The 144,179-nt window shown below is 45.8% G+C and overlaps 1 protein-coding gene across 1 annotated transcript; it reads right to left on the reverse strand.

Moving 5' to 3' along the window:
- Positions 1 to 31,130: 31,130 nt before the first annotated feature.
- Positions 31,131 to 100,767, reverse strand: LOC149355925 (homeobox protein Nkx-3.2-like). The gene is made up of 3 exons (XM_089577717.1): positions 100,623 to 100,767; positions 58,084 to 58,241; positions 31,131 to 31,421 (listed from the first exon to the last, which is right to left on the reverse strand). Exons 1-3 carry the CDS (start codon positions 100,765 to 100,767, stop codon positions 31,131 to 31,133), a joined length of 594 nt encoding a protein of 197 aa, XP_089433843.1.
- Positions 100,768 to 144,179: the final 43,412 nt, after the last annotated feature.

Here is a 144,179-nt window from a genome sequence, read left to right on the forward strand (position 1 = left end):
CTTACATACAGAACCAAGCGTGAAGATTTCAGCATGCAGTGAAAAATGACGCAGTGAAAATCAAAGGTCTAAGAGTCAGAAATGGCACGCTGAGGTCAAAGCTGTGGGGGGGGGGGGGGGGGGGGCAGTGATCCAGCCTTGTACCGAATTTGCTATCGTCATAGCTGAATGGAGAAATCAACATCTAGCGAACACTGCTCAAACAATCAGTTGTCAGTGCATGTTAAAGAACCCCGGATGGTCAAAATTTCTGGAGCACTTCACCACGGTATCCGTCATAGCTTGAGTCACTTTGGGATGTTAAACCCCCATAAGCCAGAAAGCTAAGAGGAACTAACACGAACAAGCTAGCACTACAATCATTTTCAAAGTAATTTCAACCAGCCTCAAGAGATTAAAATGAATGAAAAGGATCTCTTTGGCTCCCTTCATGCAGGAGGGCTTCATCTCTGAGCTGCCTTTCCTGCCTAACCTTCTGGCCATGAACGCGCATTCAGCTGATAAGCTGCGAGTTGTAGCTCTCGTGAAAGAGTTGTAAACCAGGAAGTGGAGGCATCTGAAAGCAAAAAAACACAGATAGGAGCCAGCTGCAGCATGGAAGTCGTCTGTGCCATCTCTCAAAGCACATGTGCTGTACCCAACTGGTTCATGAACAGGGCCGCAGTAGTTGCAAGCCCACTGACATGATGTCACATGCCCGTATTGCTTCTGATACTGAGGGGATGCAGTAGCACAGAGGTTCGCTTCACAACACTGCTTTTCTTAGAATACCGTGCTTTTTAGTCTATAAAATGCCACACCGACTTGCAAAAAAATGTTTTTTTGTTGTCCATGTGATGCTAAAAAATTGCTGGTTGATATAAGCCATTAAAACTGCAGTTTAAATATAGCAATCAATGATCACTGGTTATTTCGTCAACACTGAACAGACCAGGCAACCATGCATTTTCCTAAGTCCCAAACCAGATAAATTTGGTAAGTTCAGGTTCACAGTCCAGGACATACAAACTATACCATTAGGCAAAGCTCATCCAAAAGACGCGGGTTCGATCCCGGCCGCGGCGGCGGAATTTCTTTGGAGGAGAAATTTTAGAGGCCCGTGTACTGTGCGATGTCAGTGCGCGTTAAAGAACCCCAGGTGGTCGGAATTTCCGGAGCGCTTCACTATGGCGTCTCTCGTATCCTGACTCGCTTTGGGAAGTTAAACCCAATAAACTAAACCAAACCATTAGGCAAAGCACTATCTGCGCGAAAAAATATTGCATTTCACTGACCGTGCAGTAAGGTTATATACAGGTGCAGCACTAAATGGCATGCTGCCACTCACAGACTTTACACAACTGATCGAGCACATCGCTCGAACAGACGCTATCTCCACAGAGCATTGGCACTGGGTCCGAGGCCCTGCTTCATACAGTGTTGGCAGTGGCTGATAGCAAGTGCCTTGCAGCTAATTAGCAATGTCCCAGGATTCAGCGGCCAATGCTGCACAACGCTAATCCAGGCCCTAGCAATCGAGTAAAGTCTGTGGGTGGTGGTACAAATGATTAGAAACAGAAATATGATTAGAATGAACGCAACAATTAAGAGGAACCTACAGAACTTTGAGCCACACTAACTCAGATGACATGCTAAAACTAGCTCATACTTTCTTTGCGAAAAGTAATCGAGCAGCCGTGCTGACAGCTGGCGCGGGCTCCCAGTCGCGAGACGGTGTTGCGGTCTCTAGTGCTGCCCCCCCCCCCCCCCCCGTCACTTCCTCGCTGAGCGCGTCAACTGAATGACTTAAGCCTTCGCCGTAACTCTACTTCCTTCGATGATAAGACAGTAAGCTGATAGCACGTGCAGCTTTCGATTTCGCGCCTTAGATGAGGACGCAGGCTTAAGTCAGCAAGTTTACACTCACAGCCAAGTAGCAGGGGCCAGCATCAAAGACCAAAATGCCGCTGCTCGTTGTCGAGCAGATTACATCCACTGGTGTGACTGGTTAATTACGTTTGGTCATGCCTCTACACAAAAACACTGGTACACATTTTGGCACACTGCTCCATGGTTTTCTTAACAGAAGCTTCCTCACCTTGTTGTTGCTGTTGCCACCAAAGAGCTGTCAATGGAACTGTTGAAAAGTTTCTTTGCAGCATCTTAATCCTAACTACGCCCTCCAATTAGCCTGTCCTGTGCGAGCTGTGGCCACTTTAAACGGGTATACGCACCTAACTTTCGGGTGCGTGTTTTCTTTTTGTAATGATGCGCAAGACATTATTATACACGAAAAACCACCTGCTATTTTCCTACGACCGCTAAAAAATTTATAATCGAATTTCTTTTTCGGGCTGTTTCAGTTATGGTTTCAACAGCCGAATGAGGACTAGGACGTCAAATAATGTTTTTATGTCACGTTAGGCATGAAAAAAAAAACTGCATTATAATCGCTGCTTCCACATTCGTTGTCATTCCGGCTCTTGAGGATGGCTGGCTTCAGCATCGTAGTGAATTAAAATGATGAAGCAGCGATTACATCACAGTTTTTCAATGCTTCAGGTGACATAAAACCACTCTTTGACGTCACAGTCATCGTCTTCCAGTTGAAACCGAAACAGCATGACAGAAAAATACGATTATAGGTTATTTAGCCGTCATACGTGAATACCACATGGTGATTCACGTGTAGTATTGTCTTCCGCTATCACTGTAGAGAAGAAAACATGCCGCCAAAATTAGGTGTCTATACTCTTGTCATCCCGTAAACTTCCTAGCCTCAACAGCCCACCCAGCCCCACAACGCCCCACTGCTATGCTTGCCTTCTCTTGGAATCCAATCCACTACCCGTAGCAACCTTCGGCTATCTTGCCTCAGCATGGCAAGCCCTGCCCATGCCCATACTCTGTTAACTTAGACTAGGACGTCAACTCGCCTTCGTAACCTGACCTGCTCTCTTCCCGTCTATTAAAAGAGTAGGTACAAAATATTTGCATGCGCTTTTCTTTTGGTTGAAATGCTGCTAAAGAAAATTATAATTCAAGATGTCAAATCTCCCTACGAAAGCTAAATAATTTACAAGTGAATATTTTTCCCATGTCATTTCAGTTTCAGCCGCGAAACGACCGTCATGACGTCACAGACGAGTTGATTGGTTTATTGGTTTATTTAGGCTTAACGTCCCAAAATAACCCAGGTTATAAGGGACACCGCAGTGAAGGGCTCCCGAAATTTCGACCACCTGGGGTTCTCTAACGTGCACTGACATCGCACAGTACACGGGCCACTGGAATTTTGCCTTCATCGAAATTCAGCTGTCGCGGCCGGGATCGAACCAGCGTCTTTTGGGTCAGCAGCCGAGCGCCGTAACCAATGAGCCACCGCGGCGGGGCGCAGACGAGTTGAGGTCATGCGAGTCATGAAATGCGATACAATTGTTGCTTTTCATTTTTTGAGACTCCAACTCTTTAGCAGGCTTGCATAAAGGTTGGTGTGAATTAAAATATACAAAGCAGTGAGCACACTGCAGATTTTGCATGCCTCACCCAAACTCAAATAGTCTGAAACGTCACAGCCGTCATTCGGCAGTTCAAACCGAAACAGTCTGAAAGAAAAAACAATTATCAATTATTTACCACTTATTCGCACAATTTTGCAGATGAACTGCACATCATTCAAAGGAGCACACAAGTAAAATTTGGTGTCTCAACTCCTTTAACGTTACAACTATCATTTTTCCATGGCTTGCTGCACTGTCCTCAAATCAAGTTCAACACATTTTGCTAGCCTCTATGTTTCTGCCTGATAGGCGAACACTTGATTGTTTAATGCAGCTGCCTAACAAAAGCAGACTACACATGTCTGACAAGAGCTTATTGTTGACACAAGCAGCAAAGAACCTGTAAGGATGACCACTGCAATCTTGGAAAATTGACTTCTTGTATCACGATGCCCTCTAAAACAAGCCGTGACACAGCAGCCGAATGATTATCTGTATAACTTGAGGGGCATCCCCAAATGAATTCTTGGACCATCAACGAGTAAAGTTCAGACTACTCATTCTGAAGCAGGCTTTAGGGTGCCAGCACCATTGCAGCAGTCTATGCTAGCTATGTGGACGGAGCAGCCATACAAAGTGAATTGGGCACCCTTTAAAGAGGTGCTTCACTGAAGTCATACTAACTTCTCTGGACATGTTAGTCGAGGCTGGGCACTGCACCAAATGGCCTCGCAAGCATAAAAAGTACGCCACACAGTAAAAATTCGTAGAAAAGAAATAGTACTTTTTGATGACATGGAAAGCTAGCATTCAGTAATCATGCAACCAAAATTATGCAAGACTGCACATTAAAAACAAGTACATCTGTTGTGAAAGAGTTTATGGAATGCAATATTAACAGACATAATTCCTCTACTGTGTCTGTGCACAATCCTGGCGAGTGCTGCACTAAACCTGAAGCAGTGTGCCCTGGCTAAAAAAATGGAAGAAAAAAACAGAACATCTTTGTCAATGTCCGACTCCATAAACTAATTGATGCCAGGTGTACATGGAGGTAATTTTTCACCAGTGGTATCACTGGCAGTATAACAAGTATGCATCAATTTGACCCACAAACAAGAGACCACTCGCAAGCAGTAAAAATGCACTAGAGGAGCTTAATAATAACGCGTACAAGCTGCTGTCAACAAAACCAGAATGAATGAAACTGGTCTGTTTGTACGAACGCCAATGACCACGTGTACTGAGGTGACACCTATACGCACGTTCAAAGCTCTTGTCCCAGCAGACGAACTGCTGCCAGGGTCGAGTCCAGCAGCAGAAACAATTCGTGCCTTTTTTTTTTCAAGCGAGCTTGGTTTGCCTGTCAAAAACAATGCAAAGCACTGCCATATTACATGACACACGGAAAGGTCACCATTAAAAAACCTACGTGTTCTACAGAACTGAGCATGCTAGCCTAGAGCGCTCTAGCAGTGTTCTGCGGAACAAATAACGTGAAATCTTATCGCAGCGCTTTGTTGTGGTCACTGTCATGCTAATTTTATCCGAGCGTTGCAACGCTAAACGCGCACTATGCGAAAGCTGCTTGTTAGGGGGGTCGCCGTGCTGTAGACGACGAGGATTTATAATTAATTCTGATGAAATGAGGAAAGCATATCGTCCAAACTTGGTATTAAAAAAGCAATTTTGTCGTACTCTGTCTCGGTGTCCAATTCGAGCGCGAATAAGCGAGCGGCTTAACCGAGGGAAGCATTTTACGATGCGCGTTCAGCGTTCCAACAGCCTATATGCGACGGCGCTTGAGCGCAACAAGCTTGAAAATCGCTCCATGCATTAAAAATTTTGATCTTTTTTGCTCCGCCTGCCACAGGTCGAACGGTCTAGACAAGCCTGCCCACGCCTGAACGCACGCATACATGCGCTCAGCTGTCATGCACGAAGGAAATACTTACCCATGGGAATCCGTTCTGCCGGCTCTGGTTGTGCGCCTTCTTTCCAAAACACGTTCACAACCGTATTCTTCAGCTATCCGAAAGCAGATTCATCAGTTAAAAGTCCCAGCCCAATGGGCGGATCCGCTGTACAACGTATAGGATAAATATTCCATTTAGGCTGTGAACACCACTTCACCAGAACATGCGTCATTTTTACACGCGTTCGATGAGGCTGCTCTCCTTGTAGCTGTCCGTACAAGGCAAGAGCCGCGCGACGAATGCTGCTCGCAAAATCGGGGGTCGCACATAGGTAGCAGTCGGCACATGGCAATATTCCACAGGACAATTATGAGAGAACTATAGCACAGTGCACATAACAGCGACGCATTAACTGCATATGACTAGTACATGGATATGGATTTGGCTAGAAACCTTGGTTCGAAGCCGCTCGTAGACGCGAAAAATACCGCTGGTTGAAGCGCTTCAGCGGCTTTGTTTTTTGCGTTTTCACTTTCAACTTATTGAAACTTTTATGAGTACCGAGTACTAAACTGATGCTAATTTAAACATGAAGTAATTCATAAATTTATAAGTTATGGCCAAGTTACAAGCAGAAGTCGCTTGCGACTGGCCGTATGACTGGCTCTCAGCGTGGCTAGGACTGTCTCGTCCTTTCTTGCCGGCCTGCCCTCTCTTGTCCTCCCATATGTCTTCTCGCTTCTACCTAAGGTCGAAGAAACACTCTTCCCCTCCATGCCTTCTCCCGCTACAAATCTTTTCCGCACTGTACTTTGATATTGTCTTGTTCTTCTTGGAAAGACTCTGGACTGCTGAAAGAGCTCACGGAAGCGCTATTACAATGATTAAATACTACGAATACCACCAGCATATAATGTATACCGTATATACTCGTGTAAGGGCCGCCTTTTTTTTTTCCGTGACAGTGACGAGGTGGAGCGCTTACTCGGTACCGACATTTTTTCCATTACATTTCCGGTGGCACACATTTTCATGACGAATTAGCGCAGCCCTGGCCAATTCTTCAAATGCATTACTTATTTATTTATTTATATTTCTGCTGCGCAATGAAGGCATAATTGCTGGGGGAAATACATACATACACAATCAATCGTGCTGCATGTGCCAACCTTTTGTGCAGGATAGGAAAGAAGCGATGGCAAATGATGAAAAAGAGTGTCAACAGCGCATTCACATCAGTCAAATGTTCGGGAAAAGACAAGGAGAGGAAAAGCAGACAAACAGCAGATGAGCATGCGTGCACATCACAATTCCGACAACAGTGCTCGGAACTTTGCCTAGGGCTGGCATTCAACAATACAATTAGGCAGCTTATTCCATTCATTGATGGCGTGCGGAGAGAAAGACAGTATGAACACATTAATACGGCATTTTATCTCACGTATTTTCCAGTCGTGGTCGCGCCTTCTGGATGCGAAACGAGGCGGCAGCAAATAAGTTTCGGGGTGGATAGCAGTTTCCTTGAAATACATGCGGCAAAGGAATTCTGAGTCCCAGTTCAGCTCCTGCTTGATACTGTTACTTCGATAATTAAAACAATATTTCTTGGTGACAAACCGCGCCGCAGATTCTGAACGCGTTCCAGCATATCACAATAGGGGCCCCGCCGCGGTGGCTCAGTGGTTACGGCGCTCGGCTGCTGACCCCAAAGTCGCTGGTTCGATCCCGGCCGCGGCGGCCGAATTTCGATGAAGGCGAAATTCTAGAGGTCCGTGTACTGTGCGATGTCAGTGCACGTTAAAGAACCCCAGGTGGTCGAAATTTCCGGAGCCCTTCACTGCGGCGTCCCTCATAGCCTGAGTTGCTTCGGGACGTTAAACCCCAATAAACCATTAACACAAACCATATCACAATAGGTTCCGACACAAGGGCCCCAGACTGCACAGGTGTACTCCATAATTCGTCGCATATTAGTGGAGTATAAAAGGTGCTTAACCTTCCGAGGAGTTGCTTAATATTCGTTTTTAAAAAAATTTAGCATTCTTGATGCCTTTGCCGATATATATTAAGTTTGCTTTCTCTATATCAGGCCAGCCGAAAAAAAAAGCCGAGATATTTTTAGATGAACTAGTCAGACAAAACAGGAGTACGCCTGCGCGTAAAAGAAATATAGTAACATTTCAGCGCTCAAATCTATGTCCCATTACTCGCACCAGAGCTGAATGCGGTCCAAATTCGGCTGCAGATTATTTGTATCACATGAGGCTTTTATCGAACGATATAGGACACAGTCACCTGCACACAGCCGCACCTCACAGGTAACATTTTCCACGACCTCACTGACATCGATTATAAACAGTAGAGGCCCCAGCACCGATCCCTGTGAAACACTAGAGGTGACAGAAGCAGTATTTGAAAGCCAGCCGTTGCACTCAAGGTATGGATGATACGACATGCGCCCGACGATTGGAGCAAGTTAAATGCCTGGAGTCCGCCATAGTGGCTAGTTGTTATGGTGCTCGACCGCTGACCCGAAAGACGCTGGTTCGATCCGGGCCCTGGCGATCGAATTTCGATGGAGTTGAAATTCTAGAGGCTCGTGTACTGTGCGATGTTAGTGCACGTTAAAGAACCACAGGTGGTCGAAATTTCCGGAGCCCTTCACTACGGCGTCCCTCATAGCCCGAGTCGCTTTGGGACGTTAAACCCCATAAACCAGGCAAGCCAAACGCCCGGACTAAAACAGATTGCTAACGAGTGCTCGATCGATACATTCCGTTACTGGCAAACGATACGTGATCATAAGTTGTTAAGGTCCTCTTAAGATAAGACGGTTTTGATGGCTTGGCAGACGCTTTCAGCGGCACTCCACGCGTGCAGTCCGCGGCCGTCGGTGTGAGGTGGCCTTCGTACAGGGCTGCTTTTCCGAGCGCATCGCTGCCTTGCACCAATCAATTATATGTTAACTTTAATGTGAAGTGCGTCATAGCCTGGTGACGAACTGGTAACAAGTTTAAACATGTTATGGTTTTGTGTCTTGATTCAAAGCACGTGCCTTCGCTCAGCGTTGATGTAGAGCGCGGGACACGATAGGCAAATTATTTTTAAATATCAAAGTTTTTTCCCCGATATAAAATTTTCACTTTTCTTGAAGAAAATTCAATTTCATGCTTCCTCTCCAACAATTTTCACAGCTCGAAATATGAAATTTTCATAACCTGGGTGGGGACCAACCATATCCTTCATTGTTCAACCTGATGCTGGCTAAAACGTGAAGCTCGCTTGTGTTGAACAGAAACTGCAAAGCAGACACGCTGCTTATCGCCAGGTTTAGATGGACTGTTGGTGTTCATTCAGCAACAATGAAAAGCTCCTAGCGTTTGTTTACGGAACTTTAGCTCTAGAATTTATGGGGGCAATTTAATTGCCTGAAGCACACAATTAGCCATAGCGCTACTTCAGCATGATTTCACTCGAAATATCTTCATTCATTTAGCTCCGAGTTTCGCAGGTGACTGATTAAAGCCGGACGAGTAGTCCTGGCAGAACTTTTTGCTGGGCTAGTTGGTCCATTCTGACATTGGTGAAAACAGCGCGAAAGAAGAAGCCCGAAGGCGAAACGAGGAAGTGACAGGAAAGAGACAGACTGTGATTTCGGCAGTGACTGAAGCTCTGCTTCAGAAAGTTAAAGGCAAGAAGAAAAACGTTACTCAGGAAAGCAATAGGAGGGTGAGGCCAGCCGTTATCCCGTATTCCCACCGGGTAGCACATAATTTGAAAAAGGTTGCAAATAAATATGAGATTCCCGTAGTCTTTTCTGCCCCTTGCAAGCTAGCTACGTTGTGTCACAGGATAAATAATGAAAAGCCAAGACAGCAAACCTGTGGCGTAAAGCATGCCACATGTTCGTCAGGTGTAGGGAAGGTGTGATTTACCAGATTCCGCTTACATGCGACAAAGTTTATATTGGTCAAACCGGAAGGTGCCTGAACGAACGTTTAAGGGAACATGAGCGCTCACTTGAAAAAGGCACTGGCTCTAATCTAGCGCTTCATTGCAAAGATTGTAAATGCATGCCTCGTTTACGCGAAACTGTTGTTCTTGATAGGAGTAGAGACAGCGTAGCCCGAGAGTTGAAGGAGGCTTTCTTTATAAAAAGAAAGGGCTTGGAATGTGTCAGTGACGCGTCAAAATCATTGTACAGGAGTGAACTTGCCTTTTTGGAACAACATTGCTAAATTTTTATTGTTGACTACGCGTGTTTCGATCGTTGAGTGTCACTGTTTCATCGTTTTATTGTTAAGGTCTGTGCATGTTTTTAGCCATACGTTGTTACATTCAGTTAGTTTTTATTCTTTCCACAATTCCATTTCGTCATTTTTTATCGGTTTTACCCTTGTTACCTGCTATGGATGTTTTATCGGTTTTTATGGCTCTTTACACCTTGTGACATTAACTGTTTAAGTCATCATGTATTTTTTTGTTACATTCCCCTTGAGATTCTGCTGACTTTTAGCCTTTTCACCCTGTTATGTTTTTATCGCTTTTATGGCTCTTTACACCATGTGACATTAACTGTGTATAGTCATTGAGTGTAGTTTTCATTTTGTTACCATCACTTTTGATATTCAGTTCACTGTTAGCTTTTTCACCTTGTTTTGTTTTTATCGCTTTTATGGCTCTTTGCACCATGTGACGTTGACTGCATCTGACTACCTTTGGCACTGCCTTCCTATATATTGCGCGAGTTTCGCTCAATAAATTCAGTTGCCAGTCAGCGCTCTTTCCTGTCACTTCCTCGTTTTGCCTTCGGGCTTCTTCTTTCGCGCTGTTTTCACCAATGTCAGAGTAGTCCTGGAAGCACTGAGTTTGGGATAATCAGCCTCAGGTGACCATACGCTGTTGAATCCTCGTAACGCCGTCCGACGCACGGCACCGCTTATATATGATAGGTACTGTATTCTACGCGAGCTCTTATTCTTAATAAGTCTCGCTGTCGGCAGCGCGCATAGAAAAGCTAACGGTGACTTTCTGACCTTGGCCGGGAATTACATCGGCTATACAAGAATGCTTCCAAGAGAAGACAAAAAAGGTCATTATTTTGGGAGGGTGCTGCAAAGAATGTGCGTACTGCTTTTTAAATGGTGAAAACATCCATACCCAGAAATGGTGAAAACACCCAGGTGTAAACACCTAGGCAGCGTCGCTTGACCGGGCATTTTTTTATGTTACCTCTTGTTCCAAAAATGGTTGCCTGAGGCACACCGACGATGGCTTACTTCACGCAAAGCGCTTCATAGCGGATCACAAAAGCGGCTCGAAAATCAAGGGAGCTGCTAAAGAAAGCAAATATAGATTGTATAGATGAATACACAGTTGGTGGCTATTGAAGTAATGCACCAATGTGTTTTTGTTGAGTGCAATTTTATAGTTTGTTTTTAGTTAAAACTTCTAAGGCAATTATCTGAAAACAGATTTTTTCAACAAATGACTCGGTTTCTCAGGAACCACAAGTGTTGGAAGCATTATTTTTGCCCCATCCCTAAGAAACACAAGGAAGGGTTTACTGAATCAGGATTACGAAAATTTATGGAGTGAGGTTTGTTGCACAGGATGTATATTGCCCATTTTCTCTGAAAGTGAGAAGTACCAAGTAAAATAATCAGCAAAAAATAGAGGACGTCTACTAAGCAATAATTCGACTTGAATAAAGAGAGCATGGAGGGATAATGACAATGGTACCAGAGTGACGGCTATACACCTCCCAGATCCTGAGAAGAAGGGTCGCAGCCATAAGAAAACATTGTCCTTGAGACTGACGTCACCGGGAAATGTTCAGCTTTAAATGTTCATATGTAGACCGCGTAGCGCCCAAGCGTGGTGGGCGGCGCGTCGCCACAAAGGAGCGCGCCGCCTTCGTGGGTTCATCCCAATTTAGCTTTTGGACAGCATAACGTTTTGTCCATTCTGGTGCTAACGCCGAGCGCACAAAACGTGTTAGCAGCGCTGAGGCACTGCGTGTTCGTGCGCGCTTCCAGGCTGAGCCAAAGCGCGCGGGATGCGTTCATTGCGTCGCAGGCAGTTATCGAGTGTCTCACGTATCTGAGATAGCGAACCACGCAACCAAACTAGTGCACGCGTAAAGTTTTTTTTTTTTGGCTGACTTTTTTTTAAAAATTGCCGGCCCCGAAGTTGGGCTGATACCCTTACACACGTGCGGCCCTTACACGAGCATATACGGCAGTTCGATCTCAATTGCCTGGGGCCACGCCCCTGCAGGTGCAATCTCGGAAGCCAGCGGTCGTTAGTCAGGAATGAGTGTCGTCTGAGAACGAAGTTTCGTTGGAAAACGAGCCTCACGGAGAAGCTCGCAGAGAGAGATTTCCGAAAATAGTCGGCTGTATTTCTCCTGTCCACCCTGAGCCGGAGTTCTAGGGAGTAGTTTAGAGAGAGGAAATGTACAGAGGTCCGCAAGCGGTAACAATCACGCCTTCCTGTCCTGCCACTCTGCATGTGGGAAGAGATTGAAATGAAGAGCTAGTGGAGGGTGACTTGATGTCATAGTTCTTTAACCACTAGGAAAGCGGAGGAGGACGCGTAGCAAATCTATTTATGATATGATATGATTTATTTCGGTCAAAGCGGTAGGGGCTTGAACAAAAGTGAAAAATAGTTCACTTGACGAGGTTCAAGCCCCTCTTTACAAGGCATACAACGGTTGCGCAACGTAGTGATTAATTTTCCGGACACACTTTACACACACAAAAAAAATGAATGTGCAAAGCCACTGCACGAACTGAAGCAAATAACAAAATAAGAATATTGCATTTTCATGTCGGAAGATAGCATAGGCAAAATACATATATAAAGAGCAGGAAAAAAAAAGACATCATCATTATACAATTCTTAGTGAATACAATTCTCTATTATGATGAAAAAAAAGTCTTCAACATTGACATGCTAATATTTTCTAAATGGATGTTATGACTGTGAAGATAGTTAAGTAACGATGGAAGGGAATACTCTAACATTTGACGGATAAAATTTGTACGCAAAAAAAGGAACCTTCCAAATTTCTGGAGACCGAAACGTCAACTTGCCTTCTCTTAATTTTAAGTTTGCTATGGATGGAATAAGAGCCTCCTCGCTATGAAGATCTTGCTTATATCTTCTGGCCAAGGTGAAATAATAAAGGCTATGTATGGACTCGCCAGTGTGAATACGCTTGTAGATTCTGCATGCAGCCCACGCAATCCTTGCATACCTGCAGCGCCGATTTATCGAGTTATCTGACGCGTGCATGAAGTGACCAGTGTGCCGTCTGCATTACGTGTGCATTAAGTGGCAATCTGCTTAAGGTCGACGTGACTGAATGATCGCATGAATGGTCAGGATGCCACGTAAAAGAAAATTCGGCCAGTATCTATGGGACTCGTAAGTCGAAGTACCCCGCCGTTCCAACCACCAGTTTAGGCAGCGAGGTTCACCTCCTGCGTATTCGGGGTCCCCAACCGACACTGATTCGAGCGGCGATAGCCCCTGTGAAAGCACCAGGGAGTGAGATGTGGAGAATGTAATTCCGTCTGCTCGTCATGCCGATGCTGGAAACGAGGATCAACACGAACTCCTTGGCGACGAACACAGCCCCCCGCATCCATGTGAGCATAGCAGAATGTGACTGGGCACTTATTAGACGAAAGTGCAGACCTCGAATCCGATTCTGATTTTGTTTCCGGCTGTTTTCAAGGCGAGCAGCCCTCCTGTGACAACCAGACACACGAACTGGTAGGATTTTTTTCTTTTTATACTAAGTTCATGGCAGCTGCTTTCGTACTGGATAACAATCTCCTATAACAGTAAAGACAGTGCATGATAATTGTGCCGACTATGTGCTGTCTCTGCACATGCAACCTTGCAGCTAGCTGGTATAACATATGTTCAGCATCAGTAGCCTTGTTCCTTATCTAGCGAATCTGATGCACCGGCGAAAATTCTCTCTCCAAGCGTAATCCAGTCAAGCGGGCAAGTTAAGTCCACTAAGCGGAGTGCGCTTCGGAATCTGGAGTGACACATCAGATGTTTTAAGCTATGCGGTGATGAACGGGAAAAGCAAAGTGCACTCGTAAAAAAAAAATGCGACAGATAATGGCGGGAGTTTTGAAGAGGACGATGGAAAAGAAAAGGAACTTTTGAAAATTGATTTTTTTTTACGTGGTAGCGAAATAAACATGCTTGCACAGTTTTAACTATGGGGGAAAAGAAAAATAGAGAAAAGACAACACCAGCCAAAACTCCAGAATCCATAATTTTGAAAATAAACAAAATGGCGGCGCGCAGTGGAGCTGCTTCTGAAGTCCCTTCTTGTGCTGGTTCGCTTGTAGCGCTAACGAAAAATCTGTTTAAAAACAATGGTATAGCAAACAAAATGAACTTGTGAGTGCTCGGCCCTTGAAGTGTTCTGTGAACACACTCCAACCTGAGCGCGCACTTCGGCGAGTGCACTTATGCCGTTTAGCTGTGCTGGAGTGCACTTTGTGTGCATTCGGTTCCTAACAGCTCGGTTGTGACAATGTGCCTGCCCATTCATCCCACTTCGGCCAGGGTTTTTTGTAAAGCATTGCAATCCTCAGTTTTCCCATCCCCGCCCCCTTGTCTCCGTTACTAAAGTACAGGATACGAGAGGCATTATTGCGATATACAGGTTATCCCGGCTAAAATTGATCAATATTGTCACCGACAAACGGGTGAAGAAATAGCCCAGGTTCTAATTAGACGAGGTGGGCGTGCCAGCCAGCAGGCAGCTCGAGCGAGGAAGACGACGATCTTCGATCACCTCGAATGCCCAAGGCTTGGCAAGTCCCTGCTTAAACAGTTCGGCCGCGGTACGGCGCCACTGATTGGTCGGACGGTGGCATTGCTCCCCCTCTCTGAAGGGCACCGACTCGGTGCCGCAGCAATGGGCAGCACGAAGAGAAGGGACTCTGCATGTATCCGGCGGCAGGTGTAGACATGCCTGTAGCGCTAGCGGGCGTGGTATGGCTTCATCCGTGCGACATGGACAACTTCGGAGGTCGGCCGTCTGGAGGAGCGAACTGTTCCTTGGGGAAGGACCTCATAGTTCACCTCACTTACTTGGCGGAGTACTTCGTAGGGGCCGAAATATCGGCGCAGAAGCTTTTCGGAGCGTCCACGCATGCGGATTGGGCTCCAAACCCAGACTTGTTCGCCGGGCTGGTAACTAACAGCTCTGTGGCGGAGGTTATAGCGGCGAGCGTCGTGGGCTTGCTGGTGCCGGATGCGCTGTCGAGCGAGTTGGCGGGCGGCCTCGGCGTGACGAACGAAGTGGTCAGCACCCACAACAGTTGAGGTAGTACTAGTTGGAAGCAACATTGCATCCAGCATGGTGGTGGCTTCGCGACCATGCACTAAACGAAACGGAGTGAAACGCGTCGTTTCCTGTAGTGCAGTGTTATAGGCGAAAGTGACGTAAGGGAGTATGGCATCCCAGTTCCGGTGGTCTGCGTCAACATACATGGAGATCATGGCGGCGATCGTCTTGTTGAGCCGTTCGGTGAGTCCGTTCGTTTGAGGGTGGTAAGCGGTTGTTTTTCGGTGACTCGTGCCGCTAAGGCGGATAACCTCCTGTGTGAGGGCCGAGGTGAACGCCGTTCCCCTGTCAGTTATAACGACGAGGGGGGCACCATGACGAAGCACAATGTTTTGAACGAAAAAGTTCGCAATTTCGTCAGCGGTACCACGGGGAAGAGCTTTAGTTTCACAGTACCGGCTGAGGTAGTCGGTGGCCACCACAATGTAGCGGTTACCCAGCGAGGACTGCGGAAAGGGGCCGAGTAAGTCCATGCCGACTTGGTGGAAGGGGTCTTGTGGCGGATCAATGGGCTGTAGTAGTCCGGCAGGCTTAGTCGGTGGCGTCTTGCGACGTTGGCACTCGCGGCAAGTTCGGACGTAACGCTGTACAACTGCCGCAACCCTGGGCCAGTAGTACTTTTGGCGTATCCGCGCCAAAGTGCGAGAAAAACCCAGATGACCAGAAGATGGGTCATCATGGCACGCCTGCAGGACTTCTTCGCGCAAAGCCGCAGGTACGACGAGCAGATAGACAGCTTCCGTCGGGCGGTAGTTTTTCTTATACAGAACGCCATCGCGCAAACAGAATGACGACAGACCACGTGAGAAGAGTCGCGGGGGCGACTCTGCGCTTCCTTCAAGATACTCAATGAGAGGCCGGAGTTCACTGTCGTCTCTTTGGTGTTGAGTGAGGACGGACGTGGAGATGGCGCCGAGAAATACAGAATCGTCGTCGGGATCAGCTCGGTTGTCCTCGACAGGGGCACGAGACAGACAGTCGGCATCACTGTGCTTCCTACCGGACTTATAAACGATGGTGACATCGAACTCTTGAAGACGAAGGCTCCAGCGTGCAAGCCGCCCCGAGGGATCTTTCAGGTTCGCTAGCCAACACAGCGAATGGTGATCACTGACAACTCGAAACGGGCGGCCGTATAAATATGGACGAAATTTGGTCACTGCCCACACAATTGCCAGGCATTCTTTTTCAGTAGTGGAATAGTTCGCCTCCGAGCGTGACAAGGTGCGGCTTGCGTATGCGATTACGCGTTCGAGACCATCCTGCCACTGCACAAGGACCGCACCGAGGCCGATGTTGCTGGCGTCTGTGTGCAGTTCAGTGTCGGCTGACTCGTCGAAGTGGCCAAGGATGGGCGTACTTTGTAGACGACTGCGGAGGTCTTCGAAGGCCTGTTGTTGCTCCTGGCCCCAGAAGAACGGTTCGGCATCTTTTGTGAGGCGGATGAGGGGCTCAGCAATTTGGGAGAAGTTCCGCACAAAACGCCGATAATAGGCGCAGAGGCCCAGAAAGCGGCGCACACTTCGCTTATCGGTTGGCATGGGAAAAGCAGCGACGGCGGCTGTCTTGTCGGGATCAGGGCTTACCCCCTTAGCGCTCACGATGTGGCCCAGAAACTTCAACTCCCGGAAAGCGAAGTGACACTTTTCGGGCTTGAGGGAAAGACCAGCTGAACGAATGGCGGCGAACATGGTGCGCAGGCGCCTCAGGTGCTCTTCGAACGTAGCGGAGAAGATGACAACGTCATCCAGGTAGACGAGGCAGGACTGCCATTTTAGGTCGGCAAGCACGGTGTCCATCATTCTCTGGAAGGTGGCAGGAGCCGAGCACAGTCCGAAAGGGAGCACCCGGAATTCGTACAGACCATCCGGTGTAATAAAGGCGGTCTTTTCCCGGTCGCGCTCGTCCACCTCGATCTGCCAATAGCCACTACGTAAATCTAGTGACGAGAAATACGTGGCGTGGCGTAGCCTGTCCAGGGAGTCATCAATCCGCGGCAGAGGATAAACGTCCTTTTTGGTGACTTTGTTGAGACGCCTGTAATCAACACAGAACCGTAGGGTGCCATCCTTTTTCGCCACAAGAACAACAGGCGATGCCCACGGGCTCGTCGACGGCTGTATCACGTCGTCCTGGAGCATTTCTTGAACTTGTCGGCGAATAGCGTCACGTTCCTTCGAAGAGACCCGATAAGGCGGCTGGTATAACGGTCGCTGGTTTGCGTCAACAATAATGCGATGCTTTGTGAGCGGAGTCTGCCTAACTTTAGAGGTCGAGGCAAAACAGTCGCGGAAAGAGTCGATAATGCTCTCCAGGCAGCGTTTCTGATGAGACGGGAGGTTCGGGTTGACGTCGGTCTTTATGGGAGTGGTCGGTGCCTCCACGGATGCCGGGATTTCGGACAACGCGTGCTGTCCAGCGAATTCACAAAGTTCTTCGAAATACGCAATAGCTGTTCTGCCAGGCAAACACTGAGGTTCAGAACCAAAATTGGTCACCAGAAGTTCGGTTCGCCCACTGTTCAATTCAATAATTCCGCGAGCAACACAGACTAGCCGACCAAGGAGCAGCGAGATGTTGGTTTCAGCGATGCCACGAGTGCTGGGGCTGTTATCGCACTCTACGGTAACAAACATGCTGGCTCTTGACGGGATTACTACCTGGTCGGCACAGACGCATAGCTTAGGCCTGCGTGGCTCGGTATCGTCGTCGACAGGGCCTTGGGTGGAAAACGAAACGATGAGCTCCTGTAGATTGATAACGGCACCGTACTCTTGAAGAAAATCCAAACCGAGTATGAGGTCCTTGGAGCAATCGGGTAACACAGCAAAGCAACCAGGGAAAGTAACTCCACGGATCTGGATGCGCGAAGTGCAGACACCGATCGGAGTTAGGACGTGGCCACCAGCTGTCCGGATCTGTGGCCCAGACCAAGGGGTCAGTACCTTCCTCAGGGCCGTGGCTAACCGACTGCTCATTACAGAAAAATCGGCGCCGGTATCCACCAGTGCAGTAACGTCGTTGTTGTCAGCGGATACCGGAATTTCGGCAGAAACCAGTCGGTCGCAGCGCGTCGTTGAGGTCGTCGGGTCAGGTCGTCGTCGGTCGGAGCGTGGCGGCGAATCTTCGAATGGAGGCTCTTGACACGGTCCAGTAGCGGCGGCCCTACCCCCGGAGGACGCCGTCTTCAGTTTTCCCGACGAGGGGACGCACCTCTGAACTGGCCAGAGGTCGATGGGCGGCCGGGCGAAGAGAACCGCCTTGGGGATGGCGATCTGGACTGGCGCCGCTGCGGGGTCGAGGACTGCACGTTATCAGCCAGGTACAGCTCGATATCCCGTGGTCTTTCACCGTAGCGCGGTCGAGGTGCGTCAGGTGAAAACCCTCTTAAACCCATTCTGCGGTAGGGGCAGTGGCGGAGGATGTGCCCGGGCTCCCCGCAGTGGTAACAGAGCGGCCGATTGTTTGGCGTACGCCACACGTGCGCTTTGCTCACGCGGGGCCTGTACTCCTGCGGCACAGATGGTACTGCTGCGCTCGGGTACTGCAGTGATGGCACTGGCATGGGAACGACGGGGGAAAAGGCTTGCATCGCTGTCCCAGGACTTCGTAGTGCCTCGCTGTACGTCATAGCAGAGGGCGCCGGGTGTGGAGCTGGGGGCGGCTGCACAGCTCGTCGGATTTCGTCACGGACTACGTCCGTTACGGCAGCGACACTGGCCTGTGGAGCTTCCAAGCGAAGTTTCGCCAATTCCTCGCGCACAACGCTTCTTACAAGCTCCCGAAGCTCCTCGGCGGGCAGCGACGTAGGCGTGTACTGGTAAGCGGCTGCTACAGTAGCCTCACGTGCGTAGTGCGCGCCCCGTTCCTGCAGAGAGCGCTCAATACTCGTTGCCTCCCTTGTGAAGTCGGCCACTGTTCTTGGCGGGTCACGGACAAGTCCGGCAAATAGCTGTTCTTTTACGCCGCGCATTAAGTGGCGCACCTTCTTCGCCTCTGGCATAGCAGGGTCGGCCCGATTGAATAGACGCGTCATATCCTCGACGAACATCGCGACGCTCTCGTTGGACTGCTGGGACCTCGAGTGCAGAGCGCGTTCAGCCTTTTCTTTTCGTTCGCTGGTGGTAAACGTCGCTAGGAGTTCTCGACGAAACACTTCCCAGGTGGTAAAGGAGGCTTCGTGATTTTCATACCATGTTTTGGCTGAGTCCTGCAGCGCAAAGTAGACATTGCGCAATTTGCGCTCGCCGTCCCATTCGTTGAAGCCCGCCACTCGGTCAAAGCTGGTCAACCAGTCTTCTACGTCCTCGAACCTGTCCCCGTGGAACGTCGGCGGCGTCCGAGGTGCGTGAAGGACAAATGGCGGGGCATTCCCGGAATGCTGAGTCGTCTGGCTAGCCACGGTTGAGGTCATTGCTCTTACCGCCCTTACCGGCGCGGTCAGTTGGCTGAACTCCGGTTGTAGGCCTCGCAGACGGCGGCTCGCTTTGTGGACGGGTGTTGTGTCCACGCGTGGAGAACAGGTGTCGAGAGTGTCCTCGCAATCCGAGTACATGGGACGTTACCCAGCACCTCCACCAAATATGTCACCGACAAACGGGTGAAGAAATAGCCCAGGTTCTAATTAGACGAGGTGGGCGTGCCAGCCAGCAGGCAGCTCGAGCGAGGAAGACGACGATCTTCGATCACCTCGAATGCCCAAGGCTTGGCAAGTCCCTGCTTAAACAGTTCGGCCGCGGTACGGCGCCACTGATTGGTCGGACGGTGGCAATATTTAAAGAAAGCCAGAGCGTTCTTCAGAATTGAAATCAAGTGAATGTTGTTAGCGGCTAGAAATAGCTAGTATGTTTACATTCCGGCTACATTAATAATTAAAAGACCTTATTCAACGAGCTATATATGACTAGAAATTTTAGGTGTGGATTGGAAAGCTTTCAAGTGCCGTTAATTAATGGTCCGACTCAGGTGCTTCCGACGGCGTAGCCCTGGCGTAGACTTTTTTCCATAAATTAAATTCCGCAGAATTTGAAAAATACCACGCATGCTCCATGCATCCGAATAAGCGCGCTGTCAGTGGCCGGTGCCACTTATCTCAGAACCAGCAGCAACGCCATGTCGTCTTGCACATCGCAGAAGGCGCGAATCTGGACTCGCCTTCCCGGGCTACTTTTTAAATTTAAATTTTTTTATTCCTAAATTTCGTTTCTGCTGATGCTAAGGCTACCTCGTTGGAAGCATCTGGGTCGTACCATATTTATGGCGCTTGGCCCTTTGTGGAGCTTTAAACACCTGAGCGTTTAAAGCTATAAAAATATGAACTGGTACATTACGTAACTGTTAACAACATTCACTTCAGTTCAGAACGCTGTTGTTTATTTTAAATGTCGACAGGTGGGATTCTCTGCATGCTTTAAAAAGCCATCTATTACTGAAAACAATTCAAGTAAGTACAGAGAAATTATTTATTAGCTGCGTTGATAAGAGCAGGCACTCAGTTGCATGATTATTGTAGATACAAGATTATTTTACAGAAGATGGAAAAAAAGGCAACCACATGCTGCCAGTCGGATCTGCACCGAGTACCACATGTTGCGTGCAATGCTGTACCAACTGAGCTCTCTCTGTTCCTGTCTCAGTGTGTACTTTCGAATGTGTTCATGTAGCTTAACACATAAAGCCTGTGCTTTCCTTGGTTTTGGAGGTTTGTATTTTGTATGAGCTCCTCATTATCGAAGCTCTGTCTACTCAATAGCATAGCGATCGAAGGCCTAGGTTCTGTCTGTCTTGATGCTTTACTTATCACTAGAGGCCTGTCACACAGCTTCCCCATTCCCCGTTCGATCACGTTCTATGTAGTGCTCGTACATAGTGCTCGTACAGGACGCACCACATCCATCATTACTGTCAGGGACGGCACTGGTGAACATACTCACGTTTTGAACTCTGCAGCTACGGTAGACATGGAATTTGTGGCTTCAGGTCGTACCGTTGCACGAGATTGTCTTTTCTTACGCTATCTGTGAAATTAAGTATTTGTTATCTGAAGTGAATATGCAGCTAATTTCCCACTCTTGTTAGCACCACTGTATGACAAAAACCTCTTGCCTATGCTTTGAATGCTTTTAACGACTTTTCACTTTTCTGTTATATACCTACACTTGGCTTACAGTTAAAAAAAATTGTAACCAGACCTTTAGGACGGAGAATTACAGGCTGCTGAGGTGATTATACAGTATAATGAAGCTTTTGACCCTTCAAAAAGAGTTAAAGATGAGCATGGTGTTTTGAAAGGTGGAAGGAACACTGGGTTAAGTGTACGAGCTAGCTAGAAGCATGCTTTCATGAGAAGTGGAGCATCATTAATCTAAGTTGGCAAACTCTTAGGACAAAAGCTTCAGTATCCACTGAACCGACCCCGTCAATGGTAAAGGATGTGTTAGCCAGAAAACTATGACTGCATAGACAAAAATATGACATTCCCTAAGCTTGTTTTTGCCAATAGATATTCTAACTGTTCATCTTCCAGCTCAATATTTGTTCAAATGTATGAAGACCTGCAGTCAGATTGAGAAGCCTCCTCTCATTCCTTTAAAACGTGTGATGTCACTGTCATCTTATTACATACTAAAAATTGCATGCTTTCTCTTTCAAGGATGATGCCCTGTTTCCAGGAGCCAGGCTTACACGAGCAGAAAGTCTCTTAATGCTTATGGCACACAGCTTGCACCATGGATGTTCAAAGTAAGTCACCGTAAGCATTGTTCGACTTATTGGTGCACATCTGCCTAATGGAGTGTCATACCCAGCCTCAAAATATACATGTTTTCAGCAGTTCTGTGCAGCAGAGGAACAGTCTGCAAAACATTTCTACTGCAGTTAATATGAATATATTGGAGAGCTTGGAGAGCTTATTGAAGGCAGAAATGTCTGAAGAAAAAACCGCAGCTATGAACACTCCAGTGGTACCTTGAGAAAATCTTCATCCTATTTTCTTATTCTGGACTTGAAAGCCCGGAGCTGCTAGAATCTTGAAAGTCTGGAGCGGTTTCAAGAAGCCGTGCATCATTATCATATGACGCAACTGATATTACCGAGAGCATGGAGCACCACAAGTTGCCCTTAAAAAAAGACATTACTCTGGCTTTTGACACAGACGGTGTACCACTTTTTGAAACCTCTAAGGTTAGTATGTGGCCATTCCTGGTAACGGTTGATAAACTTCTCTACAAGCAACGCATTCAAAGATTGATTTTGGCCGGGTTGTGGCTCGGCGAAAGGAAGCCTGCTATTAACTGTTTTGTGCCGCCATTTGTCAACATTATGAATGACTTGTTACCCAGAGGAATAGCGTGGAGGTATAATGAGGGACAAACGCACACAACAAAGGTGTTCCCTGGCCCGACAGTAGTGCCAGGTGTGAGCTCATGAAAATGACTCAGAAAATGACACCAGGAAAGCGTAAAAACTAAAGGAATTCTTAGGCAATAAAATATTAATTTCCAACAAACATAAAACGTAGGCCAACAATTGGCTGTGGTTTAGCTCTGGTTAAACCTGGTAGAGTAGCGAGAGTCTAGCTTCCTTCAGAGAAGCAGAACTCGATTCATCGTCATCTGTGTCATCGTGGATGCACTATCGTCGGCTAAGCGGGCCCGTCTAGCCGCGTCGTCCTTTCGTCGCTTATTGAGACGCTTAGCGCGCTCTTCCTCGCTCTCCTCGGCTCGCCGCCTTCGTTCCTACGGCGAGCCCTAGCTTCCTCCGAGCTGTCCATTTCTACCACAGGCTCCATATCGTTGTGATATATATACCCGCCGCATCTCTGACGACACTCCGCGCATGCGCACTGCTGACGAGGCGGGCAGCTAGAATTTCGATGAAGGCTAAAATCTAGAGGCCCGTGTACAGTGTGATGTGAGTGCACGTTAAAGAATCCCAGGTGGTCGAATTTTCCGGAGCCCTTCTCAACGGCGTCCTTCATAGCATGAGTCGCTTTGGGACGTTAAACACTCATAAACCATTTCTTTGGTCCCACTGTTTATCCCTTCCTCTACGGCGTGGTTCGGGTGTCCATAGAGATCTGTCAGACAGTTACTGTGTATTCCCTCTCTACAAAAACCAATACTCAATTCTGCAAAGTAACATCATCGCCCGTTCGGCGCGATGCCTTGCCCGTGGTGGCGCGGCTCGGCGCTCAGCCACGCTGATCTCGCGAAGCGGATGGCGTAGTGTACCTCTCACTGCAAAAACAAATACACAGTCCAGGCGTCACTCGCAAAGGACATTTTCTAGTATTTGGAGTAGTCGCCGTTTGCAGCAATCATGTGGCATTGATTCGTAGGCCGACATCTGGGTCACGATGAAGCATTTCCCATTCAGTTTTGATAGTTTGCTACAAAGTGTTTGCTTTGGAATTCCCAAAATGTGACTTCGTTACGATGGCTTTCATAGAGCCCCACACATTTACAACGAGGATCACTTGCTCCCTTCCCTTCGGTGACCATGCTAGCTGCAGCACTCCACGAGCTTCGATCACAGCGCTCACTTTCCGGGACGTGTGCACGGGACTCCTGTCTAGTTAAAATAAAAAGCATTCATCTGGCAGTGGTCCATCAGTGAATTAGGCCAGAAAGCCATTCATTCTCAATACTGTGCAGACGTGACTCCGAGGCAAACGGTCAGTCGATTCTCATAACAGGTCCGAGCTCGCTCCTTGATACGGTGCTTCAGACAGCCACAGAGCAGCGACTGCTGGCGAACACAATGCACTTTTGCACGTAGCACCTGCTACCACCCTCGATTTCCGTCAGTATTCGAGCAGTGCAAGGGGCTGAAAATATTAAATTACGGTGTAGATAGCAGGTGAATGACAGTGCGATTCGCAGTCACCTGATCATAGCAGAGAGACAACACGAGCTTCACACAACGCCAAACATTTCTGATTTTTCATCAGTGATCCTTGATTTAGGCTTGGTTAGTAATATACAGCAAAACAGACCTAATCTCCATTTTTTTTTAGTTGTAAAGGTACCTCCGAGGGTACTGGTCAAAAAAAAGCGACTGATTGCTAGCTTGTTAGCGGCAGGGATTCCCCAGAACAAAATAGCCGGTTGGAGTGGTCGGTTGAAATTTCCTGTAGCTCTTACCATCCGTGTTCTTTTCAATGAGGGAAGCCGTGCTCAAGCCAAGCGCTCATGCCAGGAGGCACACGAGAAGAGGATAACTTCCTCATAATAGCCGTTGCGATGGCCGACCCTTTCTTAAGTGCGAAAAAAATCCGCAAGGAGCTTTCATTGAAGATATCTGCACAGATCAGCAGGCGATGGCTGAACGAAATTGGGCTGCGATTCTGCTGGCTGCACAGTCACTAAGGGAGCAACAACGCTGTGAACGGCTTGAGTTTGCTAACGCTTTGAAAGAGTGGGCCATTGACGATTGGGTCAAAGTCTTATTTTCGAACCAGTCCACATTTTCGAACCGATGGGACCCGAAGTGACAAGTCTGGTGACCTGCAAATTGCAGTTATCTATATCTTATTTGTTAAAAATAAGTAAATGTTGATCTTTTGGGTGTAATTTCGTTAGTGCCGTTTAGCGGCCCGAAGCGCCTCAGGCTATGGGGCCTCCGTAGTGGAGGGCTCCGGAGGACAAATTTAGAACACCTGCGGTTCCTTAACGTGCACTGACATCGTGCACTATACGGGCCTCTTGCACTTCGCCTCCATCCAAATGCTGCCGCCGTGACCGGGATTGCACTGATCGTTTTGTATGAAGGATACGAACAGGGATGGTTTAGCAGAGAAGGTTGAGCTTCACCGCCTCGACCGCCAAGTAGTACATCGGAGGCCTGCTTCAATTTGTTTCGTTCATTTATCCTGTTACCTTTTGCGCCTCCTCCAATATGTGCTACAATAAACCAAGTATTCAATGCAGGTTACGGATGGGAAATACACCCGGCCAGGTGGGGAGAGGAGCTTTTGAAATTTGAGAGGAAAGGCCAGACTGGCGCAGAGCAGTGGAATCACTACGGTTGGCAGATGTCCTGCGGTAGACAGCTTGTGTGACGGTGGAGAAGCTTGACGTAGAATACGCCGTCGTTGTGGGATTTTTCGAATCATTAGCAAACGATGGCTCCGGCTGCGGTTTTCCAAGGTCTCCAACTTCTCCAATGGGTCCAACTTCTGTTTTTTTACTAGTTTCTCCTTCTATGGCACGGTTACTGCAATACACTGCTTCGTACAGAAAACAATGGTAGAGTAACAAAAAAATAGGCTAGGAATGAGCCAGCGTAGTGTTTTGTGCAAAACGGATTCAAGACTGGACAAAGTTCTTTTCTTCTGCTGCTTTATTGCGCCAAGCACAAAGAGCTTACAGAACTGGACTATGCGAACGAGAAACACATCGCATTGTAGTGTCATGACACGCAGCGTTCAACAATCATGAGCTACGTACAAGAGAACCATACGTTCTTGGAACTATAGCTACAATGCCCATTCACCGGATAGAGCTGCATAGGCCCACTGGCGTTCATTGACTTAGTAAACGCATTCGATTTATTCCAAAACTTAGCCGCAGGCACAGGGAAGCGCAGGTAAACCTCGGTGAACGCGTGCTGTTGCCTGGCATTCACAGCAAGGAAGCACCGCGTATACGACACATCACTGCCCATAAAATGGCATGCGCTAATTCGGGTTCACAATTTATTTCACAGTCATGTCCCCGATTAACATGTAAAAAGTCAGGTGCAAAAGTGGTATATAACACTCGCATGGGACCTTACACAGTTTACGCCAAGCTGGGGCGTCAAGCATTGAAGCCAGCGGAATGACATGCCTCTAGATAAGAACGGTCACCTCCTCGCCTGTCTCGACAGTGGGTTTTGCTGGAAAGTAGCACGGCAATCAAGTCTAACCGAAGTGCTGGTGGTATACACAACTTTTGCCCCTGACAATACAGAACGAAGACGAGGATCTGAGTATAAACAGCTAGGAATTTTAACTGTTTTTCTTCTCAGAGGAGACGCACAAGAAACATCGCTTTGCGATTAGGCGGCTAAACAGTTTACATTAATTGTGTCACTGAGTTACACTGTAGCCCAATCGTGATAGGCAAATATAACGACAGTGCAACAAGAATAACACCTACACAATTGGAGTTTCATGAATCGTAGGAACCACAATGCGTCGACAATAGATCGCATTAAATATCAGCTCGGAATAAATCCTGGCCATTGCCAAAAAATTTAATTTCTTTACAACATTAAACAACCGCATCACAGATTACAGATTTATAGATAAAGATTAACGTGACAGAATAACTCACGTGATTGCACACTTCCAACGGAAAATACAAGGCCTAAATACAGAAGACTATGAGTCATGTGTTTATTCATTCACCAGTCGATGCAAATTTCTTGTACGTAGTTTAGTACGTGGAATCTAAGAACATTCAACTCTGCGCGAGACAATCCATGTCGTCAAGTAAGCTAATTTAACGACAGTGCGCTTTTTCTTCACTGCAGAGCCTGTAAATAACTTGCTGGATTAGGATGCCTAAGCAAAGTCATCCATTACGCGAAACTGAGAACTCAACTACGAGAGCACCCTGGTGCCGTAAATAACAAAGCAACCTGAGGAGGCGACGTAGAATAAGTGCCCTCATTTGTAGGATCGAAACTTAATGCCACATTTCTGGCAACACACATGCGAGGATGTCGCCTGGGAGATGTTACATCGCTGCGACAGTACGGAATGTGACGCGCTTCAGTTTTCACCTTTACGCTGATCACGAAACTTCTTCCGTAACGAGTTGCAGACAGCAGCCACATCGAATCTTCAGTTCATAAAAGATCCAGCAAGCTTAATCAAAATGAAGTTGGTATACTAGTGCAGACTCCAAAGAGTCGTACTTCACGGGCCTGAAACGTGGGGTAGATTGAATAATAACTTAATATAGGGAATGCGTGAATGCACACTCCAACGCTGAAAAATAATTACGCCTTGAAGTCTTTACGATATAATCTCCCAATGCTGCTAAGCAAGTGTAATAACTCTGGAATAGATGTATGTCGCCTTTCCAAAAAATGCTTGAAGACACTGTTCTTGTGAACGAATGTTTTGTAACAGAACCTTCCACTTTATCTTTCTGTTCCCTGTGTTCCAAATATGCAGAAGCCTGCGTGAGTTCCTGTCTTTATATATTTTGCATGTATTTTTTGTATTTCCATTTTTCCTTTTTTGTTTTTGCTTTCATGTATGTTACTGTTCGTTGTTTCTTTTCTGCTTAATTACATAGTATGAGTTATCATTACAAAGCCAGTGATATCATTTATCTATAATGAGTGTTTTTAACTGAGTGCGTTTATCAGTTCGTTTTCAGATGTATGAGAACTTTATATAATGTGATGCCAACTGTTGCCAAGATGCAAAGGCAGTCGACTCGTCAAGCTTCCACTTGGAGCAGCTTTTCGCGGCTGCCTCTTCCTTATTCCAAGGAAAATAAAGATTTGATTTGATTTGATTTGATTCCAAAGAGTCGTACTTCACGGGCCTGAAACGTGGGCTAGGTTGAATAATAACTTAATATAGGGAATGCGCGAATGCACACAAGGTGCACTTTCCGCAGCATCCGTTACCGATTTTAATGGCGATGATCAGGAAAGGAAAAAATATAGCACAAAGTGTTCTTTGAGTCGCACTTCCTACTGTTTGGACTCAAGTTCAAATTGGCATCTGCTGTAACACTGGTTCAGCGCTTTTTTTGTTTTCGCTAATCATGTGACGCCCGGCTAAGAAAAGAAAGTTTTCTGATAGATTCTCCGCGTGGTACGCCTATAGGCAAACTATGACTGCATTAGTCCCATGAAAGCCTCTAAGCGGTGAACTCTCTTCTTTTAGGAGGCATCGCGACTGTTTATATGCGCGCGTATCGTTGACTACCTTGCTTCGAGCGGGCCGAAACTCCCAGCCGTGTACGCATTAAGGAAGTGACGTGCCTATAGTTGGTGTGTAGCCTCGCAGTTTCGAGAACAAGTCGGGCGAGTAATACTCTTCAAAGTCAAGATGCAACTGATGAGTGCTGATAGGATTGCGTTAACAAATACCGAAGGAAGCAGGGTAAAATGTTTAATACCAGTCAAACATTCTGATAGTGCGAATCATGTTCCACAAGACATCTTTGTATGGGCATTTTCGAAAACACACATGCTCCACCCGGGTGTTTCAAGTCATTCGATAAAGCATTTCTTTTCAAACCTCGTGAAAGATAAGTTGGTGTGGTCAGTGGCGATGTGGTCAATACTAACGTGAAGATTAATACTAAAATTATGATTTTTTTTATTTTTCGATTTAATGCCGAGACTAATAATGTTAAATTGAAACCCGCGAGCATAAACAATAGGCCAGGTTTAAAATTTCCTAATATGCAACATTATTCCATATATGGATTATGGTTTATGCGGTTTAAAGGTGCACTGAAGAGGAATCTTAACTTGCCTATTTACCGCGGGAACTCGACCTACACGTTCTGCGCATTCTTAGGAACTTCGAATTATTGTCCACTGCGGCCGATTTCCTTAATTTAAATCGGATTAAGCCTCCCGGCTCCCGCCTTTTATTTGAACTCACCGCTGAAGCTAGGAGGAGTCAACTAACGCGTGGAGTGCCTTTCAGGTGGTCGCGTGGCTTCTTCGCTTTGGCTTTGATTTTGTCTTTTAGGAGGTTTCAGTGAATAAATAGATGCAATCAGAGACTATATAGCTGCAAATTAGACCCACGGAAATAAAAATATGCGTGGACTCTACTTTCGCCAATCGCAACGTATCACTCCGCCGATGGCAGAGCGGCAAGCCGCCATGGGACTGGCTGAAATGTTGGTTGACTCCTCCTACCGTAAGCAGTGAGTTCAGAACAAAGGCGAGGGCCGGGACGTTTAATCCGATTTAAATTAGAAAAATCAGCCATACAGGACAATAATTCGAAGTTTCTAAGAATGCTCGGAACGTGTAGATAGAGTTTCCGCGGTAAAAAAAATGCGAGTTCAGAATCCTCTTTAGTGCATCTTTAACCTCAAAAAGAGACTCACGATATGCGGAACGCCGTAGTGGACGGCCCCGGATAATTTTGACCACCTGTTGTTCTTTAGCGTGCGCCGTCATTGCACAGTACACGCGCCTGTAGCATTTCACCTCCATCGAAATTAGACCGCCGCGGCCGGGAGCAAACCCGCGTGTATCGGGTCAGCAGATGAGCAGCATAACCACTGAGCCACCACGGAGGCTGGTTCCAGAAATCGGTCATAAAAAAGATGCCTGCAAAAAGTGTTTAAGTTGGCTTACCCACCTCATGCGTTCAGCTAATCGCGTCGCTGCCCTTGGGGCCGTCGCAGAAAGAATGTAAATATCGTCTTTGTCATAAAGCATATTAAGTGCATGGGTATTTATGCCATTAAATATTCAACTTAAGCTATTTGATTAGTGTGTAGCATCGGAAAGTCAACCTAACTAGTTTTCACTTACGATATTTCAAACCGCGATTCCCGTAATGAGATTTTTAAAAATAAGCCCGCTTTCTATGTTGACCGCCTTTAATTTTTTATAAAATCTTGAGACCTAAAGCTAACAAGCTTCAAAGTCGATTAGCTATGTTAAGTGCCTGATTATTTAATTTCACTTTACCGCGTAAATAGTGTCCCCCTTGCGGCACCATCCATTTGTGGAGACTGTACAGAAGTATCTTTTACTGCTTTCAAAAGAAGAATCTGTATTGAATCATTTGAAACGCCCGATTTAGGCTGCACGTGGAAATAGTGGGCAAAGCACAAAATTTATACTTTGCGGATTCTACAGAGGAACCATGGTGCATGCAGGAACAGTCTTTTGCAACATGTATGTCGAAGAAGGTCACAGTGTTGGCTGGTGGATATGGAGGAGGCCTGTCAAAAAACAAATTTACGCTAAAGCAAATCCCAGTGGCGAAACAGGCTAAGAATTTTGTAGTCGTAATGCTGCTTTGGTACGTGGTGGAGCAGTTTTGAATTTTGCTCTTCATTTACTTTAAGCGCCTGACTACTTACATTTAGTTTGATAGTCCTCATACATTCTATAATTGAAAAAATATTAGCTATATTATGTCGCAATACATTTCTGCGGCGTATGGGCCCTTAGTGCTCGAATCCTGGAGTTTCGCAACTCTGAACCGGTTTTTTCAATTCACAGGCATTACAGAGTTAAGTGATAAGATAAAAGCAATAACGGAGTTTTACGCGGACTGGCTGGTGCCTTGAGCAGTGCTATTGCAGATGCGTTTATGCACCCTTTGGGATGATAGCCCAACGGGACACTTTCGAATAAACTGGCTCGCTGGCATAAAATTTCGGAAACATTAACTCGAGCATTCACACGCTGGCCTTTCGGAATGCCATAAAAACGGCAGTTCTCGAGGCTGTCCTATTGTGTCCTGCAAGCCGAAGATTTCACTCGCCACCACTTGCCTTGAGGGCGGCGAAAATGAAACGAGTATTTTTACGACGGCACCTTAATTCCTGCCTAATTTCATCTTTTTTTTTAATTCTTCAGTCCAAAGTGGCTGTCATTAACCCGCTTCTAGAAGCCAGCATTTGTGCATTTCCTCTGGACACCAGTTTGAGCCTAATAACTGCCCGCGTACAACTGCATCTAAATAATCTTCCACCTGAAACAGTGGACGCAATAGAATGGCACATGCCAAGTGATATGATTTCATGATTTGTAGTGCAACAGCCCACCGGCACGAGGCCACAGGAAGAGAACGGACGAGACAACCTGCCGAACAGATGTCACGGTTCAAGAATTTTTTTCTAAATTCTTGCAATTTCTGGTGCATTTCCGCTTTCAGTTTCAAACTGGTTATACCACGGAATATGTTTAAAGACGAAAAGATGCTTCCTTAGAGGAGTAACAAAATTTGAGCTTTAGAGTGAATGCAGAAGAAGGTTCAGCAGGCTAATTTCCATCGACTCCTTAAGCCTGTGACAAAACTCCCTTCCATCGCATCAGTGCTTTCTTTCAGGATACGTTTGTTCATTGCCCGACTTTACGATTCTTTAAATTATTGATGCCTTGCACCGCATAAGAAGAGAACAAGTGCAATCACTGCAGACTTATTGCCATGTCAACACTGTCCTACTGTTTAGTGATCAATATACCTTCCCTCTATCCCACTGCCATTAAAGTTGATATTTTGGGTTCTGCTTTCATAACTGACCCCAAATGTATGCATAGTGCGCTGTTCACAAAAAGCAGCAACGTCAGAATGCCACTGGAAGCAACGGCAACCGTCTAGCTGCAGGCATAGATTCACTTGGACGCACATTTTCATGTGGCACATCCAACGCAAGTGCACGTCAGCCTCCTTTCAAAGGCCGCAGTGAATGGTTGCTGCAAGCCAGGCAGGGAAACGGAGGGAAACAGGAGCGTCGGTCTGGTGGCCAGTTCTTCAGGTCGATACACGAGCTGATCGTCTCGAACCAGGACTTTCACCGTCGCCGTCCGCCGGCAGATGGGGTTGCCGTTGTCTGTGAGGGGGAGTACAGTGGTGTCCTGAGTGCCACCAGACTGATGGCGACGCTTGGTCTTGTATCGTCGGTTCTGGAACCAGATTTTCACCTGCGGAAAACCCAGAAGAGCAGCTGTAATACACCTGCGTTTGTGCTCCCGCGGAGTCTTCGCGTCGAAAGTTTTTATTTTTTTCCCCAGAATGTGCATTTTCCACTGTGCCACGCCACTTTGCTAAACGAGCAGAATATAGCTTGACATGTCAGCACAACTGTTGAATGCGTGCTGGCCGCCAGTGGTTCTTTTGGGGGATCGGAATGCCACATAATATAAAGCTCAGCTTGACGTAATAGCGCTGAATCTCTGTTTTAACTCTTATTTATTGGGAAGTTAACGCACGTGTAAAGCGGGCTTTCTTGCTCTTCATGGCTTAAAGTCGCCGAGGTGACTCAGTGGCTATGGCGCTCGGCTCCTTAACCGAAAGACGCGGGTTCGACCCCGGCAGCGGCGGCCACATTTCGATGGAGGCGAAGTGCTAGAGATCTGTGTACTGTGTGATGTCAGTGCAATGTGAAGAATCCCAGGTGGCCGAAATTGAAGGCGCCATTCACTACGGCGTCCCTCATAGCCTCATTCACTTTGGGACGTTAAACCCCCATAAACCAATAATTCTATAATAAATATTACGTAAGTCATTTACGGGCCACCTGCTAATAGGAAACTTCCGCTGAAGTTCGCTATGTCAAACGCTACACCACCAAACACAGCCTAGTGAGAGGAGCCAGCAGTTTCTGACACGCTCATAATGCTTTTCCACGCCACCTACCTGCGGTTATTGGCATGACCTTCCGCACGCTGTGAAAGCCACGCGAGGCGAGCATCGCCAGTCTCGGCTACGGGGCCAACTTTCTGTAGCCAGGCTAGGCAGGAAAATTTAGGACATGAAACTAGTCCAATGAAGGCTGGAGGACCGAAAGTACACTGTTATTAAGTGGAACAATATCGTCCTGAACACAAGGGGGACCAGCCAACAAGTTCACACAAAAGAATCGACCCCTCTACCAGGCTTAACAACTAAAAAACTACACCAGTCTCTCCATGCAGTTATAGGATTTGGCACACGAGAGAAAGGGAGAAAGGAGCGAGCTCAAAAGCGAGCATTGGAGAGGCGTAGCTTGTTGGGCCAGTTTGTGCGTGGTAAGTGGAAAACCAGCGGAAAGGACGCACTCACAAGGAGAAGAAGTACACAGGACAATCCTGGAAACCAAAAAAACTCATTACGTCCTGCGGCGGAAGATCGTTTTTTATGCAGTGGGAATAAAACCGGGCTTAGCAGGAGAGGTAGGCGATGGTGCTGACGCAGAAGGCAGCCTGGTCTGAAGGAGGCTGAACATGTAGAAAGATGCCCAAAAAAGAAGCATGGTATTGAAGAACCGTAGCTTCTTGGGCCAGTTGGTGCATGGTAAGTGGAAAACCAGCTGAAAGGACGTGCTTCTTCTGCTTCTGCAGTGTCATCAGTAAGGATATAGTGGCCTGCACTCAGAGCGCTGTAAAGCAAAGAACCCTCAGAAACCTAGTTCTCATCCTACCACTGTTTCAGTAGGTTCTTCTGAAAACAGCAGGTCGAGTTGACACACTGCGCTCCAAGCTGTAAAGCTTGCACACAGCTTGTTTCTGCATGCAAGCAGCCCAGTATTGGTAATGACCAAGATATCTCTTCCAGACATTGCACAAGCACAGGTCATACTAGCGTTGAAGCCCAACGTAAGCACAGAAGGACGGCACGCAATTTTTTCGTTGCCATTCTATCATTCCGTCTGCTGGGGAGTTCGACTGAGTTGCTGCGGCGAAAGATGCCCTTATCATTTCAACCAATAATCCATGAAGATTTCTTTTGGTATCATATTCACCTTCACATATGTGTTTGGTTTGGTTTACTGTCGTTTAACGTCCTAAAGCAACTCAGGCTATGAGATGCCGTAGTGAAGGGCTCCGGAAATTTCGACCACCTGGGGTTCTTTAACGTGCACTGACATCGTACAGTACGCAGGCCTCTAGAATTTCGCCTTCATCGAAATTCGGCCGCCGCGGCCGGGATCGAACCCGCGTCTTTCGGGACAGCAGCCGAGCGCCGTAACCACTGAGCCACCGCGGCGGGGCTCACATATGTGTGCATATATATATATATATATATATATATCAGCCCCTCAAGAGCGACCCAATTTAAGGAACTATATATATATATTTATATATATAGTTATATATATATATATAACATATATATATTTATATATATATGTTGTGTGTGTGTGTGTGTGTGAGAGAGAGAGAGTGAGAGAGAGAAAAGCCAACTGCCACCGAAACCAAGGGGCATTTTTAACTTATTTATTTATTTTGTGCTATTAGCCGAACGCGGGCCTCTAAACGTTCCAAAAATGGTCTCGCGTTTGGTGCATAGCGGCCGAAGCGGGTGAAGGGAGCAGTTTTTAGGTGCCTGCTTGAACAATATCAGCACCTGCAATGCACTGGCGGTTGCCTACCACTGTTACAAAAAGCCGCAAAGAACAAAGAGATCTCCAGTCAAAGCGATAGTTTCTCACTGAACCTGGAAACTAGATTGATTTTTTTAGAATGAAATTTCTAAAAATTTCTAAATTTCTTCCTAGAACTGCAAGAAGTATTCGCTGCTGTTTCGTAAAATGCGGACGCTGTAGCAGCGCTCCTGCTTAAGCTTCATTTTTTTTAGTAAAGCAAAGTTCCAGCGCTCATAGCTGCGAACGGTGGTATTCATTGTTGCGTTGCGTGGCCGAGTTCCTTAAATTGGGTCGCTCTTGAGGGGCTGATATATTTTCGCGCAATAGCATATTCACTGGAGAATTTTTATTCTCGTGAGAATTATTTTAAGCTAGCAAAATGAAATCAAACCAACCTTTCTAAGGCAAAATTACAAAGCGGTCAAAAAAAAGAAATCTTAGCTGCTACATGTTAGCCGAGATAATGCGCCAACAAAACCAAACTAAGTTCAACAATTCCTTAATCGCACTGAAATTTGGGAAATTGCTATACAGCGAATTCAAAACAATAGGCATTTGGTCTACTTCGCGCATCTTACTGTCCTCCCCTACGTAATTGCTCCTGGTGCCAATGTTTCAATACCGGTCTCTTTGTGAAATGTAGATCTAGCAAGGGTCATCAGTTTCGTGGTTAGTCTTGCAGCAGCTCGGGTAAAAAGAGAGTGAGGAACATGCAACCTAACAAAGGAAGGGGGAAGCAGAGAATCGCCGTTGAAGTGACCAGTGTCTTGATACTACTACTTTCCATCCAGGGCGATTCCAGCGATGCTCGGCGAGGATTTTATCAGGTCCTTACAGGAGAAAAACTGTGTGCAAGAAGCAAGAGGCGGCTACCTCAGTGCTTTAAAGGTCGTTTCTATAAGCTTATACTGTATTTGAAAATCCGGTGGCACCTACGTCAGTAAATGACCGCTATCGCTTCACGAAAAAGAGTTCGTTCCATCTACAGATGTGCCACGTGACGATGTGGCAGTCTCTTTACTTCTCCTTTGCTTTTTGTTTGTTTTTTGTTTTGTTGTTTGTTTTTCCATATGACATATGGACAATTGGTACGCACTCTACCATTCGTACTCTTTTTAAGGCGAAAACCTTATTTAGCCCTTTAGCAAAGTAACCCGGCGGCGTTATCGGCGTGCACAAAAATTGTCGAGAAAGCACCCAATGATGTCATAAAAAAGAAGAAACTTTCAAAGGTGCGGGGAATTGAACCGAAGACCTTCAGATTGCGAGGCTAATACACAACCCATAGGCCACAAAAGGGCACTCCGTCTTGGAGAATAAAGGTGAACCTGGTGCATGCATTGCCTTACGACTGTGCGCTAATGAGCAGGTTCATCATTCTGAAATGAAGGAATACAATATAAATTAATTAATGCTCTCGCCTACAAAGGATCTCATAGGCATACCCAATGACGTCATAAATAAGAAGGAACTTCCAAAGGTGCGGGGAATTGAACCGAAGACCTTCAGATTGCGAGGCTAACACACAACCCATAGGCCACAAAAGGGCACTCCGTCTTGGAGAATAAAGGTGAACCTGGTGCATGCATTGCCTTACGACTGTGCGCTAATGAGCAGGTTCATCATTCTGAAATGAAGGAATACAATATAAATTAATTAATGATCTCGCCTACAAAGCATGTCATAGGCATACCCAATGACGTCATAAATAAGAAGAAACTTCCAAAGGTGCAGGGAATTGAACCGAAGACCTTCAGATTGCGAGGCTAGCACACAACCCATAGGCCACAAAAGGGCACTCCGTCTTGGAGAATAAAGGTGAACCTGGTGCATGCATTGCCTTACGACTGTGCGCTAATGAGCAGGTTCATCATTCTGAAATGAAGGAATACAATATAAACTATTTAATGCTCTCGCCTACAAAGGATGTCATAGGCATACCCAATGACGTCATAAATAAGAAGGAACTTCCAAAGGTGCGGGGAATTGAACCGAAGACCTTCAGATTGTAAGGCTAACGCACAACCCATAGGCCACAAAAGGGCACTCCGTCTTGGAGAATAAAGGTGAACCTGGTGCATGCATTGCCTTACGACTGTGCGCTAATGAGCAGGTTCATCATTCTGAAATGAAGGAATACAATATAAATTAGTTAATGCTCTCGCCTACAAAGGATGTCATAGGCATACCCAATGACGTCATAAATAAGAAGAAACTTCCAAATGTGCGGGGAATTCAACCGAAGACCTTCAGATAGCGAGGCTAACGCACAACCCATAGGCCACAAAAGGGCACTCCGTCTTGGAGAATAAAGGTGAACCTGGTGCATGCATTGCCTTACGACTGTGCGCTAATGAGCAGGTTCATCATTCTGAAATGAAGGAATACAATATAAATTAATTAATGCTCTCACCTACAAAGGATGTCATAGGCATACCCAATGACGTCATAAATAAGAAGAAACTTCCAAATGTGCGGGGAATTCAACCGAAGACCTTCAGATAGCGAGGCTAACGCACAACCCATAGGCCACAAAAGGGCACTCCGTCTTGGAGAATAAAGGTGAACCTGGTGCATGCATTGCCTTACGACTGTGCGCTAATGAGCAGGTTCATCATTCTTAAATGAAGGAATACAATATAAATTAATTAATGTTCTCGCCTACAAAGGACGTAGGTTGCTTTAAGTACACTCCGTAATTTTCGTTGGCTAATGCTGAGAAGCTTTTCAGTACTTGTTTATAGTAACTCCGTTCGATTCATTCTGCATAAGTATCATAGTACTGCTAGCATATTGTCAATAAAATGCATGTTAAAGGTACCGTCACTGGCTTCTCGTCACAAATTTACTCGCATTTACTTACTTCATAAAGTCCTTCATATTTTTCCTAAACTTCGTACCGTACTCATTCCTCTGCCTTCGTACATGTTATCACGACTGGACCACGCACCCAAGGTCCGAATTTCATCGTTCAGGACAAAAAACATGGAGCAATTCCTTCAATCTCCGAGCCTCCAAGCACCTTGTAAAACGCTTGTCGGCATTGAAGACGCTCATTATTTTCGAACCGCTTTAGCCAATATTTCATATGTAGATGACTGACTTGTCTGTCTTGCTTTTATATGTGTGTTTGGTTTTGATGTTGGAACCACTACACCCCGCTGTAACTTCGAAGCGTTTCGGGTAGAACAAATATATATAAAATAAATGTTCTGTCGTGAGCTCAACGCTGCATGAAGCGCACCTTCTTCCGACGTTCCGTCTTGTGCGCTCTGTTTTCTCTGCAATCAGTGATTCCCTACTAACTAGCCCACTTTACTATTCTTAGGTCACTTCATTCCAGGATGACCAGTCTTTCGTCGGGCTCGTCGGCATGGCATGGCGTATGTTCCTAGAGCGCACAGTGACGAGAACGGACAATGAGGTCGGTGCTATGTTCGTCTTCCTCACTGTCCGTCCTCGTCTGTGTGCGCTGTTCGAACCTACACCATTCCAGCAGGAACAGCCGGAGTGATACGAACCACAGTGGAGAGAGCTGGAGAGGACAGAGTGGGAGGGTAAAGGAGGTTGTCTTCAAACACGCTGAATGAGAAGTATTGTTCGGGCGAGTGCGTGAACTGTCGAACTGATTTAGCGTAGTGAAACACAGGAGGAAAAGATACCGTATTTATGCGGTTAAGGGCGACGCTACACAACTGGTGTAGAGCGTGAATGCTGCATGATGTCATGCGTGACGGTGGATCGAAACTCCCTCTTTCCGTTGTCTTCAAACGAAACACGATTACGAAGGAGACACCTCCGAAGGAAATCATTGTAGGAGGACAGGAACGCTATACGTCCGGCGCATTAACTCTAGATTGTGGAAAAATGTGTAGTCTAACAGACAAGATGAAGAGGGGGGGGGGGGGGGGGGTGTTGTTTTGACGTAAGGCCGTGCTTGTTTCGGACAGCTTCCGTGACCACCTCAGCGAACGCGTGAAGGCTCGTGCCGAAGTGCGCACGCAACTGGCGGTCATCCCTGGCGGCAAGACAAGCATGCTGCAGCCGCTAGATGTGCCCATTAAAAGGCAACTAATTAGGCACATTTCAGACGCATCTACACTGAGTGGATGGTAGTGGTCGACCAGGAGCTGACACAAACAGGACCACCAAAAGGAGTGCAACTTCAGCTCCTCTACTCCCAGATTCTTAAAGGTGCAGTGAAGAGGAATCTGAACTCGCCTTTTTGCCGCGGTAACTTGATCTACACGTTTCCAGCATTCTTAGAAACGTCGACTTATTGCCCTGTGTGGCCCATTTCCCTAATTAAATCGAATTAACGTCCTGCCCCTGCCTTTTTTTTTAATTCTCACGGTTCGGTGGGCGGAGTCGACTAACGCGTTGAGTCCCTTTCAACCAGCTCCGTGGAGGCATTGTTTTCACTTTATTCCATGAATGAAGAGTTTCATTCGCAGATAATATAGCCGCAAAATAAGCCTGCAGAAATAAAAATACGCGCGGACTATTTGCTACTACGGATTACTACGTATTACTCCGCCGATGGCAGAGCGGCAAGCCTCCACGGAGCTGCTGGCTGAAAGGCACTCCACGAATTGGTCGACTCCGCCCACCGTACAGGGAGAATTCAAGAAAAAGAAAGGCCGGAGCCGGACGTTAATTCGATTTAATTAGGGAAATCGGCCACACAGGGCAATGAATCTAAGTTTCTAGGAATGCTCGGAACGTGTAGATCGAGTTCCCGCGGCAAAAAGACGAGTTCAGATTCCTCTTCACTGCACGTTTAATGCGTGGCGTGCTGTGTCCCCAGAGATTGTTCTTAAAGCTTAAAGTTGTGAACATTTCGAATGTAATGTATGGAATTTAGAATGATGTCACTTGCGAGAGCGTTGATGAGCCGGGTACGAGTAGCGGCGACGGCGACAGCAATAAGGCATTAAAACTGTTGGTGACTAGGCGCCACATGTAGCGACGTACTTTATGACACAGTTAAGTAGCTTTTCCCAGAATATGCCGGGGTGAACCGATCTTGAACAAAGCTTTGACGCTTGTAACAAATATATATATATATATATATATATATATATATATATATATATAAGGAATAAGAAAATCTTCAAGGCAACTGACTAAATATATAATAAGTTGGGGAAGTCACATTCAAAAAAATTAACAGATTTATTCAACGTTTCGACCAGGGACTGGTCTTTTTCAAGAATGATCATACAGTGCACGGACGCATCTTCTTATAGTAGTGAACATGGCACACAGAGGGCTTGAAAAAGAAAAAATATCAGCAAATAAAGAAAGATAAAAAATTAAAGAAATGAAAAAAATAACAATAAAAATCAAAGGGAAAAGAGGAACACAGCCGAGAAAGGAAACCCAAACGCCAAGATGGTCCAGCAAAGGCGCCGCTTGAAAGAGGTGAAAGAGGGAGGCGGGCCTGGGCGGGCACCCGACTAGTTCGGAAGAGGGAAAAAACTTGGGGGTGGTTAACAAAAGAAGGTAAGTGCCTGCCAATTGTGTGCGTCAGTATGGCTTCTAGCCGCGTCTGTGTGGCCCCGCGCGACTTTAGAAGATAGCACGAGCACGCAAAGGTTGCGGCTGCGCTTAAGTGTCTCCACACGGTGGCACGTGAGCCCCGTGTGGTTCGCATATGGTGACCACATGGAAAGGTTCCTCGTTTGCACCAGTGGAAAAAAAAGGAATAAAAGAATAAATAAACACAGAAAATGGCACTGCGATGGCCAAAAGAAACAAAAAAATAACACACACACACGCAGAGGTGACATGAATGCACAGAATACACAGAATACACAGAATACACACATTTTTCAGGAGGAGATATGTGGGGAAATGTATATAAGCCCAAAAATGAAGTTAAAGACAGCTGCAGAGTGTTAGAAAGTGTACCAAAAAGACAAATTTCATCCCAGGGAACACCGCTTATACTTAACACAACTTATATTAGAATAAATACAAATACCACGCGAAATAATAGAGGCGCACAAAAATACAGTTCAAGAGTAGAAAAAATGTCCTAAGAAACAAAGTTTATCCAAACGCAGTGATCAGCAACAACCAAACGATAATAATGAGATGAATACACTTGAGAGACGAGCGTCACAAAATTCATGCTTAACCACAACAAGAATAATGTCAGTACCTCGACCAGAAATGAAAGTGTTAGATACAGAACAAATCGTTACGCAACTGACATCGTAATGGATTTAAGACACAGCACTTTTGGATGAAAAATAGTTCACAAGGAAAAGAAAAACGAACAAAACATTGCAGGAAGATTTAGCCGGAAAGGCAGGAGAGTTTGCCAGGGCTTTCATTAATACCAGCAGACAAGGTGTTAAATTTAAATATTAGATATGATTCACACGCTTCCCTGTCGTAATGTGTCTGGAAGCCAGATTGCAATATGGTGGCTTTGAACCTTCCAAATGGATGGCCTTTTGTCGTTACGTGTTTTGAAAGAGGCAGATCTGGCAGTGCTCGTATATGTGCTCTGTGGTTATTTATTCTCAATCGGAAAGGAGTTTCAGTTTGCCCAATATACTGAGCACGGCACATACCGCACTCGAGAAGGTAGACTACGTTGCTGGTGTCACAGTTGAAATCTCCTCGAATTTTGAATGAGAAAGAGGACGCTGTGCTGTGAGCTTCTGTGACCTTATTTATCATTGGACAGAGTTTGCAGCGCGGTTTATTGCAAGGTGTGCACCCTGAGACTTCACCGTTGTCTAGTTTCGAGGAGGTTACGGCATCTTTGATATTTTTTTGCCCTCCGATATACTACACGGGGGCTTCGGGAAGCAAGCGCTTCATTTTGTCGCTCTGAAGGAGAATGTTGTGATGCTTTCTGAGGATAGAATTAACATTCGGTGCTGATGGAGAGTAGGTTAATATCAGATTAGTTGGGTAGTTCATCTGCGCAGTCTTGGTGCTATTTAGCATTGTACGGCGGTCTTGTGCTGCAGCAGTGTTCTTCTTGACTGTTCGTGCAAAAGCGCAGTGCCTGCATTGCAGAGATGCAGCTCTGGAATAATGAAGATAGTGATGCAGAAGGACAGCATTGACATTGACAAAATGCAGCTTTAAAAAACCCTTCAATATCTCAGCTGGCATTAATAATATGAACATCCTGTCAAGTCGTAAGGCCATAATGTTCACTTGTAGTACAATCAATGTCCCTTGAATGCTCTTTGTAGAGAAGCGTTCAAAGCACACATCAAGAAGGAAGCTTCTTTCTTATGAGAAGACACTTTCTAGCATTTAAAGCCCCTTTGGGTTTTAATAGCATTGTGATATCTCTATTGTGCGGCTCAGACGGAAATCCTCGAGCCTGAAGACGTTTCACAGACGCTGTACACAACAAGACTGCTTCATTCAGCTGCAGAAACCACCCACAATATTTGTGCCAAAATAGCTTATCACAAAGTACTGCAATCAAGCTGCCCGGTTCTTGCTTGTTTGCGTAAGGAACCACATATTTTTCCTCAACAGATGCGTTCCATGCGTGAAGGCGACCACTAACTTTCCGAAAGTTCTTCCGGATGACCTCACAGCTATTTGACGAAATGCTGAGATTCGGTTCGCCAGACCTCTAACAGCAGCATGTTGTGAGAGAGCCTCTCGAGCCAGGCGAGCGACTGGCAATAGTATTGGGGTTCAACGCTTAAGTTCTACGTTGTAAGCATTTTTATATATAGAGGTGTGATAGTTTCGCGAAATGGTCACGCTATCCTTTTGATCCGTGTAATGGTCCTCTGAAAGAATGAAAAAAATAAAAACGCGAGGGAGACCGCACCAACTGTTGCTTCCAGAGTTGAAACCGCTTAAGAGAAACGAAACGGTGCTAAATGTTCAAAAAGACATTCTGAAAAATTGGAAGAAAGAAAGTGAAGCTGGACAAAAGCGATAAGTCACAATTGTAGAAATCAGAACAAAAAGGAAATGGTTAAGACGCAGCAAAAACAACAGGGAACCACTAGCAACTCACGTACACGACACTTGAAGGATGGGATGCAGCAACCGACGATTTCATAAGAAAAGAAAACAAGTAAACGCAGCCAAGAACAGTCGGAATATGACGAAATTAAACTGAGAAGGAACGAAATGAAGCTAGTAAAGAGCATTACTACACATAAACGGTCAGGTAACGGAAGCAGTGCAGCAGAACAAATGAGACAGGGGCAAAATTTGAGTCCATGGAAACGTTCAACCTGTAATCTAGCATTGCCAGAATCAAGAAGCTTCACATCATGAAATTGCTGCACATAATACTGCGACGCTGGAAGAATAATCAAGAAGACATGAAAACAGAGGTGCAAGACCAGGTTACGTTATGTGCTGATCCTCTTCCTCTGTCTTGTAGCTATCTGGCTTCAGGGCAAGATATCTTCAACGTCGCACTTGCGTACCTTGTGGGCATCGGGACAGCATGGCGGTGTATCTACCAGAAATATCGGGCTATTTGTGAACGACCGAGAGATCATTTCACGCAGCTGAGGTAGGCCTTTGCAATGTACTTCCACTCTGCTATGAGAGTGAGTGCTGGTTGTCTGTCAGCGATGTACCTTTTCATGTAGCAGTTTCCATGTTTCGAGCTTCATAGCGCCTTTGCAACAGGATTTATAGTCCCCTCGGTAATTCCAGGATTCCTTGTGAAGTACTGCTCTAGCACTGAAAGAAACTTAAGCGGGGAAATATTACAAAAAATATCGTATTCGACATGTCTGCCATTGGATGTTGAATTTCGGTCATGAAACACTTCGCAAGATTGCCACTGTCTACCTCACTAAAGTGCTGCTGACTGCTTCCAGACACCTAAAAAGGCGCAGTGGGAAGGCCAGGGATTTTTCCCTGCGATGGCACTTTTCCAACTGCTTGGGAACGGTCGATGACAAGCACGTGGCCATCGTCTGCCCTCCCACCTCCAGGAGCAATTTCTGCAACTAAATGTAAAGTTGTGCATGGCAACAAACTGGCATTGACTACGTGTTTCATGAATACACATTTGGAACATCACATAATTGCACAAGCCATATTCGTACTTGAGCTCCTTAGTAACCTTCTCCTTAGTAACCGGATGGCTCTTGTAATTATGTCTTGTATGCAAAGTTGTTAACATGGCAAACAGGAAAACCGACTGACTAAACCATTTTCAGATGTGCCTTATAACTGAGTGCATCTTGTAATTAGATTTTACTGCACCATGCTGTACAAAATCCAGTCATGCCTTGTCATTGTAACACTGAACATTTCACACTGCCGCTGCAGTGGCTCAGTAGTTATGGCACTCGGATGCTGACCCAAAAGATACTGGTCCGATTCCGGCCGCGGCGGTCGAAATTTGATAGCGGCGAAATTCTAGAGGCCCGTGTACTGCGCGAAGAACCCCAGGTGGTCGAAATTTCTGGAGCCCATCACTACGGTGTCCCTCAAAGCCTGAGGTGCTTTGGGACGTTAAGCCTTCATAAACCAAACCAAACCATTTCAGGCTAAGTGTGCTGCCACTTGTGCGAATTGTCTGTGCTATGCTTTTTATTTCAAGGCACATACTCTATTGTGCTAATGGGTGTCATCGACAGTGAATGCAAATATATCTTTGTGGATGTCGGTGCTGGAGGCCGGCTTAGTTATGGTTGCTCACTGCAAAAAAGTAGCCTCGAGCGTGACCTCAGTGAGGGACGCCTCGACATTCCAAGAATTGGAATACTGCCTTGGGCACAAAAGACTTTGCCCTTCGCTTTCGCGGGCGACTAAGCCTTCCAGCTTCAAGCTTACTTCATCAGCCCTTATCCATCTAGGCAGGTAGATAATCAGAAGAGGGTCTTCAACTACCGGTTAAGCAGAGCATGGCATGATGTGGAATTGTTTAATCACGGTTGACGAGTTGTTGGCGAAAGAAGGCGGCAGAAAAGAGGCTTAATTCGGAAATATAAGTGGAAAATAACTCCAAAAAATGGTGGAATTGTTAAGAGATAGAATTAATGAAAGCTGTTTCAATAGGCTTTATATTGAAAAGAACCATGTGTCGCCTTGAATAAATGGCAAGCTCAAAACAAGCAGGCTTGCACAAACTGAATTCCACTGGATCATAATTTTAATGTTTTTGTTATTGTATCTCTATCCACCTGCATGTGTCTGTTAATAAATAAATGCACTAGACATGCCACAACCATTCTTTGCAGATGGTTATCGTTTTATTTTTTTTTCAGGCGCTGTTACAGCAGCCAGATGGCGTATTCTGCTGGGCCCTATCCCCTGCACCCGAGTAGTGAAGACTACATTGTCAAGGCTGCCTGTGTCCTCTGCAACTTCCTGACAGCCCGAAATCCGCAGTCGCAGACCTTGACGAACAGGGAAGACATGTCTGGGAGTGTTTTTGAATGGTACTGGCAGCGAGGCATGCAAGGGGTATTATGGGAGAATTGTGCAGAGCGTCCGTACTTCCTGCTGGCCCCGACACGAGCGCAAAGCCACCACACTGACGCTGCTCCGGCCAGGGACCAGTTTGCTGCGTACTTCTGCAGCAAGGCTGGTGGTGTTCCCTGGAAGCGGCAGCAACCAGGGATATCAGAGGCACTGAGCAGGGGGCAAGACGAGCAGTGTCTCCTTATTCAGTGAAGTTAAGGTACTGTAATGTATAAGAAAAATGGATAGGAATTTATTACCTTAGCTTTGGCAAAGCTGTTTGCTGCCGTAGCCAGACACGATACCTGCAGGCCTTGCTATTCGGGAACGAACACATGACAGCACTACCGTTAAAGTAAGCGAAGTAGAGTCAAGCCTACTTATAACGGCCACTCTTACAGTGAACACTTACTTACTTCGAACAAGGTTGGGGCTACTGTGAAATTATGTATTAGGGCAATGGCGCTGCATCTCAAATAAAACGAACAACCGTGGTAAGTGCGAGACAGGCAGCACTGAGAGCGAAATTTCTGGACACTGGAGACTTCTTGAGATTTGCGCAAAAGACTGACGCCTCTTTTTGCATAATGTTCTTGGGCAATCGACAACACGGCCGCTGTGGTGTCTGCTACAAATTGTCTTTCTTCAGGGGTAAAAGAGTTGTCTATACTTGTGAATCCTATAGCGTGTGTCAGGCACATAACGAAGCAAATGTTGCCAAAACCTCTCGCTCATCACAATTCTGAATTTTGGCATAAATTTGACACTATTTTTGTGCCACATTTTAAGCATTTTAGAACCAAAAGAAAGGTGGCAGACACTGTAACTTCATTCAAAATCATATTCACGAAAAACATGTGGCAGCTAGATGAGCAGGTCAGTCTGCTGATTCTTTAGAACTCTCTTCATCCTGGCAAGCGACAGACCGAAGTGGTCATATCACCATGTGCCTCACAGGTCAGCAATGCATCAGTTAGCTTCCCAACATGTTCCGCTAAATGTCTTCATTAGCACAATCTCTTGTCTGCATTTTTCGCTTGCTCTGTGCAGGCACTGGTGACGGCACCACTGATGCTTCTGGTTCCAATGAGCCCAGAGGTGTCTGGAGGGATGGCACCGACTGGCTCGACGCAGGCGACTCGTGACGTGATGTCAGTGACTCCTCACTCACTGACACTCCTCCAGTTCGATGATGAACTCTGGTGGCTCTGGGGCACTGTTGTGGTGGTACGCCGGCGTGCTCCTTGGACCTGTCTCGCTGCTTGGACCTTGCACGCTGCTCAACCAACCCCGGCTGACTGGGCTGCTGCCTGTAGTTTCCTGAGTTCCTGTATATAAGAGTGTACATAAATATGTACCCTGAAGTTGTGTGTTTCAGGTCACTGTTTGCAAGAATGTATTCAAACATGCTTAGCAAGCCTTATGACATCCATTCATCATTTAAAGGTCATGCAATGCTCTTTGCAGAATGGACTGACCCTAATCAGGCTCGTAACAGCTGTACATACTGCGGCATCCTCATATACTCTTCCCTCTTGTGTCTTTCATACAATTTTTTCAGCATAGTGCCTTGTATATCCTTGCTTTTGTCGCATTTCTACTGCTATAAGACACTTGCCTACTTATGTGTCCAATGTGTACTTTCGTTAAGAGACCCGTGTTGTAATGCTGTCCAAATTTTTTTGTTCCGTGCACCACATCGTTTCATCTTTTGGCTGGTTCTGATATGCATTAGTAATCTACTCACCTCTCCATGAACACGAGCATAATAATAGCATAAAGGTGACACAGTGCTTGTGGTAGCATCCGAGGTTTTGATCTGCAATTAATGCAACAAAAGTGCTACCATATTTCAACACATTTAAACTTCCATACTTGAACTGCCTGGTTGCAGAAAGACTTTCCTGCCAACTGGAAGCTATAAGAAACAAGGTTTGATACGATTTAGTTACATATACATAGTGCTGACCCAAAGAACTATATGTGCGGAGTAGTTGCATATTTTACGGAAAATAAAATATGGAGGTTCATATTCTGATGGCACTTAGATATTGTCTCACACATAAAGCGTATTATGCAGCTCATCGGCTTGTCTATATAGTATCTGTGTAGCTGAAGGAAATCTGCACTATTAACATCGCATTCCTGTTTGATTGATTAAACAGCGAGTGTTTGAGTGAATAATCGAGAACCGCTTGTAACACTGCCTGTGATACTTAGCTAAGAAGTGTGAGGGTTCAGGCTAGTGGGTAATTCACGTACGGTTCCATAGCGCAAAACACGGAAGGAACAGGCACTTGTGTCTTGTATCTTGTTCTGTGCCGTAGAATCTCACGCAGATCTTAGCTATGACAGAGCACATGATAAAAAAAAAACATTCGATATACAACCTAAAAAGTATATTACAAAGAGTGGTGCTCCTTTTGTACAAACAAAGGGTTCAATTTTCCCAGATGACTATCTATAAACACTAAACCTACATTAGGCCCTTTGGGTACACGCAGTATGTTCAGCATTTATGTTATCGTCGGATACTAGTTATTCTAAATGCCTCGAGCTGATGCGAAGCGGCGTTATTTTCTTCCAGTGTGCATCATGTTCTGCTTTTTAGAGTGTCGTTTGCTGTGTCTTTCGACCTTAATGAACTGGTGTATGTTACCCCTGATTTTAGCAGTATTTCACTCTGAAGGCTCTATACTTGAAGTGTACAGGCAAGTAAGGCTGAAGGTATCGACCTTATTTCTCGTCATGCTGCTTTGTATTATTCTTGACGTGATCTACACTGTTACACATATAAGTGCGACTGCTTAAGCAATCAAGAGTCAAGCTGTGATCATTGCATCATGAAAGTAAAGTATCGTTCAGGATTCTTATTTGCCACATTTTCTTTATTACTAATGGAACTCATATGCCCTCAGACATACTTTGAGTACTTCTCTTTGGCTGAACATATCGACAAGGCCTGTCACACACATTTCACGGGCAGGGAACTGTTTCAATATAATTTGTTGGCGTGCTAATTCCCAAAACCAAATACCAGCTACAAATTAAAAATGAGATCTGTAGATTTATTTCAGCCACCTGGCATTCCTGATAATGCACTGGAATCTGGGTAAGACGGTCTCCTTTTAAATAGAATGGCTTGAGCCGCGGCTATGTCGTTACAAGCGTCTATAAGCACAAAATAGGCCGGAAAGAATTCCTCATATGTAGTAAAAAACAGGTACTGGAAGGAAGAATTCAACCAACAAGAGTAGTAAAAATTCCGCCTGCGATGTAGTAAACTGCCAACACTCGGAAATAAGACGTCAGTGGCATTAAAATTGCATGAAAATTACTGTAAACTACACAAAATGTATCTCGGACATTTCAGCTGCCTGTTTCAGATTACACGTGAAGTACTGAGCAATTGAGACAGCAAATATAGTCTAGGTGCCTTTAAAAGGCCCGATTTTCATACACCTATCGTTAGCTCACGGCAATGTCACGGCGGCTCGGCGTTCTGCTTGTTGACCGTGAGACGATTGATCAGCGGCGCAATCATTTATAACCTGGAGCAATCAGCAACAGCACACTCAGTTGCAGCTTTGCCACATAGAACATGCCTCATTTTCTTGCAGCAAGTCTTGCAGTAAGAAGACGATTGCTTCGGACGTAATCACATCGTGGTACAAATGCCTTGCAGGTGCATCTCGTCAAATTGCGCTCGCTTAACGCATGCAGCTTTCCCGCCACGTCAAACCAAGGCACTGCATGTGTTCTTTATCTCGAACAGCTCGTTATGACAATAAAGATATTGATGAACTTACGGCCTGGTGTTCAACGTATCACTGAGCAACAATAGCTGCTCGTATTACGCCCACACGACTCGCGTGGGCTCGACGTCGCCCGCTCCAGCGCCGCTCTTCTGCCCCAACTGATGTGTCGTATACAGGCGGTGGAACGTGCCGCGCAGCGACTTCAAAGATTTTTGGCCAAGGTCCACGTTTTCTGCACGAGTGCAACGTGAAAAGTTTGAAGCACATTTAAACCATGAAGTGCTCATCATGAGAAAAGTGTATGCCTACCTTTGTGAGGTGCTCCCGGCAGTACGTCCGCCGCCACTTCTCTCCACTGTGCTGCCTTGACGAGCATTTTTTTATGAATCCGATAGATCGCTAGCCACAGCGAGCGCCGCGTCTCAACGGCAGAAAAGAGAAATTTGTTGTTTATTGTATGATTCTGGGGCTATCGGCGCAGCCCAGGCAACCGAAGAAACAACGAAGAAATGGCGCAAAAGGCCGTACCGCATGTTGCGAGAGCTGTGCTCTCATTGGTGCACGTCGGCCACAAACCGGCGAGCTGCTTCCGGCGCGTGCGATCGCGGGCGCGAAAATTTGACACTGTCAAATATCTGCGCCATGCTCGCGCCTCGCGCGTATTATCGGTTTAGCAGACGCCCGTGCGCGTAGGCGCTTCGCATGTACGCCTCGGAAGTGTCCATACAGGTGGGGCTTTGTTATCACGGTCTTGCCAGGCGCGATCCTCCATTTTCAACTGGCGCATGCTGAAAAAAAAAGGTGACAATGCTCCGGAAGTTAGGAGGATGACCAACTTCTCTTGGTCGCAAAAAAATTGAGGTTGCGTGAAATAAGTGCTTACGCTACAATCAAACGGAAAGAAAATGCTTGATTTGTTTTCTGTATGGAAGAAACAGTAAAACCTTAAAAATCTTGCCAACAATTCCATGAGATATGCCCGCGAGCCGCGTACTCTGCGTGGCTAATGCCCCAGTGAACTTCGCGTCAGCGGCACTCATCTTTTTCTACACTGGCGAGCAGTGTGCAGAGGGGCTGTCGTCATGTATTAACCACTACATCTCGTCTGAAAATGGGCCATCAAGGATGTAAGGCACCAGAGTGAACTTTACGATGTACCTGTAGTGAGCCGCGCTGATGAGCCTGCAAATGCTCACTAGGAGTCAAAGTGCTTCGAGGCGGCGTGCCAGACAGCGACGATACGTCGGCCACTTAATAGCACGCCGTGTGTACCACACACAGGGACGGAGGGAGGGGAGGGGGGGGGGGGGGGGTGAGATAGCAAAGCGCATGAGAAATATAACTGACCCAGCTTGCTCACAGTCGCTAGTTCTTGTATAAGTGGTGCATGTACTGGCTGAGCACCGAATGTGCGTGAAATTTCTCGGAGTAAAACACGAGAATTGGCGCTATTGTAGGTCATTAAACGACTGTCCAGATCACGCGAAAATTGGCGCTATAATCTCCGCTTAAACGCTACTGGCGCAATATATGCTGCAAGAAAACAAACAATACCCTTGAACCAGAGCGAAGCATTTATAGTCGAAAATATGGTCCATTACATAAACAATTCTCCGAAAAAGCTATCGTATCGTGGCATTTTAACGCATATAATGGAAGAGTAATAGTTTTTATCAGGATATGCGATAATTTTTGACTGCCTGAATTTCACCGGCCGACAAATGCGCCGCTCTTGATCCCATCGGGTACTGAAAGTGGATTCCGCCATGAAGACAAACTGAGACCAGTCGTCCATTGTCCGCTGATAAATGGCCCGTGCGAACTCAAGCTTCAGTTGGAGCTACCAGCCCTCAGATCCGGCATCTGAAGCGAACACTCACTGGCGCAGCCCGGCTTTCCTTAATAATCGCCTTACGGCGTACAGAGAGACCGGAACTCCCAATTCGTACTGCAATTCTTCAGCAGTGGTGGAGAGTACGGCAGCTCCAGCAGCAATGGTTAGCCGGTCTTCTTCCTCGTCCTTGACTTTATATGACAACCAGAGTGCTCGCGCCGCTATGCTTCAGTTGTCTTCTCGAAAGGCGCGAATAGAACGAGTGACTGCTGGTTTCGACTTTTCCGTGCGGCTGCGACATTGCCCACATAATTTCCGCTAAGAATGAAGTTCTAAAAGAAGCGAACCATAAACTTTCTTCCTTCTGCGGCAACTCTTGGCGTTATATTTGCAGAAAGCAGCAACACAGCAAGGCGATCCGCTTAGTACATACCTGCTACTAGAAATCGCTGGCCAATACCAAGGCCCCCGGATAACCACAGCTGCTGCAGTCACTGCCGTCGTAGGTTGTGAACAACTCTCGTTAGAACAGCTCAGGCTTAACTTCTCACACTTAGTGACAGCTCTATATCGTTCGATGCCTGGGCGCCTACAAATAGTGATCGCCTTATATGGTAATTTTACTGGTCATTGGATACATGTAACAGGGCTGACGGAACATCCACAAATTATTCGTCGGTCTTAGTAACTTGCATGCTTGCCTGCATTTTTTTTTATTTTGGTGAAAGGGAGACGTGACATGCACACTTCGCACCGCTCTCTTGCCGCATTGACTCATTTCTGCCTTCATGTCCGGCATACCACTGTTCCGCAGGAGCCCGGGCTCGATGTGTCTACCTTACTCCGACTGACGCCAGAACAACCGCAACCAGTCACGCCATAACAGCCAATTCCACTGTGCATTAGCTGTGCATAGTGCTGTGTTTGCGTTCACATGGTATGTAATTAAACATTTTCTTTCAGTCCTTGTTTAGCGTAATCTCATTTTTCGCAGAGGCCTTCGCAACCAGATCATCCCGGCATTCGAAGCTTTCTTTCAATCCTCCTTCAGCGCGCGCGCGTTGAAAATGAAGTGTCACGCCTGTATTGAACGTCTGAAAAAAAAATTAGTCGGTCCATATACAATATGAGGCGACAAATCTGCGTTCGCAGTAGTGTTCGCGCATTTTTCTTGAACGCTGATTGCTGTCCCATATGGTTTCTTTTAATTTGATTTCGCCATCGCATTTTCCTTCAGCTACTGCCTGAGTTTCTGGATGGTGGGACTTGCCTCCATAGTTCGGACCGTAGTGTCTTCATCAGTCTGGAAGAATGCCTTTTCGAGGGGATGCACGGGGCATCAAATCGCACGGGGCACGGGGCATTCTCCCGTGTATCCCTTCGCAAAGGCATTCTGCCAGACTGATGAAGACACTACGGCCCGAACTATGGAGGCAAGTCCAACATCGTCAAGGTTGCCTACGGTTCCTCGCTGCATCCCAATTTGGGGGAGCGGAGAACTGTGTTACCGTGTATCGAAGGTACTCTCGTGTGTAGCTTAATCACTGAATTTCTGTGGTCCCTAAGCCTTCCCGAGCTCCTCTATTAGGTTAAAAGTCGGAGAAAGAAAAATCTGTAGCCAGGTAAAGCTTCATACATTGGTGACTGTGGTGTACCTACAAATGTTGATTCGGTATTGTCCAAAGGTCTTGAGTTCTGCACAGAACCTCAGGATTCCCTGGTAGAGCCGTTGTCGCTTGTCGAAAACATCGCTAGACGTGGCCCAGAGGAGGAAAAAAGGTGGTGCGTTTCAGAAGGTGTAAATTCTCTTTAGACGAAGCGGTCGCAACAGAAACAAAACTTCATGCAAAAAAGTACCTTAAGTAGTATTGTTAAGGTAGAAGCCTACGGCGCCAGTAGGTAATTCCCCCCCTACCGTGTCGTCTGAAGTCGGGAGGGGTTAACAATGATGACAGAGCGTCGCGCGCTTCGGACGCTCTCCAAGCCCGCGGGGATTGGGGAGAAAGACCGCGAACAGCCTTGTCGGGGCCGCAAGTGGCCGACGACCGTCAAGTGGCTGGGGGGTCAGTAAGGTCGGCGACTTCTGGTATAGCTAAGCAGTGGACTTACTGGAGCCTCTAGAGTCGGGCTCTGGCGAGCACTGGGCTCCGCCCACTTGCATGTACGGTGCCATCGCAGCAGTATTGGTTGGAATTGGGCGAGAGCAGGTTTAATAAAGCTCCGCCCAATTATCGCGGGGATAAAAACCGCTTCAAACAAAGAGCGAGACGAGCGCGCCGAGTCCCAGTCTCGGCCGCTTTTGTACAGCCCTTCTTTTAAAAAGCCTTTTTTGACAGCCCTTTTTTAAACCGCCTTTTCTCTAAGTGTTTGTATTTTGATCTGTCTTCATTAAATCAGTTTTTTCCTTCTCAAGAAGCTTGGAGTGGCTGCCCCAAACGGCAACGTGTCGCTGGACGAGCGTACGAAGATGTGAAGTGCTATACGATCAGACCAACCGGCCATTCCGACCTTTTTTTTAACTAGTATGATCTTGCCTTAATGATCTCTGATAAAGAGGGTAGCTTTGCTGTTGTGCCTAATTCGGTATATCGTCAAAAAGCGAGAGAAGCCGTTATAAAAAACTTCTCACCCTCGAAGTTTAGCGCCGCTAAGTTGAAGAAACTTGGTTTGTGTGAAAGATGTAATCTAGAGAGGCACTGTTCGACCGTCAAAGGTGCGTCCAGCGGAGCACTTTGCATTTTCTTTTCCGCCAAGACCCACAAACAAGATGCTCTTTTTCGAGCCATTGTATCCGAACGTGACACGTGGCAGGGGGCAGTCTTGAAGTTTCTCTAAAAACACCTACGCATGCTCTGCTTTGAGGACCCGTTCTGGATTCAGAATTCTGCAGAGCTCATCATATTCATTAGTGACCAAGAAGATTGAGGTGAATCATTGTCTATTTTTTTCAATTGACGTCGCTCACCTTTTTTTGTTCCATACTACAAGACAAACTGCTTTGTGCTCTTAAGGATACCATAGATTACTACGGCTCAGTGGCTTTTCAGAACGCATGTGGCATGAGTGTGGATGACTTTGTAGAAATGCTCCGTTTTTATCTTGCTTCGACCATAGTTAATTTTGAGGAAAATAATTTCATTCAGAAGCATGGTGTGTGTATGGGTTCATGTATTGCCCCATTGTTAACCGACATATTTTATCATATTGTGACAAGTGAATCACTGCAAGCCTCTACACAGCCCACTCGGCTAAGATTTTCAGACATGTAGACGATTGTGCTATTTTCATGAAAGGGGTATCTCCAGAAGGGGTTATTACAGTAGTGAACCGGCCGCCGCGGTGGCTCAGTGGCTATGGTGCTCGGCTGCTGACCCAAAAGACGCGGGTTCGATCCCGGTCGCGGCGGCTGGAATTTCTTTGGAGGAGAAATTCTAGAGGCCCGTGTACTGTGCGATGTAAGTGCACGTTAAAGAACCCCAGGTGGTCGAAATTTCCGGAGCCCCTCCACTACGGCGTCTCTCATAGCCTTAGTCGCTTTGGGACGTTAAACCCCATAAACCAAACCAAACCAAACCAGTAGTGAACCGAATTCTTAAAATCTTCAGTGAGTGTTCCTTTGAGTTAAGCTTCATGTACGAGCTCCCATCGCAGGGATGCTTGCAGTTTTTGGACAACTGTATTGTTACTAGTACTAGTGGAACCCAGGTGTGCTGGAGGTGCCAGCCTCGCTCAAAAAAATGTATTCTAAACCACCAGTCAGCCAACTCAAAGCTTATAAAAAGAAAAAGAGCAAAATACTGCCTGCGCGCCGCTCTTGACAAGTCTTGCCCACATGAAATGCAGGAGAGCGTGCAATTTCAGTTACAACGACTGAATAGGGCTGGTTTTCCTTGTGAGATGGTCACCTCGGTGATAGATGCCATTGCCAAGGAAGCTCGATGCCCACCGAAGCACTGCCCAAGTGAAGAGCCGTAACGCCGGAGACCCGTGGCTATGTTGTACTTCCACCAGATGTCCCATATCCTCAAAAAAGTGGCGATGAAATGTGATGTCCCGGTGGTCATCACGGCACCCAAAAAGCTTTCGGGCATGTTCAATATGGTGCGGAGAAATCGAAAAAAAAATAATGAGTGCCGCCTAAGCACGTAGACAGGTTCGTTCCCTGCAAAAATGGGGTGGTGTACCAAATACCTGTCACATGTGGGAATTGTTACACAGTGCAAACTGGACGTTGCCTGAATGGTAGACTTGAGGAGCACCGCGCAGTCGTTGAATTTTTGGCTTGGGGCGGTGAACTGGCAAAACATTGTCGTCATTGTCTTAACTGCACGCCCAGATTCCGCGACAGAATTGTCCTGAAAAAATTAGCGACCCACTTTATCAGCGTAATTTTTGAAACCTACTGCATAAAAAATAAAATGACCGTTGCATAAGCACCACTTCAATAACGTTATCTAAGAAAGAATTCAACTATCTACATGCTAACTTGCGCCACGCGCCCCCACATGCCTGTATAATGTGATGGTGTCTGCTGTTTATCAGGTGCGATTATGTATCTAGTATAAATGTCGTTTTCCTTGTAGTAAACCTTAGTTGAAGTTCCGCGTTTTGTCCGGTGCTTTCCTCTCTTCGTCTCTTCGTCCAGACGGCATTCCAACAAGTTTTTATTCAAACTTTTTTTACGAGATCCAAGGAGCGCTCCTGAAGATGGTCAACGGCTTCCTCGCGGATGGGTTACGTCCAAACTCTTTCCGCGAATGTCGCATCATACTCATTCCGAAAGCGGGCGGTGACCCCTCCGACCCGCAAGCATGGCGGCCCATAAGCCTCTTAAACGCAGATTACAAAATAGTCACATCTTTACTGAACTCAAGAATGCGGACGATCCTACCTCACCTAATCCACCGGGCTCAAACCAGCAGCGTGCCTGACCGCTCTGTGTTTGATGCATTGGCACTCACTAGAGACCTGTTCACATTTGCCAGCAGGACGGGCTTCAGCGGGTGCTTTGTTTCACTAGACCAGGCGAAAGCATTCGATCGGGTGGAACACTCGTATCTGTTCGGAGTCCTTGAAGCCTTCGGATTCCCTCCGCAAATTGTCAGCAGGCTGCGCTTACTTTACGCAGACCTGAATGCTCGTCTCTCCGTAAACGGCCACCAGAGCGCTCCCTTCTCAGTCACCAGGGGCATAAGGCAAGGATGCCCTCTCTCCCCAGCATTCTTCGTGTTGTGCCTGGATCCACTCATCCGGCGCATTAACGACAGCCCATCCATACGCGGCTTCCCTCTGCCTGGCGAGGGCCAAATCAAGGTATCGGCCTACGCCGATGACGTGTCGCTTTTCCTCAAGGACGAGGATAGCTACGCCGCTTTTTCGCGGCTGTTTCTCGAGTACAGCGAGATATCTGGGGCCCTATTGAACAGGGGAAAAAGCAAGGCACTAAGGTTTGGCACCTTCACACCGAACCTTGCGGGCGAGGTGGAGTGGGTGCAGGGAGTGAAAGTCCTGGGAGTAGTATTCCTCGCCAGCGGAGAAGTAGCCCGCGAAACCTGGACTAACCTCCGCACGAACGCTGAGAAACGCCTCTCGGTGGCGTCAACTTTCCGCCTTTCAATGGCAGAGCGCTGCTATATAGTTAAGTCCACAATCCTAGCCGCATGTTTTTTTGTCGCCCGCGTCGCAAACCCACCGCGCACGTTTGCGCGCAGGCTAACCTCGGCCTGTGGCTCTTTCGTTTGGGCGGGCAAAACCGAACTTGTGTCACGAATGTTCATGCGCCTTCCATCGTACATGGGTGGGTTTGGTATACCTTGTATACGCACCATGTGCAATGTGCTCGCCTTGCGAGGAGTACGAGATCTTGTACGCAACCCAGACTATCCCGGGAGAACACTCCTCACATATTTTCTGGGTACAGCGCGTAACGTGTTTTTTTCACAACACGTGGTTGGCCCTACAGCCGAGCAGCCGCCGGCATTTTTCGTTAATGTGCGTCGCACACTGACGTCGTTGACTGCCAGCGTTCCCGATCTGGATGTTGATGAAACCCCGCCCTCCAGAATGTGTGAAGCACTAACGGTCGCTGCGCTGACCCGCGAACAACTCCAGAAAACGAGACGGGCACGCTGGCGCCAACTGACCTCAGCTACGCTTCCTGCAGATGTCAGGGACTTCGGCTGGCTGCGAGGCTGGCGGGTCCTGCCCACAAGAGACCGCCTTGCGGCGTGGGGCGTGGCGCCCTCCGCCCGATGCCCGCAGTGCGGTCTGCTTGAAACTTTGCAGCACGCAATGTTTGAGTGTGTAGTTGCGCGCACCTTTTGGACATTAGTGTCACGCATGTTTTTAACCCGCCTGGAAGCGCGCACTAGTTCTCCCGAAGTGTTTCAAAATATGCTCTTGTGTGTCGGCATGTTTGTTTTGTGGCGGCAGCGTGGAGTGGCATCCTTAAATGGGCGTCCGCAAAGAACAATGTTCCCAATGTTGCAGCGCCTGCGCACGCGCCTCTTTGAACAAGCATGCATGGACGCTCTGTCAATGAGCGAGGCTGAGTTCTTGCGCAAATGGTCGACATACTTTATCGTCCTGCGCGGCGGTCGAGTATCGGCATTTCTACTGCATTACTGACGTGCTCAGTGCTGCGTCACTGAGCATGTGCTTGACTGATCAGAGCATTAAGTTCATCTGTTTTGTTTTGTATTTTCTATGTTAAAGCAGAAAAAAATAAACTTCTCTTTCTACGTCCCTTGCCGTTTTGCGCGGTTGCAATATGCACTCCATTGCCAGCCAACAACTAGCCCACCTTCGCCTTTTACAGGAGGTACTCGAACTGAAGCTGATCACAGAAGGAATTCGCGGTGCCGAATAGATTGTTCTGAAAATGGCGATTAAATGCTTTTGCGGCGCCTTCGATCTTTGGAAGACTCTACTTGCGCTCGTCTTCGGCCTCGGCGGCGCAGACGGCAGGGACTACGCAGCGGCAAGGCATAGTAGCCACGTCGGCTCCAAGAACTGCCGCCTCTTAGCGGCGGCAGCACATAGCCGCAGTATCTGTCACACGGACTGCCGCGTGTTCACGGAGGCAGCGCTCGGCCTCGGCACTGATCCCATTGCTCTACTTCGGCAGCGCGCGGAGCTTGCCCTGGCGCCTAAGCCAGGAGCTCCTGCTTGGGCGGCATATCTCAACAGTCACTGTGACGGAGCGTGGCACATTACACCACACTCGTTATACCTTGCTCCTTCGCTTTCCTTCACAGGCTTTCTTCTCTCTCACCATACCCTCCTATTCCTGCCGCCGCGGTGGCTCAGTGGCTATGGTGCTCGGCTGCTGTCCCGAAAGACGCGGGTTCGATCCCGGCCGCGGCGGTTGAATTTCTTTGGAGGAGAAATTCGTGGCCCGTGTACTGTGCGATGTCAGTGCACGTTAAAGAACCCCAGGTGGTCGAAATTTCCGGAGCCCTCCACTACGGCGTCTCTCATAGCCTTAGTCGCTTTGGGACGTTAAACCCCATAAACCAACCAACCTCCTATTCCACTTTCATCTGTGCTATAGCTCTACCACCCGCCGCTTTCCTCCTTGGGCGCTCTTCCGCATACACCACCGACTGTTAAGTGCGCGCTGTCTCTATGGTCAATGTTATCGTTCTCGAGGAAGTCATTTGTAAGGTCACCGCTGCCGATCGTAAAGTGAACCAAGCCCTCGGTCACACAACCATACAGGGCCAGTTGCTGAATGGGCAGATCGCGATCACGTCATCACAAAGGGCACGTTCAAGACAGATCACACCCACGAGCGTGACACTCATCGTCTTTGTTTCCCCCTCGCCTTGTGTCACGTTGATTTTTTTACCAGCAGTGATAAAAAAAAACTAGTGCAGCAGTGCTGTCTGTATTTTTTTTTTTTGCAATGATGTGAAAATTCTTTTTTTTTCTTCGTCCTGGCCGACAGCTGTGTCGTATTGATTGATGAGAAGGACAACCACTTAGAAAGTGACGAAACGACAGTTTTCAATGACAATATACGATGAATCCGTCATTTATCTCGAGGTCAGTTCCATGTACAACTGTCGGTGCAAATACAAACATCAGTACATGCGGAGAATTGAACCAGTGTTGGTTTTGGAAACCCGTTACCTTGAGAGCCGTAGTATCTCGGCCCTGTACATGTCTGGGGCGGTTTCTGTGAGCATAACACCGAAACACAAAACACCTTTACACACCTGAGTCTCAGTGAGCTTGAGCGCGTGTGCCAGGTCCGCCCTCTCCGGTCCCGTCAAGTAGCGTTGGTGACTGAAGCGGCGCTCCAGCTCGAACACTTGGGCGTGGGAGAAAGCCGCACGGCATCGTTTCTTCTTCGCCTTGTCCCCGGCTTGAAGCTCTGCAAGGATGAGCGCCAGTAAGAAACAGAAAACGCTGCCTTGAATGCTTAGCGCGAATGGTTCCAATGTGGGAAGGACCGCTTGTAACCCCGGAAAAATATTTAGCTGGCGTGCGTTAAGGCCGCGTTTTCTGTGCTCCTGCAGCTTATGACGGAGCAAACTTGCGAAAATATCAACTCTAAGCACAGGCTCACTGAGCCCGTGCCTAATACTGAGCTTTCCGCAAATTTTCTTCGTCGCAAAATGCAGGAGCGCAGAAAAAGCGGCCGTCGCGCACGCCAGCTAAAGATTTGGCCGGCAGTACAAGTGGTCTTTCCCACGTAGGAAGCATTCGCGCTAAGCATTCCACGTGGGCATGAGGCGAGTTCGAGTCAGTGCAAGCGTGCGAAAGCCGTCTATGTTACGGGTCGCAGATGGGACGTGAGGAGCGAGAAGGGCCCATATTGGAAAGGGCTCGTTAGAAAAAACGTTTTTCAGTCTTAAATATGCCTCAGTAATTTTATATGTCAGCACATCTGTCCATACTAAGGGCCATCTTGAGGCACAATGAACAAGCCCGAAGTCGTCGACATAATTTTATTCATTATAATCGCACCAATAATTTTTTCCCATACCTTGAGCTTGGCGCATGAGAGCCTAAGATCCTTATGCGCCAGGAAATCCACATCCACGCCCCATAAGAATAATTATTTTTATTATCATCAACAAGTGAGTTGTAGCCCAAACATGCCGGTCTGAGCCTTGAGTTGGCTTGCATGACTGTGGCTTATGACACACAATGCACATGGCAGTTGGAATGTAGACATGCAGTGATCCACGAGCCCATGGACGGGCAAATTGTAATAGTATTAAAAGTGGTAATAATAAATCACGGTATTTGGAGGTTTCCTTTTACACACTAAGAAAACTTTCGCTTAGTGTTGTGCAATGCAGATTAGTGTTTTGGTGTGAAGGGGCATAAACTCGAGATTATTTAGAGAAAAAAAAAAGGCCAGTTTTTGCTTGAATGTTGCGTCGATTTTTCAGCAGTTTTATTCCTTACAAAATATGAAGTCATTTTCATCTGCAGAGCACAAAATAATGCTTTGGCACTGCGCGCACCGCGCATTGAACAACTATCTGTGAGAGAGCAGTTTTAGAAGGTAGCCTACAGTGTTTGATAGCTACTGATCAGACAGTGAATCCTACCGCACTGAATACCACCCCGATTTTCGAAGTTTTTCGTTTATATTTTTATTTCTGTACTCTCAGGGCCAACAAAAACTTATAGAGCGATGGGTATAGAGAGAAAAAATGCCAAAATATGATTTTGAGTAAAATATGGGTAACTATGATTCAGATGCGTCATCGAGTGTAAACTTTTCCTTTGTTTTTGTGCTCCTTATTTCATTTATTCTATTTTATCAAATTACAGAAAAAGCGAAGAACGAGAATACTAACCAGATAGAAAGCAAAGAGAATAAGTACGAAGTTCAACAGAACAAAATGCTAATGCAAACAGAGGACAGAAATAATAAAGCGTCATAAATCAAATCAGAAGAATGAAACTTAAAAAAAGGTACCACAAATTGTCGTAAAACAAGAGAAAAGGTTGCTTCAGTCGCGAGAAGAACCTAGAATAAGTTATCATCATCATCATCATTTATTTTACCCTTAAAGGCGTCTGTTGAGGCATTACATAAGGGGGGGGGGGACAAAGCAAATGCAACTGAGAATAATACGTTAATACAACAAAACAATGCAATACAATAAAATGAAAAACGATACATCACAATACAACGTTGGTCAATAATGAAGGGCGCAAGGCTGAATTAGGCGGTAACAACAACAACAAGAAAAAGAATAAGTGTAACTGGGTGAAGTTTGAGCAGTGTCTTTTATTCAGTGTCTTTTATCGTGAGACGGTCCTTCATTTTCGTGGAGTAATACCGACTTCACGTTTTTTATCTATACGTGTTTTAGCAAAAGAAGGAGGAATGCGCACCATATACAAAATGAACTTGGGCTGAAAAACTTCCTGAAAAATGTTCAGGTGTGCAATTCTACGTGTGGTTTAAATGATGTTACGCCAAGAGAAGATTTCATAGCTTGTGGGGACGCCTTCGTCCCCTGCGTTCACTTTCCCGCATTGCGCACCCCACTGTTGTTAGCTCCTCCGAAACGCGCTCTTCTCAGTTTTGGTTACTTTAACTAACAGGGGAGGGCGCTCGCGTCGCAGCGACAGCAGCGCCACGGATGGCGTGTTTTGCCACTCGCGCGCGGGGGAAGGCTCGCTCTCTTCTGCTCGGCACCGGGAACGCAAGCGGACGTTTCCGCGCGCCACTCCGCTCTTCGCCGCGGGCGCCTCTTGGACGGAACTTGCTCCCGCCGAGCCCATCCCGTCGGGCCTCGGAGTTTATCCCTTTGCCCTACCGTGGGCGAACGTTCGCTCGTAGCCTTGCTGGTGAGTCGGACATCCTCGATTACTCAGTGTATTTTGTTGCTAGCTGGCGTTATTGTTGTTATAGCAATAAATGCCTTGTTTGTGTCAGCCAGTGTGTCGTTCCTTTCTTCCCGCAGAGCACGGCCCACCGTGGTCGGCGTGCGCTCGGTAGCGTTCGCGACCACGGGGTGGGGTCTGCGCGGCTTTGAACTATGTCAGTAGCGGTTAAACGGGGAGAACGTGTTCATCTCCCCCAGTTTTAACCCCACAAGCTATTACCCTTACTTTACTTAAATACAACAAAGCGTTATGGATCCAATTGGTTAATAAGGTTTTTAATGCGGGCATCCCAGAATTATGACGCACGTCCTTGTGCGGGTGGCGTTTTGTGAGGGATGCGTGATATTTTCGTTTCAGGTATCCCGGCCAGTGATCAGCTGAATTAGTTATGTACTCTAAGCGTGCCTTCCACCCAAGGTTAGAGGCCATGTGAACACTTGTTGCTTCTACACTGTAACCGATTTGAGCAACACGTCATTCAGCGGGTAAGTCTTTTACTAATATGAAAAAAAAAACTGCAGAAATTGGCACTCGTCACCGCTGAACGACACATTGTGATTTCTACGACAAGATAAAATAGAGTAGAACTAAGTTTGAATTGTGTGCTTGTCACTGTTTGTTTTATTTCCACCCCATCTCCCAATCCCCCCCCCCCCCAAAAAAAAATACAAAATTACAGACAACAAATAATTGTACATAATAACCATTATTAGGCACGGCTTTTAAAAGGTTAGAACGAGTAACGCCATAAGACAGTGCCTTCAGGGACGCAAGGAAAGACACAATAGCAGGTGGAGGTAACATCATTGGCTGCAACGTACTGCTGACGAAGCCCAAAGAAATGGTGAAGCCATTGCAGAACTTTAGTGTTGAGGCCTATCATGCAGCAGAAGACGACAGTTAACTTTGCACTTGTATGCTTTTAAGAAATCAAAGCAAACACAACCACCGATGGAATGATGATGTAAAATTGCGTGAAGTTTATGAGTAAATACAAGTGACTGTGTTTTGCATGAAACGAAGGTCAATTTCCTTGCTTTACTAAGTCATTCAATAAAGGCTGCAAAAAATAAAGTATACTCTACGAAACTGAGAATGTGGTAAAGCAGCATGTGCTCTAAACCTAAATGGATTGCGGTGATTGCTATGCCCGGTTATTTAAAATATTGTTTATTTCCTCACATATATGCAGGAACCGCCTTTCCTACATTCCAGCCGCCTGGTAGGTCAAAATTATCAGATGGGTGCAAAACATTTCACTCAGCGAAAAGTCTAAAAATAATTTATTATTTGTAATGTCCCATTCATACAATCAAAACCAGCGGAGATTGAAATCTTAATGGAGTCAAGTATTCTACCTACAACATCAAGCTTGGATGCCCCAGGATATATCATTAAATGCTAATAATTAGGAAAATCAGGCTAACCCGCCACTATAGCACTGAACACCATCTCAAAAACACATAATTTACTACATGTGCACATTAGCTATGTAATGTAGCGTTGTCGATTGTTTGTTTGTTTGTTTGTTTGTTTATGGGGTTTAACGTCCCAAAGCGACTAAGGCTATGAGAGACGCCGTAGTGGAGGGCTCCGGAAATTTCGACCACCTGGGGTTCTTTAACGTGCACAGACATCGCACAGTACACGGGCCTCGAATTTCTCCTCCAAAGAAATTCAGCCGCCACGGCCGGGATCGAACCCGCGTCTTTCGGGCCAGCAGCCGAGCACCATAGCCACTGAGCCACCGCGGCGACGTTGTCGATTCCATTCGTAAGTAGGTTCGGTAAGGGTAAATGACATACCAAAATTTTTCGGCTTATTTCGGCGTATGTCTGGCAATGCGATAATCACAATATTTGTTTCAGTGCTTTGGAGCACGGAAATTTTTCAACCACCAAGAAATAGGAGGACCAATGATGTTGAGGGCACAACGTTTCATCGGATAGTATAGGCGTTTTTTTCCCCGCTAGAGAAGCGCTCAGCATTTACCAAGCGGCAAAATTGTGATAACCATTAGGCGAATGAATAGGAAGAGAGTGGTAAGATCTGCAACTTTGTTCTCCAATGTCACTTAGGTTTAACGAATTGATGATGAGTCGAAAGCGTTGATTGTCGGGTACAACTCAAGAACGAGGTGCAACATGCCCCTTAAAGTAGGCCTTTAAGCCAGTAGATTCGACCCATTGTTATGACGTTGTGGTTAATCCCCTTGCTCTGATTTGCCTGACATTGAAGACGACTGGCGGGAAGAAGGGAATTAGCCACCGATTAACAATGTCCACTCCCATCCCGCTGCGCCATGAGAACCGCTCGATGCTTTTTGCTGGAGGGCCGCCCATGAGGGGCACATGCTACTTCGTTCCTGAGTTGTACTCGACTATAGATGAGCACGCAAAAATGGACTTCGTACTTCATAGATTTTGTAGATATCAGTGCGATGACAGATGCACAAGCTTTAGTCTGTCCAACAGATTTTTGTACAGAATTGCCAAGAGAAATATTTACTATGGAATGGTTCATAACATATACGGCATGCTCTGCACACAATTCCGGGCTTGTTATTGATAAGTCTAGTGTGATTGCAGCAGTTCCTGCAATTCTAGTAGACATGCCATCTTTGCCAAAATTACGCCATATGGTTTGCTTCAGACTCGTACGCAATCCCCTTATCGCTTCTCTATTTTCTTGCAGGAACCAGAAAAGGCTCCTGCTCTTATTGTTGTCGGCCAGCCACTTCAAGATATTCCTCCTTTATCGCCTTTAGCCCCACTTGCAGTAAAATCCGTATCATTGAAGCCCTTGTCCCTGCACAACTCCACAGCAGGTAGCGAACATTCACGCTGCAGTGCATGGTTAAGAAAGAAGCCATTTAGCCGGGTTAGTGGTAACTGTTGCAGATTTTCAGATAACGCGTGTGAAATACAAATGCTGGAAGGTGGGAGGCGCTTCCATTTTGTGACGGCCTTTTGTACAAAGAAATTGAAAAGCACACTTCTTTAAAAAGCGGAGACGGCGACCTAGAGCGGATGAGCGCAAGAGGAAGCGTTTGCTGTCGTAGAGAACTTTCATGTTCAATCAAGTTTCTAGCTCTGAAAGCAGAAAAAATACTCTCAAAAACACTTAGGCATCATTTATTTTTCAAATTTAGAATTGTTCAAGTTCTTTTTCACCAAAGAAACAAACATTGAATGTGCGAAAATACTTCGCCAGGACGAAACTGTCTGACCGGTATTAAATTGCTTCACTTGCCCTGATTAACCCATAGAGTTTCTTACTATTACCTAGAGGGAAAGCTGGCAACCCGTCTATGAGAGTTTGAATAGAGGCCCCTCGTGACCACTTCAGCCACCATGGGCGCTCAAAGCATCATGGGGCGGTGAGCTACCGACTGCAGAACTACAACTTTTTCCCAAAAAATAATGCAAAAATAAAGCTGATCGATAAATACGAATGTCCTAACATTCAATATGCTGTCTGTAAATTGCAACAAATGAGCAGAAAAGCCTTAAAGTGCAAAGTTTGCCCAAAATAAGAGACGACTCGCTCTCCTATTGGCCAAGTATTGAACTCTATAAAAACTAACATTTTGTGCCCAACAGGCGCGCTTTTAAAAGGAAATAAGTTTTCAGAAAAAAATTTGTTGCTTAAATACTTTAAGAGGTTTTTTAATGGCATTTTTGAAAAGTTAAACCTTTTATTGGCGTTGTGTGTCGTTGCGGTTTTACTGCTATGGTTTTTACACACTGCATTCGTGCGAAAGTCGTCTGCGCACACACGAACAGCGTTTTCGGAATGAAACATCTTAGCAGCACCACTCTGTGTTTCCAAAAAAATTACGACTGTCTCGCAACAAGTAGCTCATCGCCCCATGATGCTTTGAGCGTCCATGGTGGCTGAAGTGCAGCGCCGCCAGCTTTCCCTCTAGGTAATAGTAAGAAACTCCATGGATTAACCTCAGTTGTCCGGCGTCTCAGGTTGTGTCGTGGCTGTGACGATAGGCAGGGGTTTATACTCCGTTTCATACATCAGGTGCAACGCTGTCAAAGCTAGCGCTCTTTTTTGCGCAGCCTGCATCCGTGTCAGAAAATCGTGCGTTGCTTGTGGTGAGCGAAAAATAGCAAATGCTTTGCCGACAGGCTTCGTGGGCAATACATTTGTCATCAGCGTCGCAAAAAAACGGTGTTATTGCGAGCGAATCGGTCGAGATCTGTGATTTTGTATTTTGCGTTTGTCGTCTTTTTCCATTTCACGTTTTCGCTGTCCCCGCTGGCCGCCGTGTTTACTCTTTCCGTCCGCCTCCCTTTTACTTTTGAGAAAATGGCGTTCTGCTCAGCGGCCGCGGCCAGCAGTCCTGTACGCATTTTCCGAAGATTCGTGCACGCCAAGCAAGTAATTGCGAATGTGTTCTGCCGCACCAGGATCCGTTTTCCGCAGAAGTCTGCTCGGGAAGTACTGAGTGCTGTGAGCCAGGACACCGGAGTATCTCCCCGTAGCGTTGCCAAAATCAAGGCGGAGCGTCTGTGCGGGCCTGTGGCGTCTCCGAAGAAAACACCTCGCGACGTGAAGATTTCGAGCTCGCGAATAGTCAAGAATGACAGCTTCGCAGTCCATGCCATCCGTCTGAAAGTGCACAGTATGTACGCGAAGAGGGAAGTCCCCACACTGGGCAGTGTGCTAAAGGCTGGCAATGAGGACGACGACCTGCCCAACTTCAAGAAAACCACATTGTGGAGGTTGATGAAGGACATCGGATTCACATTTCATAAAAGAAAACGGAATCTTGCACTGATCGAGCGAAGTGACATCATTACCTGGCGCCGCAGGTACCTGCGGGCGATCAAGGAATTCCGAGGACAGGGCAGGTACCGGTCGTTCCTTGCTTATTTTCTTACGCAGCACGTTTAGACTGGCTTCAAACAGAGCTTGATGTTAGCTTTGCAACCTCGTAGTCGGAACAGTGAGTGTTGCTTCAGGATAACACATTTCGAAGAAATCGTCTTAACCACGTTGCTGTTGCCGACTTTTTGCGTAGTGGTGATGTTTCACGACCAGTTTTGCGCTACGTTTCGGTGGGGCACGTGTCTGCATGGGTCAGATTAAATCGCTAAATCCCAATTGGTGCGGCAAGCAAAAACAGCAAAACTGCCAAAAATGTAGCACTGCAATGGGTAGTGCCATCTCGTCGTCACCGTTAGGAACGAATGGACACCCACTGTACACTGCCCGTTGCTCCGGTGGTGCGAGTTGCTGCGAACGTTGGCAATTTTTGTTCGCAGTCGCCGCGAGTGAAGAGATTCCAAACGTTGCCGAATTAGTCAAGTACGTACAGTGAATATAAACTGGCTACCAAATGCCGCCTGGGCGTGAAATATAAGCCCGAACAAGAGAGCAATTAAGCTGAGATAATTCTTTTTCTCGAGTGTCTTTGAGCGGCTGTTTGTGAGACAGGGGTCAGCAGTGCGTTTGTTGCAGTGCGTTGCCTACTTACATGCTGCAGCGTGTTTGTTTACTTACAAGCATTGACTCGTGTACTCGGTTGTTTTGCATTTACAGGTGCATCGTCTACCTAGATGAAACCTGGATCAACGCAGGGCACACAAAAGAATACATCTGGCAGGACAAGACTGTAAAGTAATCTCAGGAGGCTTTACTGAAAGGTTTAACAACGGGATTGGCTGCGCCTTCGGGCAAATGGGCCCGTTAGATCATTGTACATGGTGGGAGCAGTGCAACAGGATTCGTGGAAGACACTGCTGACTTGTTCAGAGCAAAAAAGGGAAACCACGCAACTACCACTCTGAGATGGATGGCAACTACTTTGAGAAGTGATTCACCGACAAGTTTTTCCCAAACAATCCGGCCAATAGCATTGTCGTCATGGATAATGCTCCATATCATAGTGTGGCTCTTGAAAAAGCACCACTGGCTGTTTCCATAATAAACCATTTCCCACAAACACTGCGGGGTCAGCATTTTTTATTGTCCTGACTTATTTATTGTTTGCTCTTTTGAAAAATTTTTTTACTTAGCGTTGTACAACTTTTTCTGCATTCTTACTTGACGCTCCCACACCTCGGAACTCTTTTTACCTGGCTGCACGAAAATCCTGCCTTAGCAGCTTCTGCTCTTCCAGGAGAGCAGGGAAATCGAGATAAGCTGACTTGCCTCTGTATTGCCTTCCTATACATTTGTGCACGACAACAAATCTAACTCTTGAGGCAGTACTATTTTCTCTCGCTGTGTGAATCAACACTATGTTCTAAATTTAACACTTAACACGGGAAAACAGGCCATATGGAGGTGGTGTGTGTACAAATAATTTGACCCGAATGTTGCAGACGGCCACTTGTTAATCGGGCCACGGCGGAGCACTCACCACTGTGTTATTAAACCCGACGAATTAACGTCATCTTTCGCACAAACCTTTCGCATGCATCGGGGCCGCCGCGGTGGCTCAGTGGCTATGGTGCTTGGCTGCTGACCCAAAAGACGCGGGTTCGATCCCGGCCGCGGCGGCTAGAATTTCTTTGGAGGAGAAATTCTAGAGACCCGTGTACTGTGCGATGTCAGTGCACGTTAAAGAACCCCAGGTGGTCGAAATTTCCGGAGCCCTCCACTACGGCGTCTCTCATAGCCTTAGTCGCTTTGGGACGTTAAACCCCACAAAACCAAACCAAACCTTTCGCATGCATCTAAAAACTATTGTCACAATGCTGCAGAATCGGGAAGGAAACCGCTACTGGTGACCAAGAGCCGGTGCGAGCTCATTGACAACGAATTTCGGACAGTTCACCGCATCGAATGAACAGATGCATGCAGTTCATTTCTGAACACGCCATAATATTCAAGCGATTCTTAACAAAACGAGTTTTCTCATTAAAGTCACGCGAAATTCAATTTGCGATGAAAAAAAATGTGCGAAAAAAAAGTTTCAGCATCCGGAATTTGAACCCACGCACCCCCACTGCCTGTCGACTCCCGGTGCGACGCGTTAGACCGCACGGCCACAAAACAACGCGGAGTGATACACCTTTTTATTTTTTTCTGCGGACTACTTCCGTAGCCTTCACAGCGTTGCACATGATGTATGAAATGGAGTATAGATGACCGACGATCGGGCTAGCTCAAAACTTTTAACGGGCGAACTAGCGCCCAGAAGCAGAAGACACCTCGGCTGAGCGTCAGCAGCTATGGCGCTCGGTAGTCGTCAGATAAGAGGATCTGTCGCTCTCCGCGTGCTAAAATTAAACACGATATCGCACAGTCTAGAAACGATGTCTATAATATCTATGGCAATCTTTAACATGTAGAGTCTACAGAGCGTGAGTAATTGTTCCAATCCGCTCTGGTCGCGGATTGATTACGACGCATTGCCGCAGCGATGAAGAAATCATATGAAAGAACAAAGATAACGCTTTACGGCGGTACACGTCATCTGTAATAAAGGTGGGGTGAGACTGTTTTATTTTTCAAAAAATTTCATTTCGAGATTTTGAGGTCACCTAATAGAGAATTTCTCTACCCTTCAAAAAAATATATTGCACTTGGGTATTCGCGATTTCAAAAATAATATTTTTGTCCTTTTTCGTCGTCACGTCGACTGGAAAAGTGTGTGCGTCTCGATATCGCTTCTTCGTCGTATGCTTGTCAAAGTGCATTGCTGTGCAGTTTTTCACGTCAAACAGAAGTTTTGGTTTTCAAATCTGGTTTTGTTCCAAGTGTTTTTTAGTCACTAGGACTTGTCCTGCAGACTTCTCGCAAGGGAAGTTTTGACGAATAAAACGGTTTTCGGAGATTTTATTGGCGTTTTTAAGAACACAACATTTTTGGAGTTTTGTGTGCCTTCTCGGGAACTGTACGGCATAAGAAAAAAATTATTCGCAGATATTAATTAATGCTACTTACATAACTGATAACAGATTCAATAGGCTAGGTTTATCTGCATTCTTCTGACAAAAAAAAACATACTATATTTTATAGAAAGCTGCATTAGCAGAAAAATAAAAACAAAAATGAAAATACTAAACAAAGTTTCAATCTAGCCTTGAGCTCTAATTCAAGCTGCGTCTATATTAAATTTTATTAGCAATTTTTGTAGCCATATCTTTTACTACAGCTGCTGTACAGCCAACTTTTGAAAACCATTTTGAGATTCTCAACCCAACGTCGAACCAGGTAGGGCAGGGCACACGCTTCTGGGTGTAGCTGTAGGCACTACTTGCATTGTTACAGACCCAAATAATGGCGTAACTCTTAAGCATCGTATGCTACAAGCTGAAGCAACTTTGTCTTGATGTTCTTTGTTTCATTAACGTTGAACTCTGCGCCAATTCGTAATGCTTCATCGTGAGACTGCACGCACAAAAGACGAAACACAGTGCACAGAACAGGGTGAAACGGGAGTGCACAGCAACTGACACGAACTCGAACATTTCCCCTCGGTGAGCCTGCAACGCACGTTCCTAGAAATTAAGTAGGCTTCATCAGATGTGCCCTCATAATGTTTTCACGTAACCACATGCTATAATCCCTTATCGGTGCCTTTCGCCGATCTTCCGTATTTTGTTTTTTCTATTATTATTGTTTCTCAGGAGCACATGCTCATAATAATAAGGTATTCTAGTTTCTTGGTTGTCGATACGTGCAGAGAGGAGGCGTACGCATTCACTGAGGGGAAGTGCTTTTCGATTTCGCGTCAGTTGCTAGTGCACTCCCGTTGCGTCCTGCTCTATACTTTGTGTTTTGTCTTTTTGTGTGCTGTTTCACGATAAATCATTACTTCAATTTTTGACATCCACTTACGTGTCAGCAGAGAGTTTCAATCTCAATTTATATCTTCGGTGCTCTCCCAGTTTATTGAGGGCCTCTTAAGTTACTTTGTAAATGCCGACCCATATCGCTCACAAGTAATATCTGCAAACATTGGAAGACATTTTATGCCCAAGCATCACAACTCATCTTAATGAAAGCACGCTACTTAATACTAGTCAACACGGCTTTCAACACGGTGTTTTGTGTGTTTTCAGCGAGCAGAGTGTTTGCTTAACATATTTGAAATAGTAAACAAGGGCGTAGGCACGGACTGCAAATTCAAATATTTCAGGAAAGCTTTTGAGGTCGTCATTCATAATGTGTTGATACAGAAATTATACAACCAAGAGTTATTAAGAAAGTAGCAGCTTATATTAAGGAATATCTAATTCTAAAGAGACAGTAGGTGGGTATAAATGCTGTATCAATCAGCATATCTGACGTAACCTCAGACGTTTCACAGAAATCAGCGTTAGGATTGCTTTTCACGCGAGAGCGTCAAAGGTCCAATTCAGCGGAAAACCTTGTGTCGTGGCTGGCGTTGGCTTGTTGAGAAAATTGAGATTACGACTTCAGTCGAGAATGTTTTGACATCACAATCACATTACCTCGTTCGGCTAATACAAATAGCCCACAACGATTTAAAGAAAAAGAAGAAAGAAAAACAGCCCTGACTCGAACCACTGCTCCTTCGGTGAGCCCGGCGCGCTACCCCTCGACCACTGAGGAGTGCTCTTTAAACTTGGTTAAAGAGAGTCCCTGTGTGTTTTGTGGCAAATGGAAAAAGCAAAAGGAAAAAGTTAGAAAAATAAAGCTCTGTCCGAGTCTCCGAAGCGATATGCAAATAGGACCCCAGGCCACTGAAGACACCTGTTCAGGCCATGGCACCCTACCCTTAAGGCGGAGCTTAAGTGTTCCCCGAAATTTTATTTCTCATCATATTAATGACGTGTCAACAAGTGTTATCTCGCGAACTTTATTATTTGCCGATGATTGTGGTGTATAGAGAAAAATGAAAAAAATGGCCACGATTGTTACTTCCTAATGAGAAACGTGAGCGCAGCTCATCAGCTATTTCAGCTTTTCGATAGATTGAGGCAAAGACTTCGAGCAAGACATGTATGTATACACTTACAGACAACTTGTTATTTTTCACACATATTCCTTCTTCAAGCAACACTCCGCTAACAGTTCTTGATTATCATAAAGGAAGATTTGTGGACGGAGAAATAGATGGATATGTGCTCTAATTGCTGCACCAGTGCCTGGCTTTCAAAGACGAGGTCTGCGCAAGTATTTCGTGAGGTTGTCACAGCTGTCGGAGCCGTTACGAGCGAGAGGAACGGGTTGTTCTCCCGCATAAGTGGCAAGAAATTCCCGCTTGTCTTTATATCTACATTGAAGTCCCCACCCATCTTGCCACCTGGCAGGTTGCAGCGTTTCTGGCACAACGTTGTCAATGTCAAAGCATGCAGTGCAAATCTGTCACTACCACCACGTAGCTTAATGCACGATTGAGGTGTCAACTGTTCCAAGAGGGAAGTTATGCGCCTTCCCTCTGGTTCACGTGTCTACCGAGATGTGTGAGACAAATACTGGACATTTACCTGTCCCCAAAAACCAATTTACAAATTTTACACTCTGCTTTCCAAGCCCCCGCTTTATTGGTTTCGCAGCTTTGGGAGACAGATACTGCGCATTTCCTTTCCTCAAAAAAGTACCGAAGACACTTTGTAAATTCTAAAGTGCACTTGGCGAAAGGCTTGTGGTCAACCCACTTCCACTTCCCAGAGCAGCTTGGCGCGGAATCACTGGACCTCCTCGGAGCCATGCGTCTCACTCACTCGACTGGAACCAGACGTCTGGCGAAGGAGCGGCGGTGTAGGTGCCACCGCCGACGCGCGCGCTCTCGTTCTACCGCTACTCTGTGAGGTCACGGTTGCTATGCACAGCTGCGCCCCCTCTGGCGCGCCGGTTGCTAAGGAGGGGAGGAGGTTGCGCTTTTACTTTCCCCTTTCCAAGCTCTCGTTCCATTGGTTTCGCAGCTTAAAGGGTGTCTACTGCTGGTCACAACGGACAACGGCGACGGCGACGCCGCGAAACACAGAAACGGGCGCCTAAGAGCTGCGCTATAAAAATGGGTGTGAACCTTCTGAACTGCAATGTTACCTTATTATCACACAACAGTGCAACCGTTGTGCAGGCAGTGAAATATGCAGCACAACCTGGAGAACAACAAAGTGCGGCAAAACGACAACGTTGTAAATGCTGACAGACGACTGTCTATGAATTAATTCCATTATTCGACAATGACTGCAACATTTATAATGTGCTCGAACCACTAAGAGGATTTCTTAAATGCAAAAATGTGTAAACAGCTAGGTTAATGATGATTTCTACCAAATGCCAGAGACCTTCTGTAGAAAAGCTACGTCGGTTCTCGAATATCGATGCACTGTATGGGATGTAGCGAAAAATATAAATGAAGAAAGCTACAGAAATAGTGAAAACTTTGTGTTTCTGGCAGGTATGACCGAAAAGAAAGTAGAACCTATAAAAAACATCGACTGCAATTAGATTGTCTAGAGACAGGATGAAAAAAAATTTGAATTGATACCGCTTCTTAACACTTGTCCTAATCCGATTGGAAATCAATGGTACATATAGATTTTATTGCCATTCTAGTTAAGGTCTCAGCGTTTCAATCAAGAAAACGAAGTGTGAGATTTCATGACTAGAACTGGTTTGTTTAGATGGTCATTTTTTCCCGAACACTGTGCGCGAATGGAATAATACCTCTTCACTGGCAGTTATTATTGTAGTTAAATTTCTATGGCAGACTTGGAATACATTTTGTATGCTTCCTTTTTAGGTTTGCCTTGGTTCTCGGTGTAACAGTTTTGACTAATGGCAGCATTAAACGGATACTGAGGCGGCTTTCGAATCAGCCAATTTTTTAGGGTTTTGAAGTAGTGTCATTGCTTATCACGCCTGTGAAATTATTTTTTCGATTTTTGCTAAAACAGTGTCGCAATCACCAATTGAAAGCGCAATGTTTAAATCTCCCGCGCCTCGCGCGAGCGCAGGAGAGGAGAACAGCGGAGAGGGAAATCTCGTCCATGTCGGCCAACGTGACGTCATGTTGAGGAGCTGGGGATACTTCGGCGCACCCGAGCGAGCTTTCAGCGCGCGTTGTTTCTCGCGCTGCATGCGTTCTTCTTCGTACTTCGTGCGTTGTGACGTACAAAGTGTGTCAGCCGACCTTGAGAATCATGTTCAACACGAGGTACTACTCTGCGTTCGTGTCCACGAACAACCACGGCCGCGACTGTGTCGTCTTCCACTGTTTTCCACCATAAGCTCGCAGCGCAAGCGCTCAAAACAAGCGTACTCTGCTCGAAGCACTTTCGTAAGTGCGGCTACATGCAGGGATTGTCCATAATGTGATCTCTGGAGATGTCTGTTGAAAAGGCGCGGCTGAACCATGACATAGTTCCTTCGACTTTCTCGCGCATGCGAGGCGTGTCACCACTCCGAAGAAGCGCCTCTTCTATAAGTAGAAACATGCTCACTTAGCCCCTGCAGAAACCTTATAGAGGCTCAAGCATGTGTCGCTCTCCTCAGCTTAGGTGATGGCCAGACCACCTGAGGCGTGCTCAGCAAGGCTGTGATTTTATACTCGCTTCTACGTGTCCAAGCAAGCAAGCAAAGCAAAGCACAATAAAGCGAAGCAAGCAACCACGAAGCTCTTCATATGCGGCATCTCGTTTAATCGTGGCTAAGCTATTAAAATGAAAGCGTTCGACGTTCTGATTTCGGATGCAAATTTAAGAGAGAAATTAATGCCAACCAAGTTCTCGCAAAAAAAACACCATGTTTCGGAACCTTATTCGGTATCTTCATCAAGTTGTGGCAGCGGGCGAGTTGCAGCTAGATTGGCTTTTAAACACGCATACAGTTGGCCACCACTTCACTGAACCTAAACTGCAAATCTAGGAAGGGCGAACGTTTCCAAGGGAGCGATTAATATTTTCTGGCATCTGCTGAACGCGCCACGAGTGAAGCAGCAGCCTTATGCGCTTATTTGGCTTGGTTTCGAGGGCACAATGGTTCCGTCGCTATCCTGTAATCAAGTGCCTCGCAGTGCTTGGCCACTGCGCTCCGCTCGTTTTGACATCAACTTTGTGCTGCTTCATCGTTTCCTTGAAATACTTTCTTGCTCCAACCCAAAAAGGCGGGGTACTGAGAACAGGATTTTTTGTACACAACTCTTTGGGCCTTTTCTTTTGGATGACGCTCTTTCTGGTGAGCCAGGAGGCGTCCGGTGGTGGTAATTGACTCGAGTATTGTTCGCACCCCGTCCTTTCCGAGAATAGAGCCGAGGTTGTACAGGCACCTTTTACGCATGGTCTGCATACGCGTCTTTGACGGTGGCGTATGCTTGTGCTAGGCGTAAAATTTTTTGCTTGTCTCTTTTTTTGGTTTGAGGTGATACGTCGAATGAGCAAACTGTAGTATACTTTTATTTGGTGGTCAGCAAAAAAATAGTCACCATATTCGCTTTTACAACACCACAGAAAGCTGCGATCTGCGCTCAACGCAGCGCCGGATCCGCATCGGCAGCTTCTCCACTCCTCAAAGTGTCGTCACGACTTCTCTTGACCAATCATGGGCGGCGGCGCACCGAACGGTGTGCCCCGCGGCACAGGCCGCATATTTCTGCTAAAAAAGGCAATTCGCGCTTGTTTTTGCCTTATTTGGATGCGATATTCCAGTATACAGCATGGAAAACTACAGGATGCCGCTGCCAACCTGATTTTCAAAAAAAGTGCTCCAGTCTCCCTTTAACTTCACGCCGTTTCTTTGTACCAAGTACTGCCACTAAAGGTCGCCTGGCTGCAAAAAAAAATGCCTTGTGGCAAATAATGTATATATAATAAAGGAGTAATTACTCATCAGCATGCTCCCAGGCGGTGCCATTCATACATGTTGCACACACTTGCTTGAGACAATGCAGCTACAAACGTGGCACTGCGCACGCGATTATTGTGACACTAACTACAACTGCTCAACTTTAATTGAAGCAGTTGCATTTATGTTGTGAGCAGAAGTAGGAACACGGCAGCGCTATGCAACGGCACACTTTGCGATCTCATGTTCCTTCCGTATCTCCCCAGGAAGGTAAAGATATCACGGCCGGAGGTAATATGCTAGGTTTTATACAGGTTAGAGCTCTACAAGGCTTCACATAAAATTGCAAATATTTCGTATACTTTTCGTTATACAAAATTCGACTGAGACACTTACGACTGCTTGCGCGTGGTAATGCTAAAACATTAATGTCCCTTGGTGCATTGTTTCTTCGTAATGACTGTGCATGCATTATAGGCCTTTCAATTGTACGACCAAATCTGGGTTCCTCCTTGAGATTTGTGCATGGGGACCGCACTGGCTTCTGAGACAGGGACTTGAGCTCTTTTAGACTAACGTGGGAGACACCATTCCATTTCAGGTGGCACACCCACGCACGTATTACAGCACCCGGAAAGCTGTGCTACGAACGGTTGTGTGACCATATTTATAAGAAAGTCTGGGACGGGATACAATTCAAGGTGCATATCTCATCGGTTCGGATCCCTGTGGCAACCTAGCCTACAACTTGACTAGCACATGTCAGGTATATGTGCAACTAGAAATTGTATGAAACACCCGGAATGCTGTACGACAAATGGTTGCATCACAATTTTGGTACGAATGTCGGGGAAGCTGGCGCCACACAGAGCTCCCCATTTTATCTTTGGCTCTGTTAGTTACTCGCTTTGATGACATGTTTACAGCTAATTAAACTGTGGTCTTCTGTAAGTGAATTTCACGAGAGCATGCAACAACACTAGTAAAAAAAAGTGGACCAAGGATCTTTATGAAAACAACTCTGCCGATTTTAGTGCGGACGCAAGCGACTCTGCTCCAAGATAAGATTATTGGCAATGGAGCGATTGTCAGCTCCGGATGCGGATATATGTAAAACAATTTTCGAAATGTGTTGAGGGTGAGTTGTTGGAGCACGCGTTAAGGATATGAAGAATTTACTTTCATCACTGAAAATTTCCTACATTTTACTATCTATAAGCCAAGCGGTGCCCAGCAGCCTACATCTGCCGGAACCTGCCAAGAAAAGAAAAAATATAGACGGGAAACGCATGTTCCGACAGTTGTATTTAGCAAGTAGGACGTTAAGCTGCCAGCTAAAACCAATAAAACTGACACTTCGTGCCAAAACGTGAGAGAGAACAGATTCACAGCTACGCGGCCAAGAAGCGCTCTGTGTCAATACACATACGGCTCGATCCCTTTATTTAGCGTGTAGAATGCCGCTACAGGAGCTATTCTACCAGGTTTAAAAAGCCTACTGTGAAAGCATATGACAAAAAAAAAAACGGCGGCACTCCGCGCGAAAATAGCAATACGTATAATAAAACGCAAGCAGTCTATACGATCACCTTCAGTGCCTCATATACATTTACTATAACCCGCGTATTGGGCTCCAAATGCCAGTAGTGGCGGCGGCAGAGCTTCAACGGTGTACTGCACAAGAATATCAGCAAGCCGTAATAAGGTCTAGATTGCGTAGGTTCCATGATGAGCAATAACTCCCCTTGCGCTCAGTTGTTGAAGGCATGACTGCTTTGGTGAAATAAACATTATAGATTCAAGACAGATGTAACATCTACGCTCATGGGCCTGGTATTTTTGTTACTTTTTTCAGTATTATGTAGTGCTCTTTGAAGACTGTCAGGACAACGAAGGGGGGTCCGATTTCCGTTTCTTGCTCGCAACCCTTCCTACATCCGAGCAAGAGAGCGTGCATTATTTGAGGGTTCGGTAACTTTGGCTGCAGTCCAATCTACCATTTATTCTTTGGAAAGTCAAAAACCTTTTGAGCCAGATGGCCCCACCAAGAAGTTCTCTAAAATTTTTAGCCATGGCTCGTTGAACCCTATGACATCCCATTTAATACCCGCTAGTTCCGCGAACATCACTGCTAAGCAGTGTTGTCGGTAACGCGTTACAAATAACGGCGTTACCGGTAACGCGTTACTTTTTTCGGTAACTTAGTAACGTACTCGTTACCGTTTCGGAACTGTAACCGGTAACGTACTTACGTTAACATTTTCCGGTAACGTGAGGTGTCACGTTACTAGTCACTTTCTATTTCAATCGTCCCTATGCGCCTTTTTTCAGAAAAAAAACGCCGAAAATTATGTAACAAATAAACAAAATCTACAGGTGCTCTCGGCGACCCTTGTTGCGGCTCGCATGCATGCCAGAAAATGCCTCCCCTTGACGACGCACTCAACTAAAAAAAAAGCACGAACACGCATTCACACACTTGTCTTCACCCCCAAACCACTCACACACACCTCCCTAAAGAGTGGACTCATGCTGAGCCACCAATGAATCATATGCAGAAATCTGTAAGTCAGTTTCTCCATAAGCTCGTTTTCTAACGAAAAGATCTATTAGACGACACTCTCGCCTCTCTATCGAAGCGGTTCCCTCTTCTGAGTAAACTCAGGAACTTCGCCAGTTTACTTCAAGACCCTATTGAAAATACTGAACGTGGATTCTGCGTGCCTCTCTTTGCGTGTTTATTGCCACGCACATTGTGACGATTGAGCGAGGTCGCAGAACACGAGACATATTTCACACAATTTGCGCAAGCCGAGCAAGCTCGCAAATGCGAGACATCTGTCACATAAAGTGCGCAAGCCGCGTAAGGCTCGTACAGCAGGAGACATCCTCGCGTGATATGCGCAAGCCGGGTGGGGCTTCCAGAATGTCTGAGAGCCAAGGGTGAGTCCCAGAATGTTCAAGAGCCTTGTCTGGCTCACAGAGCACTAGACAGTGTCAAATGGAGTTACCATCATGATACCGATAATACCTTGCATGGCTGCAAGGCTCCTACATCACTGCTCAACACGTTACGCCAATGCCCTACCTAAAGGCCTCCTCACCTGTCTGTCACTGCCTCATTCAGCATGCATGTTGTGAGATAACAAGCTTTGCAGCAATGGTGCTTCGCGGGATGGCTCTCATGTGTGTAGCATGCTTGCAAAAGGACATAGATAAGGTCACCTTAACTGGCTTTATTAATGCCACATCCCTCATGACGGGTGCCACACAGTGGCTAAACAATTTCTTCAGCTTCTCCAAGTCCAGCAGGTTGGCGTCTTGATCCAGGTTCTCACTATGCAGCACCTGCAAAAAGGTAGCAGTATATGCAAAACAATTCAGTTAGTTTGTTTTCTGGAAATTCCAGAAAAGGGCACAAGTAGTTCTTCCATTAATGAACTAATGATGATTTCGAAAAGTATCAGGTTTGAAATACAGACATTGGAAAACCCGACTCAAGCACGCAGGCTGCTCAGCATCAAACCTGCACAAAATCTAATAACCGTGTCACACAGGCATTTTGAAGGCTTTCAAATGGCCATCAACTCAGTGGCACTTGAATGCAGCTAAATGGGCATTTCCAATAGCCACAGAGTCCCTAGAACAGTGTGGAGATCTATCAAGATTTTGAAGGCTTTTCAGTGGTAGAAATTTGCACTCAGACATGGAGCACTCGCAACTTACACTAAGGAATAAAATCAAAGCAATTTAATCGCTGAAAGAATACTCAACATGAAATGTACAACTTATTTCACTGAAAAAAAAGAAGGCTGGCCACAAAACACTGCAGCAAGCGTATTATCACTGTTGCCAATAGCACAAAAACAATGAATACCACCTTTTCAAAACTGCGTGAGTGCTACAACAGCTTCCCAGCAAAATTATCAACTGTGACAGTGGCTCCACAGCAGTTTGGTGCGGGATGATGAAATATCTCTACGGCGATCAAGTATTCTGTGTAGCAGCGGCATAACTCCCGAGTTGAAGTGCAAATCTCAAAGCTCAATCTCCCACCTTAACTGTTATCTTTAAATACATATTTAAATTCATTGCAGCGTGCTGCAGAAGTATGTGGTCAGATCATTCGAGAGGATACCTGCAAGCTATCTCAGGAGACGAAAGATCTGATGAAGAAACGCCAAAGCATGAGGACGTCTAACTTCAGAGATAGAATAGGACTAGGAGAGCTATCGAAGTTAATTATAAGTGCAAGGTCGCCAACATAAGAAAGTTTAACATGGAGAAAACCTAGCATGCTCTAAAGCATGGAGGTAGCCTAAAATCAGTGAAGAGAAAACTAATAACTGGTAAAAACCAGATGTATGCGCTAAAAGACAAAGAGGGCAATGTCTTAAGCAATATGGATAAGATAGTTAAAGTAGCCGAAGAGTTCTACACAAATCTCTACAGTAGTGAATGTAATCAGAACGTTACAGAGAGAGGCAGTAGAGCACAGCAATGGGACACCCGCCAGTAACGAGGAAGTAAAGAAAGCCTCAGGAGCAATGCAAAGGGGGAAAGCAGCTGGTGAGGATCAGGTAACAGCAGATTTGTTGAAGGATGGAGGAGAGATTATGCTAGAGAAACTAGCCACCCTGCATACGCTTGCCTCGTGACCACGAGCGTATCAGGAGCTTGAAAGAATGCGAACATTATTTTAATTCATAAGAAAGAAGATGTCTAGGACTTGAAGATTTACAGACCGATCAGCTTACTATCCATTGTCTACAAGGTATTTACTAAGGTAATCACTAATAGACTCAGGACAACCTTCGAATTCAATCAATCAAATGATCAGGCAGGCTTTCATAAAGGATACTCAACAAGAAACCACATTCATGCAATCAATCAGGTGATAGAGAAATGGGCAGAATACAACCAACCCCAATATATAGCCTTCATTGACTACCAGACAGCAATTGACTCGGTGGAACCACAGCTGTCATGCAGGCATTGTGGAATCAGGGTGTAGAAGAGTGTTATGTGAAAATATTGGAAGATATTTATAACGACTGCACAGCTACCATAGTTCTCCATAAGGTCAGCAATAAAATTCCAATAAGGCAAGGTGTCAGGTAGGGAGACACGATTTCACCAATGCTATTCACCGCCTGTTTACACGAGGTGTTCCGGGGCCTGAAATGGGAACAGTTGGGGAGAAGAGTTACTGGAGAATACCTAAGTAATTTGAGATTCCCTGATGGCATTGCCTGGCTAAGCCACTCAGGATATGAACTGCAAAGCATGATGAATGAGTTAGACAGGCAGAGCAGAATTGTGGGGCTAGAAATGAACACGCAGAAAACCAAAGTAATGCTCAACAGTCTAGCAAGGGAACAGCAGTTCACAATTGGTAGCGAGGTGCTAGAAGTAGTAAGAGGATATGTATACTTAGTGCAGGTAGTGACCGCTGATCCGGATCATGAGAGGGAAATAACTAGAAGAATAAGAACGGGTGGAGCGCATATGGCAGGTTCTCTCAGATCGTGAAAGCCAGTTTCCAATATCACCCAAGAGAAAAGTCTAACACAGCTGTATCTTACTGGTACTCACCTATGGGGCAGAAATGTGGAGGCTAAGAATGAGGGTTCAGCTTAATTCAAGGACAACGCAGCGAGCTATGGAAAGAAAAATGATAGGTGTAACGTTAAGAGACCGGAAGCAGGCGGAGTGGGTGAGGGAAAAAACGCGAGTTAATGAAATCCTATTTGAAATCAAAAGGAAGAAATGGGCTCGGGCAGGGAATGTAAGGCGAAGGCAAGACAACCGCTGGTCCTTGAGGGTAACAGAGTGGATTCCATGAGAAGGTAAACGTAGCAGGGGCGGCAGAAAATTAGGTGGGCGGATGAGATTAAGAAGTTTGCGGGGATACGGTGGCCACAATTGGCAGAGGACAGGGTTAATTGGAGAGACATGGGAGAGGTTTTGCCCTGCAGTGCGTGTAGTCAGGCTGCTGCTGCTGCTGCTGATGATGATGACAGCCTGAGCACACCTACAAAGTAAAACTGTGAACTCGACCCAGCAGCACTTTACTGTGTTGAAAGAGAACAGGTACAATTGAATTACTGCATTACCTTGTTATTATCATTAAAAAGTACAGGGCTCTAAGGACTTCCTAATTTACATCGAAACGAATGGTTTACAGTGAACTTTCACGGATTACACTAACAGGCACTGAAAATCCAACACAGCTGCCCAAGAGAATATTAGGCAGCCGCGCTAGCCTTCTTTTGCGCTATGCTACCTGATACCAGATTAATATTCGAGAGCAATTTACTCATACTCTAGCACTGGGATACGTTATGCCCCAGACTGATGTAGCTGTCTTACTAAAGGCAGAGAAGCTTTCAGTGTGGGTCATGTGTGCTGTGGCGTGAACACATGCACAGGATCGCCTGCTACCATTCAAGTCCTCTGTGTACACAAATGCAGGTGCAATAGAAAACCCACATCACAAATTTGGCTAGTCTGGTCGGCCAAGCATGGGCCAGCTGATAGCACGAAGCAGCAGGTGCGACACATACCATCATCATCAGCCTGACTACGCCCACTGCAGGGCAAAGGACTCACCCATGTCTCCACATTAACCCTGTCCTTTGCTAGGTGTGGTCACCATATCCTCGTACACTTCTTAACCTTATCCGCCCATCTAAGTTTCTGCCGCCCCCTGCTATGCTTGCATTCTTTTGGAATCCACTCCATTACCCTTAAGGACCAGCGGTTATGTTGTCTTCCCATTACAAGCCCCGCCCAGGCCCATTTCTTCCTCTTAATTTCAAGTAGCATGTCATTAACCCGCGTTTGTTCCCTCACCCACTCCGCCCCCTTTTGGTCTCTTAATGTTAGACTTATCATTTTTCTTTCCATAGCTCACTTTGCTGTCCTTATCGTTTGGCACGTGTTTTTTTCTTTGTAATAAGGCATAAAGTATTATACACGGATTACCACATGGCATCCTCCTATGACCGCTAAATAATTTATAATCAAATTTCTTTCTCCTGCTGTATTTGTTTCGGGTTTCGACAGCTGAATGATGGCTGTGACGTCAAAGCGAGGTTATTGGTCACGTGAGGCATGAAAAACTGCAATACAATTGGTACTTCTGGCTCTTAAGGAATGCTGGTGTCAGCGCTGTAGCGAATTAAAAGGATGAAGAAGCGATTATAAGTGCAGTTTTTCCACGCCTCACGTGACCTATAACCTCTCTTTGATGTCATAGCCATAGTCTAATTGTTCACCGAAACAGGATGGCAGAAAAAGTTGATTATAAATTATTTAGCGGTCTCACGCGAATACCAGATGGTGATTCATGCATAGTAGTGTCTTCCGCAGCATTATAGAGAAGAAAACATGCCACCAAGATTAGGTGTCTATACTCTTTTAAGCTGAACTCTTTTAATTAGCCTCCACATTTCTGTCCCAAAAGTGAGAAACATGCAGGCTAAAGAAAAGATTTCAGCTTAAGTACCAAAGTGGCTCTAATCACACGATGAAGTGGAAAAACTCTCGACACTTCAACAGAGAACAATTAGGAATTCCAACAAAATTTTAGATTCTTGTAAGGCTATCAAGCATTTCTGAATATTGTAAACTGCACTTTCACACATACAGTACGCATGTATGCCAAGCTCACATTCAGTAGCCCTGTTTTCCGGCTGTAATTATCACGGTCTGAGCTCAGTTACAGATTTAAAACCAGCCAAAAGATGCAACACAGGAAAAGAGAAGAAAACAGGTTGGACTATCAATTGAATTTTTTGTGAAGGAAAAGAAGGCTCGCATGAAGATGCGCCACACATGACCCACACCAGCGAAAGGCAGGACAACAAATAAATGTCACTGATATACAAGCACGTCATCTAAAAGAGAAAATTCTTTCCGTTGAAGATTGACTAATGGCTTCGCTACTCATACAGCCGTTGCCTTGGAGATATGTATCAAATACCTTACAGATTTGTTTACCATTTCTATACACCACTGAAGTGTCACAGAAATCAGGCGTACACACTGATGGGTCATCTTATGATTTACACTCACGACATTGGCACTGTAGTGCCAGATTAGAAGCTGCCTTCCCCCTAACGAGTTAGTGCTCACTCAGGAACACATTAAAGACACCTGCACATATTCCTGAAGTAGTTTCTTGCACAAGCTAGCGGAATGTGATAAACCACTTCCTGCAAGTCCTGAACCTAGTTTTATGGGATACCATACTGCTATCCCGGGTTTTAACAGCAGCGCAAAGGCCATCAGCACAATGATTGGCGCAAAAATTACATTTAAAAATTTTCCCGACACTCGATTTGAACTCATGAAGTCTACACAAAGGACTCCATGATAACCGTCCTGAGGTGAATGGCAGTTCAGCCTAGCCTCTGGAATCTGTGCCAAAAAAAAACGGAGTCAGCGCATCGCAATTTATTTCCGATATCAGCCGGTGCTGATGACAATTGTATGTTTTGCTTTCTCTGGCTTATAAAGCTCCACTTTCAGAAAAAGTGTCGTCTTTGTGGTTAGGATGCTGAACTTCATCATCACAGGTCAACTTCAGCTTGCCATCAGTGTCCCTTTAATGCCTCAAAGTTGAACAATAGCTCCATTCATAGAGGAGGGCTGTGCATAAATTTCGACCACCAAAGATTCTTTAACATGCACTTACATTGCATAACACACGAGCAAATATGCATTTCGCCTTGTCGAAACGAAGCCACCACAATTCAATCCCGCGTCTTTGGGCTCAGTAGCCGAACACCAATGCAGTAGGCCACAGCAGCAGGTGAAAAACAAAAGAGAGCCCTTAATAGGCAACCTAACTTGCAAAAATCAACATAACGAGGGGTCACACAAGTAGCAGTGGACTAGGAAAATAAAAGCTACTTGTGTCGGAAGATGTCTTCAGTGCTTACCTCAAAAGCCTGCTTGCTTGCTGGGCATCCTAGCACCAAGTGAAAGGCTGGCACAGCTATACTGGAGAGCTTGGAAGAGGCATTGCTGGTAAAGCTATGTGGAGCTTGCTGCAAGGTAAAAAGACACATTTAACAGCAGCACAGTGCAATAAATGGACTAGAATCAAGCATGTAAGGCAAAATGCAAGGCACAAAAAGGAGCCGGTCGCAGAATGGAACACGACTGTTTAACCACATTTCGAAGTGGGCCAGGCAACAAGAAATTCATAACCACGGCAGTCATTCACGAGCTAGCCTCAGACGAGACATCACTTGCATATCGATATCCAGCATCGTTTCTACAATACATGCCACCATTCAAAAGAACAGACCACAGCAGAACGATATTTTCAGTAGAAGGCTGGTTTGCTTCAAATTCTGCATGCGTCCCTCAATTTGAAATCTGGCATGATTAGCACTGATTTCACATTCTCACAGGTATGATGAATTAATAGTGCCAATTGCAGAAAAACGACACTTTTTCCTTTAACATCAAATAAGGTACTGGAGAGGTACCTCAGCATATTTAAGTCAAAGTCAGATTTATTTGCGCCATTGGTTATAATCATGAAACAATTAAGTTTATTCTTCGTACATATTAAAGGCTAATTACCCTTAAATTTCACTGCAACTTCGGGATTTAGGCCAAATGGAGCTAGGGCACCTGTGTGCATTTTGCAGTTGTTTGTACCATTTCAGCTCCGAGCCAAAGTATAAAAAAGCGAATGCCAAAATAGAGGCGAAAAACTTCAGAGCAATTTGTTTTTATCTCACCGTTCTGCTATTCAAGGCTCGACTACACTGGCTCGGCTATAAGTACGAACGCAGCTGGATCATACGGAGCTTCGTACCTTAATTACACAATTTATAAAAGTACAAGTGAAATACAAGTGAAAGAGGAGGAAGCTCAATCCTAACGCATACAGCTGAATCGCAGTCTACGTAGTTATACTGCTCGAGCGCTGTTACTTCAATTACAGCGTAACATGCGGCGAGAATGTAAAGCCCGGGCCGAAGATCTATTCGCGGGCACATATTCCATTCTCGGCGAGAGATGAATGGCAGTACGGCGGCAGTACGGCGCCGATATCGTGCACCCCGCGATCGGATCAGCTGTGCATATTTGCATGGCATACTGACCATGACCGTGTGACCACTGACACTACACGCGCATTCATGCCCGTGTGCCGGCAGCAAACAACCTTTCAGCGCTGCGTGCTGCCGCGATAGGCACTGCGTCTTCGCGTCTCTGTACTAGCTGTGTTGACGTGGCCAGTTGTGCGCAAAGGCTTTGAAATAATGAACAGGTTCGAAGAAAATTAACTTACCCCCAAGATGCGAGATGTCACCCGGGTAGTGGTCTCCCACCAGCTGCTCCGCCATGGAGGAAATGAGCCCCGCCGTCAGCATAGCGTTTCCAGTGAAGGCGCGCAAAGGACGACGCGCTATCCGTCGAGCACGCTGACGCACGCTATAAACACAGGTTTACTCAGCACCTTACCACGTTTTCGTACATCGCACCAGCGAATTTCACTGCTGTCGGCACATCACATATCGGAAGAGTGACAAATCCTCATGCCAGCGATGGTTCACGCCCTCGGCACCACAAAGGAGGACCACGACAAACGTAGCAACGCTGTCCGCCATGCTGTCCCTTCCCAGACGCTGCGTTCGTTGGCTAGCGCTTCGGCCAGTTCCGGCTTATTTCGGCCCGTTTAGAAAGGCATCGCCTCCAGGCATTCCTCCAGGTCGTCTCTTTCGGGCTCTATGCTTTTGGGCAGTGCGATAGCAAAGGATTAAAACCAAATGAAACTTTCGTTACAAAAATAATTAAGTTCTTGTGCACATATTAGCATTAAAAACTTGAGAAATTTGTGACGCGTGGACGCATGAATATGCGTGTCGGTACATGCGTGCGTGCGTGCGTGAGTGAGTGGGCATGGTCTAGCTCGTCAAATCCAAAGCCTATCCGACATGCTGCATGGTTTCTGAGATCACCGCCGTGAGCTTCGCTTGTTTTCTCGTGCTGCTGCTGGGCGGTCTTGTGCGCCGCTGTTACTGTGCTGGAATCGCAAAAGAAGAAGGATTACCGGTGTGTGCTGCCGGTGGGCGCGCTCTCATCCAAGAGTAGTAGCAGCTCCCAATTAAGCGATCCGTCGGGGCATATGTGTTATGGATGTCTGGTCGACAACGATAATGAGGTCAGCAGTGCGGTGCCGTCGTTTGATGAGTCGAACCTTTCGGCCTATTGCTCTGCTAACTTCGTTGCAAAAATGCCTGGCTCATAAGCAGCGACAGTGGCCATTGTTTCTGTGGTGTGTTTCGATTACAAGACGGCGCCCTTCTACAGTGTGGCTTCCTTGGAAACTTAGTCGGCGGTGTGCCTGCAACGCCTGTCGCTGTCAGCTCAAACTGACCGCCTGCGAGCGCTGCCTTCTTTTGCGATGTGAACGGTGACGGGACACTTACTGCCTGTGGCCGGAGCTTATAGCAAAAGCGAAGAGTGTTTTCTGTGAAGGTTTGACGAAGTGCGTGTGTCAGTCTGGACCCTTAGCAAGTCATACGAGATGCGACATGCAAAAGTGGTCCACCAGTCGCTTCAGCAGAAAGGAGTGCGGATGTTTTTTACGTTACTTCAATCGAGAACTGCCCATGCAAATATTTCAACTCGTCTCTTGCCTAAACAGCATAGTAAAGAAGCTAAAGCAACAAAACTGCTGTTTCCATGCTGTATATTGATTCCGCACTCGTGCTAGAGGTGGGAAATATGTAGCAGTTATTGGCGGAGTTACAGCCTATGAAGCACGTGCAGCTTCATGTAATTGCAGGTTAGGATATGCGCCTTACTTGGTATTGCCTTTGTGACCAGACATAGCCATCTGTCAACTAAAAGAAATTTTCTTGCTTTAGGATTCTGCAGCATTATGTATGCTTCTGGACACTGAATACCGGGTGCGTCACCTCTCTTGAAAGCACTCAGATTTGTGTACTTATCAGTACGCTTGAGATGAGAAAATTTTATCAGCTTCTTTTCTTTATTTTATAATTAGCTACACAGCATGTTGCAAAAAAAATGTTTTAAGGAAAAGTATTTCAGTTTAGAGTAGAACAGTTCAACAAAGTTGTTTTGGGCATTCTGGTAACTTCAAGATGGTATCTGATGGTTGCATACAGACGCGCAAGTCAAACCTCAAAGGGCATCAAACTTAACAGTACCGCTGAGCATATCCTTTCATGCTTTTTATGTGTGTGTAGATCACCTGGGGAAGTTCAGTATTGGATGTTGGATTTCATAGTTCTGCTACAACTTTTATCTTCCTTTCTACACATGAAACATGACTGAACTTGATTACATTCCCCAAGCAAATACCTGACGCCTTACAAGCGTTCCTTACTGTGCACAGTTGTCCCAGTGCATTATATCCACTCATGTGCAGCACACAGTTGTGTTGCTCTTGGTCTCCAAATGTGACTCTCAGCAATATGATGGAATCATAGTCCATTCAGATGGTCTTTGTGGTAGTGCAAATTTCAAAACAGATTGAAGAAGAATGAAGAGTGTGATACTTCGTCATGCATCATGCAATGCTGGTGCTAATCAGGCAACATGTGTGGTATATATACTTCGCACATTTGAGATTCATTGGATTTGTTCTGGAGCCATAATGGGAATTAATTAATCGATCTGTGATTTGTCACTGAAATTGAGAGAGGGCACTAATTTCTGAACTTTTGACACCAACTGTGAATTCAAAACTGTCTTTTCATGTAGGCTTACATGGCTTTTTTACGTGTATGTAAATTTATGCTAATGACTTTGGAAATTGCTTTGGAAATGGTTTTAGAAATTGCCTCGTAACATTCCTGTTACAGCTCACAATTCGCTTTCTGCACGTCATGTGTGATTGAACCTGATTATATCCCCAAGCTTGTTTGTTGCACCTAACAAACACTGTTGCCCTTTCAGAGTTATTCCATTGATTGACTCCTTTCGAGTGCAAGCAACAATTGGTTGTGTTGCTTCTGATTTCGAAATATGGCTGTCTGCATGACGGGCAACAACATAAATGCTCTGGATGGCTTTCATCATGCATCTATAAGATATCTGTAACTTTCAGAATTGGTTAAAGGAAGAACTGAAGGATGCTGTAAGAGTCATTAGAAGCTTGTTTTTTACATTATTTTACAATGAACTTGCAATGTTGACAAGTTCTTGCTCAGTGTGCATGTTGTCATGTACAGGTCCCTGCAGTATCGAAGGGAACCATTTTGCACTGAAAGATAATTTTTTGGTTATTTGTTTGCTGAAGTTGAAAATGATTAATGGGTACTTACGCCAAGACGAAAATTATAAAACAGCAAAACGTGAGCTTATTGCTCATTATTGAGAAGTAATCATTAACTGAATGCTCGAACTTTGTTTGCTTTCACCCTAAATGGGCCTTTACAGTCTCGACAAGTTGCTACTAAGCAAGCAAACGCACACATGGCCACACGCAGCCTCACTGAGCTTGCTCACTATGCACATAAGCACGCACAGCTTCGGCAAGCCCCCTCTCAGCACGCAGATGTCCACGCACAGAGAGTTGTCCACGAGAGTCCACGATTTTTTACACACAAAGAGTGTGCGTGTACGTCTTTCAGCTCACAGTACGCGATCATGTACACACAGGACGCACAGAATGCGTACAGGTAACGCACAATTTCTGCGCATTCGTGTGCAAAATGAACGTGATCGTATAAAAATCACTGTTCTCGTGCAAACTCACGCAGAGTTTTTTCAATAGGGGATGGCCCCAAGAAAGCCGTCGAAAGAGTACAATGGTACAGCATAGAAAAGGGGATTGCAGTCAACTGGCTGTAGCACCCAAGTAGAGGAAAAAAAAAGAAAATGGGCCTTCGTTCCTCTGCCGGCAGTAGTGAGCTACCTCATACTAAACTTTCTAAAAATTTTCTGCTCAACAACACTGTCACTCCAACTTTCTTCCTTCATAGTCATACCCCCCCCCCCCCCCCGAGCATTCGCTGGGGAAGGTGACGAGAGCGCGCGTTTGCTGAGCTCGCAGTCCAGCGGCAAGACACAACTTAGAGTTACTGTATATGCTACCACATATACAGTAACTCTAACACAACAGATCTCCGTGCGCCTGCCGCGGAACGTGACTAGAGAGTGCGGCTGCAACCGCTCGTGACGCTGGCCGGATCCCGAAGAGGCTCTCAAGGGCTCTCCGGAGCTGCGCATAGCCTTCGAGGGGCGCTCCCGTCGCTCCTCCGCTTACCCCACGAGGAGAAACTTCCCTCCTCGCCCAGCCGGAGCTGTCCTGACGCACGATGAAGGTGGTCGCCCGCGTCGAAACGAAGGGGGGGGGACAGGTTTTCTACAAAGTACTCAATCCTGAGTCTTTCAATAATTTTAAAAGCACCTTCACAGCTGTCATCTCCGATGAGGTTTTAGACCGAGGACCCGGAATCATGGCCCCTGTAAGGGAACGAGGACCTAAGCAGCGGAGCGCTGCAGCCAGGAGGATAGGCTTACGCTCACACGGAGTGCAATCACAAAGTAAGTGCTTAATTGTCTCTTCGCGTCCGCAGTTCTCACATGCAGGAGAATCTGCCATAGCAACTAAATGGGGGTAGGCATTCGTAAGCGCCACCCTCAGCCATGGGCGACACAAGAGCGTAGCACCGCCGCGGGGGAGGCCGGATGGTGGATTGAGTTGCCAGGAAAGGGTCGGGCCGGTGTAAACGGCATGCCAAGTTCCAGGTGTACACCATGAAGCTTAAGTCTTATTTCGCCCAAGCACTCGTTGATCTCTTACTCCGTCGGCTCTTTTAAGGCGGAAGCCTTTAATGCCTCATCGTTGTAAGCAGAAGTTGTCGACAGAAATGGGACGCTTTTCAATTGGTCGAAACGGTCGTGACGTCACAGCGCGCGAATATCAAATGGGGCCAATTGTACTTTGGCTAGTAACCATGCAACCAATTACAGGGATCGTATAATGATGCTCCAAGTAAGTGGGAATGAGGGCAGGTAATTGCTTAATTACCTAATTAGCTTAATTAACCTTTCTAGTCAGGTCAGATAAATAAAACCGAGTAAGAAACTGGTCGAGCTCGGGAATCGAACCCCGGTCTCCGGAGTGCGATACAAGCACGCTACCACTCCGCCATGCCAGCTCGATGGTTTGGAATGAACAAAGGCGCGTCTGGTGAATACGGTGTCTTCGTTCACTCCCATCTTCCTCCCTTCCCGTTACGGCAAGGTTCAGGTGTCCACCGAGATATGCGAGACAGATACATTCCCTTTCCTTAAAAACCAATTTGCCGACGAGCAAGGCGTAAAACCGAACGGGCGATGGCGTTCTGTGGACTCCCTGGCAGCGTTGCAAGATGCTGTCGCGTTCCACTCTTAGAGGCGAAGCTTAACAACTTAACCACACATCATTGAGACAATCAGCACCACCGTGCTTAAGGCTTTCGCCTCACCGCACTTTAGGTCAACAAAGTGCCCCCTGATTTTCAGTGGTATCGGGACAATGTTCGCACTGCAGTGGGTCGATCGAGCTGCAGTATCAGCTTCGACGTATTTACTAAAGCATAATTAATGGAAGAAAAAGATTTTTACTAGCTCCAGCATCTGCTATAGCTGCGGGAAGCACCTGAGCTGGAGCAGCGGGAATAAAGGATAGCAAACAGTGAAGTGAAATGAAAGAGGTGAGGGGAGTGTTAGAAAGGATAGGAGGAGAGATACACTGTAAGAAATCTATTTACATATTAACATATGACCCTGTCCAAGTGCCTGTTATACTAGATGTCTTATCTCCGCTACGAGTTGCTCGTAGTCGGCAGGGCGTAAAGCAGAATTCAGACATTGTACATAGGACAGCTTTTGAATCGCAGAACACAGCCCATTTATGGGGTGTTTGTGCGCCGATGTACTGCACAGCCGCGCGAAAAGCGGCCACTTCTGACCCGGTGGATGTTATCCGATGCGAAATTCTTTGCTTGATACTGGCTTGTCTGGAAGGAATGACCACGGCGCAAGCTGAACTAGTAGATGAGACCGAGCCATCTGTGTATACATGACTGCGTTCACTATACCCGGCGTGGAGCTCGGAAAATGCCCACTGTTTAAAGGCTGGCGTAGACAGGGACGATTTCTTCGATATCCCCAGAATTGTAAGACACACAGATGGCTCCCGCAGACAGCACAGCCAGAGGAAGGCCGCGCCGCCGGGGTGAACTGCGATTGAAGTGGAGTGCTATCATCTTTGGGCTGCTATGGTGGGCTGCTATCATCTTTGGGAACGCAGCGTGCGGTCTCCGTACCGGTAGTGAGACAATGTGATGCTGGACAGTCCTTGTTAGATGAATTATGTGAACCCGTAAGGATTATACACGTGGAAAGCTGGGAGAGTACTTCGTGATATCAATGGTTGCAACTGTTAAGGCGCTGCGAGAGAGACACAGGCGTGTGCGAAGAGCCTTACCTTGTACAGCCTGGAATGCACGCAAATTTGTCTTGCATTTTGGAAAGCACGGGAGTACTATATCGCAAAAATCCCCAAAAATGCTCTCTACAGCTGCAGCATTGGCTGAACCGACGAGCCCCATAATTTTTCGCCCAGAAATCTCAGTAGGTGAGCGACAGAGGTTAGCTTTTTCTTTAAAAAGCTGTAAGCGGCCTCCATGATAGATTCCGGTATATGATAATCTCTAAAAAACGGTGAGCAGTACAACAGGAAATAGTATGGCCGTTGATAGCTACAGGATATGGTGTCATACATATGCGTGTAATTGCCACTAACGCACACTTCTAGGCTGAAACTCGTACACCTTGCTCTCGCAGATAGGAGGAAGTTATGGTGGCTGCCCGCTGTTTTCTTGCTCGCACCTGCAGGAGTGTCACAGAGGATACCCAAATGCAGATATCGTTGGCATGCATAGATTTATTCACGATATTAAGTATGCTGTTTGGAAGTGCTATAAGTGTCAGATTAAACAAACTAGGGCACACCCCGGTTGGAGTAATGCAGAGGTGTCGGGCCATCTTCGCATATGATAAAAAATGACCTGTTGGTCAGATAGCTTTATTTCCACCCGAACATCCGACAACCGATTCCAACAGCCTCTAGCGCATCAAGGATGGCTTCACGTGTGACTTAATCGTAAGTACCACTGGCATCAAGAAAAAGTGCGGCGCATATGCGCTTTTGGGGTTTCTAGTGCTGAACTGTGGACACGAGATCAATGATGCTATCTACAGAGGAGCGACCCCGTCGAAAACCTACCATGGCATTAGGGTATACTTTATCGTGCTCAGTGTACTTTTCAAGGCGCGTCAGAATCATTCTCTCCATGATTTTTCCCACGCAACTGGCCAAAGCTATTGCCTGTATGATGTCAGCTCCAGCGGGGCTTTCCATGGATTAAGTAATAGTATCCGCCGACCAGATTTCCGCTGGGGACTAACATGGTTCTATGAATGGTTGTAAAGGCTGAGTAGCTCTACTGACACAGCGGTTGAGTAGGTGGCACAGAGGAGCATATGTGACGCCGTCTGGCCATGGCGAAGACGATCGCCTGCATTCCACAAGGTCCGCGCCGAGTTCTTCGCGAGAAAAGATGGCATCCATCGCTGATTCCCGTGATGATTCACCTCCGGAGGAGGAGAACGCTGGGAACTCGAACAAGTAATTTAGCCCGCAATTGTCCGGCAGAAGTCAGTTGCTACTTTAATCTGGTGACGGTCTTGGTATACACCTAACGCATAGAAAGGTTGTCTTTGTTGTGGAAGCGTCGAAGCCCCCCGCACCGTCCGCCAAATAAGCGACATAGGCTTTCGAGGACCCAGAGACTGACAGAAGGACATTCAGCGCTTGTCCGACAGCCGGTCCATTCGCCGCTTGATTTAATTCTGCAAACGTCGCACCTCTCTGAGATCCGGTAAGCATTTGGCCCGTCTGTAGCGTCTTTCGGCACGGCGCTCGGCTTCCGTGCCAATGTCATCTGCAGCAAACTAGGAAAGTTTCTTTCAACCCTACCACTTCAGTCAAGATCTTGTTATGTGTCTTTATAAAAAAGACACATGTGTCTTTATATAAGAACAACGCAGCGAGCTATGGAAAGGAAAATGATAGGTGTAACGTTAAGCGATCGGAAGAGGGCGGAGTGGGTGAGGGAATAAACGCGGGTTAATGACATCCTTGTTGAAATCAAGAGGAAGAAATGGGCTTGGCCAGGGCATGTAATGCGAAGGCAAGATAACCGCTGGTCCTTAAGGGTAACGGAGTGGATTCCAAGAGAAGGCAAACGTAGCAGTGGACGGCAGAAAGTTAGGTGGGTGGATGAGATTAAGAAGTTTACGGGGACACAGCGGCCGCAACTGGCAAAGGACAGGGTTAATCGGAGAGACATGGGAAAGGCCTTTGCCCTGCAGTGGGTGCAGTCAGGCTGATGATGATGATAAAAAAGAATAAATTTTACCTTACTTTCGTCCACAGCTATCTGCGAAAAGGTAAAACCTTAGCTAGTCCCAATAACCTTCTCATCATGCGTGCCTTATAAGCAAAGCACCCACTGCTCTGCTGCCAGAGCGCCTTGCATGCCAGGCGAAGGGAGCGGCAGCGCCATCTGTCGGCGTCAGCGCAAATGGCCTCAGCGCACAGCCTTTTTCCCTCTACCCAATGCCCCTAATCTGGTACAATATATGTTATGGGGGTAACTGTAATAACGCTGAAATGGCTAGAAGCAGTAGCCGCTTTCTAGCACCAGTGTGCCAGCCTTAGCAGTTAGAGCTGTGACCCCCAACCCGCAGTGCGGTAAATTGCCACCACGGCGTGTACGGGCTAGAGGGCACAAACACGGGTTATTCGGATGAGCATTTATTGCTCAAGAGCAATACAAACAGCAACAACATAACAACCGCCGTTGGCTTTGTTTACTTCCTCTTTCGTTACTAGCGGCATGTCCCATTGCTGTGGGCTGCTGCCTTTCTCATTAACTTTCTGATTACATTGGCTACTGTATAGATTTGTGTAGAACTCCTTCACTACATAAAGGGATACTGAGATGGTTTTAGAATGAGCTAGCCTTCTAGGGTTTTGAAGTAGTGTGGTTGCTGATCAGGTCTGTGAACTTATCTTTTCGATTTTGGCTAAAACAGTAGCGCAATCACCAATTGAAAGCGCAAGGTTTAAATCTCCCGCGTCCAGCGGGAGCGCAGGAGAACAGAACAGCGGAGAGGGAAGCCACGTCCATGTCGGCCAGCGTGACGTCACGTTGAGGAGCCGGGGATACTTCGACGCACTCGAGCAAGCTTTCAGCAAGCGTTGTTTCTCGTGCTGGGAACTTTGTTCCTCGTATTGCGTGCGTTTTGACGTACAAAGCCTGTCAGCCGACCTTGAGCAACAGGTTGAACACTGGGTACTGCTCTGCGTTTGTGTTCACGAACAACTACCAGCGCGACTGTGACGTTTTCCACTCTTTTCCACAAGATCATAAGTTCGCAGCCAAGGCGCTCGCTGCTGTGACGAGGGAGAATTCAAGCCGACCAAAGCTAGCGTATAGACGCTTTACAGCGGCGTATCATGGGGGCTGCCATCTTTGCTCACGTGATCACGCCGCCATTACTCGCCTCTTGACCGCTCGGCGGGCTCGGTCGGCGTGCGCCTCGTCGCGACGGCTGTTGAGTCTGATGTTTCGGTTCCGACAGGCAGTTTTTCAGCTGATACGGTTGTAAAGGAGTGGGGAGACGACACTGTGGTTGGTCCGAAGCTTCGAAGAACATGTGAAAACCCGAATTTGATCACTTTAGACGTGAAAACGTGATCGGGCTTCATGTCGCGAAGAGGCGCTGAGCTCTCCGCCTGTTCTAGGGAACGGGTGGATCGCCTGAATGCCGCTGAAGGTTTTGCTTAGTATTTTTTTATTGTTATTATCTAAAACAACACGGTTTAATGACCCTGCGGCTGCGCAGGTCGTTGTCGTATTATGTACATGCATGCGGAGACTGCTCTAAAACGCTCACATGCAAATCGTACTCATTTGTTTACAACCTGTTAAAGGTGCATAGGCAACCTAAGATATTTTCTGATAGTTTGCTAAACAAAGGAAGGCGACAAAAATAAACAAACAAATGTTACCCAATCATTTAAGCAGGACCATGCATCAAGCAGCCTTCACAAGCTGGCATGCAATCGTTTACAAGGATTCCGCGATATAATTGTTATAACGCGTGCATGGAAGAGCGTTGACTACACGAAGTTCACAATTATGTCAGCCTGATATAGTATAAAAGTGTGGTACGCTCCATGCTCGATATGCGGACATGAAAGTGCTCAAGGTCTCGTTGGTTGTAAACAATCAGCCGGAGTCACTTCTAGTGACTGTCTCGCATGGATCGCGAGGAAGTGACAACCGCAGAGCACAGCAGCCGTAACACAAATGCTTTATTCCGATTGTGGTCCACGAAAATCGCGCTACTTGGAGCGAAGTTTAACAGTAGCACCAAGACGGTGTAAAATACACGAACTGACGGTAAGCGTTGTCCGCTCGCACGGCTATGCACTGCACAATATGCAGTAGCGGTATAGGAGCGTACGTCGTCTTTTTTTTGTGACGTTTCGGTGGCGGGACAGCTCGTTCATGCGGCTATGTTGCGCGCTTACCGTCGCAGATTTTCCAAGATCGAGACCTTTCTTTCTATATTCGCTGTCTTCCGCTGGCGAACATGTGTGTTGCGTTCGCCCGTTCGGAACGGGTGGATGCCGAACGGGCGCGAACAGGGGCAGTACGTCCTTGTGCAGTTCGGTTCCGTGAAGCTCGCAAACGATCGCATCTCGCCCCTTTAACTGTTTGTCGCAATATTTGCAATCCACAACAGAGCATGTATTTTATCTTTCCACATTTCCACTGGTGCGTCGAGGCATACACGCCGGCAACTTACGAGGCAAGTAATGATGCCGTGCTCTGAGCGCACCTGTGGCGCCATCTGGTCTCAAACGGAAGAACTGCGCGCTGTAAACGGTCTTAGCACTTTCATCACGGCGGCTGCAGGGAGAGTTTGTCCTTAATGTGATCTCTGGAGATTTCTGTCGAGAAGGTACGGCTGAACCATTACACAGTTCCTGCGATTTCTCGCGTATGAGATGCGTGTCACCATTGCCAAGAAGCGCCTATTGTAAATGTATACAAACATGCTCACTTAGCCCCTGCAGAACCTTTATAGAGGATCAAAAATGTGTCGCTCTACTCAGCTTAGGCACGGCCAGACCACCTGATGCGAGTTCAGCAAGGCTTGGTTAGTGACCTAAGCTCGGTTCGACGCGTCCAAGCAAGCAAGCAAGCAAGCAAAAAAAAGCAATGTAAAACAAGGCAAAGCAAGGCAAGCAAGCATCGAAGCTACGCATATGTAGCATATCGTTTAATCGTAGCTAAGAGATTAAAATGAATACGTACAACAGAGGTCTGTCTGATTTTGGATGCAAAGTTAAGAGAGAAATGGACACCAACTAAAAACACCAAAACACAAAAAACACGATGTTTCGCAACCTTACTCGGTTTCTTCATCAAGTTGCGGCAGCAGGGGAGTTGCAGCTAACTTTGCTTTTAAACACATCATACAGTTGACTAGCAGGTCACTGTACCTAAACTGCAGGTCTAGGAAGGGCGAACAGTTCCAAAAGAGCGATTAATATTTCTCGGCATCTGTTGAACACGCCACGACTAAAGCAGCAGCCATGTGCACGTATTTGGCATGGTTTCCAGCGCACAATGATTGCGTCACTATCCTGGGGTCAGTCGCATGCCTCGCAGTGTTAGGCCACTGCGCTTCGCTCATTTTACATCAGATTTGTGCTGCTTCATCGTTTCCTTGAAATACTTTGTTACCCCGACCTACAACGCCGGGTACTGAGAACAGGATTTCTTGTATACAACGCCTTGGGTCTTTTCATTAGGATGACGCTCTTTCGGGCGAGCCAGGAAGCCTCCGATGTTGGTAATTGGTTTGAGTATTGTTCGCACCACTGCCTTTCCGAAAATACGAGCCGAGATTGAGATAGAATGCATACGCGTCTTTCACGCTATCGTATGCTTGTGCTAGGCGTAGAATTTTTTGGTTGCGTCTTTTTTGGTTTCAGGGGACACTTGGAATGAACAAACTGTAGTAAACTTTTCCTTCGAGGTCAGTGAAAAAATCGTCGCCATACTGGCTTTTACAACACCACGGAAAGCTGCGATCTGCACTCAACGTAACGCCGGATCCATATCGGCCGCTTCTCCCGTCCTCAATGTGTCGTCACGGCCTCTTGATCAATCACAGGCGGCGGCGTGCCGCACAGTGTTCTCCGCGGCACAGGCCGTATATTTCTGCTAAAGAAGGCAATTCGCACTTGTTTTTGCTTGATTTAGATGCGATATTCCAATATACAGCGTGAAAAACTGTAGGACGTCGCTACCAGCTCAATTTTCAAAAAAGTGCTTCAGTGGCCCTTTAGACTATCTTATTCGTATAGCTAATGACATTGCCGTCTCTAAACGTATGAATTGGTCTCAACCTCTGCCTAGTTTCCTTTTCACCTCTTTTAGACAACCGCCGTTGTTTAGGGAATGCTCAATCCTCACCAGATTGAACTTCCTTACGTCGGCTACCTTGCGCTTATTTATTAACTTTGACAGCTCTGCCAGTTCTATTCTGGCTGTAGGGTTACCCACTTTCATGCTTTGCCGTTTCTTCATCAGATCTTTCGTCATTAATATACACTATCAATAACAATGTGCCCAGAATGGATCCTTGGGGGCCATCCTTTTCTATAACCCCGTGAGTAGAACAGCAGTGTTTAACTCGCACAAAGTGATACCTGTTGCAAAGATATTGTTAGCAAGTCCGAAGGTATGCCACGAACTAACTAATCAGCCAATTTATGTAAAAAAATATCCAGTCGGACACAATCGAATGCTTTCGAAAATCTAGGAATAAACCTAGGGTACATTTGCGATCTTATAAATAGTTTTCTCTTTAATGGTTATTAATGTTTGCTCCGTTGACCTTCAGTAAAGAAATCCATGTTGCGAGCGGGTTGTATTACTTTACGATATAAGTTTTCGAGCCTGATGTTTATTACATCCTCAAAGCCTTAGAAGAACCGAAAACTCAGCTAGCTGGTGCATATTGAAGATGTAAAAAACAGCGCAGCGACGACAGACAAGACAGAAGGAAGAAGAAGGACAAGCGCCTTCCTTCTTCTTCCTTCAGTCTTGTCCGTCGTCGCTGCGCTGCTTTTTACATCTTCAAAGCCTTAGGTAAAACTGGCAATGTAGAGATCGGAAGATAATTTTAGATTTCACTTTTATTGCCACCTTTGTGCACTGGATACATTCGATCTATACTTAAATGATTTAGGAACCCGCAAGTTGTAAGCATGAAGTTAACGATGGGTGTCAGGACGTCACATATGGACGTCAGTATATGTTTCAGGGGAGGTCCTTTTACGCCACCATAACGCGCTGATGCGTTATCTTCAAAGTTTTTAACTAAATCTGTGACTTCAGTGGTAGTTGTAGAATAGAAGATGAAAAAGTTCGGTGGGCTTCTCAGATTTGAGTGCGTTGTACTGGGTCATTACAATTTACAGTACCAACATTAAAAAACCTCCCATTCACTGCTGAAGCTCAGTTAAAGCCAGACTTTATTCTATAGTGGCTGCAGTTATTGCTGATGGGTCAGACTGTGTTTTCCTATTCAATAAATTATTTAGTTTCTACTAAACTTTCTTGGGGCCATTGCGTACCTGACAAAAGCTCTCAGCATGGTAATTTTTTCGCAATTTTCAGTCCTTTATTTAGTTTGCTCCAATACTTTTTGCATGCATTAAATAGATCAACATTTTTAGTTTAAATAAACCTAAAGTACATTTTATTTCTCTTCTTAATTTTCACATGCAGCATTTTATTTAACTGCGATATCCTAACCTTTTTACTTTTTATGCTGAACTCTTCCAACGGCAAAGCTACATCATAATATCCAAGAAAATTTTGATTGAAGCCTTCGTATGCCTCCTCCACATTACTCATCTCATATATAGTATTCCAGGAAGCATCATCTCTCAGTGATTTCAATTTAACCAACGGCTCTTCATTTATATTGGCGATTTCGGCTTGCACAGCCTAATAGAAAGAGAACGAAAAACAGGCAAATGGTGACTGATGTCATTTGTCAGCACACCAGACAATATTTCAGGAAATAATACATTTGTGATGCAAATGTCGAGTAAAGTAGAAGTAGTTGGAGTCACTTTTGCGGGTAAACATATGTTGTTAGAACACACATATATATTAATAATACTATTCCGTTCCCGTGCTATATTATTATCAGACATTAAGTTCATGTTGACATCACGAATCAGAACAAACGAAAACTTGATGGAAATAGGAATTCCATTAGATTTTCTAAAGACTGCCAAAAATGTGATCTGTTGCCAGCAGGTGGTCTGCACAGTGGCAACCATATATATGGGGCAAAGCTATGACCAAACATTCACCATTTGTAGTTACGATTGAAAAATTTTCTATTTCACTGTGCGGATAGCAACACTTAACATAACACCACCGCCCATGCCTCTCGTCCTAAGGAGGCCATTGTACTTATAACGTGGAAGGAAAACGTGATTGTCTTTCGTGAGCAGTATGGTCTCACTTTACAAAACTGCATCGAAGACAGACAAGCAGTCAGAAAGACAGACAAACACACAACTACTAAATGGGGGAATGGCCACTATAAGTGCTAGCGTACTAAAAAAACATGCTTAAAGTGCTCCTGATAAGCCTCCCATTAGAGCCTCTTCTATAGCATACGCAGAGCCGCCGCTCACTAGTAGCGCGTGCAACAAAAAGAGCAAAAGATCGGTCCCCCTCAGTGCTGAAAGCGGGACCGGTCCTTTAGCCACAATCCTGCTCCAGAGCCGTTCTCCTTCCCGCCGGGTGACGGCTTAATACTAATGCGTTGAAGCCAGAACAGTAAAATCAGTCTTGACAGCCTCGAAGTGGTGCATTCTGCATAAAACTTTGGCTCACAAAGTGGACATAGGTATACGTCTTTTCCTAAAGAAATGGGGTGCAACGCATATCACCTAGTGGTGCTTCAGTGGTCAATGATGTTCTTCTGCTGCCCCAAGGTCTCGGTGCCGAACCCGGCAGCGGCGGCCTCATTGAGATGACGACGAAATGCAAAAACGTCCTTGTGCCGTGCGATGTCACTACAAGCTTCAGAAACCCAGACGGTGTAGATAAATCCGGAGACCTTCTTAACGCCGGTTCTCACGGACCATGTGAAACATAATATTACAGCCAGTGCAGAACACAAGTCTAATGAATACGCTCACGCGCTGAGGATGTACGTTGGCGACATCTTTCGCGAACCCCCGGACACTACCTGGATTTTGAAGGGATGAGAAGTTCCGTATGACCCGTAAGAACGGCAGGGTAATCTTTTAAGCCCCACGCCACTCGCAAGTGAACCTAACGCACTCCGTGGCAAAGCGCGCCTTTCGCTCGCACATCAGAGTGGGATCTTAATCGCCCACACAGAATACATGGACCAAGCTTTGGCGTTGCAAGTCTCGCGTCGCGTTACGCAACGGAAAATAAAAGTCTGCTGCCGTTACGCGATAGCGCACAAGCGGCATTTGCTTGCGTAAGTATCAAACATCCATTAAATCTCGTTAGATAATTCGCCACAAGAGTATGAGTAGCGAAGGGCGATCCATATTCTGTCCGCGACTGTGCGTACCGACGTGACTAACGTCGTTAAGCAACGTGGCTAAGCAGCTTATTTCCTGACGCCAAATGCTCGGGAGGCGGCGGGAAATATATCTGACAGCGTCTAAAGAAATCAAGAGCTATTCGTAATAAATGTACTACAGCCTACTGAAAACAGCGCAAACAAGCTAATCTGAGCTTGTGCTGCATGCGCTTGGAGACTGGTTGCCGTCTACATCCGTAAGGTCTAAAAAATAAACAGCTGAGCGCGGCCTCATTCAGTTGCTGGAATCGATTATTCAAGGATAGTCTGAGGGGTGTAAGTCGACTCGAAGGCTTTCATTGACTGTATGCGTACTTTTCTTCGCGGACTAATTTTTCCCCTAAGCGTGCGAGCAGTGACAACGATGCAGGGACATGCCACTCACCCGCGTTCCGGTGGCAACGCTCGGCCCGATCCTCTCTTGCTCGCCTATGTGCCTCGACCTCCTGCCTCTTGGGCTTGCTGAGGTCTAGCCCCCGCTGGGACTCGTTCAACAAGCGGCATATGGAGAAACCCGGCGCTTCGTCCATCGCCCGTCTGACTGCCGACGCTCCGCGGTCTCCCCGCGGGGCGGAGGTGGAGCGCAGACTGGGGACGCGACTGCGGTCGGCAAAACACCGCCCTCCTAGTGGTGCTTCTTCGCCGCCAGACCTCCCGGGGCGGAACCAAGGGGAAGCCCCGCCTTGGCTCCTCCTCGCCAAGCGGAGCTTAGACTTCGCACAGCCACTCCTCCCCGCTTTGTGCGACCTCTCCGCTTGGGCCCTCTGCTGCAAATGACACGAAGGCACGGCTACTTGGTCTGTTTTAAGGACTGCAGGCGGCTAGCTTTCTATAGTTGAGAAGCACCTTAGGAAACTAGCGAGTGTTACAATCGCGATGTGCGTCTCATAAGCAAGAGATTAAAACTGAATGCGATAGGAAAGAAGCAGCTGTTCATTTTTGGAGATCAAGCGTTTATTAGTTTCGGGCATAGTCATTTTTTAGAAAAGAAGAAAACCGCTAATGAGACGACAGATATTAGCATCAAACACTGAAAATTGTTTCTCAAATTTTAATTTAGTATGGTGCATATATTTAGGACCTTTCATTTCTTGGTTTTGGTTTTTCCAGAAGGGGGTAAAAATCGGGCAAAATTTACTGGTGTAAAATTCGGGTACAAATAGGGTTATTCAGCAAAAAGGTTCATGACTAGAGTCTTTTTTTTTTTCCGGGGAGGGGGGTCTTTTGTTTCCAAGGAAACACAATTTCTCATTACCGCTCGTTTCTGTGCGGAACATAACTAAGGTACCACCGAACATTATAATAGTGTTATCAAAATGTTGTGCAATGTCACATGCTTCATTCTAACGTTAAAGTTAAAAATTAACATACAAACGTAATCAGTTTAGAAACCGTTGTTTTTACGTTCTAAAACATAATGCTTTAATATAGGCTCCTAAATGTTATTGTAATGTTGGAGTCATAACTATATGACAGCATTAAAATATAATTCGAGCACTCATTTCCAGAACTTTTCCGAGTCTTCATATAGTAAAGGTGTTTTTCAACTAGCAGCACTTCGCAACAGCATCACTTACATAGCACTTGCCGTTAGAAAAAAAAAGGACATTAAGCACATTGAAATAACATTGGACCACAGTAAATGTAACGTTGTCCTAATTTTTCCGTGCTGCCTAGGAACAGGCACTTTTGTACCTGTTTCCACGCCTTCATGGATGTTATACGCAGTTTGCACAGTGAGCGTCAAATCGCGCCAACAATACAGGCGTTTCAAAACGCTTGTCCTTTATTGGTGAAAACATTTGCTCCAGTGATTTGTATTTAGCAGCAAGTTGGGGCAGCACCAGTTAAGCTGTTACCAAAGCCAAGCCTTACGCCGCACATGTTCGTAATAAAAGAAGAGGTTAGGTGTAGGTTTTATGGTGTTTTACCTCCCAAAGACACTCAGGCTATGAGGGACTGGAACTGGTGGGCGTCGGGTAATTTGAGTCTTTAACCCCCAATGGAAATAATACATCTACCTGCATTGACAGATAGGTGTGACGCAGTTGCAAATGTGTGATTTTTACCAAAACCAGCGCTCGAATAAACCACGAACAAAAAAAAACAAAGCCAAAAGGTGAAAGCCCGATACCTCGACGATCACCGGTACAACTGCGCCCCTCCAAGGGAATTCTTTGCCGATTACGACTGCTTCACAGCAGCTTGTCAAGTGCTCCCAAGTATGAGAGCGCCAAGCATGCTGCACAGTCAGCATACGGGCAAGTGATGTGCGCAGCAACTGCGGAAGCGCAAAATTTTCGGCCCCATTTCCCACCGGTCAGGCCGTCCTATCTCCAATAGACGGCCAAAATGCGTCACATTCTAAAAAGCACTAAACAGTACAGTGGGGCGAGGTCCAGAAAAATATTACAACAAACGGACGTCGAATATAAGTGTAAAGCGGGGAGTAAAGCGATTTCGTTTTCACTCATTTTCTACAATTTACCGAGAGTTCGACAGGTTGCACGGTATAAAATGACGCAACATGACCCGCTTTGCGTGGTGCTGTAAATTCATGGTGGAGGAAATGAATACATTCATTCAGGATTTTCTCGGCAACGCAGTCACCTTTTAGTCCTAAAAGAAAGCTGGGAGCGTTTGCGAAGATGATGGATCAGTCCTGTTTCTTTTATCATTTTACACAATCTGTCTTCAACTCCCTTCCTACCGAGGGGAAAATGATCGTATTATGAGGATTTTCGTTAAATTTCCTGGGTCCACGAACTGTGAGGTTTAATATTTAATCCGGTACTTCAAAATGAAACCAAATAAGCACATTTTTTAACATCACGTCTTCCTTTAATGTGTGGAAATCGCTACCACCCGTTAAAACTTTCAACAGTGCTACTTTGTGTCACGGAAATGTCAAATGAGTTGAGTTTGAAGTTCAGCGACGTAAAAGGAGGGGTACGTTGGGAGCTGGCTCTGTAGACCAGCAGACGTTTGCGAGTGAGAGTGTAATACACTAAATATACCTATGTGACTGTTATACTGTACTCTAAAAAGCATGCGCCAGAACGGAACATCACTTGTGCACGCTGCTCGTTCACAGGTCGCTTCAACGTTACCCAAGCATGTGATGAGTTTTTCCCCCGATTTTGACCGCCCTCACATGCAGTATCCTGTTCTTAGTCCAACGTGGACTTCGCCTTCAATCTCCTTCGCATTCAGTCTTACTGCAACGGTTTCGTTCGCAAGTCCACTGCGGTATCTATACACGGCACCTAAAGCCCTACGAGGCCTGCCGATCAGCAAAGTTATGTCAATTATAACTATTGCTATTTATTTATTTTATGTGTAGTAGAAGTAATCGAGTTCACATGCAACGTTCTGTTAGTTGAATACCTTAATTGATTCATTCATAAACAACAAAAATAAAGGACTAATTAAGTGCACTTTTTATAAGCGCATATAAGAATCCTCCGAAGTAGGTATGCGTGAAAGAGCATATTGGACCACTCGCACTTTTTTATGTGCAAGAAAATATCTTTGAGCGGTTTACAAGAGTTAACAAGCGTTGCATGCATTCTTAATATGTATAATGTGGTAAGGTTCTGTTCACGCGACGCATGTCGAACTGATTTCATTTAGTTAGGCTTAGAAACGGCTGCCATGAGACTCGGTTCAACGTAAATTCAACTGAAATCACGCAACAATTAATCTGTTGACTGCGCTCAATAAAAGTTTTGTTTAGCAGATGTTGAGCAGGCTCAACATACATTGAGTTCATGTTGGTTTCCAGTTGATTCAACAAGAGCTCTACAAGGCGTCAACTGAAGCTTAAAAGTCATTTTTGTAAGACTCTCTTCAGCCAGAAAGGCGTTATACGATAAACCATTAAAAGAAGTATCCATCACTAGAGCCGCACCCGAAGTATCACAAAGGAAAAACCTAACGCAGCAACTTCGCACGAAGACGACGCTTTTGAGAGGCGATGTGACATCGACACAGTCAATTATGCTGTGGTGACGGTTGCTACCTGTGATGGGACCGAAGAAAGAGAAAGCGCTAAATTGAGCCAGTTTAAGCATCTCATTCAATGCATTCCCTGTTTACTGTTTCCTCACTGCGTCTATTTAACTCGTTAAGTTTGAACAATGGCGCAAAATACCCGATTTTGAGGAACCCAAGCTGCTCCTGGACAAGTAAAGCCGTTCATATGTTCCAACACGATTCTACTTCTGTTCTGGAATTATTTTGTTTGTTTTTTTCAAAAACCGCATGAGGAAGTAGTTTTAAGCTTCGCACGAAACATGGCCACACTGGGAGGTCGCACAAGCGTGGCGCCCAAGGTTGCGTCCTCTTCTCGCACTGACTCCGTTCATTAGCGACGGTGTTCCCGCGGTTTCGCAGCATAGACACTTGACTCTCCATGCGCAAGCAACAGCTCTGAGCAAAAAGGTGACGTCAATTTGCATTACTTTACTTCGGACCGAGAGGACTGCTCCTCAAAGCACGGACTATCGAAAGTTGCACGCCTGTAACTTCCATTTCCGCCGGTAATCAGGAGATTCACTGCTTTCAGGGCCTCTCTGAAGGCACTGGGCATGTTCTGTATGATACTGTTTCACCAGCAGTGCGAAGGACACAGTTATCCGCAACACGGCCCAGGGTGAACCTTGACACTGCACTTCGAAGTAGCTCAAAGCTCTGCGTACCGGAAAGTTTGCCCGGAAGAGTTCTGTGACTTCGAATGCTCATTTCTAGCATATTACCGCACAAAATTTATATTAGAAATGTTTTTCTCGTATTTTCCGGGTTAATATGCGAAACATTTCTGTAAGTTATTGTGCAGGGGTCCCAAGTTTGCTAATGAAAGATTTTTTTCTTTCGTAAGGAGGATATACACTCTGGTTTTTCTTTGTATCATTGAAAAGAGAATTCTAGTAGGTACACTTATATGAAGTGCCGAAATAAACAGTATTTACATTTTGGTGAAAAAAATTTCAGCTGCACCATCCTGAAATCAGCAGTTCCCTCGCGGTAAAGAATAAGTTAAATGTACTGCGTTATACATATTTCATACTTTCGCATATGGTAATTAACGAGTGCACTCATAAAAATATGAATGGCGCAAGAATGTTTTACGTAGCCTCGCTCCACTGAGAGGTACTAATCAGGGGCGTAGCCAGGAAGGGGGGGGGGGGGGGGGGGCCTATGGGGCTTCAGCCCCCCCCCCCCCCGAAATTTTTTCGAACTGTCACGCACCGCTGACCAAATTTTCAGACTAGAAAATACATTTTGGCGCGAACATTGCGAACTCAGGTTGGATTTCGTGGCAACGTCTGTGCACCTGGAATCACGTAACGCAAGGAGCCCCATCGTAGCACAAACTTTCAAGGGCCTCTCAATGACAAGCGGGCTCGCCGCGGCATCTCGCGGCGCCCGGAGTCCACGGAGCCACATATTTCAATTCCGAAACTTAATGAGTATAAAGTTCCCACAAACTTTTGACGCGAAAGCTGAACTGACATTTCAAAAGTCGTGCTTTAAATTTTCAAATCGGGAACTCCAATTAATTTATTATTCTTATAAACTTTTGACGCCAAAGGTCCACTGACTCTTTTAATCACGTACTTCGTACCATACAACAAGACAAGCCAAATCAACACACTATCTGACAAGTTTACAAAGCACGCAGCGAGGTCCGATGAGAAGAAGCGTTGTGCATGGTGATTCATTTGTGCCGTCATGCCACAGAAGAGAATATTATCCATTTTATTTTCGCGCTTCTAATCTATATTTTACAGAACTCCTCGTTTATACATGTGCTCGCTGTTGCGACAAAAATTTCGGTGCAATTACTGGCAATACATGAATACATGGCCGGTGACAGCTCTGCTACCCAGTACACTGGAACGAAGGAGTGTGTCGTTGAGATTTTTTCCTGGCCGTTGCATATGTACAAAAATGTAAAGGTTCTTGAACGACAAAGATTCATTAAAATATTTGTCCTCTACTTGCTAAATTCATGGACTTTACGCTTTTCATATCAGCGGCATGCACTGATTTGATTTGCTGGTTTCGGACTGACATAGCCCTCGACATCGTTTGATATTTTCTTTACTTCTTAAATACGCAAAAACTGGAAGCATTGGTATCAGTCATGTCTGCCATGACTTTCAAGACACACGAATGCATTCTTTTATTTAATAAAATACTTCACTTGCCTAAACAGTCCGTGGCGTTATCTAATACGGAATGACATTGTTTGGTTTATTTGGTTTATTAGGGTTTAACGTCCCGAAGCAACTCAGGCTATGAGGGACGCCATAGTGAAAGGATACGGAAATTTCGACCACCTGGGGTTCTTTAACACGCACAGCCATCGCACAGTACATGGGCCTCTAGAATTTCGCCTCCATCGAAATTCGGCCGCCGCGACCGGGATCGAACCCGCGCCTTTCGGGTCAGCAGCCGAGCGCCGTAACCACTGAGCCGCCGCGGTGAGTGCAATGGCATTGTCAATGGCAATGCAGTTATTGTAAATTCGATGAAGAGACCGCCCTGCAACATGAGCCCTCCCCCGAACAAGATTTCTCGCTACGCCACTGGTACTAATTGCTGTAAGCACGTCCTTTTAAAGTCCTTAAAATTGCCTAACATTAGTCGTCGCTAATCTGTATCTTTATCTTTCTTATTGTTTAACTTAAGTCGTATTTAACAAATGTCCCCTTATGCATTGAGGAAATCACCGTTTGTGAGTACGGGCGTAGGCAAACGACTGAACGATCGCTGCACTGCCCATTTTGGGCTGAGCAAGGGTAAAAGTTACAGGCACGGAAACACATATTCAAGTATAAAAATTCATTTGCATTGTTGGAGCGAATTTTTAGAGCTTCCTAACTGTACAAAGTAACGCGGTAGGAAAATGATAGTGCGCATGTGCATGCAGTGTTAAGATTCAGAATTTTTTACCTGAGCACCAAGCACGTGCAGTTTATATTAAATTTAACGTACACGCACAATAAACAATTCTTTGTCAAAAATTTGTGAAATCGGTTGCAAAGAAAGGAATGGCGCAGTTACTGTCTCAATTTCGGTGGACACCTCAGCGGAGTCATGAAGAAAGGAATGAAGGAGGGAGGGAAAGAAGAAAAAGTAAAATAGGCGTCGTAGTGCACTGCTCCGGAATGATTTCGATCACCAAGTGTTCTTTCAGGTGCAATTATTTTCGAAGCGCTTAAGCGTCTTTTGAATTTTTCCTTTACTATAACGCCGCCGCCGCGGGTGGGGCTTCATCCAGCGTGCTCCTGCTCAGAAGCCGAACGCACTGTAGGGTGATTTGCAAGCGCTCAGCGTGCTCTTCTCTAACACACAACGGTCCAGCGGTTTGCGCCTTGTGATCGTAGGTTCCACACCACCGCAAGGCAGTTTCGAGACAGGGTACGAGCTTTACATAGAAGGAAAACGCGCACTAGTTTCCGGGGCATGCTTTGTGATTACCAATGAACTGAGTAAGCAGCAACTCCAGCCTTCCTCGCCGCGCCTGAGCGGGTAACTGTTTCTACCCAGCAGAATGCGTATTTCAGGCACTTACCTGCTATTGGGAAGCACCATTAAATGATTGCGTTTATTAACATCTCAAAATAGCGCTAAATCATCTGCCAAGGCAAACCATGCGTGAGGAGTGGACTTTGCGCTGCCATCACGGTGGCCGCTATTTCCCAAAAATAGTATTGTGCCCAATGTATGCGGACAACACCGGGGCAGTCACATATTTTCTTGGTGATGATGATGATGGATTTTTATGGCCCAAGGGTATCTGTGGCCAAACAGCTCCGTGGCACAAGGTACTTTCTTCTACTCAAGGTGGGGTCAAAGACTCACTTCCGAAGCATTGCACCCTAAATAAGCGGGGCACCAGACCAGCGGGAATCTTGTACCTATTGTAAAACTGGTGGGAACCCGGAGGCACTGGGAATCGAACCCGGTACGTCCCACGTGCGAGGCGGATGCTCAAACCACTCGGCCATCGCTGCGGTGGCCTTGATGTATTTTCGCTTGGGATGCGACCACCTGGGTGTAAGGATCTTACATAAAACAATCAACTTCAAGGCGTTCGCATGCCAACAAAAGCTACGCATCCTGTCAGTAGTGAAACTGCAGTGCGCTAACCAACTACCCCGCTTTAAAGGAACCTTTTAGGATTAGGAGCGGCATAGTACTGGGAACAAATAAAAAATTGGGAATTTTATGGCTCGTCTTTCCTCACTTAAGTGAGATTAGATGAATCCAGAAACTGATGTGCTATTTATGCCCAAAAAATAAAGTACCAATGAAGAATTAGCACTGAATCGAGCGACCAGACCGTCAGCACTTGGGCAAGGGTAATACAACTTCTGTTTTTTATTTACAAATACTGCAGGCCCATTTAGAAAACAGGAGTGGCTATAATGAACTTTACAAAAGCTGAAGATTATACTGGGATGTGTGAAGCATCAATAAATGTCGGGAAAAAAGGCAATGAATCAGATCCACATCAAAGGCGTTTAACCCATCGCTTCAAATCTCAAAGGGTTGCATACACTCCAGAAAAGTGTCACCAGCATAACGGTGTACTGGCACAGCAGGGAGACTCTTCCAAATGGCCATCCACTTGTGAATAACATTTATATGAATTAATACGAATCTTTTGTTGTTGCATTGCTTTATTGTGGTTAGTACGTGCAAAACGTGTGTGCATATATATATATATGAAAGAAGCCAACAGCCACAGAAACCAAGGGGCACAGAGGATTTTTTTAATTATTTATTTATTTTGTGGTGTTGATCAATTAGAATATTACTGAATATGTTATCGCTTAAAGCTAATTGAATAGAAAAGCAGAAGAAAAAACAACCGCTTCGGGCCCGGTTGTTTTTTCTTCTGCTTTTCTAATCAATTAGCTTTAAGCGATAACATATTCAGTAATTTTCTAATTGGTCAACACCACAAAATAAATATAATAATTAAAAAAATCCTCTGCGCCCCTTGGTTTCTGTGGCTGTTGGCTTCTTTCATATTTACAACGAGCCCCTCATTCCCCTTCCACATATATATATATATATATATATATATATATATATATATATACAGGGTGTCCCAGCTAGCGTTCTTCACAACTGAAATCGCGTGGATGTGGTTGAGGTTTATCTAAAGCTACAGTACCATTTTTCGCTTCTCCTATTTGAATAATTAGTCGAGATAAAAAAATTAACTTTTTAAATATACCTTGAAACGTTCAGGCGTCAATAGGAAAGTTGCGCAGCTCCACAAATATCGGGAGCTCCGGCCCTTCCAAAGAGATAGACTTAGCGTGGCCGCTTTTATTCGGGAAAAACGAAAGCCCGCGGAGTTTAAAAAATACCACGTGACAGCGCGCTCCGTGCGCCCGGATGCGCAGCGATTACAGCGCTCTCTTTCGTGCTTCGTAAGAAACATCACCCGCTTCGGGCCTTTCGTGCTGCCCAAGACAGGGCTTCTCGATGTGCTTGGTTCCAGGATAAGGGCCAGTGAGTTCGGACGGGAGTTGAAAGAAAGCGCGGCTCCCGTTTCTGCAGCAATAGCTGCACACTCACGTTAGCAGAATGCATGCGGAGGAACGATGACAATCTCGTGAGTTTGAATTTGGGAGCAACATCACAACAAGCAAAGACGCATATAACAAGCCTGATAACGTCGTGTGAATTACGCTGAAAAACAAGAGCCGCGCTTTCTTTCCATTGCCGCCCGTACCCACTGGCGCTTATCTTGGAACCAAGCACATCGCGAAGCCCTGCCTTGGGCAGCACGAAAGGCCCGAGGCGGGTGATGTTTCTTACGAAGCACGGATGAGAGCGCTGTAATCACGGCGCATCCGGGCGCACGGAGCGCGCTGTCACGTGGTATTTTCTAAACTCCGCGGGCTTTCGTTTTTCCCGAATAAAAATGGCCACGCTAGGTCTATCTCTTTGGAAGTGCCTGGGTTGAACGATATTTGTGGAGCTCCACAACTTTCCTATTGACGCCTGAACGTTTCAAGCTATATTTATAAAGTTAATTTATTTATCTCGACTAATTATTCAAATCGGAGGAGCGAAAAAATGCTGCTGTAACTTTAGAAAAATTCAACAACATCCACGCGATTTCAGTTCTGATGAACGCTTAGTTTTTTTTTATAAATCTTGATCCAAGTTAGCTGGGACACCCTGATCTATATATATATATATATATATATATATATATATATATATATATATATATATATATATATATATATATATATATATATATATATATATATATATATATATGAGAGAAGCCAACAGCCACAGAAACCAAGAGAAAGAGGAGATTTTTAAAATTTATTTATTTTGTGCTGTTGTTGGATTTACAATATGGCTGAATATGTTATCGCTTAAAGCTAAATGTATATATATATATATATATATATATATATATATATATGGATCGTAAAGATAAATTGATCGCGTTATTTTGAAACGCTATGATAAAGCTGATTGGGGTCAAGAAATTGTTCCGCGGTGTGCGAGCCTTGGAATCTGGCGCTATTTCTCAGGTTAGTAACGATCGACTGACGTCAGTAAGATGGAAATATGAACAGTAGTGCTAAATTTTGAATATGCGCTATCATATCAATAAGATATTTATTATGCTGGCTTCAGATTAAATCCGCATAGCCTAACGTTAAATCATTTGGCGCTACTTCATATGTAACCAGACAGGCTAAACTATAATCTTATAGCGACCCCTAAGTAAACGTACGTAATTGTTCGATCTCGGATAGCGGTTTGGTATTCTGTACTCTACGCATCGCGTTTTTTTTATCGACCGCCATAGCGCAATAATGACTACCCTGCGGCACGCCTAAAATAATGGGGGACAAGGGGGAGGAGCCATTGTTAGTGCGCACGAATTGATAACGGTTGGCTAACAACTCTCGTATCCAATCAAGGAGTAAGTCATTGAGGGACAGGGATGAAAATTTTAGAAACATAGGTTTGTGCGGTACTTCATCGGATGCTTTTTCGAAATCCAGAAACGAGACGTCGACCGAGGTTTTAGTATTAAGGTTAGAGCTGATACTATTTATAAAGAGGGCTAGCTGAGTGCCACAAGAGAGTCATCTGCGGAAATCGTGTTGGTTAGCATAAAAAAGTTAGCAGCTAGAAGAAATTTTACATGTGACACTACAGTAAATTATGGGCTTTATTAATTTGGAACAAACACATGTCAGAGAAATGAGGGGTAGTTATTAGCACAAAACGCATTACCATTCTTTTTAAACTGGGATGACCTTCCACACTTTCCAGTCCAGTGGAACGACACTACATGAAAGCGAGTGCTGAGAAATCTGCGATCAAATGACGCTAGTTGTATTTATAGTACTCTTCAAAATTCTGGAATTAACACTATCTATGCCAGGGGAGAAAGTTAACTTCAGTGAATCAATTAGTTTTGCACTGCCGCTAGTGTAAATATTATTTCAGAATAAGTTGAGTGATGGGAGGGAGGAAAGTCAGGTAGCTGATTTCCTGGTTTTGGGGTAAATACTGGACAAAAAGTAGTGTTAAGGACATCCGGGATTTCTTGTTTAGAGAGAGGATAATCATGGTTGTGACGGAACCATAATTTTTCAGGGGTTTGGGGCTAATAATCTTCTAGGGCTGCTCAGGGTTGGTGTGCTAGATATTGCGTTAAGTCGATGAGAAAAATGAACGTTTAGTTTTCTTTGCAAAAGATTAGAAATTCCTTTCTTGATATGGTATTTCTCCCATGCACTTGGTGTATTAACGCGCTTAGCAGTCCGGAACTCTCGATTTTCTTGTTGTTAAGACGCTTTAATGTTACGTTGAACCATGGTGATTGGGATCGCTCAGTAACGGTGATGCTGGATTCTAAGTTTGTATTAGGCGATGCATCTTAATTTCAAACAGAATCCAGTTTGTTTCAACGCTTCGTTGTGAAAAGCCATGTAAGAACGTGCACGAAAATTAGCTAGTTCTTCGCTAATAGCGTTGCAGTTGTCCTTGTCAAATAGAGTTATTTTCTTATTTTTCTTACTTGAAGTTGTTAAGTGAAAATTGAATGAGGCATGGGTAACTACATGGGTTAGTGATGCACGGCGATCGGGGTGTCACGTGAGCAACAAATCCACGACATTAGACGAATGATGTCAGTCTGTCTAGTTGGTTCAGGAACAAGCTGTGATAATCCTAGCTTTAGGCATGAATTTACAAAGTAGCTTTCGGTGTTGCGTTTGGATCGCGTTTAGATAGCGTAAATATCTGCTTGAGGCAGTCCTTTTCGCTTTATCTCTTTAAGTACTCCTTTCTTTCTGCCATAAATTTCCACTTGGTGTCCTCTTGGGGACGCTCCTGCTGCGCTATACGATCCAACGGCGCCTGCTGCGATGCTTAAAATAAAAGAGACGGAGTAAGCTTTAAGCAACACATTAATAATTTGTCGTACGTGTGACAGATCACCACAGAAAGTTGGTTAAAGGCGTCCTGGCGCGAGGACACAACAGTCACAGTAGGCACAAGCTGGCCTGTTCTATCAAAGGAACTTGTCCAAAGAAAAAATCTATGTATACACTGCAAAGGCACAAGGTAAAGATAGCGCTTACCGTCAGAAAAAATTCAGGGCGCACTTTGTTGACCTAAAGTGCGGTGAGGCGAAAGCCTTAAGCACAGTGTTGCTGCTTGTGTCACTGATGTGTTGTTAAGATGTTAAGCTTCGTAAGAGTGGAACGCGACAGCGTCTTGCAACGCTGCCAGGGAGTCCACAGTACGCCATCGCCCGTTCGGTTCTACGCCTTGCTCGTCGGTAAATTGGTTTTTGAGGAAAGGAAATGTGTCTGTCCCGCATTATTTCGTGGACACCTGAACCTCGCCGTAACGGGAAAGGAGGAAGATGGGAGTGAACGAAGACACCGTATCCACTAGGCGCGCCTTTGTTCCTTCCAAACCATCGAGCTGGCATGGCGTTGTGGTTAGCATGCTCGTCTCGCACTCTGGAGACCGGGGTTCGATTCCCGAACTCGACGAATTTCCTACTCGGTTTTATTTATTTATCTGGCCTGACTAAAAAGTTCATTAGGCTAACTGGGTAATTAAGCAATGAACTAAACTCAGTCCCACTTACTTGGAGTATCACTGTACAATACCTTAAATTGGTTGCATGGTTACTAGCCGGAGTACAATTGGCCCCGTTTGAAATTCGCGCACTGCGATGTCACGACCGTTTCGACCAATTGAAAAGCGCGACATTTTTGTCGACAACAACTGCTTACAACGATGAGGCATTAAAGGCTTCCGCCTTGAAAACTTTCATGAGGCGATCCTCATTGTTACCGCTGCGGATGTCAAGAGTGCCTTCGGCTGAAAACAGAGACAAATAAAACTTGAGGAACGCATTAGGCCGCAGTAGCCAAAAAGCTCGAGAAAACTTACAAGAATCCTGTTGGAATTTTGCTGGGAGCACTTTAGTGTCATCCTCCAAAGATAGTGCTTTTTTGCGTAGGTTGCCTTCTCGCCGCTTAAAAGCCTGCGGAAGAAAGGTAGCCAGCAGACACTATCCCCCCACTTGACTTTGAAGAACTACACTTACAGATCCTCGCGTACAAGAGGACCGGGGTTCTAATTCCGGTGCCGCGCAATTCTCCACCCGATTAACAAAAATCCGCGTCTAGCTGGAATTGCATAACCAGGCATGGGGTGCCGCCTGATCTTGGTGACCAAAACCGACAACGCACTCCCTCACCAGGACACGATTAAGCCAGCCTGGTGTAGCATTTGCCACAACCTCGTATATGAACCCTCGGCCGCCAGTCCCCGGCTGCTCCGGAGCAGCTGACCAAGGCGGCAGCCATACCTATGACGCAGCGATGGGTGCTAAGTATCTCTGGCTCCGGACAGGCTGCCATTGACAACTAAACCTGGCAACGTTTAATGTTAGAACATTATCCAGTAAGGCTAGTTTAGCAGTGCCGTTCGAGGAACTAGTAGGTATTAAACCGGATATCATAGCGTTTAGTGAAGTTAGGACAGATGGGCTGTATATAGTCCTAAAGGGCAGGCGCCACTTCGCGAAAAAAGGGTGTGCTAAAAACGCACTTCGAACATATTGTATTCATTTCATAGTCATTTTGTAGATTTGTCCGCATGCTTAAATTGCAATACAAATGCTTTCTAAGTATGCTACGAGTAATATTGTTGAAAAGCAACACTACGCTAGTCACCGAGCCATTTCGTGGAGGCAATGCCATACTGCGCATGAACGAGGAGCAGTGACGTCACACGGCGCACAGCTGACACGCCGCCGCCGCGCTCGCAGTTGCGCATGCGCAAGCGTGCCGGGGTCGCCGGCACACCAGCTGTGCGTAGTGACGTCACTTGCTCCTCACGCATGCGCAGTATGATCGCGCAAGAGCACGCGAAACGGCGAGACTGTGGGCAATGTAGCTCTCGCAACAATATATGGCTACGCGCAGATGTTGCTTCCGCAGTCCTCCAGGTTTGACCAGAGCTAAACCACACCGAATTTTTTTTCGCAACTCTGACAAAAACGTCAAAAATACAACTTTCGCGCGCCTAGTATGTTTGTTACGCAATAAAGCTATACTAAAATATAGATTAAAAACATTACATTAAAAATACCCTGAAAATATGCATTTAACACATTCACTTCGGCTTAAAAATGGACTACTGGTAGGCTTCACTGGATGAGACTATTAAATGTTTTCAAGAGCAGAAGTAATGAGGAAGCGATAAGCATAAGAGACCCACCAGAGTGATCATTAGTCCAGACGTCTATGACATTGCAAGCTCAAGTGACGGAACTTCAACGGGGAAGATGTCGCCATACAGCAAATGCCGACCGAAAGCGACGTCAGTAAACAGGAAGTTCTCCAACAAACGCGATACTTGGCTTGCCTCGTATATACCCCCCCCCCCCCCCCCTTCAAAGACGACACATTACTTTGCCCGGTGTGGCGTTTATTGCGCAGACTGTAGGCCGCAAAATTGTCGCACAAGTGCCGGACTGGTCGCGTTCGGATCGGGAGGCGATCTAGAACAGAATTGCTCATGGTAACTTGCTTCAGGCATCTGTCGGGAGTCTAACTGTCAATCAGTAAATAAATACATGGGAGTTTATGGTAGCCGGTTGGCCTTACCAGTCGGGGCCCTTTCCAATGGCATGTTCGGGCCCTGAGGAGCCCAAGGCGCTATTAAGATCGACGTCAACAAGTCTCGCCGGGTGGCCGCCAGCACACCTGTTTCTACTGTGCATAGCTGCGAGCAACTTCAGCGTGATTACTTTCGGGCCTGCCGCCTTGGACCGCACGCACTGAGAGGACCCAGGTGACAGCTGACTTTAATTACGGAGTTTGCCCGGTTGGAGTACAGGACCAAAACCAGACCCCCTTCACAAAGTGCCTGCACGTGTAGAACGCCGCCGCCGCCTCGGGGAGACGAACGTTATCTTCCCCATTTGCCGTGACCGTGCCAGGGAACAAAGGGCCTCGTCTCCGGCTGCTCTTTGTTGTGCCAAGCACCGCGACAAGCTGGCGGGCATCATCTCCGACCCAAGCACGAGGAACCACCTTCTGGCCTTTTCGTGACCTCATTGTTCCGGCCTCGAGCGGCGGGTGTCTTTGATTATGAGCAGATGTCGGTGACCCGCAGAAACCTTCGACTGGCCGGAGGCCATCACCTACCGCAGTCAACGCTACCTCGACGACAACCTTCTTTCCCTCAGACTCCACATGTGACGGGGGCGTGGCCCTAAGTGCAGTGGTGTGTTTGTGCGCACAAGTTTGTGTTGTTTGTGATCTGGGCCCCTCCCACCTCGGCGTGGGCGTCCTCAACCTAGGGAATTTAGGGAAGGCGAACAGTATAAATGTCGAGAACGAATGCGGCAGAGCAGCTCTCTTCAAGCCTCTCAGAACTCACTAGAGTCTCACTTCTAACCATGATGTAAAAAGACCTAAATAAACCCTCTTGTAATCTTCCTCCCATCACCTTAACTCTTCGACTTGACGGCACTCATGTCCTGGTGGTGGTGGGAACGGGTTCGAAGCTTGACCGCGGTTCCGTCAAGCGAGCAGCAGCAGCAGCAGCGAGCTAGCAACGACTCCGAACCGGCCCATCTTCGCCAACAACTGGTGGCAGACCCAACAACTCGTCGGGGGGGGGGGGGGGGGATAGAAGCCCCAACTCCCCCCATAGTCAACAGCGCCCTTGCCGGTATAACGTTATAACGTTCTCCACACGTGGTGAATAAGGGGTGATTGCCTTCTTGCTGTAAGTTACCATAAACGAAAGGACCACACAGAAGAGGTATTTTTCACTGTTCCCCGAAATATGAGTTCGAGCAATATAGATTGATCTAGGCAACTTGAAGTATGCAGCAAATATGTTTACGCGGACTGCCCATTTGTTAGAATTGAAGAATACTTTGGACGAATTAATTTCGTATTTACGAAAGCACACACTAAATACACTGCCAACGAGCAAATGCGATTTTCCAAAATGCAATTTCCAGCAACTTCCCACTACAGTGCGTCCCTGCGATGATGATAAAGACTGCATGCAGTTCGATCCTCAGGCTGCGTGCGGCAAGTATTCTACAGCAGCTTGAAGTGTGCTGCAAATTTATTTACATGGACTGCTGATTTGTTAAAATTCATGTATACTTTGGACGAATTCAATTACTATTTACGAAATTACTATTTAAGTACACTGCCTACATCCAAATGCGATTTTCCGAAACGAGATTTCGAGCACTGCATTGTTCAAACGCAGCTTGAAGTGTGCTGGAAATATATTTACGAGGGCTGCCCATTCGTTAGAATTGAAGTAGGCCTATACTTCGGACAAATTAATTTAGTTGGTTAGTTATATTGGGTTTTATGGCTCAAAAGAAACAAAGGCTACGATGCGCCAAACAGAGGGTTAGAATGTGTTGTGCTAAAGGAGATACCCTAAGTTTGTTTAAAATACTGGCTTCTTTCAGGAACTTTAAAATACTTGAAAAATCAATAAGCGCTTGATCACTTGAAATCTACATTGGGTGTAATGGGATGTAGTCATCGTAGAATTTTCTAAAACACTTTTTTCTAAGTTGTTAAAGTTCTGTATATGAAATTGAAATGTGGTTTACTGTGAGTTCGTTGCCACACATTCCGCACGGAGGTTTTTCTTGTTTTGTCAGCAGGAAGTTGTGTGTAAGGCGTGTGCGTCCAATGCGGAGCCGACATAAAATAACTTCGGTAAAATGTTCGTGGTGTCTACATGGTTCATGACTACCATTCTCCTAAAATGGGCTTTACAGAATGTAGTTTGTTGTTTACCTGCTCTTCCCATGCTGCCTGCCACTTATTTCTGAGTTTACTGTATACATTAATTTTAAGCAATCTCTGTGTGCTATGCTCAATTGTTTTATTTGACCATTCCGGGCTTGTGCAGCGCATGCATCTGCTTTCTCGTTACCCACAATTCTAACATAGCTAGGGACCCAGCAGAATACAATGTTATGTTTTTACTTTGTGATTTTACCTATGTTACGTATGATGTTTCCTATTATGGGTTCAGTAGCATTTCTGGAGTGCAGTGCTTTGAGCATACTCAGGGAATCGATGTAAATGGTGCTATTTTTGATGTTCTCTATTAATATTTGCTCCACGGCTAAAAATATGGCTAACACTCGGCTGTAAAAACTGATGCGCATTTTGGTAGTACGATTATTTTTTTACTTGTTCCTTGAATTACTGCACTTCCAACACGACTTACTGTTCAGGGCAATCAGTGTGAAATTCAGTGTAGGCGTTATATTTTTCTTGTGGTGCAAAGAATTCTGGTTGTAAGTGCTCATGTGGCGTTTCCTTTTTGCGTAAATGTATCAGTGTGAAGTCACATACTGAAGGGAGGCGTACACCGAGCAGACGGGTTTCCGTCCAACCCTCGACTTCATCAACTTACGCCGGTTGTATGGCCAAAGATCAATCAGCGAAATCCCTCGATTTACTTCCGTGACTACTTGAGTGGCATCGTTCAAAGGTCACTTGAACTTCAACATAACGTGCAAGACCCTTGGCCTCATTCTTCGGTCTTTCCGCCTTAACAGGCCCGTTGCAACAAGTTTCGGCTACAGCGCTATTGCCAAGGCTGAACAACTTCTACTACAGGCAAGAATTTTGCATTGCAAAGAAATGATTAGGAAACTTGAACACGAAGCTTTCTTTGCACGGCGCCAGCTAGAGCACCAGTACTCAGCAGTATTCCCAAGCGTGCAGCTACACGCCAATTTTCAGGCCAATTTATCTGCAGCCAGACCAGAACGGTGTCACGAAAGCAAACTCAACAGGCTCGCACATCAGGATAGGCCTGCACGCAGCAACGTCACTTTGTCAACAGTTCACAAGCTGTCCTCGTATCAGCCTGATCCGGCTGAATTGTCCGAACTCAACCTGGGCCTAAACTTTAATGCGGCGCCGGCCCCAGACCAAAGAAAAATCGTGTGCGCGGTGGAGAACGCAATCACCAAGGTGGAACCTTCCAGCCGAAAAGAAGCACGTACTCGCGCAGTCGGCGCTCTTTCGAGGCTGCGACCGCTTCAGGCCTCCTCGGCACTCTCTTCAGTTCAGCGCAACGCCATCAAGCAACTTCGGGCTAATGCCTATTTGGTCATTATACCAGCTGACAATGGTAATGCCACTGTTCTCTTGACAAGGTCGACTACAAGAGCAAAATGCTGGCCCTGCTGAATGACCAGAGCACTTGCGTGCGTTTCAAGAAGGACCCAACGGCGAAGATAGAGACACAGTTGCAAAAGCTTCTTTCGGACGTCTATCGAGTGGTGCCACCCCAGCACAAGTCCCTCTACTTCGCGCTACTATGTCACAATGGCTCAGCACCGGCGTTATATGGCCTTCCTAAGATACACAAAACCGATGTTCCAATGTGGCCTATCGTAGATTTCACCCGTTCACCCCTCTACAAGCTCTCCGGCTTCCTGCATCGCAAACTGGCTCCGCTCGTCGGAAGAACCCCCACCAATGTGCGTCATTCTGGTGACTTTATAGAAAAATTTCGAAACGTGCGTCTTGACGACTGCGACAAGATGGTCTCTTTTGATGTCAAGTCGCTCTTCACGATGTCAAGTCGCTCTTTTTAGCAGTCGAGGTTTGCGCGGCAGCCCTGGAATCTGATGCCACTTTGCCTGGCAGGTCACCAGTCGATGTGCCAGATATCAGGCGACTCCGGCATTTCTGCCTGAGTAACACCGATTTTACTTTCGACCAGGTGTTTTACAAACAGGTTCACAGCACAGCCATGGGTGCTTCAGTTACTGTTACCACTGCAAACCTAACAATGGAGTGGATGGAAAGCCGCACAATAGATTCATTCAGCCCACAACCAAATATTTTTGTGCAGTACGTCGATGACTGCTTTTCTAATATCAAGAAGGATGCTTTACTTGATTTGACAGCGCCTCTTAACAGCATCGAAAGAGCCATCCAGTTCACAGTCGAAAACGAAGAGAATGGTCAGCTTCCATTTTTCGACGTCTTAGTGAAACGAAGCCAATCAGCACTCTCATTCAAAGTGTACAGGAAGAGCGCTCATACTGGCCGCTATCTTCACGTTAACTCCCTTCACCCAGCCTCTCACAAGAGATCGGTGGTTGCCTCGCTTTTTCGTCGAAAAGATCGCATGTGCACAGAGCCAGAGGACGCGAAGGTCGACCGTCAAAGAGTTCGCAAGGACCTCTCCGATTGTGGCCACCAGTTGCCTTTCGTCAACGCTGTGGAACGCAAACTATTGCTATAAAACTTGAGTTGGGCCTAGCTGGTACATGACGTTGTGAAGGTATAGCTTGTGTGTGTCTTGCGCGCTTGTGTGTGTCTCTGTGTCTTTCTTCGTGGTTCGTCCTTTGATTGCGCAACCTATACCTTCGCAAACTATTGCGACCCGCACGATCTGACAGTGGCCCAGCCGCCAAAAACGAGCATCTGTGCCATATGTGCCCGGGATCAGCGAAACCTTGGCGCACATCCTGCGATCTTACGACGTTGAGGTGTCGCACGTGCCGGCGAAAAAGTTGCGCCAAGCTCTCGTCAAAGTAAAAGACTGCCTGCCAAAGGAAACGCTTCCGGGCGTAATGTACAGTATACCGTGCAGAGACTGTAACCATGTGTATGTGAGCGAAAGTTGAAACTTTGTTAAAAGGTTGAAACACCAGTATGATGTTGCAAACAAGAAAGCTTCGTCAAATGCACTCGCCGAACATTCTGAAAGCAGGCAGCATGACATAGATTGGAGCAACGCGCGCATTTGAAAAACAGAAAAGAATCTCCAAAGCCGTCTATACCTAGAATCCTTAATCATTCAGACAACTGAACACACTCTTAATCGCACTGACGGGGCACTTCCTAGTGCATCCGCCCGCTGCCTAGGGCACATTTTCAGGCTTAAATAGTCAGCCTTTTCACGTCTGTACCTGTTTATGAACAAGGTTTCCGTGTGGGAGCCGAAACGTCGTTTAAGTGTTCATATTTATTTTGGTAGGTGTTCTGCCTTCTTCTTCAGGTGTAATAAATTAAAGATGAAGCCAGGTAGCCTAAACCTCAGTCCTTGCTTGAGCAAGAAGGGTGAGGCATGTGGCAGCTACGTGTAAGCTCAGCCTTCTCCTCAGCAATGAGGAAGGGCTGAGGTTGCTTTCATTATGAGATCTCTTGAAAAAAGCCTACATAGTTAAAAATTTAAAAATCCTATTCAATGAAAACATTCGGTCATCACCTAAAAATAACGAAGGGTGCATTGGTATTTGAAATGTGTATCACTCAGGGAAGTGCTGTCGTCTTTGTGTTTCCAATCTGTGGCACGTGATTAATACGTGGAGAACTGAGATATGGGCTCCACATCACGCGCATTGTGGTGCCGGTGTAGCCTTTAAAAGATATGAGTGTGTGATGTACGTATGTACTATCCTCGGTCTGCAGATAGCAACTTCCTTAAATCTATTTTGTTTTTATGTGGCATACCTTCCAATTGTTGGTTTTATTGTGTGCAGTTCGTTCTCTGTTTGTTCGTCCTACTCCTGCTGCCACCCATTGCGGAGTGCAAGCCAAGAACAAGCGGTGGTGCCATGCAGAGAGCAAGTAGTTTAAAAAATTGCTCACTCCTGTGCAAAGAAGTACACTGGTAAAACGGGGCGCTGCATTAATTTACGCCTCAAGGAGCACCAGGCTTCTCTTAAGAGGCCGCGAAGCTGAAACTTTGTAGTGCATGACCGGTACTATAAGTGCTGCCTTCCCGAGTTCAACAGCACGCAGATTGTTTGCACAAATAACAGTCAGACGTCAGATGATGCAGTGGAAGCCTTATTAATAGAAAAGAAGGCAAAACATGCGTTGCGGAGCCGCCACTTAATCTGCACTAAAGCGATGCTGCATTGTTCGAATCTGTGTTGTCTTGTGAATTATTTCTCTCAAGCGTGGGATGTATGATGCGGCTATATGTATGTAACAAGCCTGCGCACTTGGCCTGTTTTCTTTTACCATTGCCTTTACTTCCATTTAGAGTGTTTGTTGTGGTTTATTACTCCCTATATTTGTGCTCTTTGAATAAAGAAAGTACTTGATATCCAGTCTTGCCTTTTCCTTTCGACCGTCGTCTTATTGCCCGGTGTCATATATGAAGCAGCCGCGCTCGCTTTGCTCTTCTAATGTTTTATGGCTGCACTCCGTTTGAAGCGTTTAGTGAGCTATTTGGCTCCGGCTCCCACCGGGCTCAAATTAATTCGTTGATACTTGGATAAAATGCTTGCTTTTGGACACGCTTTATTTTAATGATGCGTTCTTCTAAAACCTTTTGCTTGATTTCCTCGCTCTGGTCATTGTCAAGGAACGCAAAAAAAGACAAAGAAATTTAGCATTTCTTGACTGTCAATACATTTAAAACATATATGGCTCTTGTTTTCTCGCTTTTGCATATTGCATGACCCGCTGAAGGTATTAACTGCATCGGCACGTGTTTTCTAACATCTGTTTATTGAGTCGATGTCCTTTGGTAATGTGTTATTTGTGGCAAATATAAGTCAAACTGAGATTTCCATGCGCATTCAATTTGAATGGTACGTTTAGTTACATTTACGAAGAATAATTTCAAGCTGTCATTAGCCAAATTAAACTGAGTGAGTTTCAAACTTTAAACTCTGGATCACAAGCAAAATGTGCTGCTATGCAATGACTTTACAAGTTAGTATTTCATCAAGTAGAGATAATAACTGTGAACAGCTGCAGCAGTGTACGCTAAATAATCAAAAGAAGCATAGAAGTAATCTACAGCGCCCTGAAACTTGTATTGCAAGCCATGGATACTCCTTAAACTTCTAGAAGCAATCCCGAAAGCTGTAAGCATCCATATTATGCGCTAAAACCAGACATATCGAGGTGAAAAATCAGTACTGCTACGCTGCTATAGAGAGCCCAGCCTCTAGCATTCCTCCGCGGCAGCAGCGCCGCCACTTCACACTTCCAAAGCGCGCTAGTCGCGCTTTCTCTTTTAGCGGGTTGCGTGCGCAGTCCTCCTCGCGGGCGTACATAAAGGCTGCCGAAGGATGGGGACGCGTATTTTGTCGTAGGCCACACTTAATTTTAGCCCCCACCGAAGGATTCACTATAGAGGACAGCAGCTTCCAGGGACTACAGCGCATTCTGTTTGGGAAAAGTACGCACCCAGGCGGACGCCGCATGTCTCACTTCAGTGAGCTCATTGAAGCCAAGACAGATTTTTTTTAGCTCAATGAGAACACTTGACAGCTCTTCGCGAAATAATAATTATGTTCTTAAAGTACATAGTGTTACGGAGAGCCAATTAAACATGAGAATTGTGCAGGCAAGATGGCTACGGAAGCCTTCTTGGGCACCAAGACCAAGAACTTTTGAGGAAGCTGACTTCGTTCAAAAACAGAACTATGCACGACATTAGGGCCGGACTGTTGTTTTGGAAACATCACGAAGCCTAAAGCGTGACACAAAACAAGGAATGAAAAAGAAACACGCGATGATACAGGACACAGTTTAATAAGCAAAATTTTATTTAAGTAATAATAATAATACTTTATGTCCAATACAACAAATACAATATATTGGAGGAGGGGAGAACGAAAGCGGCAATCCGCTTGACGAAGTTCGCATCTTCTGTTCAGACGGCAGTCATGGGGGACGAGAAACGCATTATAGAACTCTACTGAAAAACTTTTTTTGAGTATAACGTAAGGCACGTTTAAAATTAAAAGTATTAAAGTAAACATAACAGTGCGCGCGGTCAAACAGAATACAAGGGACTCTGAATGAAAAACACAATAGGCGACCAAGCATCAAACAAGAAAGCGTAGAAAGCATTTCATACAACACCAGCCAACGTATTAGTAATAAATGAAATGAACAAGAATACTTCGCAGAGAGGAGACAGTAATTTCAGGGAAGCTAACTTTAGGTACAATTAGCTCACTTAGTAAAAACGGCAATTGATAACTAACCCTTCGACAGCCGTTCTTGTAAATGGTAAAACCAACTGTGGTTAAACCCATGTGAATATGGCGAATCAGACTGGTGCAAAGCAGCCAGAGAAGAAATGTTCAATATGTAGGTTTTGCTCAACTATATAGAAGCGCAACAGTCTATAAGCGTAAATATTTAGTGTGGTAACGATGTCGAGTTTCATTATCAAATCCTGAGTTGTGCGTCTGCTGGGTAAGTCACTATTCGAGGGATTTTTTTTTCGAAGGATAAATATCTTTGGTAAGTTAGTATGTTTTTGTGACCTATGCTAGTGCACTGTAATTCAGGTGGGAGGAGAATAAGGAATTATTTAAGGTAAGTTTGACTTTTTCCGGTAAAATATTTCTGTGACGGGATAGAAAGCCTGCCACCTTGGATGACTGTAACAAAACATGACTGAGATGGTCATCTCATTGCATATTTACTTGAAAGTACACACCAAGTGTTTTGAATGATTTCACAATTTTAATTACTTGTGATTTGTAAAACAAAGCTGTTTCTGCGCTACAAGTTTTATTCGTCGACCGGAAAAGTTCAGCTTTGGATTTTGACACATCTATTGAAAGAGAATTTGTGTGCGATCATTGTTCTAGATTGTTTAATGTGCGATTAGCATGCATGTTTAGACAGCTGCTGGTATCACCAGGTATAAGAATAGTGGTGTCATCTGCATAAATTATAAAGTGGGCGGAAGTGTCGCTAGAAAAAAAATATCATTAATATAGAGACTGAACTGCAGAGAGCCAAGGAAACTGCTTTGAGGGACAATGCTGTTAAGTGAGTGTTGTATTAGTGGAAAAATTGCGCCAAACCATGCAAACCACGAGAAAAAATGAAGCCGAGACAAAGGCGCTGCATCAAAACTCCACCTGTGAGCGCTGTGATGATTTATAGTTATTAATATGAACAGATTCTTTTCGAGGTGATAAATAGGATTCCGTGGGCAGTAAAACTTGTTCTCGTATCCCGCATAATTCAAGCATTTCTAAAAGAATATTATGACCAAATCTATCGAGCGCCTTCGAGAGGTCCACAAATATACCTAGTACTAACGTTTTGCTTTCAAAATGACCTAATATATATTCAGTTTGGTGAAGAAGGGCAAGCTCTGTTGGTTTATTTCGTCTGAATCCATACTGTGAGCTGGTATTTATGTCATGAGATTCTACTTATGGACTGTGTCACTGAGCCAACATTATAGTTTTGAGCGGTGGGTGTTGTTTCAGGTTCCTTCTTTTTTTTAGTATGCGACTCCTGCTTTCATGATGAACTTCGAACTTATACTTCCATCAGTGCTCACTTTGACTGCTCTCTCAGTTCTAGTTAATTCTCTTTTCATACGCACTCATCCAATGAGTCTGTTTCTTTGCACGGACGCAAACATGACTATCATACATAACTTGCACATGTTGCTGATTCAGTTAAGGTTTTTTTTGTTGCGTTAGCATTGCAAGTGTCTGTGCAAGCGGAAATGGCGATCTCTGCCAGTGAGTAGTCAGTGAAAAAGCTATGAACGAAGTTGGAGACAACCTATACGGATTTAGTGTGCTACCTCGGTAAGCCACCTGTGTTATAACGAAGTGTCGTGTGTTACTTCGGGCATTTGCCTGCGTTTACACCGCGCATAACGAAGATTAGTATGCCTTCTCGGATATAATCATCTTTCTAGTGTTAACCTCGGAGATAACGAATGTTTGTTTGCTACCTTGGATATAAGAAACCTAAGTATGTCACCTCGGATGAATTTTCGTGTCTAGATCTCGGATGGAACGAACGTGGTGCGTTGACCTCGGATAAAATTAACCAACTGTACTTAGCTTTAGTATGCCGAATTCGAGTGTAGCAAACGTTTGGCTGGTAACGCAGACCAACTCGCCCACCAGTTCATGTTGCACTCAAACGATTGATCGAGGATTTCCTCGGAGTTTTTTGTTTATTTCATTGTTTAAATAAATGGTGTGGATACATCTTAGAAATTGCATAAACACTGTAAAATTCTTCGGAACCATCATGGCACCAATAACACTATATTCGGTTCGCGCATGAAGTGTATAACCAGTGCAAACTAACAAGCACTTCCTTTCGTCTGTGGCGTTTGTCATACCTTAATACAACAACTGGACAGAGAGTCCATAACTGCGGTAAAACAAATTGCACAGCGGTTACGCTCCCCTGTAAAGAGATTTTTGTGCGCAGCTACTGCGGTATTTGCACCGTGGGCGGCCGCAGACGGAGTACGGAGTGCCGAATGGAGGCGGCTCAGGTTTTCTGCCTGGGCATCACGCACAGCGATCCGCCGCCGCTGAGCCTCTCTCCGGGCGACCGGGCGACGGTGCGCGCTACACTGACGCCACCTCTTAGCGGGTTGCCGCCGCGGAGCCCTTCTCCAAGCTACCGACCTACCCTCCTCCTCTGCGTTCCTCCTCGTGATCTCTTCGCTATTGCCGTGTTTCATCGACCACTGAGCTCCGCGCCTGGTTACCCCCACAAGGGCAAGTCACGCCGTACAACTTGCTCTAAAATTAGGGGTACATTGAAGCTCCACGTTTAAGGGTATGACGCGGCAGCTCTAATTGCTCCCTTCAGCGGTTTCTATTCACACACAGTCAATGTTCTTTCTTCACATTTAGCCAGTTATCACTACAGATTCCACTTTCTTTCTTTGAACTCTTCCACGTAAAGGTTATGCACATAATGTTACTTTAATTATTATTTCACTGCTTATCACGTCTCCAGTTCACTCCACAAATTACCACATTAGTGACCTTGAAATTAGGCCAACGCCACATGTACGTCTCCCCCCCCCTCCCTTGTAGCTTAGCTAAGTCATCGCGCCTACATGGCCTAGTCGATGGCGTGCCTGGCTGAGGAACAAACGCCATGGGTCGCATCTCCTCTCAAGTTGATGGAACGTTTTTCTTTACGCAAAATCAGTCTTTTTTGTAAAGTTCAGTCGTTTGAAACACATGCCGACATTTAATTCACATTAAGCATCGTCTCTTAAATTACTTCCATTGAAGACGTGCACGCGTGACGTGGGTTTCGCGGCATAACGCCGCTGGGACGACGCCGGGTTTTCCGCTGAACGAGAGCTTTAACGCTGTCGCGTGAATAGTAAACTTTATTGCCCAAATAAGTAAGCGGGAGTTTTAGCCCCAGGCTTGGTGGCGTCCTTAGTCCTGGAGGCCGTGGACACTGGCCGTTCGCTGCGCGCTATCAGCCAGCATGCGATTGGCATCAGAGTTATTGAAGTGCAAAGCAAACTGACTTCAACAACTTGGTTTCTTGGTGATGCACCAGCATCGCACAGACCGGAATGATTTAACTTTCCACTGGCACTGAAGTATGGTGGGAATGACGGGGCTCAAATCTGCAACCTCAGCAGCCGAATGCGCTAGCCTCTATGTTGCCACAGCCAGTGAATAAAGATGAATGATGATTAAGCTAAACACACCAAACACACAACTTTTCGGTCACGGCATGTATCTTCAGTACTTTACTTCAGTACTCATTTCTACCCCAACCATGTGATAGGAAACGTTCGTAGAGTGTGTTTTCTTTCCACCTTGAACTACTGTAGCACATCTCGTGTCCGTACAGAGGTAACAAGCTTTATTCAGACAAAAAAAAATGCATGCAAACCTCATTTGTTTGTAGTCCTTATCATAATTCTCAAACACGACATGCATTTGAGATGTATAACAGAGCACACAGAATACCTTTACAAACCAAAGCGCCTTCAAAGGAAAAAAAGGGTTCTTCTGGCCTTATAGAAATATCCAGTTTTACAGATTGTGTGCTCAATTACATGGCTGAAATCAAACCCTGTGCCCTGAGTACTTTTGATGCACGTGTGCATACTGCCACGTATCATTGTAGACGCTAGAATACACACGGACAGGAAGTGATCAGCATTCAACATCAGGACTGTGTTATCGGAGATATTTGTGCTGGACAGAGCTTTCCCCCGCGCTATCAATAGGTATTTATTATTATATATTGTCAGCGTCAGCAATGGTTCCTCTGCGAAATCAGTGGCTGCGTTTTGGTTAGCTGAGGTAGCTGGAATAAAAGATTAAACGCGACGGTGTTGGAGGTGACGTACGAAGGAAAAGCCGGGCGCATTGATTGCCACGATATTTCAGGATTGGTCAAGGTGGTTGTGTCGTCACACGTTGCGGTGTGGAACAAAAACGATTAGAAGTAAATTTAACTTGTGACTTTGAGGTCGCCGCATGACTGAAATGCAATAATTACATGATGACCATCAGCATCATAATCCTGACTAAGCCCACTGCAGGACAAAGGCCTCTCCCGTGTCTCTCCAATTAACCCTGTTCTGCGCTAGCTGCAGCCACCCTATCCCCACAAACTACTTAACCTCATCCGTGCACCTAACCTTCTGCCGCCACCTGCTACGCTTCCCTGCCCTTGGAATTTAGTTTGTTACCCTTAAGGACCATCAATCATCCTGCTTTCGCATTACATGCCCTGCCCAAGCTCACTTATTCCTCTTGATTTCGACTAGGATGTGATTCAACAATGTTTGATCCCACTGTGCCCTTTTCCTGTCTCATAACGTAACATCCATTACGTTTCTTTCAATAGCTCGCTGCGCTGCCCTTAAGTGGAACCCTTTTCGTTAGCTTCCACGTTTCTGCCCCATTGGTGAGTAACGTTGAGATGCAGTTGTTATATACTTTATTCTTTAGGGATATTGGTAAACTGCTAGTCATGATCTGAGAGAACCTGCAAAATGCGCTCTACCCCATTCTTTGCCTTCTATTTCGCTTTCCTGATTCGGATCAGCGGTCACTGCCTTCCCTAGGCAGACGTATTCTTTTACCACTTCCAGCTACTCGCTACCGGTTGTAAACTGCTCTTCCCTTCCTTGACTATTGAACATTTTGGTTTTCTGCATATTAATTTTTAGATCTACCGTCTTGCTCTGCATGTCAAACTCATTAATCATGCTTTGCAGTTCATCTCCTGAGTGACTTAGAAAAGTAATGCCATCAGCGAATCCCATATTGCTAAGGTATTCTCCATTAAATCTTATACCCAGCTGTTCCAATCCAGACCCTGAATAACCCCCGTAAACAGACGGTGAATAGCATTGCCACGATCGTGTCTAACCGCCTGACACACATCCTTATTGGAATTGTATTGCTGGCTTAAAGAGGACTACGGTAGCTATACATCCGCTATAGATATATTCCAATATTTTTACGTAAGGCTCTTCTACACCTTGATTCCGCAATGCCTGCATGACTGCTTAGGTTTCGAAAGAGTCACATGTTTTCTCGTAATCTATGAAGGCTATATAAAGGGGTTGGTTATATTTTCCGCATTTCTCCAAAACCTAATTGATAGTGTGAATATGTTCAATTGTCGAGTACGCTTTACGAGAGCCTGCCTGATCATTTGGTTGTCTGAAGTCTGAGGTTGTCCTTACTCTATTAGCGACTACCTTACTAAATACCTAACAGGAAACGTACAGTAGGCTGATCGGTCTCTAATTTTTCAAGTCCTTCACGTCTGCTTTCTTATGGATTGAGATTATGTTAGAGTTTTCCCAAGCTTCTGGTATGCACGTGGTATAAGGCATTGCGTGCACAGGGTAGCTACTTTTCTAGCAAAATCTCCCCAACGTCGTTCAACATATCTGCTGTCACCTGATCCCCACGAGCCGCTTTCCCTCTTTATAACGCTCCTAAAGCTTTTACTGGCTCTTTCGCTACTGGCGGGATGTCCCAGTGCTGCGCTCTACTGCCTCTATCATTAATGTCCTGACTGCATTGGAACCGGTGTAGATTTCTGTAGAACTCTGCGGTTACTTTAACTATCGTATCTATATTGCCAATGACATTGCCCGCTTTGTGTCTCAACGAATACACCCGGTTTTTTGCTATGCTTCACTTCACCGCTTTTAGGCTGTCTCCGTTTTTCGAGCATGCTCGATTCTCTCCATATTAACTTACTTATGTCGGTTACCTCGCGCTTATTTATTAAGTTTGATGGCTGTCGTTGTTCTATTGTTTGTGGGGTTAGGCGACTCCAATCTTTGGCGTTTATTAGATTTCTCGTCTCCTGAGATACCTCGCCAGAATGTTGCCGAACAAACTTACGGCCTACTTCTACTGCCCATTCCGTAATGATAGCTGTGAGATTACCGTTCCGTGCTCCAACATTAGGGTCGTTGTCCTCAGTTAAAGCAGAATATCTGCTCTGCAACAATGCCCTGAATTACTTTCCCTCCACTTTGCTTTTTACTAGTTTCTTTTGTTCCCCCTTTAAGTCTAGGCTAATTCGAGACCTTGCCATCCTGTTGTCGCTACAAAGCACCTTTCCGAGGACGTCTGCAGCCTGCACGACGCCACAGTGAGCGCATAGTATCAAGTGTTTTCGCATTTTTGATTTCACAATTGGGGCTCTTCCACATCCATTTCGTGTTTTCTAGTTTACGGAAGAAGGTATCCATGATCCAAAATTTTCACTGCGATCTCATATTGAAATATAAGGATGCAAAGTAAATATTTTACGCTGTAAAAAAATAGGTGTAATTAGTTGGGAATCAAACGCATGATCCTTGGATGGCGAGTGCGGCACGCTGCCCTTAGGTCATCGATAGACATCTTATAAAACACGGTATTTATCACATTGAAACGATGTTCTATTTACATGGAATATTTGCAAAGTTTTTTGGAAATGCCACGAAAGGCATCTCATAAAGACAGAACAACAGAGCACTAGATGGGAAATAAGCCCGAGCACATTATTGAGAGGGAGTGCCAGTCCGGTTTAAAGCCGGTCTATACATAGACCTCCCTAAGTTTAACAATCATTTCAAAGAAATTAGGTTTCATTGAAACAACTGATCCACAGGGCAGGCCCATTATTCTAGTTTTCCACAAGCTATGTAGTTCAGTCAGTAAAAACAAATAAACAAGTTCACCAATATATTTCACTATGGTGAGGTATCGAACGGTATGCGAAGTCAAATAAATATGATTTTTCAAGGTCAGTAGCAAGACACCCTAGAACCGAATTTTACACTTACTACTGATGAAGCAGTGTTGAACTGTTTCAGGAACATCACAGTGGCGGCATTTCACATATGACACAAAAATTCCGTTTTTCTGAACCGAAGTCTTCACGGGCTGTGTATCCGTATGTTACCTAATTGTAGAAGAAAGTGTTAGTGCGTAGTAAAAGTAACATTGTTCGCACCCGCGTAACTACATCAAGTCCTGGCGGTCCAAAGTACACTGAGATGTAAATAGGAGGACGGAAAAGCAGGGAAATCAAGACTTTGTACAAGCGTTTTCGTAGGCCTGAAAATAATAACTGGTGAAAAACGGACTGCCAGAAAACGCACAGTGAAATATACCTCATGCATAAACCCGCATAAACAACTAAATTTGTTTACAAAAACGTCCTAAGTATTGGGTGGGAACTGTCACGAAAAAACATAAAGCGGGTAACAACCTACCACACGCTGAGATGGACTAAACCGATAGTCCCGCGCTGACAGGTGGCAAAAGATACTCATATCACGTCCGTTCCATGGAAGAACCCCAGACAAAAGTTTCCATACTCTGTGGGAGCAGTGAATAGAAATCCTGGCGCAGTAAATAATCTGGGAAACAACTTTTTGTACGTACAAACAAGTTACAGTCCGTAGCCTCCCAAATATTGACCCACCATGTGGAACAAATGTCTGATCATAGCAGTGTAACACCAATCTGCGCTCTTTGCAGTAATTTTCACTGTGCCAGTATGCGCTTAATGGTACGCAATGCCACGCCAGCATATTCATCAGGAGCAGATCCCCACGATCCAAACCACAATCCGCGACTCTCGGAATGGTTCATCGGGGCACCCTAAACTGTGCCAAACTGCTTAGTTAATCGAACAACTTCATCCACGCTAGGCTTGCCTGCACAGAAGAGCGCCATATCATCTGCATAAGTTACCACTTTGAGCCCACTATCTGGGATACTGAAATCTCGAATGGCACTACTCTCCAGAATGCTTATATATAGCGGCTCTGAGTAGAGTGCAAAGACAAGCGGCGATAATGGGCACCCGTGTTTAACAGAAAAAAAGATGGACATGGGTTGCGAAAGAACCGTTCAAAATCAAGCGACAGAAGCAATCACTGTAGCAAAAACACACTCCCGCCTAGACAGCTTAACTTGGATTAAGGTGTTGCGAAAATATGAACAGAAAATTGTGCCGGACACGCAAATGTGGCACTCATTGATGGCCATTCGGGATATTGAGGCACGTTTGTACGACTTCGTTAAAGGGATAGCTTCTGTGTCTTGTGTTGTATCATGCGGTCTGGAGTTATGTATGTTAACGAGTACATATAATTACAAGAGCTATTAAGAAAGGACGCAGTAAATGACTACTAATGCTGTCGCGTCAAACCCTTAAGGTGGAGCTTGAGTGTGCACCTAATTTTTGACCAACACATTGTAGCTTCATTACTTTGACCTTTACAGTGTTTGAAAGGCCAACTAAAGAGAACAGAAGGAGAGGGGAGTGGGGGACTCGTTACGACATGGAAATGGTGTAGGCTTTTTTTTCATTTTAAACATCAATACTATGGCAATAACAGGACCACTGTACGTAATTTCGACGAAACTCTACAGGCCAATGCAAAGAAGGCGAAGTGTCTTGTGTCTCGTCTTTGATTGCGCTGTTTTTCGAATTCGTAAAACAAAACAAGTTTGGTCAAAAGTGTGCCCCAGAATATGCAGGCACTAATGGAGGAACCAAGTAATCCATCTTAGGCTCAGCGGGGATATCCTGGGACCTTCCTTGTCCCACAAACTTGAGGAACAGCTGCAATGCTTCCATGGTCAGATGGCGCTTTCAGCTGTTATCTTAAAAAATAACTGAGATGTGCTTTCAGTTTTCGTACAGGAGGCGTGCATTAGACAAAATTGTGAGGGCGTCCTTCTTCAGAGTGCAGTACAGAAAAAATGTGCACCTTGCTAAAAAAAAATGACAGAAGAAGGTAAAGCACTGGGACTGCCCTTAGGGACAACAGCTGACCTCTCTGCACGCATATTTCATGAGGTAACAAAGTTCATAGGTGATAATAAGGTAATCGCTACTTTTTTATGCATGCACTTCGTAGCATCTTTTCTGTAAACATGCATTGTTCTTATCAGACAAAAGAATCCATCGCCTGTCATTAGCGTTGACACATACTGAAGCCGTATGCCGAATTTGCTAGCCCTGCAGTGTGGAATACCGTAAGAGCTTACCAAGAGTGCAAGCAGAGTCATTTTAATTTGCAGTAATTTACAATGCAAACTAATACGCGGGTCTTTAGTCTATGATACCGCAGCTTGAGCACAGAAATGCATGCCCATTTCAAGCAAAGACGATCGAGTATTTATTTACGCTGCTAGCTTCAGTGATGCTACTATTAGATCGTTGACACCGGCCACCGACCGTGCGTAGCGCGTAAGGAGAGTGAAGGTGCCGCACATCGTAGACGCAGAGCCTAACGGAGCGGCCACGGCACAAAGTCATGAGTTCGAGCATCATGCGAGTGGCCGGCCGTCCCCACGAACACTCGAAGCACGCCGCTCGGCACAGATCTTCCCCGAAAAATGACACGCAGCAGCGAACACGCTTTTCAGCGCTGCGGGTTGCGATATTGAAAAGAACGCTTCTCCGAGCAGTCTCTCGCCTTCCTCAGTTCACCTGTCTGGCGTCAGAGGTCCAATAACTACATGCCTAAATGTGCAGCAGCTAACAGCTATATCATCACTAAAACGAATCTTATTCACTGCGACAGCGCCTCCGCCTTTTCGCTTCTTACATAACTGCCGCAACGCCCTACATTCATTAACATTTGCAGTGCTTATCCTGCAGCTTCTTTACGACGAGAGTAGACGCACTTAAAGCGGTGCACTCCAAAGGGTACTCCTTGGTGGAATGCGGTCGGGAAGCTGCGATAATAGGTCGGTGCCATTGCTTGAAGGGCGTTGTTTGACCGGAATTTGCCACCTAATTCTTTAGTTGTGCAAGACTGTAGCAAATGTCACTTTCATGGACCTTGTCTCAAATGCGGTGGTATTGTTCTTCGACAAAGAGTTGACAGGTAGGACACAACAAGATCCCCTGGTTGTCTTTCCGTGAAGCGGCAGTTAAACGACCTCTACGCGAATGCCACGCGATTTTTAGCAGCCCGGCACAGCAGTCTCTATAAGTATACGCTCTTCGGGGCGCACATCCCTAGAGTCAGGCACAGAACATGCTGAGCCACGTAAGCTCGAATACATGACTATTTGGAAATGACCAATCTCACACAACAGGATGAATTATGTATTTCGAAGTGCATTGCTTTAATATACAGCATGCTGCCGGCGGCATCGGCTTCGAATACCTCAAGTTGTGCGCCACAACTGCTCCATTTCCTCCAAGGATCCCTAAAATCACTATTACGCTGACGGCTTCCGAAAAGAAAGTCAATTCGATATACAGGGTGTTTCACGTGAGGTAAACCATGGAGTAAAAAACGTCGCGCACCACAGCTGGGTGAAATCGAAGACATATTGTTCCCGTCGTGTGGTGCTTCTAAGAGAACTTTTAAAATTCCGTTTAATTGGTTAATTAGCTTAGGTTAATTATGCAAAATTTTAATGTCAACTTTAAGGTCACGTGCTTTTCGTTCAGTTGTAGAGGGGGCTACGAAACAACCGATCCAGCTTTTTGTATCAACGTATCTTCGACGTGGTACTCTTTTCCAGCATTTAAAGAAAGACCGCGAAATACAAAAAAAAAAACACATGATTGCGCTCTTGCGCTACCGTACTGTACCGCTGCCAAGCGCGTCCTGAGTGAACGAAGAGTGCGCGCACACCGCCTCGAAGTGGGCGGCCGACGTCACACTCAGCGCAGTCTTCAAAGTGCGTCAGCACATTCTTTATGAACATGGAAAGCGCGCGCCGCGCTCTGCGATATGTGATAAGTAGAGACCGGATTTTAGGCAAATGCCTATTTTTTTTCATCACTTCGTAGGCGCACCATTTTTACATATGAGCACGAATTAGGTGTTGGCAATATGTTTAATACTCTTTTTATAGTGCCTATAAATGCCTATTTTGGGTGTCAGTGCCTATAAATGCCTATTTCCGACGTCGGTACCTAAAAATGCCCTATTTTACAGAAAAGGGGCTTGAAATACGCTGTGGTTTTGCTTTCAGATTCTTTTTGCTTTCGAATCCATTTCGGTTTTGAGTAGAACACACGCGTGGCAACATTAGATGACCTCGTCAGTTGGCTGTGGTGAAGACTGCACCTAAGCCGGCTGCGTACAAATACCAACCATGTCACCTGAAAATATCGAAGCAACCTTTTTCCTATTTTCTGCCATTTTATCGTGGCAGCTTGTTGATGAATTTGGCTGTTAAAGTGGTAGTTGACCAGATGACACCACATTTCGGAAAGTATACGGAGTAAGTTACAGGTTCCTCCAAATAATTCCCAGTTGGTTCCAATGAAACCAACAGTAAAATGTTCCATAAGAAGTACTTGAAACTGGGCTTGTTGGTGCATATTCGTGAAAGACATGAGAGCGCAAAACGGGGACACGGACGAGGAAGGGAACAGGACGAGCGCTGCACTTTCAACAGGATTTATTCAGGGAAGAACGTTTAAATAGCCTTTGCTCTTATCCATGCTCTTGATCGCAGACAGTCGCCTCTCACAGATACGCATCAAGAAACAGCATTTCACTGTGGCGAAGAACAACTGACGTGTCACTAATACAACTATCACCTCGCTTCTTGATATAGAAGGCTTCCACAGGACTGAACGTGAGCTTGTGGAAGCCTTCTATATCAAGAAGCGAGGTGATAGTTGTATTAGTGACACGTCAGTTGTTCTTCGCCACAGTGAAATGCTGTTTCTTGATGCGTATCTGTGAGAGGCGATTGTCTGCGATCAAGAGCATGGATAAGAGCAAAGCCTATTTAAACGTTCTTCCCTGAATAAATCCTGTTGAAAGTGCAGCGCTCGTCCTGTTCCCTTCCTCGTCCGTGCCCCCGTTTTGCGCTCTCATGTCTTTCACAAATGTTCCATAACCCTGCTGGAAACAGTTTAACTGATTAAAATTTCCACCTGGGTAACCTGCCTTATTTTTGTTCCTTGTGCCCCAGCCGCATGCCATCTTCATTAAATGGCATTTGGCGGTAATCTTGTTGCAGCAGGCCACACTAGACAGCTGGCAGTCGTGCGTGCGTACGAAAACGCATTCGTGCACTCAAACCATAGAGTAAATGACTCAAACAATGTTCAGTTAATGCTTGCATGAAGCCCACTCTTCCGGCATCGCTCCCGCGCCATATTCCCTCGGTCCATAAATCGAAATGGTTTCTTCGCTCTTCAATCAATTTCTAAATACATGGCCCCCTGTTAAGGTGTTCATTGTTTCTACTTTTGTACACAACAAGCGAATTGTTTGTTTTGAGGTATACCAAAGTGTTTTAAAAGGGCTGGTAACCGTCCCTTTTGCTCTGCTGAAGCATGTGTATTGTACGAAAAGTTGCGCGACAGCCTTAAAAAAACGGCTTCTAATGTTCGCACCTTGCTTAAAATCCCAAATCATTCCTGCTGTGTTTTGTTTTATTTTACGGCAGATATTGCGCGCTCAAGCTCGGAACTGTGTGCATTTTGATAAAGTTTACAGTGCCTATTTTTCTCCGTTAGGTGCCTAAAATGCACTTTTAGCCGCCTATTTATGGCGCCTAAAACGTGCTTTTTAGTGCCTAAAAATCCGGCCTCTAGTGATAAGCATTCCATCGACAGCCAATTCAAACGGAGCTTCTACTGAGTCATCGCACAGACAAAACAAAGAAGAAAGGGAAGCAGTAAAGTCGTGCAGTTCAAGGCAGCCTCTGTTTTTTTTTTTATTTAGATGTTTATCATTTTGCAACCAATGGTATTAAGCGGAGGCCGCTGACTTGGGCACGGTCAGCGCGCACGTTTTGTTTTTCTAAACACGCTTGTAAGCGCTGGATTATGGTAGCGCATGAGCGCAGTCACGTGGTTTTATTGTATTTCCCGGGCTTTCTTTAAATGCCGGAAGGACCACATAGGATGGTTTAGTTGGTTTATTGGGGTTTAACGTCCCAAAGCGGCTCAGGCTATGAGGGACACTGTAGTGAAGGGCTCCAGAAATTTCGACCACCAGGGGTTCTTTAACGTGCACTGACATCGCACAGTACACGGGCCTCGAGAATTCCGCCTCCATCGAAATCAGCCGCCGCGGCCGGGATCGAACACGCGTCTTTCGGGCCAGCAGCCGAACGCTGTTACCACTGAGCCACCGCAACGGGGGGACCACATAGGAGGTACGTTGCTACAAAGAGCTGATTCGGTTCTTTCTTTACCCCATCTGTATTTTAAGGAAACGCACGTGACCCTAAAGTGAATAATATTAAATTTTCATAATTAATATACTCTATTTAAATAAAAAAATCTCTGCCTCTCCCGTAACCGAGAGTAGAGTAAGCATGAAATGTTTACGGGCCTAATGTCATCTCGGTGGACACCCCAACCGCACCGTACAGGAAAGGAGGAACGCCACCACCCGTTCAGCGCGATGCCTTGCCATTTGAACGCAAGGTTTTTTGAGGAAAGGAAATGGCGCAGTAATTCTCTGCCATCTCGGTGGACACCCGAACCGCACCGTAGTGGAAGGGAGGAACGCCACCACCCGTTCGGCGCGATGCCTTGCCCTTTGAACGCAGCGCTTCTCCCCCGGGCCCCTGTGCGCCTGCGCGGCTTTGCTTCGGTGCGCGAAGCCCCTAAGAGATCACGTATGACAACGAAGTGTATCGTGGCATTTATGTGCTTTTTGCTCGCGTTATTAGAAATCGGAAATTATAATTCCGTGCATTATCAAACGCACAGCGACTGATATCTTGATACACATTGAGAAGGCACTGGCAGCAGTTATTTTTTGTGACTCCTTTGGAGACCAACCGGCGCTTGCATGCCGGTCGCGTAGGAGGGCTTACAGAGTCTCGTTAAATCTCGTTAAGTCTCGTACGGTGCCCGGATGTTCTCGTTTCAGAGCCCGGATTACTGGAATTCAGTGCCCGGATGAGTCGATTTCAGTGCCCGGATGAGTCGATTTCAGTGCCCGGATGATGGCTCTCGGTCTCGGCGTGACGTCACCACACTGCCGACAACGGGGGCTAAAAGCATTTCATGCTTAATAAGCGGAATTTAAAAATACTCTGTGGAGCGCCACATTATGGGAATCAATATGTCGTTGGTTTCGCTGAGCTCAGATATGCCATTTTTTTTAAATCCTTGGTACATGTTACGTGAAACAACCCGCATATTTCACCCAGTTAAAACAAACACCTCAAGTGGACGCCGTAAACGGTCTAGAAGCATCTCGACATAGGGAACAGCGTGCAGCGGTTGACGGAAATGTCTTTGGGCTCTCCGTCGCAACGAACGAACTCAACTTCCGAGGAGTTGTTATTCGGCACATGCGAAAAAAAAATGCAGTAAGTAGGCTTTGTTTACAAATCGGGCGTCGTGACCGTTTTAGGCTGGTTCATGATAGCCTACGGTGGTTATGCTAGTTTAATTCCTTACGTAAATAACTTCAGGCTAGCCATGAAGCGACACGCAGCTCACACGACGATGTTGGCACGTCTCGAGCTTCCTAACTGAACCAACTGCTTATTCTATGCGTTGCTTTTGCCTCTCGTTTTGTTCTTTTTTTTCGCCATCAATACGCTCCGTGTAGTCTTTACTCAGTGGATAACCAATATGATAAACTTCTACGCCGCGCATTCTTCCTGGTGCTTCTGCGTCACGGCAGTGGCGCTGTCCAGGGGAGGCGGCCGAGTATTTCGGCCCTCTTCTATTTTCAGTTCTGTATATGTGTACAGCCGAAGGGGTCGTGAAAAGCTTGAAGTAATTTGGCAGTCTTTCACATTAGGGCTATATTGCCGCGAAGCATCCTAATGTTTATTTGTTCATGTGCTTTGCTTGAAGACGCCGACACGCGGCATTAACAGTTGTCATGCAAGAGCCAAAAGAATTTCTTTGAAATCTCGGTTGCCGCGAAACTGTTTTCGATTGTCGTAAGGTGCTTTAGGGCCCCTTAGGGACACAACTTTACAGATAGCAAAACGTAAAGAAAACGGTAAGAAAACGGTAAAGAAAAGGACGGGAGATGTAGCATGGATGCGTGTATAGCATTTGGTTTTTGATCACGACAACTTGAGCGCATAAAACCTTGCAGAAAATTGTGATAATCAACTTAAGGTAGCTGTTTTCGTTTCGCGTCACACTTTTCGTTCATTATGTTTTATAATTTTTGGTAGCACGCATATTAAAGATGAGCAACCAAGCAGGCCTAGTGTTATTTGTGGTTTTGGAGGTTCTAACTTCCCAAATCGACTCCTGCTATGAAGCACGCCTTTGTGGAGGGCTCCAGATAACATCGACCACCTGGGCTCCTTTAACATGCACTGGCATCGCAACAGCAGACGCGCCGCATTTTGCCTCCATCGAAATGCGACCGCCGCGGCCAGAATCGAGCCCGCGACTATTGGGTCAGCAGCCGAGCACCATAACGACTAAGCTACCACGACGGCCACACCCAGCTAAGCCTGATTACTTGTCTTCAGACACGTGAGAATTGAATGCCCAATGCAATCAGCCGGGCACGTGACCTACAGAATGGAGGAAAACTCTAAAATAAGAAAAGATAATTGCTTTGCTCTTCTGTATTTTGGCGGGGCGCAGCGCTTCCTCTCTTGCCGTTTTCTGCGTTTAAAGGTCGACTGCTCGCGGTGAAGGTGGCATGAAACTGTACGCGCGCGGACCCAGGTCGTCGGTGGTATAAAGAGTTTCATTTCTTTATTGTTTCACGCGTCATCCTGACCATGCGGCACGCAGTTATATCTGATTTAGGACCAGCCACGGTTCTTTGCCTCTCCTAGACGATAAGCCAGTTGAAGTGTATTGTTGACTCACGGTTGGTCCGGTTCTTTTCAACATGCATTTCCAGCTTTAGGGGCAAACAGTTTGCGAAAGACAGCGCAGATACTGTCATAATTCAGTGTTATTTACGACCTTACGAAGTCGACGTCACACATGTACCCACACGGAAACTCAGACAAGCGATGGTTACAGTGAAAGACAAGATAAAGAAGGAGAAGTTCCCGGGTATTGCTTACAGGAGTCCTTGCGCTTATGCTTGCGCTGTGACATAAAACGTCACACTAATAGAAAAAATTTAAAATGTTATGAAAGCAGATTTTTCCACATCGAAATTAAACAGTGGTACAGCGCTGCTTTAATGCTAATGTAATATCCAAATCTGGACTTTACGCTAACAACGGAGGCCTATTTTTTGCGCAGTGTCCCAGATGTTTTTCCAGTGCTCGAGCACTGTAATCGAGGTGTCCAACATGGCGAGTACTGTACGTAAATCTGTTGAATGGTGCCTGCCATATTAGACTTCATGTAGCGCTATAGAATTCGATGAGAAAGCACCGCTTATGGGACTTACTTCATAGGTTAATATGTAGCCATGGGCCAGTGGTATCGTCCCGAAGGTGTGCGAGTTACAACTATTAGTGGGACTGTATTTCATTGCTCATTTGTCGCCTTTACCTACATACAGAGCGTAGAATAGGGCTTTGCGCTTGCCCAATCAGCGAGTCCGGTCGCGCTGGTTGAGCAATTTATGAAAGTTGGATCGAATATGTATCTATCTGAAGCGTCGTGGATGTAAATTAGGTTAGGAAAAAATTACTTCATTTGTAACAATAAAATAGGACAAAGAACAATTTGTTAACGATTGACGTAACAGAGAAATATTATTACCACAACATTTTTTCGTGGAATGTCCCAGTTATACGCCCCATACACGTACGCTGTTAAGTGGCGTGGTATGTTGTGCGTTAGAAAGCAGGAAAGCAACAGACACCTCATCGAGACTAAGCGCAGTCGGTTTTCCTCTCTGGAGTGCATGCAGCGCGCTGTGCGAGTTACAGCTGCCGATTAATATCACCTACCCCGCATTGGGCTTTTATTCGTACCAGTTCGGAGTGAAATGCTTGATTGTTTGTAGTCCTTTCCTATATGTGCTCTTCTGCAGGCACATTGGTGCGTTTATTAACAGGGGGAGCTTCATGTAGTTGAAAGAGTCACAAAAACATCGACACTTATATATGGTCTATGAGACGCTTTTTTTGTAGGCCGAAAAAGATATCATCTTCGCTCTCACACCAAGAAAGGACAGAAACGCTGCATAAAATGATCGAAGTGCTGTCCCTGAGTACCAATACACATCGTGAGGCGCTGCTGCATGGAATCCAGCATCTTGGTTAGCATATGGGGTTGTATATGCAGTGCTGCCTTAGCAGTGGCAGTGGCAGCAATCTACCCTTGCATTGTAAGAGCTGCGACACGAAAACCTGTTCTCCTTACCTGGAAAAAACAAAGTTCCTTTCTAAAGCCAAAACAAAAACCGAAAGAGAAATTATCGAGGCCTATTTCATTTCTAAAAGGGGTGATAAGTGTGTTAGCGCCCCTTCTTTATCTCTTTCATGTCAAGAAATCAATTTCTTAGATGGTCACATTCGAACTTTTCATGCGTCGTAATCACACGTGGTATTGTTGACTATGTCATTGCCGTTCGCACGTTGCTTCTGCTTTCTCCTAGTTTGCTGTGATTGCCTTTATAAGCACCCTGCTTTTACAAAATAAAGTCAGTTGGAAGTCTGCGCTTTGTGTGTGTGTATTCGTGCCTTTCTTTTGTCCCGTCTTCTTCGCGCAGTTTTGTTTCGCTCTAACCATGAACCGACTAGCCCAACATCATGTCTTACTTCGAAGATACTTGCCCTTGAACTGTACACGGTCGCATTTTGGAAATATGATAAATTCGTGAGGATATAATATGACGTGAATGCACACATGATTTGGATGCAGTTCCTATTTATTATGGTAGATTTAGTAGAAGAGCTTTAGATAGAGAGCCCGGCGGCGCTCTCTCAATGGTGCCCAAACAAGCTCCTTTTTTGAACTGCTTGCACCAAGAAAGCAATCATAGAGTGGAAGTACAAATAACACGCCTGCAGATTTAATACGTGCTAGCATGCGCACATGAATATAATAAACCGGATCCCACACAGGTCAAGCGCATTGGAAAATGGGCCTGACGTTTTTTTTTTGTTTTTTTATACGCTGCCTGTGTATCCTCTTTATGAACATGATTTAAATTACGCTGACAAAAATCTTAGGGACCTACATGCCTTTCTAGCTACATGCTCCCTTGCGCCAACCATTTACCATCCTCAGAAAAAGTAACACCTAGATACTGAGTACGTAGTATCAGATTTTCTTATTTGTCCGTTGAAGAAATACTAACATAGCACATTTTTCTTTACTTTTCCTGGTAAAGCATACGTGGACACTATTTTTTAATATTCAGGGACATTATATTGGTGCAACAGCAGGTTTCAGTATGCCTGAGCTCAGCCTTGAGCTGTGTGGCTCGGTTTGACAGGACACTCTGGTGCACAAAGAACAATTATCCGTAAACAAACGCACTCGGCCCTTTACCCCAGTTTTTTTTCGCGCCAAGGAAAGCCTAGGGTAGTGTTTCTTCCTTTTTTTTTACTTTCACAGTGTTGATCAAAGATAATTAATAGCATCTTGTGGGTAGTGCATTTACGTCCCGCTTGTGGCATGTGATTTTTTTCTTCTACTTTCCAATCAGTTATCTTTCAGCAATAAAATAATTTCACTATTAGTTTGTTAATTACAAGCACCACAAGTTGAAAGGAAAATAAACGTTCCCTTTTGCTTTCCTTGCTTCCGGTGAGTATTGACTTCCTTCTTATGTGTGTCATAACGAGCCACCAATTTCCTTACCCTTGTCTGTTCAACTACTTATACCAGTTATACGTACTCGCCTACCGTCTCCAGTTCCTCGCTAGGTACCATAATCTGCTGTTCTTACACAGGCTGTTGAACACTCCTTTGTACCTTAACTTTCATTCCCATTGTTCTGTTTGAGTGCTCAGTTTCTTCATTATGTGCTACAGTTCCTTCCGTTGCATTCTTAGGTGGGCCATGTCATTAGCGAGTCGAAGGCAACTAAGGCGCTATTCCATACTCATTCTAGCCTTTTATGCCCAGGGTAATGCTCTTAAAGATACCACTTCGTTTGAAAGGCAGGTTTTCAAAAGTAACTGAGTAGACACTTGTAGAAATCAACAAGTTCAGAAATAATAATCGTATGTTCAGCTTTATCCCAATACGTTAGTGTTTTCTGCAGTTTTTTGACAGCGACAGCTGCCAAGCAAGACTTGGCTTGAAATATGAAGTGCTCCCCATTCTCTGTTATATCATGAATCGACGAGAAGGCGATAGCGAGTTAGAACTTAAAGAAAAAACCGACAGCACAGACAAGGCAAAAAACTCGAATTATGCACTGTGCGGAATAATTCAGAGCGGCCCCTTTTCTAACTTGAAAATAAATTTCGTACAAGCAAGTTTTTATATATCAATCGGTCGAAATACGGCTCCCGTGGCAAGACACGGGACTCCCCACGCTATGCTCCATAGGAGAATGTTGTAGCCGCTGCGTGAGTGATGCGAATACGGTACATGATGAATATCTTCCCGTGGATTCGGTCTTGATGCGCTTCGCTCTCCCGTAAACTGCCATCATCACTCGTCAACGCCTCTTCGTGCTCTGTGAGAGCCCACGATCTCAGGCTCTCTCGTGTGCCGTCGATGTTGGAGACTTGCTAAGAGAAGAGCTGTCTCGTCGGAGACGCTGTAGAGGGTTTCTCTTTCGATAGCGGCCGCCCAGGGTGGCCAGATCAAAGATCTGCCGCACCGGCCGCGAACAGCCGGCACCGAGGTGTCTCCTCTCGTTGCCCCCGCTGAAAGCAAGCGCCCTCCAGAACGGGCGGAGTCATAAACGTGCGTGCCCGCCATAAGCGCTCCCAGCCCGAGTGCTCTCATTGCGGCGGGCTTCGTTGGGGGTCGTCTGCCTCTGCACGTGTTTTCTGAAAGCCCGCCTGCAGTGCCAGAAACGCAGTTATGACGTCTGTGTGTTTAGAGTGGAACACATGGAGGCCGCACGCGCAAGTGATGCCGTCAGCCTGTTTGCTTCTCTTGTGGACGTCTTTCAAGCGGGTATTTAGCGCCGCCCATTTACGAGCTGAAGCGGATACGTGGGCTACTCTTCCGCCAAGCTTGCCCGCTGATGACACCGCGGTCTCTTTGGCACAGAAGATATGCAGCGAAAGAAGTAAGGGCGTTGACAT

The sequence above is a fragment of the Amblyomma mixtum genome, chromosome 3, assembly GCF_055824585.1.
Source record: "Amblyomma mixtum isolate Tamu chromosome 3, ASM5582458v1, whole genome shotgun sequence".
NCBI classification, from domain to species: Eukaryota; Metazoa; Arthropoda; class Arachnida; order Ixodida; family Ixodidae; genus Amblyomma; species Amblyomma mixtum.

Coding starts and splice junctions, on each gene's coding strand:
- LOC149355925 (XM_089577717.1), bottom strand. CDS start 100,767: ATGGACGAAGCGCCGGGTTTCTCCATATGCCGCTTGTTGAACGAGTCC. Junction 58,242..100,622: donor GCGTTGCCACCGGAACGCGG/GTGAGTGGCATG, acceptor TCATCCTTGCAG/AGCTTCAAGCCGGGGACAAG. Junction 31,422..58,083: donor TCAAGCTCACTGAGACTCAG/GTGTGTAAAGGT, acceptor GGTTTTCCGCAG/GTGAAAATCTGGTTCCAGAA.